This window comes from Ostrea edulis, chromosome 6 (assembly GCF_947568905.1).
Source record: "Ostrea edulis chromosome 6, xbOstEdul1.1, whole genome shotgun sequence".
NCBI classification, from domain to species: Eukaryota; Metazoa; Mollusca; class Bivalvia; order Ostreida; family Ostreidae; genus Ostrea; species Ostrea edulis.
In genome coordinates, this window is record NC_079169.1 from 42120124 (window position 1) to 42239956 (window position 119833).

The 119833-nt window shown below is 34.8% G+C and overlaps 2 protein-coding genes and 1 long non-coding RNA gene across 16 annotated transcripts in view; 2 read left to right on the top strand and 1 right to left on the bottom strand.

The window, feature by feature from the left end:
- The window catches only part of LOC125683151 (CCR4-NOT transcription complex subunit 4-like), a 182787-nt gene extending 169528 nt beyond the window's left edge, over nt 1–13259 (bottom strand). For all 4 annotated transcript variants that reach the window (XM_056139605.1, XM_048923989.2, XM_048923990.2 and 1 more), the window contains exons 1-2: nt 13140–13259; nt 588–648 (exon numbers count right to left, since the gene is read on the bottom strand). In XM_056139605.1, the coding sequence (XP_055995580.1) occupies nt 588–611 (24 nt within the window). In that variant the 5' untranslated portion in view covers nt 612–648; nt 13140–13259. The remainder of the gene's footprint in view (nt 1–587; nt 649–13139) is intronic.
- A 22344-nt stretch (nt 13260–35603) lies between these two features.
- Nucleotides 35604–43102, top strand: LOC125683179 (uncharacterized). 4 transcript variants are annotated; one of them, XR_007372802.2, is made up of 5 exons: nt 35634–35712; nt 35810–35862; nt 35953–36129; nt 37321–38154; nt 41960–43102. It is a non-coding gene; the product is annotated as an uncharacterized LOC125683179 (long non-coding RNA). The 4 variants fall into 4 exon arrangements; XR_007372803.2 differs by having other exon boundaries at nt 42019–43102; XR_008795796.1 differs by having other exon boundaries at nt 35604–35862; nt 35953–38154; nt 42019–43102.
- Nucleotides 43103–56582: 13480 nt separating this feature from the next.
- LOC125683170 (transcriptional activator protein Pur-beta-B-like) lies at nt 56583–118157 on the top strand. 8 transcript variants are annotated; one of them, XM_048924025.2, is made up of 7 exons: nt 56583–56762; nt 66311–66417; nt 75244–75346; nt 79469–79596; nt 87485–87620; nt 100384–100490; nt 115663–118157. In XM_048924025.2, the coding sequence occupies exons 1-7, from the start codon at nt 56723–56725 to the stop codon at nt 115810–115812; spliced, it is 771 nt and encodes a 256-aa protein (XP_048779982.1). In that variant the 5' UTR covers nt 56583–56722; the 3' UTR covers nt 115813–118157. The 8 variants fall into 8 exon arrangements, with proteins under 8 accessions (XP_048779982.1, XP_048779981.1, XP_048779985.1 ...); XM_048924024.2 differs by having other exon boundaries at nt 56607–56762; nt 79466–79596; XM_048924028.2 differs by having other exon boundaries at nt 56607–56762; nt 79466–79596; nt 87485–87605.
- Nucleotides 118158–119833: the final 1676 nt, after the last annotated feature.

Sequence of the window (119833 nt, forward strand, 5' to 3'; positions counted from 1 at the left end):
CCAAAATTAAAGTCCCTTAGGGTGGGGGGGTCATGAAACTTACAATTTCTGCTCTCATTCACCTACAGATGCTACATACCAAATTTAGTCAAGATTGGCCAAGTAGTTTCTGGGAAGAAGTTAACGGACGACAGATGACGCACAAAGCACGACGGACGCAGACCAATAGCAATAGGTCACCTGAGTGACTAAAAAAATATATACAGAGAACGCATCAGGGTCTGTACATAGAAGACCTGGAAATAAGACAATTACAATACATATTCCAGTGGTGGATCTGGAAAGGAGAGTGGGTTACAAAACCCCTTTTGTTTAACATTTTAAACAAAAATTTCCATTTTGGGGGTCTGCAATACCCCCCTAAAATGTTACCATCTTCGGTCGCACCTCCCTCCCAAACATTTTCTTAATCCATCAATGTATTCCTGGTCATACAACTATAATCATGCCAATACCAAAGCAGTTTAGTTCATTGAATAATCAATGTTGACCAATCAACTATTACAAAGCTACCATGTTTATTTCACAAACAATATTTTTAAATGTTGGATGAAATGCTTTTAACTGACATTATCAGTGGAATATACCTCAACTGGTTCTTCTGAAGACATTTCTGCTAGGACTTGGTACTGCAAGGACTTAGTAGTTCTAAATACAAATGAATCAAAACATAATTTAACTCAGCAAAATTTATTTCAGTGGCAAAAGTTTTTCAAAGTAAAACATTCTTGGGAAAATCACAAACCCCCAAGAATATTGCTTCATGAGAGCTCCAAGTCACACTTAACGTAGTACCAAACATCTTCACAAGTCAAGGGTTATTGATTCGTTACCTCACACTAACCCTTGACATCAGTGGCTATCAAAAAGTTGGGCTCGTTCTGATTGTTTCCACAAAAGAGTGGGAACCAATGAGAATGTGGTTCTATTTTTAACAACGTGAAGCAAGAGATTCAAATAGAAACACGTGTATTGATACCCACAGTTATAGATATTTCAATCGTTTAAGCAATATTGGTTTCCAAACTTGATCTACTATCAATAAACGTAATTAGTGGTGTAAATATTACAATTGCGCGTATTTATCAATACAGCAGTATGAGACCGCGTCATTTGTATCCATGTACACCATAACAATATGCAGTGATTTCATTGTATGTTTTATTTATAGTGGATTGCGTAATGGTCTAATGAGCCCAACTTTTATATAGTGACTTATACCCCATTCATACGACACGATTTGCATACACATGTATTTTTTGCATAGGTGTAAATTTACTAAAGTAAATATACATATGAGCAAATATACACTCGGGTATAAATTTGCACCTACTCAGACCAGATGCAAATTTACTTTTGCATATGTGTATATTTACTCCTAGCGTATTTTTCGTCATGTGAACGCACACACCGTATGCAACATCACACTCGAGGAGTCTTCAGTGTGGATCACGAGGGATCGGCTCCAAAGAGGAGCAAACGCAGTCTCACCGAATATGATATCCAGGGATGCGACTGAATTCCTCAGAAATCAGAGGAAAACTGGTCAAAAAGGGAGGAAAACACCTCACCCTACCTGGAAAAATATCATTTTCTGTCACTTTAGATTAAATCCAGAGTGTTTCATTTTTTCGAAAATTGAGCAAATCAGAGGATTTCCTCTGTAAAGAGGAAAAATCACACCCCTGGATATCGCTTTTCTCATAAAACACACCGTATTTCTGCAAACATTATATTGCATAGAGTGTCGTAGACATATCTTGATCAATCAAATTTGTCATTGAAGCCTACACAGTAAGTGAAAATCCTCCTTCTCAATCAAAAATAATCCGCCATCTTTATCAAACTTAGAGAATCATTGCCATTTGACCCTACTTTGTTAAGTACCATGTGAAGGCTTAGCAAATATACTTATACACACGGGTGCAATTTTTGCATATATGCAAAATTTGCAACCCGTGAGTAAATCAGCGCATGTGAACGGGGCTTTAGGTGAGCAATTCTTGTCGCATGAACTGATTTACTTATATACAAATCCTGCATACCTAAGTAAATTTGCACCTAGTCAGGGGTAGGTGCAAATTGACTTTTGCTCATATGATGTAGCAAATTTTCTGCCCCTGCGTGTATTTTTTGTCACATGAACGCACAGTATATTTACTTACGTATGCATTTGATGTACACAATCATGAACAGTAGGTTTAGCAACACCAAATAAATTTCCAATTGTTCAATTTTCAGCAGTGGATGCTAACCAATAAATGGCAATAGCTACTATTTTCTAAGCATTCAACGGAATCTCTACAGTCCGCGGGACAGGTGCCAAAGCACTTTCTAGCTTTAAAGCTTAAAGAAAGTTCTCTTTCTCATACGAAAGTTCTCATACTAGTTAGTCATTGTCATCAAAGCCTGTGAGGATGGTGCTGTTGTACCATTCAGAATAACTATTTTTCCTACGAACATCTCTTGTTCTGAAACATCTTATTATATATCCTGCGCTTAGATAGTATGGAAATGTACGTTTTCTATGAAAATGGACAAGTCTGAATCGATCCCTCTCTATTTTACAAATGAGTTTTATCAGGATTTACTTATGGTATTTAAACTTCGTAGCAAATATACTTTTACTTATGTGAGTATATTTACTCATGCGCAAATATACATACATAAGTAAATTTTCGTCATATGAATGGGGTATTAGATGTCAAGGTTTAGTGCGAGGTAACGAATCATTAACCCTTGACTTGTGAAGATGCTGTTAAATCAGTTTTCACTAAGATCTTAATTTCATATATTTGATAATAAAAAAATCTCCATAATACAAATCTTCAATTATGTTCAGAACAAACTAATATAATTCATGACATGTATTTGAACAAGAGGCCCATGGGCCGCATTGCTCACTGGAGTCACTTTAGCCCTGCCATTGTTCAGTTGTTGTGATTTTTAAAAGATTACTTTTTAACAATCTTTATTTCCATCAAAATTTTTGACCCCATATTGTGGCATAGCTCCAAAAGATCACAATATAACTGAAAATGAATTCACATAACACAAATGTCTCAACACCAATATCACCAACATAATCTTGCTGTTCTGAGTAAGACCAAGGTCACAGATCATGGTATGATACGAAAGACATTGCCATAAGAAACCTATAAACAAAATATGAAAGCTCTATCTTAAATAGTTGAGAAGATATTGAATAGGTCAGATTTTTTATCAAAAGTAGGTCAAACTTCCAGGTCAAGGTCACAAAGTCAAACCCTTAAGTAAATCAAGGTCTTGCCATAAAAATATATATCTACAAAATACAAAAGCTTTTCCTTAAATAGTTCATGATTAGGTCAGGTTTTTAAGAAAGTAGGTCAAGGTAACAAGATCAAATATGATTGAATCACAAGGTCATATTGTCATGAAATACATTTATACAAAATATGAAAGCCCTTCCTTGAATAGTTCTGAAAAGACTGCATAACTGGGTTTTTAGCGACCTTCAAAATTAAATTTTTTTCCTAAATCTGGTAATGTAATATTAGTGTGATATCTTTTTAATGATTCCATGTGTTGAGAAAAAATAAATAAAAGACATGTAAATGTAGAAAATACGAAACAGAAACTTATTCACGATTGCATGAAAATCAGCTGGAAATGCAAATTTAGGGTGACATTGGGTAATTTTCCTGCCGTATATCAGCGGAATTGGCAAAAAGTCACTGGAGAAGGATCCTGCAAAGGTGGCTAAAATTGTAATGAAATGCTGATAAATTTATTCATCTATAATTTGATTTCACATTGATTAAACATGAACAATTGCATAATACTTGAGATTAGAGACTCGCATTGTAGCACAAGTTATTTTGATAAGGTATTGATATGTTTATTCATTAGATTAATTTAATTACCATTTATTTGGTGTTTGTCATTGATGCCTTTTTATCTTAACACACTTGGCCCCCTCACTAGCCATCGCTAGTCATTGAACACAAATTTGTAGTGAAAACGATTATTGTCAATTAAAACACCTAATCAAATCATCTCTGAAGAAACTTACCTGTTACGAGTAGGTCAAGAGGGATAACTGTATTTAGTTCAAGAATTTTCCCAGAGCGTGTAAAGAAAGATAACTCTATCTGCTTTTTAAGCATTAGTTTCTGCTCATCGTAAATGTTTTATTAGCGTGGATTATTTTTAGCATTTTCAGAACCACCACTAATAATACAAAAATTAGATTACCACTAAAAAACACCAGTTATACTGTATTTAATAGGTCATCATTTTCTTAAAGGGTTTTCCTACCATTTTTGCACTGGGTCCAGAGTCTGGGAAAATTGAAAATATTCAAACTGGGAAATTTGAAAAGTATTACTTTGTGCTTCTTAATTAATAAAAGTGAAGAAAAAAAATGCTTTCATGGATTTTTGTGATCATTCAGCAAAACAGTATATATTCATGGAAAAAATCTTTGTCAAAGAGCTTATTCATCTCTGTCTAAAAAAAAATCTAATAGTTAAATTCAAATTCTACACATGTTGAACACAGAAACTATTTTATGAGATTATTTCTATCAAGTAATTTTATTTATATTGACATTTTATTCAATGTTAGTTGCAATATAATTACAATTAAACTTATTAATTAAGTAAACAAGAGGCCCACAGGCCTTATCGGTCCCCTGAGTACTAGTGAAAAAGTATCACTACTCCCAAGGGCAATGAAATCTAGAAAAAAAAATCCTGTTCTGAATATCTAAGCTAAATTCTAATGTTCAGCAACAGTATAAAAAAAATATGTGTTCTTACAACTTCAATGCCCTCAAAAAAGCATACACTGATGAAAGGCTTTAAATAATATAATAGGTGTATCAACATTTTAAAAAGATATGACTAATTTGGACCCATCCTAGTGTCAAAACCCTGGGTTGTAAAATTACCACTTTTTGTACATCCCTTTCTGTTATTCCTAAGTATGCATTAAGATTTTATACAGTATCAGCAAACTTACAGATAAAAACTGTATACTAGGTTTAGCCCCACCCTAGAGTCAGAACTACCCTGGGGATCATCAAATTTACAATTTTGGTAGGACTCCCTGCTCTTTCTAAATATCCATTTAATTTCAATTTAGTATCAATAACACTAAATAAGATGTTATTTAAGTGTTTTACACATATACACTAAATAGTAAGTTTAGCCCCACCCTGGTGTCAGAACCCTTAAGGCCCCAGGGGTGCAGGAATCCTGATATTTACAATTTATGTCCCCCTTGTCCCAAAGATGCTTCATACCAAATTTGAAAAGAATTGGAACGATAGTTATCAAGAAGTTAAAAATGTTTATTGCTCACACATTTAATAACTGACCATTTTGGTCCCACCCTGATACCAAAACCCCTACCCCTGGGATCATCAAATTTACAATTTTGGTAAAGGACTACCTGTTCTTCCTGAATATCTATTTAGTTTCAATTTAGTATCAATAGCACTTAAGAAGATGTTATTTAAGTGTTTTACACATAAATACTATATATATACCATGTTTGGCCCCGCCCTGGGGTCAGAACCCCTACCCCAGAGATCATGAAATTTACAATTTTGGTAGAGGCCTTCCTGCTCTACATCACTATAAATTTAGTTTTTCTTACACGTGTGCGGTTCTTGAGAAGAAAATTTTTGAAAATTGGTCAATTTTGGGCAGTTTTTGCCCCATTCCCCTAAGGCCCCAGGGATGCTGGACAATTTATGTCCCCCTTGTCCCAAAGATGCTTAATGCCAAATATGAAAAGAATTGGACAAGCAGTTATCAAGAAGAAGTTAAAAATGTTCAATTGTTAACACACGATGCACGTCGCACAATGACGGACGACAACCAATTGAAATGGGTCACCTGAGTAAACTCAGGTGACCTAAAAATCTAATAGCTTAATCTATGTTACATGCTCTGAACTACACGTCAAATTATCTACATTAATCAATGAAAAATGAATTTAAAATACAAGTACTTTATGTGAAATAGTATGGATTAAAGGTTCACGATTTTTGAAAAAAATATTTTTCATTTTTGATGTTAAACATTAAAAATATAACTGCTTTAATGTTGACACCCAAAATTTTGACCTTCTGAATGCAAGAATAAAAGCAATATTTTAGCCTTAAATCTGTGTTATGTAAATAACAGTGATCGCGAAATGTTGAAATGTTTTACAGGACAATCGGTCTGGTAAACACAGGAACATATTACCAGACTGAATCACATTTTACCAGATCGAAAAAAAGTAGCATTATGTTCTTCATACTTTTTTTGTTTCTCCCTTTGACTTTGAGCCTCCCGGTCATTGGATTTTCGTTTTAAATGTTTACCGGGGACTGCATTACCGTTCCATTTTAATTGGAACATGTTGCCGTTTTCGTATGTTTTTTTAATAAACGGAACTGGAAGTCGAAACGTAGTTTTCAAAACTGTTGCCGGAAAGTCACCGGACATTCGGACCGGAGATATAACGAAGTTTACCGAACCGAGAGTCTGAGGACATTTCGTTTTCACTGAAATAAAGACTCGAGCCTTTTCACGTAAACAAACAAACCAGTGAAATGTTAATTTTGTAATATCAGGGGTCGAAATCAACTTTTTCTACCACAGGCTAATTTTAGCCAGTGGGTGAAAAATCCACAGGCTAAAATGAAAACCTACAAGCTAAAATAAAGATAAAGAAGCAGTGCTCTTTTTTCGTTTCTTTTTAAATCAATGATTTCCCCATCATTACTGAGCCTAATGGGTCAACAGGCATCGTTTGGACAAGACACTGAATTACGTAGGTTATATGGTGTAATGTTTAGTTCTCTTGATTATTGCACCTCTAATCCACAACCTGTTTACCGCAGGTCTAGATCCAGTCTTCCAATTTCATGCCACATCAGGGTTATCACTGGTGAGTTTTCAAAGTGAATCCCGGACTCATGGTTTTATAAGCAGCACGAGACCCATGAACTGTGATGATTCTAATAAAAATGACTACCGGAAGACTTGGTAAAACATAAACTCCGATTCTTTTTAAAAAAAAATAAATGAATAACAAAAATCTCATACTTCGAATCCAATTTAATCACCCCTATAGGTCACAGGCAATTGCATCGCTTGGGGTCGAATTTACTATATAAAGAGTAACGGTATAGAACTCTAAATATAGGGTACCCAAGTTAGCCGAGCTATTACGGACTTAATTTTATGAATTGGGGTAAGAAATTCATTTTAAAAATGATATTTTATGCTGCACATTCTATTTGATAGCTTGTTGCAATGCTCAAACACTCTGTGTAGTCGTATAGTGTCAGGGCCCAGCTAAAAGTCAACCAAAAAATAATAGGCATTTTTCCGAGTTCATTTCTGCATATCTTGGGAAGTATACGGAATTTCGGGATGAACTTTGGTAGTAATGTAGATTGATTACGTATGAATAAATTAAAATACAAAGTAGAATTTTATATCAATTAATTTATTGTTTTTACATCAGCTAACTTGGGTACCCTATATTTAGAGTTCTATACCTTTACTCTTTATATAGTAAATTCGACCCTAAGCGATGCAATTGCCTGTGCTATAGGTGAACAGGATCGTGGCACATGTCTATATTTTTCATCATATGCGATGTCCGACCTCTAAAGTATTTGTTTGACTCCAAGTTTCTTAAAAAATCATAAAAGAAAAGTCCGGATAGAAACGGTTGTTGGAATCGGTCGTTCATGTAAGCGTTTGTATGATTCAAAGAGCAAGTTTAAGAAAAGCGAATAGCGCATCACCGTATAAATCTGATACGATACGATCATAGTTTGTAAATCACCACTCGCTAAGATTTTCGAGTGTCCACTAGTTTTACTCGCTATTTTTCAAATGTACTCGCGTTTTGCGAGTATTTCTCACTAATTTCGAGCCCTGAATATAAAGCATCTTAATTTTGCATATTCACAAATTTGAACTTTTAGATAACATTTTTTACCCAAAGAATGCTTGAAATGTGAAAGATATGATTAACTTAAATAGATATCCATTTCTTTTGAAAATTTCGCAAACAATAACATACCGCAATCTTTGTTTACAAAACAAATAATAAACTCTCTACAATGAGCTTCTATGATAATGTATAACCTTAATTTTTATGTGAAATCTTTTAAACATATCAGACAATAGATTTAGATCATTAACAGTGAAAAACAAAATTTTGGGGGAAATCGTGAATCAGTCCCTTTAATAGAATTGAACATAATATAATATTTCTACCATATGTAAAGCTTCATAAATGTTTTACAACCAAACATTATCAGAACATTAGGCCACAGGCACATGAATTTAGTGGGGATAGGATTTTTCGATCTTTGGCTTTATTGAACAACTTTTTGACAGAAATTCAAGTGCCTTGGATCACCAGCGCCACTCGCGATTCTTCGTATTGCGTAGCATAGTTTTCCTAGGAATGAAGCTTTTTACATTTAACGGGAAAAGAAACGAGATGTTTCTAAAACCCACATGCCCCCCATGGTGCAAAATTGAAAAAGGTTATACACATGCATCATTTAATTGATGTACATGTATCACCAATTCAAAATATTGAGCAGACAATATCTTCCTATGTCAAGAGTGGATTGACCAAATGACCCAAAAATCAATAGGGGTCATCTACTCCTTATGCTGTACCAGTCAGCTTTTTTTTTCTACCCACTGGTACTGGTACCGGTACCCATTCCATTGGGGAAAATAGCGTCAAAATCGAACAAATTGGGAATTTTCCACCAATGTATCAGCATTTTTATGGTAATATTTGCTGTTGTGAGACATCAGGAGCACCTTTGTTTTGAACATATTTTATTGTACATACATAATATACAAAAGGATCAGAAACAAGTTCAAATAACTTACGAGTTCTTCTCCTTTGATTGGGAAGACTCGGGTAACTCTAGAGTAATTAATGCTTGTGCATGCGCAGAGGCTAGATTCCTTGAATGTGAATAAAACAACAACTGTTGCTCTGGTTTTGTTTTGAAAAATGGTGTTTGATATGAAAATTGTATCAATGACCAGTGATTTTTTAAGGCCCATTTTGGGTCCAAATTTCAGCCCTTTCCCCTCCTAAAAATTGCCAATTTTCCCCCAATTTAGCTTGCATTTTTCCCAATAATAAAATTATGAAAGGAAAACGTATTTGAAAAAATAAACGTTCCATGTGAATTATATACATAAGACTTAACAAAGAGTTATGGGAATGATGATTTGGATAGAATAATTAAAATTTTTAGAACGATAAAGAAAATTAGATGAGTAAAATAAAGATAATATAATGTTTGATATGATTTTAAAACTTGTTTACGATAAAATTGATTTTTTCCAATTTGACTGAAATGTCGACAATTTTTCCCAATTCGAAAACCACAGGACCCTTGTAAAAAATCACTGATGACAATTTCTTTATATATGCGGTAATTCATTTTGATACCAAGCTAATTCCTATTACAGGAATATACGTGTACATGCAGTACTAAAATAGTGTAAGCATCATCAAAATTCACCAAATGTAAACCGTATATAGATCTAATTCACCCCAAAAATTTACTTTACTTACAGTATATTGAAATCAAAACATACATGTAGCAACACTTACAAAATTTGAATTATCAAAAATAAAACATCAGTTAATTAACTTTAGTTATATGCATCTTTTTTCATGGTATTATAATTTCACATTTCAAATTCAATATTTCTCAGTCTAGTCAGAGTTGATTCTAATCATGATAAAGAGACACTGCTGTATAGTAAATATACACTATATGCTTACTTTTATGTTCAGAACTTTTGATTAAATACAGCGGTATACTGTGGTGTGTACCACGGTTTTTTGCAAATATCGAGGTATACCGCAGTACCTTTTTACACATATGTCATGTGTTTATATTTCATTTAGATAAGCGAACTTTACACAATATTAGACAACTCATTCCCAAGGTGTTGCAAATTTTACACAACACATGTAGATACCAGTTTTACTATGCTTGTGAGCTGTTAGTTTGGGAAATTTTCGATTGGAATTTGGAAAAAAACAGTTAATTTTCAATTGGGAATGGGTCTGTTTACCGGACCTGCATGCAAGGATATTAAGTCCTGTTTAGCTACAGTATATAGCTTTATCAAGCTATAAAGCTATATAGCTTTATAAATCAATATGAAATAGCTTAATTTAGCTATTTCAAACCTTTTAACAAATTCCTAAAAGCATAAAAATCTGATTTCACCCAGTGAAAAAAATTTCCTCCTTGTACTCAATACAACACATTGTAAACAAAAAATAATCCTTGAAATATTTCTCTTAGGAAGAATTTTAATCGTAAAATGTTTAGAATTATGAGGTTGTTAATCAATAGTTCAGGGTTCCAAATTACCTCATGTCCATAACTCAAAGACTAGTAAAAATCATGTCGGACTAGTAAACTCCCTATGACAATATTCGGAATGGGCTAGTGAAAATCAGGATGTCAATCTTGAATTGATTAAGATTTTAGCAAATTTGTCTGGGTCTTTTACATGTTTGAACTTATGGTCAATATCTCCATGGTTAAGTGTTTGTGTGACAGTGGCATGCTGACCCTCTAAACACATAGACGTTTCTAAAAGGGGTTATTACATGAGTAAGTAACTCAGGGGTTACTGTATGCTTATGAAGATCGTGAAAACAAAATAAAATATGGTTACCTTTTTCTATTGTCGATGTCAGAAAGTGAATTGTTTGTAAATGTGAAGTGTTTGGTTTGATTAAATATTATTGAATAAAATGAGTCATTTTGTATCATATACTGGACAGACTAGTGAAATGCTTTGTGGACTAGTGATATCAATAGTCACTAGTCTGTACGAACTAGTGTTTGAAAAAGAATTTCGAACCCTGATTAGTTAACCTATCTTCAGTATAGAATAAAAGTCAATGAGGATCAACAGAATAATGGATATACAATCAAATTCCACCAGGGTTCGAAATTACCTCATGTCCGTAGTCCGAGACTAGTAAAAAATGTGTTGGACTAGTAAACTCTCTATAGCACTAGTCCGTACGGACTACTGAAAATCCGGAAATCAATCTTGAATTGGTTAAGATTTGCCCAAGTCTCTTAGATATTTGAACTTATGGTCGATTAACAGCATGGTTAAGTGTTTGTGTGACAATGACTCCTGATCTTCCAAACACATGGAGTGCGTTCGAGACCACCATTCTTCGCATGAGCACAAATTCCTGACGTTTCCGAATGCCGAGTACACATCGCGAGAACGGATTCGAGGTGCAAGTAGTGTGGTCAAAGAACATGCACGCTTGTGCACACATCTCATCATTCGCGACTCTAACACAGGAGTTTGTAACACTATAGCTCGTTTGGTCAATTGAGTGAATTGTATTGACTTTATTGCTAAAATTTCGAACTCCTGTGACTCGAAGAACTGAGCACGAAAACAACGGGAATGTCGATCTCGAACGCACTTACGGACGTTTATAAAAGGATTAACTCAAGAGGTTACTGTATGTTTCTGAAGATCTTGAATACAAAATAAAGTATGGTGGTCTTTTTTCTTCTGTAGGTGTCATAAACTGAATTGTTGGAACTGTGATGTGTTTGGCTTTATTGAATACTATTGAATAAAATGAAGATCATTTATTAAATATGATATATTGGACGGACTAGTGAAATGCTTTGCGGACTAGTAAACATCAATAGTCACTAGTCCGTACGGACTAGTGCTTGAAAAAGTTAATTTCGAACCCTGTCCACAATGTAGAGTCATCATACTTATCTATGCCTAAACACATACAAGGTAGTGGACAGTCACCAACACAAAAGAAATATGCAACTTTTGGGTTATGCCATTGCGCTTTAGAAATTCACCCTAAACTAGCTTAAACAAACTATTTCAATAGCTTTACAAAACTATATCGCTCAAAAATAGACATTGTACTGGACCTGAGAGACAGTTACGACACATTGTACCTATAAAATAAACACATTGCGAGCTATATTCATAAGACAAACACTAATTAAAACCCATATAGTGCCTCTATTATGCAACAAAACCTTACAAAATTCTAGTACCAAATTAAACAACATAAAACCAATCAATATTTCCAAGATGAAAATGATAAAACCAAATCATATTGAAAAACATTTAAGACAAAATAAACCAGTAGTTCTTGATAGGGCTTTGAAGGTAACATATAAATATATGTGAAAGGAAAACGACAAAATCTACAAAAGAAAGAGACAATCTTGCCATACTATCACTGAAAATTCTGCAAGTCTAAAGGATGCCACCATTTTGTTCAACTATCAGTACTCTCAGCTTTCTCCCATTTTAATTCATACGAAGCCACACAAGGAGTTCTGAGTAATGGATTCATTAGTTGATTCAACAGTCATCAAGTTTTAAATTTGATTGCCAAAGAATACAAGATTCTGACACACAGTTTGTGATCGAAACACTCCATTTGTTCTAACTGAAATGTATGATTTATTATTGTAACCATATTCAGCAAATCTTTGTAGGCCTATCGAAAACAGTGATATGACTAAATAGATGAATAAGTTCATGAGCTTCTATACAAAAATTCAAGTGAAAGGATATTTACATTTCTAAACCTTACTTTACTGAATTAATTATCACTTTAGACATGTCATGTCAATTTCATGCTTTGCTCTGCTTACGCTAAAATCGTTATTCACATACCATACCATTAATTAGTACTGCCCGTTTAAGCAAGACACATACTACATCTATTAATATGACATCCACTAGGTAGAGGACATGGAAAGAGAAAATTTATTTGGCATTTTTCCAAATTCCAATCATTCAGCATTCAAGTGTGCATATATACACAATTCTTCAATGTAAAATTAAACACATAGAAAACAAATAATAATATGTGCATCATATGATTATCACGACAATAGTGCAGAGATGTACTCCAACTGAGAAAAATGTCCGAAGAAAAGTTGTATCGGGCGTTTCTACGAAAATTCCTACCACTCTTAGAAAAGATTTACAGCACAAAATAGAACGACTGAAAACTCTGGGAGATTAGAGGAAAGGTTTCACATTCATGATTGATATACTTACATAAATAAATAAAATTACAACTTGGGATACCCCTTGAAACACAAATTAATCACTGCGCAATCCAATTCACGCATGAAAGACCCGGATGTTCGTGGAGACCAAATCGAGGTTATGAAAATGTTTAAGTATTATAATTTCCAATTCAAAACGTGTATTTTCTCGGCATGTCGATACTGAATCATCAAACACGTGTACCGTCGAGGGTATCATCAATACGTTGACGGTGCTACCGTTATCTAGACGACTGCAGCTACAACAGGAAACATACTGTATATTGCACTCGTCTAATCTGATACGCCCCCCCCCCCTTTTCCCCTCCTGAGCTGAGAGTTCGATCGCCTGTTGTCCGTCCGTCTGTCTGTAAACTTTTCATATTTTTGACTTCTTCAGAAATACTGGGCCAATTTCAACCAAACTTCGCAAAAAGCGTCCTTAGGTGAAGGGATTTCATTTCATGCCCCTTCTCACAAAGTGGAGATAATCACAAAAATAGGGTGGGGTCGTTTAAAAATCTCGAAATTCACTGGACCAGAAGAGCTGACATTTACACGAAAGCTTACTGATATAGTGGAGTTCAAGTTTGTTAAAATCATGACCCGCGAATATAAGGTGGCAATAGGGGATCAACGTTTTACGTACAAATATATATAGAAACTCTTTTTAAAAATTCTCTAAAGAACCACTGGACCAGAAGAGCAGAAATTTATATGAAAAGCTTCCTGGCATAGTGCAGATCCAGGCACGTAGCCAGGCGTACCTTTGTACGCACAAACGTCCACATCATTTTTGCAACAAAAAAAGAAAGTAATGAGTTGAAAAGAATTCTCTAGTCTTTGTTATTTTTAATCTTTACAAGTGTATTTTGAACATCCAATGTAAGCTTGACTATCAGTATGGTATGTCTAAACCGATAACCACTCTATCTGACTGTTTTAAGGATGTACTCTACATCGTCATAGTTAGGTTAGCATAGCGACTGCTGAACTGCAGGTTCGAGTACAGCAGGGGTTTTAATTTTTTCTTCTTCAGATTATCTTCTTCTAAAACTGTATTTTTTGACAAAATAAAGTACATTTGAAAATTTTCAACTTCAAAATATTGTACACATCCTCCACTTTTCATCTACATCAAATTTCTTTGGTGTACCATACGTGTTTGTTTTGTCTCTTCAAAGGTCTAAAATTGTTTGTAGTGGGTTCGTCATACATTGATATTGGACAGATCCTTTCTCATTTTTGAGATTTTACAAGTGTTTGTCCGCATTTCGTACAAAAACAGAACAAACCCCGAATATGGCTGCGAAACAAATTTTATAAAGTGTACGAAAAATGTGTTCAGGAGGGTCGAATATACACATCGAAATCGTCTAAAATTTACCAGCCCCCATACCCCCTGCTTACTTGGGGGTCCACATCAAAAGTACCTGGCTACGCCCCTGATATCAGTCATGTTTGTCAAAACTCATGACCCCAGGAGGTATATGGAGGGTAATCGTATTCAAAAATCCAAGCATGTAAACTTGTTAATTGAAACATGCAACCGTGTTAATTTCTGTTTCAACTATGTATGTTTGCAACTCAGGGGGTGTAAGTTATGTTTCTCAGAAATGTATACCTCAGTGTTGTACTCTTCATTTGTGTAATCGTTTGATTTCTGATTTTACATTTCTCTTTATAAAAATACATCATTGTTTCTTAAGTTATACGCAGTCATCCCTACAGTATTTCCGTTTGTAGACTTAGTATTTACATAGATGCACCTTACAACATCGCATCTTACACGTTACAAGTCAACAAATGTCAACAAATTTACATATTTGTCGAATTTCGATATGACCATATATGGAAAGACAACGGAAATTCACGATTACTACCGAGAACCGAAAGAAAATCAATGTGCTACACGGACAGAACACAAGCGGTATTCTCGCGACTTGGTTGAAACGTCACCAATGAACAATATATTTCCGGAATAAATGCTAACGTGTTTTAAAAATTCGAAAAATTAATCATAATAAAGTCATATTTATTAGATATAAAATACCTTACATATCTTATTACATTACGAATTTTACGGGTACAACTGGACTGAAATTACATGTTAGTTTGGTAGGCTATTTTTTTCTTCAATCATATCTAGGGCTGAAATAAATCAAAATACGTATATATTTTTTCATTATAATATGTAGCAATATGTAAGGAATTAGATGTCGGCAAGTTAACTCAACTTAATTTTTGTTGCACAAAGAATGACAAAGAGTATCGGCCACATGACGTGGCTTTTCGGAAAAGGGAGTGGGGGCAGAGGAGAAGTCGTCTAAAATTCTTGACAATCTAGCAAAAAAGGGGACCTCCCCCCCCAAAAGAAACCCATAAACTATGTTGTCTATTCCAAACTAACAGCCTAAGGGAGGGGGGGGGTTTAGTCCTTCAATTCATTATTTACTACAGTGTACATGTAGTTGGGGAGGGGGATGTCATCCAATATACCTTAGTTTCTATGTGAAAATAACTCTGCACGTAAAAATAACAGAAAATCAATTTTATGAAAATTACAAATGTCCCCTTTCCGTTTTAACGTGCCTGGGTATAAGATGGACGAAATCAAGGATATCAAATGTGATTATCCACTCAAACAACTTCTTTGAGACTTCATCCCCCACAAAATTTATAAAGAGGAATATTTTAACAGAGACAGGATGTCCCTCATTGATTGTGGAAAAATCTGTTTCTATCACAGCATTCTTTCAGCCTTTTGACTGGCCCTGTGAAGTGTAGTACCACATGACCTCTGCACTTTTAATATTACATACACATAAGCGCCCTCGGGTGATACCCTTACTAAGATGGAATAATTTCCTATCTCTCCCTGCTAAAAACAGTCCATAAATTGTATATTAACAAATAACGTTTTCACATTTTCATAAATATTTTATTCTAAAAATTTAGAACTGTTATATCTGAATCTTTTAGGCATGTTTGATTAGATATCCATAGAATGTACCAAATCACAGCGAAATTTGGACTCTAGAATCCTTTATTTGCCAAGAAAACATTTTTTTTTTTAATCATTCCGGAATAGCTGCAGAACTGTAGCTCTCTGAAAAAATATTTTGACGTAACAGAGAGCTACAGATCCACCCCTTATAAAAACCTTCGATTTACGGCGCACAAAAAGCTGTGCACGGTTGAGGCCTTATATCGTTGTATTCTTGAGTTGCTGTCTCATAAATTTAATATCAACAAATTCTCAACATATTTTCCTACAATACTTGTTCATTAAAGCCCCATACGACCCCAAAACTCCCAGCTTTAAATGATTTCGATTGTTGACGTAGCCATGTTAGGTAGCAGGTCAATTCGAACCCTGATGTTGTTGGTATCTATTCATAAAATTCGTTATATGTTATGTATTCGCTCTTCAATTATCATCAATACGAATAATTTATAGAAATTAAAAAAATATAGTTTTTCTAAAGATCGGTAAAGTTGGTTACTAGTAACCAGCTACTAGTAACTGGCTACTTAAAAAGAGAAAAGTTGGCTACTAGTAGCCAGCTACTTGAACCAGGAAAAGTTAGCTACTAGTAGCCAGTTACTAGTAGCCAGCTACTAAAAGTAAGAAAAGTTAGCTACTCGTAGCCAGCTACTACAAAATATAAAAGTTATAATTGCTGATAGCTCGCTACCAGATAAAGGTTAATGAGTTTGAAAATTATTATCTATCAGATTTATTTCTAAAGAGGACGAGGAGTTGTATGAAATTTCATGCTCAATTATCCCCAATTACATCACGTTGCAATGCAAAATACGAATACACTTTTTCAACTGAGTGTTTACTTTAAAAGTGATACGGATTGAATTCAGACCTTCAATCATTTGATATACCATCCATTTTGAGATATCTTCTACTTTTACAATTTGATTCGAGTTACCCTGAAATTTCAACAGAAGTGTGAATACCGTAAGAAACTTTATGTTTGTATTAGATATCTGACGAATTTACGACTATACATATGGCAAGAAGTGATACATGCTGTTTTGGTACGCCACGAATTTTCAGATATCGCTCTTTAGGAAATCAGTTACTTATACATTTTGATTACCGGTAAAATGAAATTTCAAGATCCGTGTGAATACCATAAGGAACTCCGTATTTATATCATATATTTAACTAACTTACTACGATACGTATGGCGAGTAGTGATATTGGGTATTGTGATATGTCATCAATTTTCAGATATCACCCTTAAGGAAGTCAGCTACATATACCTTTTGATGGCAGGTAAACTGAAATTTCAAGTTTTTCGCAAATATCTTAAGAAACTCTGAGTTTGTATTAGATATCTGACTAATTTACAATTATCAAAGTGAAGAAGAGTGATATTAGGTATTTTGACATGCCATAAATTTCCAGATATCACGCTTAAGGAAGTCAGCTACTTATACCTTTTGTTCCTGGAAAGCTGAAATTTCAAGTTCTTCATAAATATCTTAAAGAACTCTGTGTTTGTATTAGATATCTGACTAGTTTACAACTATCCATGTGAAGTGGAGTGGTACTAGGTATCTTGATATGCCATCAATTTCAGATATCACCCTTAAGGAAGTCCGCTACTTATACCTTTTGATTCCAGGTAACCTGAAATTTCAAGTTTTTCATAAATATCTTAAGGAACTCTGTGTTTGTATAAGATATCTGACTAATTTACAAATATCCACGTGAATAGGAATACTAGGTATATTGATATGCCATCAATTTTCAGATATCAAGCAAAAGGAAGTCAGCTATTTATACCTTTTGATTACGTGTTGCCTAAAATTTCAGGCTTTTCGCAAATATCTTAAGGAACTCTGTCTTTGTTTTATAAATCTCATTAATTTACCATCTTACATACGACAAGGAGTGAAATTAAGTATCTTAATATACCACCAATTTTCAGATACCACGCTTAAGAAAGTCAACTACTTATACCTTTTGATTCCAAGAAGCATAAAATTTAAAGGTTTTAGCAAATATTCTAAGGAAGTCTGTGTTTGTATTAGATATCGTATTAATATACCAGTAAACATATGACAAGGAGTTACATTAGGTATCTTGATATGCCATCAATTTTGAGATATCACGCTTAAGGAAGTCAGCTACTTATACCTTTTGATTGCAAGTAACCTAAAATTTCAAGTTTTTCGTTAATATCTTAAGAAACTCTGCGTTTGTATTCGATATCTGACTAAGTTCCAACTATCCACGTGAAGAGGAGTGATATTAGGGATCTTGATATGCCATGAATTTTCAGATATCACAATTTAGGAAGTCAGCTACTTATACCTTTTAATTCCTCGACACCTGAAATTTTAACTTTTTCATAAATATCTTAAGTAATTCTGCTTTTGTATTAGATATCTGATTAACTTACAACTATCCACATAAAGAAGAGTGATATTACGTATCTTGATATACAATTGATTTTCAGATATCACCCTTAAGGAAGTCAGCTACTTATATACTTTTTGATTCTAAGTAACTTGAAATTTGAAGTTTTCCGTAAATATCTTGAGGAACTCTGCATTTGTATGAGATATCTGACTAACTTACAACCATCTACGTGAAGAGGAGTGATATTAGGTATCTTGATACCTATTATCATACCTCTTCACGTGGATAGTGGTTTAGTAGTCAGATATCTAACAGAAACACAGAGTTTCTTAAGCTATATACAAAACACATTAAATTTCAGGATGTCTGGAATAAAAAGCTATCAGTAGCTGACTTCGTCCAACATGATATCTGAAAATTGATTGCATATCAAGACACTTCATATAAAGCCCTGTAATATCGGTAAAGATAAATTAGTCAGATATCTAACATATCTATCTGAAAATTGATGGCATATCAATATACTTAATACCATTCCACTTCACATGGATAGTTGTAAATTAGTCAGATATCTAATACAAACAAGAATTTCTTTAAGATATTTATGAAAAACTTAAAATTTCAGGATACCAGAAATCAAAAGGTATAAGTAGCTGACTTCCTTAAACGTGATATCTGGAAACTTATGGCATGTCAAGATACCTAATATCAGTCTTCTTCACATTGATAATTGTAAGTTAGTCAGATATCTTATACAAACAAGGAACTCCTTTAAATATTGGTAGAAAACTTGAAATTTCATGTTACTTGCAATCAAAAGGTATAAGTAGCTGACTTCCTTAAGGGTGATATCTGAAAATTGATGGCATATCAAGATACCTAATACCACTCCACGTCACATGGATAGTTGTAAATTAGTCAGATATCTAATACAAACAAGGAGTTCTTTAAGATATTTATGAAAAACTTGAAATTTCAGGTTAGCTGCAATCAAAAGGTATAAGTAGCTGACTTCCTTAAGGGTGATATCTGAAAATTGATGGCATATCAAGATACTTAATACCATTCCACTTCACATGGATAGTTGTAAATTAGTCAGATATCTAATACAAACAAGGGGATCTTTAAGATGTTTATGAAAAACTTGAAATTTCAGGTTACCTGGAATCAAAAGGTATAAGTAGTTGACTTCCTTAAGCGTGATATCTCAAAATTGATGGCATATCAAGATACATAATACCATTCCACTTCACATGGATAGTTGTAAATTAGTCAGATATCTAATACAAACAAGGAGTTCTTTAAGATATTTGCAAAAAACTTGAAATTTCAGTTTACCTGCCATCAAAATGTAGATGTAGCTGACTTCCTTAAGGGTGATATCTGAAAATTGATGGCATATCAAGATATCTAATACCACTCCACTTCACATGGATAGTTGTAAATTAGTCAGATATCTAATACAAACAAGGAGTTCTTTAAGATATTTATGAAAAACTTGAAATTTCAGGTTAGCTGCAATCAAAAGGTATAAGTAGCGGACTTCCTTAAGGGTGATATTTGAAAATTGATGGCATATCAAGATACCTAGTACCACTCCACTTCACATGGATAGTTGTAAACTAGTCAGATATCTAATACAAACACAGAGTTCTTTAAGATATTTATGAAAAACTTGAAATTTCAGCTTTCCAGGAACACAAGGTATAAGTAGCTGACCTCCTCAAGCGTGATATCTGGAAATTTATGGCATGTCAAAATACCTAATATCACTCTTCTTCACTTTGATAATTGTAAATTAGTCAGATATCTAATACAAACTCAGAGTTTCTTAAGATATTTGCGAAAAACTTGAAATTTCAGTTTACCTGCCATCAAAAGGTATATGTAGCTGACTTCCTTAAGGGTGATATCTGAAAATTGATGACATATCACAATACCCAATATCACTACTCGCCATACGTATCGTAGTAAGTTAGTTAAATATATGATATAAACACGGAGTTCCTTATGGTATTCACACGGATCTTGAAATTTCATTGTACCGATAATCAAAATGTATATGTAACTGATTTCCTAAAGAGCGATATCTGAAAATTCGTGGCGTACCAAAACAGCATGTATCACTTCTTGCCATATGTATAGTCGTAAATTCGTCAGATATCTAATACAAACATAAAGTCAAACATAAAGTTTCTTACGGTATTCACACTTCTGTTGAAATTTCAGGGTAACTCGAATCAAATTGTAAAAGTAGCAGATATCTCAAAATGGATGGTATATCAAATGATTGAAGGTCTGAATTCAATCCGTATCACTTTTAAAGTAAACACTCAGTTGAAAAAGTGTAATCGTATTTTGCATTGCAACGTTATGTAACTGGGGACAATTGAGCATTAAATATCATACGACTCCTCGTCCTCTTTAGAAATAAATCTGATAGATAATAATTTTCAAACTCATTAACCTTTATCTGGTAGCGAGCTATCAGTAATTATAACTTTTATATTTTGTAGTAGCTGGCTACGAGTAGCTAACTTTTCTTACTTTTAGTAGCTGGCTACTAGTAACTGGCTACTAGTAGCTAACTTTTCCTGGTTCAAGTAGCTGGCTACTAGTAGCCAACTTTTCTCTTTTTAAGTAGCCAGTTACTAGTAGCTGGTTACTAGTAGCCAACTTTACCGATCTTTTTTCTAAAGGTAAAATAAGCTCTTGATTCATGAAAATGCTACAAAAGTCTTTAACACTCGTGTGGCAGGGATGGAGACCGGACCAGACTAATGAAAGCCGCATTGCCGTGAGTTTAGCTATTTGAATAATTATTATTTAAAGGCACTGGGATGATATATTATTTGAAATATTTAGCTAAAATATTTGTGGAGGTATTAGTTCACATCTAGACGTTATTGTGCAAGTAAGGAAATTAACCGGGATTCGAATTGACCTGCTACCTAACATGGCTACGTCAAGAATCGAAATCATTTAAAGCTAGGAGTTTTGGGGTCGTATGGGGCTTTAATGAATATTTGAAGGTATGTTTGGACACAAGTATTGTAGGAAAATATGTTAAGAATTTTTTGATATTAAATTTATGAGACATCAACTCACGAATACAAAGATATAAGGCCTCAACCGTGCGCAGCTTTTTGTGCGCCGTAAATCGAAAGTTTTTATAAGGGGTGGATCTGTAGCTCTCTGTTATGTCAAAATATTTTTTCGGAGAGTTACAGTTCTGCAGCTAATTCCGGAACAAATCACAAAAATTATATAAAATAATTGAGAGCTTGTTTCAGTCTTTCGATGGTGAAATCACACTTCATAAAAGGTGTAATCATGTTTTATTTTAATTTATAATATAACAAATTAATGACTGGATAATAAAAAGCTTTGATTATATGAGACGATTATTTCCTGTTAATGTCTCACTTAGAGGTATACTTCCTGCAAAAAGATATCCAATAAAGAAAGTAAATCTATCAGTTTTTTGTCCCGTAAATTACAGAAAATTATCTTTCTTTATTAAAAGTAGATTTGTAAAATTTGTACTCTTCAATGTCTATATAAAGTATAAGAATGATTATTACTTGCAAAAATACATAATATACTATTTGATTTACTATCTAAAAGTTCCAAAATAAAATATTTTGGTGATTTAAATCAGACATCGACTCGTAAATTACAGATGGCGAAATCAAAGTCATACACCTTTACTGAGTGTTTCAGAGATATGCTATACATTTTATCATTTAAAATTCGGAAGCAAACGCATTGAAGTGTGTGTAAATAGAATTCTTTGTTAGTAAACTATTTCATTACCTATTCTAGAAATTTGTGCAAAGTTTAGACAAAACATATTTCTTATGAAATAATTTTCATGATTACAAAAGAATTAGATATTAATACATGTGTCATTGAATGTTCGTTTATTTTGATTTGATTGCATAGTTTAAAACGTTGTCTTTTGATTTGATTAAAACATTTTCACAATTTATATTTGGTTTTCTTACTATATCATGCTAAATACAATACAAAATGGCCTCGTAAATTACTTCTGGCATTTTATAGTACTCCATTCTAGAAACCATAACTTTTTTTTCTGTTCGTCCTGAGCTGCAGATCTTTTTAGTAAATCAGCAACACATACAAATAATAGCAATTAACATTCTACAAAGTTTATTTTTCAACTTTTCAAAGTTTCAATTTGCTGTTTTATATGAGAATCAGTGTTTAACGAACCATTAAATAAAATTTTAGTGTAATGAGCTACCTTAACCGGTGCAAAATATTTGTACTAGCATGTTGGATGGTTTTATCCATACACATACGTTACATGTTTGTGCACATGCACATCAAGAAAGTATATGCTTATTATTAGGCGTTGGTGTAAATCCATTCTTCGTAACCTCCTAGATCATTTTCTCTGTGTAATGCGTACCGTTGAGAACTTGAGACTGTGACACATGTCGATTAGTCTTTTTATATAAAAAGTTAACAAATTCGAGATGCACATGCGTTTGTCAATTTTGGCGCATGCGCAATAGCTTAATCCTACAGATGGGGAATTCTTTCGGTTCTCGGTAATAATCGTGGATTTCCGTTGTCTTTCCATATATGATCATATCGAAATTCGACAAACATGTAAATTTGTTGACATTTGTTGACTTGTAACGTGTAAGATGCGATGTTGTAAGGTACATCTATGTAAATACTAAGTCTACAAACGGAAATACTGTAGGAATGACCGCGTATAACTTAAGGAACAATGATGCATTTTTAGCTCTTCTGAGCCGAAGGCTCAAAGAACTAATCATATGCCATATGTTTGGCGTACAGTGTGCGTCAACTTTTTGGAAAAAGGGCTATATCTCAAGAACCCCCTAGTCAATTTTTGTCAAATTTGTCACAGGGTATCCTTGGCCCAAGGGCTTTCAGTTGATCTAAAAACTAGGGTTGCGACCCTTTAACAAGGGGAGATAATTAGGAAAATGCAAACAAAAGTAGTTGTTCCAGGCATCATCCTGGGGCAAAGGGCGTGGTCTCAAGGTCACTTCAAAGTTGACCTTAAATTTTGTTTTGTTAAAACTTTGATATTTTGCTTAGTATAAGAACTAGGATCATCAAATGTTGTCAGTTTATGCATCTTAGGACCTAATATCACGTTGTCTGAAAAGTAGGTCATGGTGACCTACTTTTTGAATTTCGCAGGTAATTATTATTAAATAGATTTTGATGCATATCTTGGACACTTTTGAGCCTATGATCATCAAAAGTTGTCAGTTGATGGATCGTGGGACCTTGAAGTACGTCATGTGAAAAGTATGTCACCATGACCTAATTTCTGAATTTTATGGCTAATCATTTATGAATACATTTTAGGTTGTTATTTCAGATACCGAGAGGTTTAGAATCATCAAACCTTGTAAGTTGCTGCGTCTAGAGGCCTCGAAACATATTTATAAAAAAAAAAAAAAAAAGTAGGTCACAGTGACCTATTTTTTCTATTTTGCAGACATTCAAATTTCACATTTTCAATTTTAGATGCATATTTTGGACACTATGAAAGCTAGGATCATCACACTTTGTCAGTTGATGCATCTTGAGTCTTCATAGTTTGTTGACCAGAAAGTAGGTCACCGTGACCTACTTTTGGAATTTGACGGCTATATATATTTAATATTTCAGATACTATTTGACTTACAATTATCAAACTTTGTCAGTTGATGCATGTTGAGTTTTCAGAGTGTGTTGACTAAAAAGTAGGTCACCGTGACCTATTTTTGGATTTTGACGGCTATATTTGAATATTTCAGATACTATTTGACTTACAATCATCAAACTTTGTCAGTTGATGGGTCTTGAGTCTTCAGAGTGTGTCGACCAAAAAGTAGGTCACTGTGACCTACTTTTTGGAATTTGACGTTTATATCTGAATATTTCAGATACTATTTGACTTCAATTATCAAACTTTATCAGTTGATGCATCTTGAGTCTTTGGAGTGTGTCGACCAAAAAGTAGGTCACTGTGGCCTTCTTTTTGGAATTTGACGGCTATATTTGAATACTATTTGACTTGTCAGTTGATGCATCTTGAGTCTTCAGTGTGTCGACCAAAAATAGGTCACCGTGACCTACTTTTGGACAGTTACATTTAAATTTTCAGGTACTATTTGACTTAGCATCATCAAACTTTGTCAGTTGAAGCATCTTGAGTCCTTGGAGTGTGCAGACTATAAATTAGATCACCTTGATCTACTTTTATAATTTCAAAGCTATATCTAAATCAAATGCTAAGAGGCCTAGAATTATGAACCTGTTTCAGTTGATGTATCTTGAGTCCTCGGAGTGTGTCAATTAAGAAGTAGGTTACTGTGATCTACTTTTTGAATTTCATGGCTATATTTAGATATTTCAAATACTAACTGGCTTAGATCCATCAAACTTATTAAGTTGATGCATCTTGGATTCTCAGAGTGTGTCAGCTAAAAGGTAGGTCACTGTGACCTACTTTTGCTTTTTTTTTGCAAATCTACACATCTTTCAAACTAAAAACTCAAGGATCATCAAACCTTCACTTAACTCACTCTTTGTTTTTTATTTCAAAAGAGCTGAAAATGTTAAAAAGCAATTTTGTTGATATTGGTTTTAAGAACCATTCTCCAACGATTGCATGAAATGTAATTGCATTAAAAATCGGACAAAATACATTGCGATCCCCTTGTTCTAATTGTATGCATAGTTAATTCGGTATTTAGCACCCCAACCGTCTTTATGTCCCTTGAAAAAATTCATGTAGAAGAGAAATATGTACTAACCAGATATGCACGTAGGTTAAGTAACTTCATTTTGTAATTATTTTGATTGCCTAATTTAATAGTGTACTGTATGATATCCCCTTGATACACTATCATGTGATAGGTCTTTAAAACCTTGTTAATTGATGAATCTTGGTTAGTGAGAATTTTTGCCTGTTCTACAATGTATTAGAAGAGCGATTCTAGGCCCATGGGCCTCTTGTTATAAAGAGAAATGTAAAATCAGAAATCAAACAATTACACAAATGAAAAGTACAACACTGAGGTATACATTTCTGAGAAACATAACTTACACCACCTGAGTTACAAACATACATAGCTGAAACTGAGAAAACAAGGTTTACATGCTTAGATTTTTGAACACGATTACCCTCTATAGAGGTAGGGTGGGCCACAATATGAGATCAAAGTTTTTCATGCAAATATATATAGGGAAAATCTACTACTCAAGAACCACTGGGCCAGAAGAGCTGAAATTTACATGAAAACTTCCTGACATAGTACAGGATACAGATAATGATGGCTACTTAGGCGATTCCCGGCAATTGCGAATATTTGTCAGTTGTTTCCCCTATTTCAAACATAGGTGGCGCAAGACTCGTTTACGTCCTTGTTGACTTCCGGTGTACATAAAATTTATGAGAGAGTGTAAGGTTTTTGTTGTGCAAATAGGGAGCGGGGGTAGAATTGCCGAGATATGAAGCTTTTAAAAAATTCAATTGGTTGATTGTCATCAAATGTGACAGCGACAACGATCGTTTTAAGTTCCATTCAGCGTCGTGCGCTATAAACTTCAGTCTTCAGTTCAGTCCGACTTCACAGATATCAGATGACGACTTTGTTGCAGAAAGTATTTACGGGGGGTTAAACATTTGCTCTGTAGATCGTAATATTCTGCATGAATGTTTTATGCTGAAATTTTATCTATCCTTAGTGATACAGTCATCAATGATCTTATAATTTTATGACTCTCACCCCCCCCCCCCCCCTTCTAGACTAGATCTATAATCGAACAGGGAAAATTTGAGTCATCAATATATAAACGAAGTATGGTACAAAAATACATTTCAGATGTCATTTAAAAATTAATTTTAGAGTTAACCGAGGTCGTCAAAATATGGACGCGACTGTAATGGAGGGGTGGCTATAATCAGACTGTAAATGTAAGGCAGTGAATATTCTTAGGTCTTGTTTTCGTTTTTGATAACTGGATTGTAAATTAATTTCAACACTTTACTTTCATTGTTAATTTTGTTATAATTCAAAAAGTGTTGTAAAATATTGTTTGAATATCAGGGAAAACGAATCTGGATTCTTCAATAGTCAATACGTATGAAATTAATCAAAATATGGGATGAAATTGTCAAACTTTCATAACTTAATATCAAAGTTTGCATTATCATAGTTATGTTATGTCATGTTTATCAACTGACCCACGGAAGTACAGTCCAATACGTCAAAGAAACGAATACCAGTCCTAGCCTATTTTAACTGTTGACGCAAACCAGAAGAAAAATGCATCTCAAGAGATAAGATATTTCTGAATTTTTTAGAAATAAAATTTGAATCATATCTACTTTTATCAAAATTAAATGCAAATTCATAAAGCTATAAATTTATCCAAGTGAAGTAAATTACAAATTTCACTGTCATACAATCTTGTGTTTATAATAAAAGCCACACATAAGCCTATTGTTCATTGTGGTTTTTATTTTAAAAAATCATTGCATTACGGTTTTCAATATTCACTTGTAACTTCGATTTCAATCTGAAGTATGAACATTCAAATTGACCTTCAAATTGAAAAGTGTACTACATTTGTTAAGTGATGTATTTTAGTATCAAATCATTCATATCATGAACGGTCATGGTACATATAAACATGATAAATCCTTATACATGAAAGTAAACACGGGTCAAATTATGTAGGCCTACATCAGTTTCCTGCAACACCATGGACAAACGTCATTTGGATACCATTCCTATACGCAGGATACAGTCGTGCTTTTCACGCAGAGTACAACCAACTCATAGTATATCAATCATAGTATATGGATGGAGACGTGAATTTAGAAGTTGAAAGAAAGCTTGAACTTCCGTCTTAAACTTGCAATCCAAATTGTAATATTCAATCAAAATGTAGAAACTCGAAATTTTGAATCATTATTGTACAGCTAGCAGATGGGGTAGTAAAATTTATTTGTCCTGCCAATTTATATGCTCTCGCTTGCCTTATGGACTAATAAAAAAGTTAATCGCAAAGACTGTTTACCTATCGTGACGTCATCACGTAAGTGATATAAGTTAAAACACGCAATTAATGTGGTATGATATATCATGTACTCTGTATACATGTGCCTTTTCTATCGTGAATTTTATTTCATAAAGAGAAGTTATGCATATACATTCACTATTACTACACATTTTAACAGCTTAATAATAGAAATTCAGATATATGTGGATATATTTAATAATTGATATTCTTAATCCTCGATCGAGAGAGAGAGAGAGAGAGAGAGTGTGTGTCCGCATCTTATTGTTTTAAACATATGCAATTCAACAACTTATAAAGAATTATGATGTATTGTATATTATATATTCAACGTAAACTACTGTTTAAGCATGTAAGCTTCACCACGAAGTAGTTTATAATAAAAAACGTTCAATGTTTATTGAATGTCTTTATTTAATCGATGTGACAGAGAAAATTCGGTTACAGCTGAAACTCTCAACGTGCTTTCCTTACCGCCCAGAGAGTCTTGTAATGCGTTTTCTAAGTTCGTCTCTAAGCGCAGTGAGGTCCTACGAACCGAAATCCGCCATCGTTACTAAATATTCAACAACTTTCTAATCTAAACATGTCCTTCCGACGCTCTCTTAAGGACATGCGGGACGATGTGGCCAAAAATAACTCGTCAATGAATATTTTTTCTTTTTTTCATGAAGCACCATCAGGATGTCCTGTACAATGTGTATAAATTTCATGGCCACTTTCTAGGTATACAAGGGAAATAATAAGCTTTGAATTAACCCCCTTTTCGAAAATTGTGAATTTTACAAGATTATTCCGATTTTCAATTCAAAAAAATAATTTGATGGAATTTTTATCTATATCTTTTACAATAATTTTTAGAATATATATAAAATGTAAAATATATAATAATAAAATGCTTAAACATAACCATATAATAAGAAATTGGGAAATTTTAAGGATTTGGGGTGGAAATTGGTACTCAAAAACAGGGTAGTCCAGATACTAAATGAAGCACTGCTCAAAAACTTGTCAATGAATTTTTTTGCAAACACTGCAATTAAAAGCTATTCATATACCCAACTTCCTGTAGAAATATGAAGGGGTGAAGCTAATCTTGATTTTGAGGTAGGCGTCCTTGAAGTTATACATTGATATGTTCACTTGGGGTTAGGCTTGGTGAAATATTTGTTATTAATAACTTTCAAGCTTATATTCTTTTCATGTACAACTACTGTTAAAAGTAATGGGGGATGGGACAGTCTCAATTTATTTGCACCACAAAATTTAAAAAGAAAAGCTCATCGTCAAAGGTGGGGGGTGGTGGGGGTGGTGCAAGGGGGGGGGGGGGCAGCCTAATTCTTCGTGTCTGTTTTGGAATACATTGTTAGGAACTATATTTGTTTTGAACCTATTGAAATATTTAAAATTTTCATAATTATGGAACAAAAATTGAGTTAATGGAAACAAATTAAATTCTTTTTAAATATACATGTATATATTAAACATGGCTTCGAACAAAACGTCTAGTCTAGCTCTAAACAATACGTCTTCTTTCAAACCACGGTGTAATGGGTGTGTATTTTATTAACGTGCTTTTTGCCGTCACCGGTGTCACTATCTCTGTGTCACGCGCGGTACCGGTGACGTTGCTAAGTAAACAACAGCAGCTTTGTAGGTAGGTTTAATTTTAAAAGTGAGTTGTTACATCGTAGAGCTAGGGGTAGGACGTGTTATTGATAACTGTATATTTTAATGTTAACTTAGAGAATAAATCGTTTATATTTATATCCAAATCACGGAGACTGCTTGGTTTATCTTTTATTATCCTAAATTGACATTCGGGACAAAAGGAAATATATTTTCCTAATTTACGGGGACTGATGTTCTCATGAGAAGGATTTGAAATCCTCGTGCTACATGTACATCCATTCCCGTTACACACGGGTTAGGTCTAGTTAACGTCAATATGAGCTAGATCAACAGCATTTCCGCGGCCATGGTAGTTAGTGTCGCTTGACTCGATCGTCTCCATGCTATTTTTCAAAGTATTTATGTATCGCACATGTTGTGACTTTGCACCTTTTTCTTTTTCACATGTCTGCTTCTCGCATAAATTCCAACGTGTGTCATATTTTTTAAATTAGTTACCATTTCCGCAGCAGTGTTTCGTAAAGTTAGTAAAAATAATATGGAATATGAAATAGTTTCAGAGATAAAGCGTACTTATATTTACATGAAAATGCTTGCAAAAATTAAACATTCCTAGTATGGACGATAATATTTGACCAAAAGTAACGTTTTTCGTCATAAGGGGGGGGGGGTATTTTACACAAACAAGGAGGATCGATTATAAAAGCACCTGAATAGTTTGTACGTTTCCCAAGCAAGATTCGGAGAAATGTGTGTCCAGTTCTAGTTTCACACTACTATAGTAAATATCAACAAACAATCATCATCTTACACTTGCACTGAGTCATTGTTTACAGACGGTTGACTTTCTTTTTGTAAATGCCTAGAGATGCAAATTGCATGTGCATGTAGGAGCGATTTCGGTGACTTGTACGCTATACTATCAAAATTATTGAGACTCATACTATACATATATATAATATATGCAATGTATATATATGAAAAAGAGACTTGTAATCACTATGAAATAAAATGAAAATTATCATTTGACAAGGATTCAATCAACAGATTTACACAAAACACTTTACAGCGGTAGCAAATTACGACAAAATATGATGACATTTTCCCCGCGATACAACGTCGTGACGTACTTTTTTTATTATGACGTCGTATAGTGTGTCTGTACAGTATTGTGATTTTTCTCGGGAAGCTTAACTACGCTGCGTCCGGTTCTAAATTTATTATAAATTCGCAACCATCACGTGATCATCGTCCCGCATATCCTTAAACTTGAGGTTAGAAACGCCTTGGACGTTAGCGGATCGTGCGCCACCTGTAATCAAGGGAGAGCAATATTTGCCATTCGTACCCTCGTTGCTGTTATCGCTCTCCCACAAAGTTTATTCAAACCTGTAAAATTGTATATTCTCGCATAACAAATTTTAAACTTTCGCAGTAAATAAATATTTAATCGGTATATGCATACATACATACCAAGGATAACCCATGAAAGCTCGAAAATGCTTATGTGCAGGATTGGAATATGGTCGTTTCCTCGATAAACGTGCCGGATTGGACCTCGATTTTGGTTCTGGATTGGACCCCCCTTTTTAGCTTTTTTCAAAATCCTTTATATTTCCGAATCTCGACTTCACTTTATCATATCTTAATTTGATTAATGTAGCTTAGATTCTTAGACATTTCCAACATGACCATGCTATATTCTGAAGTGGTTTTTGTTTTTACTGTTATCAAATGACATCGTTGTTTAACTTTCCAATGACGACAATGGCTACTGTAAAAATATCCATTGGCTATCTCCTTCGAATTGAAACAATAGCAGATCTATTATAGGATTAAACATTCTTTTTGAAGAATTTATCGATGTGTAAACTCTGGACATTTTACTCACAAACTGAATAAAAGTGCGAAGCACTTTTATGTTAAGTTTGTGAGTAAAATGTCCAGAGTTTACACATCGATAAATTCTTCAAAACTAATGTTTGATTCTTATAATTCCAATTCGTTCCGTGCATTATCAACTTTAATAATTTGAATACTTTCCCCGCACTATGTTGTTTGTTTTCAAGCGCGTATGTACACATAGCGTTTTTTGGATTTATTGATGTGTAAATTCTTGTTTAGATTTATTTTTGTCCAATCAAAACAATTGTAATAACTAACATTGGAATTATACATGGATAATCAACCTTTGCTCACGACAGATGTAATGTTGAATGTTCGTATCCAGGACATGTAAGGTCATTTTGACCTATAAAACACGTGAGAAATTATTATCATTTTATAATCTTCTGTAACAATATAAATTCGACGTTTCCTGAGTCAATTGTCCCGTTTACATATTCCCTAATTCCAAACTCTGTTATACAGATTTTCTCCTTTGTTTTAGGTATTAAGCCGTAGACACTTCATTCCATGAGATGGGTACACTTCGAATGTGCGAAACTTGTGGTCAGGAATTCAAGACCATTTCTGGATTGCGTAGAGATGCAAAAACAAAACATCATCCAGAGAAATTGTCATTGGTTTGTGATCAAAGCAACACACGCTTTAGCACATTATAAAAGAAACATGAAGTAAAACTTTACATTGTTTTCTGAATACACGAGGTGCATAGTAGGCAGCCGTTATATTGCAAATTTCTGAGAAAATATCTTTTTATTTTCTTCATCAGTATATACATTATAAGGTTGAATTCAATGTAATTACAAGAAACGCAATATCTAAAAAAAAAAAAAATTAACTAGCGCCGATTTCATTTACTTCATTGTTTAAAACTAATGGATCTTCGATTACTGCTTCATCTGATTGATTGGGTTCACCATCCTGTGTATCTGTTTCTAAACACTAGAGACTCTGAAACGCATAGTGTCTTAACCTGGCAATGTGTATTAACATGGTTTTCCTTTCACCAACTTTCTGTACCTAATACGTTAGATTTGTTTTACATTACGACCCGTTATGTCAAAATATTTTTTCAGAGAGCTACAGTTCTGCAGCTAGTGGACTGTTAGTCCCCGGGGGTCTCTACAGCCCAGTAGGTAAGTACTTCGTTACTAGCTTGAAAATACGGATTTACATTTAATTGCTGTGATAAAATTTAGAAATTAATTTCAAAATTAAGGATTATCTCCCTCATGTATAGCTCTGATCCTTGGACGAATTGGTTCCAGTTTTTGGCACTCTAGTTTTCCTTTTAGCTCTTACAAGTTTATTGTTATTTCGAATTTCCAAAATTTCGGCTAGAGCATCACTGAAGAGACATTATTTGTCAAAATGCGCATCTGGTGCATCAAAATTGGTACCGTATAAGTTTTATATTTGTATGTTTTTCAACAATAACGTAAGGGCCATCCCAAAAGTTCATTAGTTTCAGAGATTTCCTTATACTTCTCTGTGGAATAAATACCAACACCTTATCACCAATTTCAAATTGTTTTTCAGTCATATTTCTATCATGGTATCTTTTCTGTCGCAACATTGACTGATTAGTGAATAGTCGTGTATTTCGATGAGCCTCTTCCATGGTATCTCGTAAATTCCATGCATTTCGTGTACATTAGTCCTTTCACGATCTACAGGAAGCTCATAAGGGGTTGACACTTCCCTCCCCAGCATAAGCATGTTAGGGGTGTATCCTGTGCTCTCATGTACCGCAGACTGATAGGCCATCAACACACATGGTAAATGTTCGTCCTAGTCGTGTTGATGATCCGAAACATATGCTGTTAACCTAGTGGCCAAAGTCTTGTTAAAGCGTTCGACCATTCCATCCGATTTCGGGTGGAAGGCCGTAGTTCTAGTTTTGTGAATACCAAGAAGGTTGCGCAGTTCTTTAAATAAACGGCTTTCATATCGTCTGCCTTGATCACTATGCTTTACTTCTGGCACACCAACACTGGTAATGAATTGTTCAACAATCATTTTCGCCACGGTTAGAGCTTCCATACTTTTAAGCGGATAGGCTTCCGTGCATTTCGTAAAGTGGTCTGAAACTACAAGAATGTGTTTATGACCATCATTGGTTTCCGGTAATGGTCCCATTATGTCCGTCGCCACTCGTTCCATAGGACGCCCTGTTTGATCAAGCTGCATAAATGATTTTCCTGCAGCACGGTTCTTTCTTTTTCTGCACTGTGAGCAACCTAATACATAGCTTCTTACATCATGCCCAGTCCAGTAGAAGCGTTCTCTGACTCTTTCTTGCTTACTCCAAGATGTCCAGATGTGCAGGTATCATGACACTGTTGTAAAATATTTCTCCGTTCTGAAAAGGGGACAATAGCCTGGTGATATGTCTTTTATCACCTATCCACTTTCTGCACAAAAGACCACCTTTAATTTCTAAATGGTTCCACTGGGAGCAAGGGGATTTGACTACTTTGCTTTCGTGCTTGATTTTGGAAGATTCTGGACGCTCTTCATTCTCTACCCAGCTTTTTATCTTTGATAATTCCTCATCCTCGTCTTGAAGGCCTTGTAAAAGAACCGGCGTTGTTGATACAACATCCACTTTGTGGTTTATCCCTAAAATCTGGGGTTGAACATTGGTCGATGACTGGTTTTCCTCCCAGTATTCGGAAAACCCACATTGGTGACATGGATGTCTACTTAGACTATCAGCATTATTATGCTTTGTACCAGGTCTGTGTCTTATATGTAAGTCATACGTACCGAGGAACTCTATCCATCTTGCTACCTGGCCCTGTGGGTCTTTAAAATTGAACAACCATTTCAGAGCACTATGGTCTGCTCTAACAACAACCTTATTGGCCACTTGCACACAGTTAGCTCAGGTAACCTAGGTTTAATGATTGATCTAAGGATCCGGTAAACTTGGCTTAATCCTAGCTTAAGTTGTACTCAGGTGAGCTGTTGTTGGGTTGCTAACCTCTCACTCAGCTATTTCTTACATGAGTGTAGTTTAAACCAGAATTCATTTTGAATATGGCTGCAAAGAAGGCACCAAATTTCACAGAATTGGAAAAGGCTGTGCTACTTGAATTAGTGAGTGGAAAAAAAATCTGTCAATGAAAGTAAACAAAATGATGGGATAATGATTTGTAAGAAGAAAAAGGAATGGGAAAATATTGAGAATGCATTCAATGCAAGGCATGGTGTAAATACAAGATGTATAACGCAATTAAAATCCTTATGGAAGAATTTGAAAGCCCGTGCAAAGGCTGATGTGGCAAAAGAGCGTAGAGACAGAAGAAAGACTGCCATGGAGAAAAATACTGATAATATGTCTAACGCAATCAGTGAAATGATTCCTCGGGAAATAAACAGCCTCGAGAACGCATTTGATGATGATGCAAGTTTCCATGGGGATGAACTAGAGAAAGAAAATGAGGAGGACTCTGATGATGATAGTCAGGTAAATTTTCACAATGTATGAGAAATAATCACAAATAATAATAATTTTTTATGTATAATTTTCTACAAACTGTCTCATTGATTGAAAAATCAGGTCCAGTCCAAAGACTATTTCTACCTACGTAGCCACTTATAGCTAAAGAAAAGCCATTTTTACTTTTTATAATTGTATTTTATTTTATTTCAGGAACAAGTGCCACAGGAAAGTGATGATGCAAACTTGCAGAAGGATTCCTCACAATCATCCCATTCAAGAAAAGATTTGTCCACGTCAACCTCCAGCACTGCCACACACACGGCTACTTCTGTAAGAAAAGGTAAAAAGCCTATGCCAGGAAGTCAAGCCACAGTAAAATCAAGACTTCTTGAAATGGCCGAAAAGGAACATGAACCAAAAAATCCTTATGGAAGAATTTGAAAGCCCGTGCAAAGGCTGATGTGGCAAAAGAGCGTAGAGACAGAAGAAAGACTGGCGGAGGACCCATGGAGAAATACTGATAATATGTCTAACGCAATCAGTGAAATGATTCCTCGGGAAATAAACAGCCTCGAGAACGCATTTGATGATGATGCAAGTTTCCATGGGGATGAACTAGAGAAAGAAAATGAGGAGGACTCTGATGATGATAGTCAGGTAAATTTTCACAAGGTATGAGAAATAATCACAAATAATAATAATTTTTTATGTATAATTTTCTTTTTCTACAAACTGTCTCATTGATTGAAAAATCAGGTCCAGTCCAAAGACTATTTCTACCTACGTACTTATAGCTAAAGAAAAGCCATTTTTACTTTTTATAATTGTATTTTATTTGATTTCAGTAATCCGACTTAACTCATAGTTAAGTCCTGTTTTTGAAATGAACAGAACAAGTATTTGTTGTTCAGGCAAATTGCATCAATTGAATTGCGCGGTTTTGACACTATCCCCCCAAATACCTATTATGACACTTTCCCTCTTTCTAATCCCTGGGTATATATAGTGCGCAAGCGCTAATTGCCGGTCCTTTTCGAGTTGCATGTCAACGAAAATCCAAATTGAACAGATCTGGAATTTCAATTCAACATCATCACTACGTCCTCGACTGATTCGCCATATATTTGGGTATAGTAAAAACATATCTAAACTGCGGTACGTATTTACGTTCAATTATTTTTCATTAATTTGACAGCTTAACATTTTTCTTCATGGGTTTTACAAGGCGACTCGCTTCATCTCTACCGCCATATTGTACACGCCGTGTATGGCATCATGGTCAGTTCTTTTGATATTATTGAATTAACTCTTAATAGCAACAACCACGCTCGCTAGGTGGCGCGTCATGTTTTATTTTTATTTCCACAGGAAAAATGGGACGAGGTTCCACCCTATTTTTGACGGGCTAGTATGGATAAACCTAGAGTCTACGAATGATGCGAAGTTGATCGTTCGGATCTAAAATAGCTATATTTAGCGTATCTCACGTGATTAGGCACATTCCAGAAAATCCCTTTGAGATTGAAGCGATTAAGCAGAGCGAGTGTATGTAAACATTTATTTAACGGTGAAATACGCAACAAAGAGTGACATATTAATACATTTTATGCATGAATAAATTATTCTGAGGTCAAACATGGACGATAATTGCCCGTGTTCATATAGTAATTGATTGATTTAGATATCCAAGGAAAGATAACTCCCATTATTAACGTACTCACAACGTACCGGTGGTATACAATAATACAATGTTTATACATTTCTGAATGATGAGTGAATCTTTATTTTCATCAGAATCTTTTCCATCACACTCACAGACCAGGTCCCCATACCCCTACCAGTGTCAATCTGTGACTGATAGCAGTGCGGTATTTAATTTGATATAGTCTAGAGGAAATTCGAAATATGGTAGTGACATTTCTTCCTCACTGAATTAGCTAGATTTTTATCATTTAAAGAAAAGTGGGGTATGGACTGGGGGATTAAAAATGCTATTTGCCAAATTTTCAACAATATTAATTACAAGGCAAGGCAAAAGGGGTCATAAGCTACAGTACAGATGATGCAATTTTCACTTGCAAGTTGCACTGCCACTAGTTACACTTAAACTTACTTACAGATAAATAAAGTAACTTACAAATATTTTATTTATTTATCTATCTATCATTTCATTTCATTTTTTTTAATATCATGGTTTGTACTTGAAGAATCATCGCAATAAAGGGACATTAATTATTAGTGTTACAAAAAAATCTGATCATGCAGTTTTTAAATTTCTGAATTTTGAAAAAATAAAAATAAATAAATAATAGATTCTGATACCACTCAGCCCCCCGACTGGCCAGAGAGTTCTGCTTCTGTCAGTTCTGATGTAACTAGCTCAGCCCCCAGACTGGCCAGAGAGTCCACTGTTTCGGTAAATTCTGATAATGATGCAACTCAGCCCCCCCACCCCCGACAGCTCTACCAGAAGTTCTCGGAAAAGACTTGCTGATGTTTAATAAATCAGTTTTCCTATTAATTTTACTTTTGCTCCTGTTCATTAGGCTATGGCCCAATCTGATTAAATTTAAGATCGTTGATCCGCTCCGTACGTATTCCTCTTCCTCTCCTGTATTTGTGAAGTCCAGAGGTGAGATATATTCTTTCCAAACAACTAAGAATGTTCATGGAACAATTTAGTATTAATTGTTTTCCTTTTCTGTTGTATGCCTTATTTCAAGAAATAACTTTCAGGTCACTTTTTAATGTGAAATGGAACATTTTCAATTTTTGACAACCTGACGGTAGGGGTGTTTAAGACACTATACCTCATTTTCTGTAAGGAAGTGGAGTAAAAGGAATTCAGAATTGGATTCAGCATACTCAAAATTGGTAATTACACCTGCTTTTTATTGTTTTGGGTAATGGTGTTTCAAGAAATAAAGTTGGGTCACTTTTTGATGCGAAATGAAACATTTTACGTTTTTGGCAACCTGACGGTAGCGGTGTTTAAGACACTATACCTCATTTTCTATAAGAAATTGGAGTAAAAGGAATCCAGATTTGAAATCAGCATACTCAAAATTGGTAATTACACCTGATTTTTATTGTTTTGGGTAATTTTTGAAAAATGGGTGGTGGTTGCTACTCTTAAGGGTTGCTATTCTATTCCCATACATCTACTGTAATATTTAAGCATTAATTTTGTTTATTTTTAAACTTATCTGTAAGATCGTAATCTTTATATTTAGGCCTACTTAGCTAACCCGACAACACGTGCTGATTCATATTATTCCTCTGATAATATTGTTCAACTTCGTAGAAAATGTTACGACGTACCAAGCGCCCATCTAAATCGCCTTACGCTAGACCGGCACAACATCCCAGCTCTTCGGTCATTGCCCACACAGAATCTGACCCCTGCAATTCCAACCCGAATTCAGCCCCGTCCGACATCAAGTCAACCCCAAGAGGAGAACCAGATGGGCATATAGGACACAGCTATCATTTAATCACAAAGGTAGCCTCCCAGCCTAATCGCGGAAACCACTGCACCCACACAGCCACCGGCGACACCCTTCATAACAGGTGAAAATCCCCTTTCTTAATGCACAGCATGTTTTTAATTTTCGTAATTTTATTTCACATTATTGATGTTTTGCTAGCATTGTTTTGATATTACCTGTCTTAATGCTATGGTAATTTCCTTTTACTACTTTAATAACACGCTGTATCATTTTTATTGTGTGCAGTGCTTAATGGTTATTTATTATAATATAATTATTATGCGCCCCCCCCCCCTTTTCAAGGAAGAGGGGCATATATTAGTTTGCACCTGATGGTTGGCAGACTACGTGTTGCCCGCTCAATATCACCAATTACTTCATCGTAATGCTATTTCATATGGGGGTTGTTAACTTGGTTATGAGTTGACGAGGACCCCTATTGTTTTTCCGGTCAAGGGTCAATCTTCTCTGGACATAGGAAGACCTAGTCTGCTCAATATCTTGAGAACCCTTTGGTTGAAAGACATCAAACTTAGTACACTGGTACATCCCAAAGAGTAGATGACCCCTATTGATTTTGAGGTCACATGGTCAAGGGTGAAACTGGACATAGAAATTATATACTGACCACTCAATGTCAAGGGAACCCTTCGCTTGACAGACATCAAACTTGGTACACTGGTACATCATCAGAAGATGACCCCTCTTGATTTTAGGTCACATGGTTAAAGGCCAAGGGTCAAACTGGACATATGTATATATTGACCACTCAATGTCTAGATAACCCTTTGCTTGACAGACATCAAATTTGGTACACTGGTGTATCTTCAGGAGATGACCCCCTTGATTTGAGGTCACATGACTGAAGGTCAATGGTCAAACTGAACATAGAAATATACTGTCCAATCAATATTTTGAGAACCCTTTGCTTGACAGACATCAAGTTTGGTACACCGGTACATCTTAAGGAGAAGATGACCCCTATTGATTTTGAGGTCACGTGGTCAATGGTTTAATTGTTTCCTAATTTTAAGAATTCTTCGCTTGACTGACACCAAATCTGGTACACTGGTACAGCATAAGAAGTAGACGACCCCTATTGATTTTTAGGTCACTTGGTCAATCCACTCCTGACATTGGAAGATATTGTCTGCTCTATTTCGAATTGGTGATACTACTATCACTCAAATTAGGCACGTGTATACCCGTTTTCAATTTTGCACCATGGGGGCATATACATGTATGTTTTACAAACACATCTTCTTATTACAAGCATTACTGATGAACTTGGGGCTCACGTTTCTCAAGCCATCAAAGATAAAATTTGGGCAAAGCATTATGTAAATTTATCTTAACTCTTGAATTCACAACCACACAACAACCATGATACGCACAAATTTTCAATCATACAAGGTCAATTAGTTCTCGAACCCATCATCAAACATAACAAAATTCCCACGATTCATAATTCCATAGATGGATTTTTGATATTTGCAAGTATATATTTAGCTAGGCACCCTTCTGACATCCAGGGCATCTAAAAATATATATTCATGCCATTCGCATAGCACATGATCGTAACACTAGTTCTAACCGGCTCGAGTAAGATAGGTGTTCAGGCCAACAACAACAAAATCCCTCAACCTCCTTTGGTTCCATTGATGCTGAGTTATGGCTCATGTATATATGCAATCCTAGGTTTCCTACCAGGTAACCCTTCAAATCGGTGAAAAACCACAGACACATTGGTACATTTAAATATTCATTGTTTGATTCAAAATATTCAGTGAATTATGGATCCATTGACCTCAAATGTTGCGATCATCACTTTAAAGGCTAATGCCTTAAACCACACAGCATCAACTTATCAAATGGGCATAAACTCTCTTCAAACTTTCGTACCAAATATGAATTCCAGCTATGTTGGCCCCCACCAGTTCACCAGTGTATCAACTATATTGCTTTCTTAAGTGCCACCTAGGTATCGTTTTCAACGGCTAGGTGCATTAGTTATAAAATTCAGTTAGAGGGCGGTATTGACAACACAAAACATTCATAGTAAGCTAAATCCTACAGGGATTCCATAGGCTGAACCTAGTAAAGCATGCCCGTTTCCCTATCACTCTTCGTATACTGAACCTAGTTAATATCTATCCTACCAATAGTTTGTTCAAGTTCATACGAAGCCGCCACGTTTCCCACCGCATTTCAGTTGGCATTTTATGCATTGTTGCGGGTTGTTGCTAGTCATGCCGCTCCTACACTATTGTACAATCACGTATCAATAGGCGATGTACAAATTTCGTTGTTTATAACTGGCTCAAAACATCAATGCAATAGGGGTTCTATGTTGCACATTTTACTCAACTCACGAGCAGATTCATTGTTCAAGCACATGCACCATTTTTTGTCCATTAGACCAATCACGTGGCCCATTTTATTGCCACCTTAATACCAAACCGCTCGCAAAATATCAACTTGCATCATTATTGCACAGGCCTATTGAATTCATCGGTCTAGATCCCCAACACGAAATTGAGGCTAGAGGCAGATGGAAATGTGAATCATTTAATGCCTATATCAGAGCCTAAAAATTCAAATTTTAAGTATACCTGCAATATTGTGCGTCCTAATTCAATACTACTGTCTGGATTATTGCCTCTTCCATTATTCATTATCCTGCCCGCCGTATATGGATTTACTACAGCACATCTTTTTTGTGTGGTAAGAGTGGTATGGTGTGGAAGGAGGTGGAGCCTATTGTTGCACAAAGGGGCAAGCCTGATGTTATATTACATAGGCGTAGCTTGGGTTCGAATATTACCGAGGCTGGGGGGCGCAGCCCCCCAGAAGCTATCGACATTTTAACAACGTAAAAGGTTGGGTGGTTTTTTTTACCGAGGCAGCTGCCTCGGTTGCCTCAATGGAAGCTACGCCACTGTATTAATTGGGGAGGGGGGTCGTATTGGTACAACGCCATTGGCTACATTGCAAAAATTTCTGAAATTAACTATTGCCAGGATGCCTATTTACAAACTTCTTCCACAAACTCGGTTCATATCGTCCCAGGCGTTACTATACACATACGTTCTCAATATTGCAGCAGACAACGCACGTACGAGTATTATCAAATCTTTAGCTCCATTCGTAACATCACACAATGGCGAATACATAAAATACTTAGGTCTCCAACAATGCTCTTCCAAATTTCACAGACACAGTATGTATTGTCTGATATTGCTCATGTTATGTTTTTAAACACTATCTGGGATGGATTGCTCAACATTGTTTAAAGAAACGCTAGAATATTTCCTTAACCTAACTACTATTTGATAAGCAGTCTCCCTGTCATGGCTCGAGCAAAATTTTGCCCGCTTGTGGCGGATGTCTTCATGTATGTTAGCATTTCTTATACATACATGAAGACATATGGCCGAGTATTGCTAAGCCTGCCACAGAGTTTGTTTCAGTCCAGGTCCGTGGCCAATAATTGGGCTTATTGACTTTGAATGATTGATTGATATATTGATTGATTGACACATTGGTTGATTGAAATATTGATTGATTGAAACATTGGTGGATTGAAAATATTGAATGAATTATTGATTGATTGACACATTGGTGGATTGAAATATTGATTGATTGATTGAAAATATTGAATGAATTATTGATTGACACATTGGTGGATTGAAATATTGATTGATTGAAAATATTGAGTGAATTATTGATTGATTGACTCAAACATGCATGGATTATTGATGCTACAACATTACTATCCAAAAGTCGTTGTAGATCATGCATTTCATTACAGAGTGTATATGATATACATACTGATGGTTTGTATTGATATGAACATTGTCGTTGAATTGGAAATATGTTTTATTAAGTAAAGCCATGACAAAGACTGCCAATACGTGTTATCGTTCTGTTCTATTGAAATAACAAGTGCCACAGGAAAGTGATGATGCAAACTTGCAGAAGGATTCCTCACAATCATCCCATTCAAGAAAAGATTTGTCCACGTCAACCTCCAGCACTGCCACGCACACGGCTACTTCTGTAAGAAAAGGTAAAAAGCCTATGCCAGGAAGTCAAGCCACAGTAAAATCAAGACTTCTTGAAATGGCCGAAAAGGAACATGAACAAAAAATGAAAAATTTGAAATTGAAGGAAAACATTTTGATATTGAAGAAACAGAAACTTGAAAATGAAATGATGCAAAGCAGATCAAATAATAATGCAAATGCTGCTGCATGCAATGATGTAAACAATTTTGCTGGTGTTTGGTATAAAAAATGTGTAATTAAATCATCTTTGTCCAATTTATTATGAATTTTGTCCAGTTTATTTTGAATTTGTATATGTCTTGATTTGTGCAAAAACAAAAACAAAAATTAAAAATTTCTACCTACATGCATAACGCATTTCTATTTCCCGCAAACCTTCAAACTTGGTCATATTTATGTATTGCAGCTAACAGGTTTAGCCCATTTTTTTTCTAGTCAACTCGTACCCAAAATGCAAAAGTCAACTCGTACCCAAGAATCTGCCCATAATGCAATATATCTATGCACATATAAGTGACATATCGCTTAGGTACGAGTTGTCATCAATTGAAGAGGAGGAGTCAACTCGTAACCAGATTCTTGGGTACGAGTTGACTTTTGCATTTTTGGTACGAGTTGACCTATTGATACGAATGGACCTGGGTACGAGTCGGTCAGGGTACGAGTTGACTTGACTCCGCCCAGATAAATAATTTCCTAAATATAAACATGGCCTTTTTTTATGCACCACCTTTGATATTTAGTAGTATTCTTAACATATATCTATTGGCTGGGCTACCGTTTTGTCATGTCATGTGATTAGTCATATTTGTGTCATGTGACTAGTCAGCATGTTTTTGGTTGTATGTTTTACACTTTAACTAGTCAATTTGTAGTATTGCTATATTTTGTTTTTTAAGCCCAGCCAATTAATTGTCATGTATTTGTCATTTGTTAGATTTAATAAATGACATTGTCACATGATTTGAGTCCTTTTCTTCATTTATATGAAATATGCAGGGTACACACGGTATTAGGACAACTCGCCCCCACATCGGGACAACTCGCCCCTAAGACAACTTGCCCTCAAGACAACTTGCCCCCTCTTCGGGACAACTCGCCCCCTCTCTTGAGATAAGTCTCTCCTTCATATTATACATGTTTACAATTATTATTTTTGGTCTAAATCCAACAGGTGTATTAGCAAAAATTAATGAATTTCTTATAGATAGTATATACATCACAGACAATGTATGGAGGGTAATCGTGTTAAAAAATCCAAGCATGTAAACTTGTTAATTGAAACATGCAACTGTGTTAATTTCTGTTTCAACTATGTATGTTTGCAACTCAGGGGGTGTACGTTATGTTTCTCAGAAATGTATACCTCAGTGTTGTACTCTTCATTTGTGTCATCGTTTGATTTCTGATTTTACATTTCTCTTTATAAAAATGCATCATTGTTTCTTAAGTTATACGCGGTTATCCCTACAGTATTTCCGTTGGTAGACTTTGTATTTACATAGCTGTACCTTACAACATCACATCTTACACCTTACAAGTCAACAAATGTCAAGTTAACATGTTTGTCGAATTTCGATATGACCATATATGGAAAGACAACGGAAATCCACGATTTCTACCGAGAACCGAAAGAAAATCAATGTGCTACGGGCAGAACACAAGCGGTATTCTCGCTAAATTGTACGTACTTGGGTGAAACGTCACCAATGAACAATATATTTCCGGAATATATGTTAACGTATTTTTTAAAATTCAAAAAATTAATCATAATAAAGTCATATCTATTAGATCTAAAACACATATCTAATTACATAACGAATTTTACGAGGTACAACTGGACTGAAATTACATGTTAGTTTGGTAGGCTATTTTTTTCTTCAATCATATCTAGGGCTAAAATAAATTGAAATACGTATATATTTTTTCATTATAATATGTAGCAATATGTAAGGAAATAGTAGTCAGAAATTTAACTCAACTTAAGTTTTGTTGCACAAAGAATGACAACGAGTATCGGCCACATGACGTGGCTTTTCTGAAAAGGGGGTGGGATTGGGGGCAGAGGAGAAGTCGTCTAAAATTCTTGACAATCTAGCAAAAAAAAAGGGGGAACCCTCCCCCAAGAACTCCATAAAATATGTTGTCTATTCCAAACTAACAGCCTAAGGGAGGGGGAGGGTCTTAGTCCTTCAATTCATTACAATGTACATGCAGTTGGGGGGGGGGGGGGGGGGTCATCCGATATACCTTACTTTCTATGTGAAAATAACTTTGCACGTAAAAATAATGGAAAATCAATTTTAACGTGCCTGAGTATAAGATGGACGAAATCAGGGATACCAAATGTGATCATCCACTCAAACAACTTCTTTGAGACTTTATCTCCCACAAAATTTATAAAGAGGAACACTTTAACAGAGACGGGATGCCCTTCATTGTTTATGGAAAAAACTCTTTCTACCACATCATTCTTTCAGCCTTTTGACTGGCCCTGTGATGTGCAGTACCACATGACCTCTGCACTTTTGATATTACATACACATACGCATAGGCGCCCTCGGGTGATACCCCTACTAAGATGGGATAATTTCCGATGTCTTCCTGCTATAAACAGCCCATAATTGTATATTAACAAATAACGTTTTCAATTTTCATAAATATTTTATACTAAAAAAGAACGTTTATATCTGAATCTTGTAGGCATGTTTGATTAGATATCCGTATCATGCACCAAATCACAGCGAAATTTGGACTCTAGAATCTCTTATTTGCAAGGAAAACATTTTTGTTTTATCATTCAGGGACGAATCACTAAAAATCATATAAAATAACTGAGAGCTTGTTTCACTCTTTCGATGGTGAAATCACACTTCATAAGAGGTGTTTTAACAAGCCATTAAATAAAATTTTAGTGTAATGAGCTATCTTAACCGGTGCAAAATATGTGTACTAGCATATTGGATAATTTTATCCATACATAAACGTTACATGTCTGTGCACATGCACATCAAGAAAGTATATGTTTATTATTAGGCGTTGGTGTAAATCCATTCTTCGTAACCTTATAGATCATTTTCTGTGTGTAATGCGTAACGTCGAGAACTTGAGACTGTGACACATGTCGATTTGTCTTTTGATATAAAAACTTAGCAAATTCGAGATGCAAATCCGTTGTTAATTTTGGCGCATGCGCAATAGCTTAGTCCTACAAATGGGGAATTCTTTCGTTTCTCGGTAATAATCGTGGATTTCCGTTGTCTTTCCATATATGGTCATATCGATATTCGACAAACATGTAAACTTGACATTTGTTGACTTGTAAGGTGTAAGATGCGATGTCACAAATGAAGAGTACAACACCGAGGTATACATTTCTGAGAAACATAACTTACACCCCCTGAGTTACAAACATACATAGTTGAAACTGAGAAATTAGCACGGTTGCATGTATCGATTAACAAGGTTACATGCTTGGATTTTTGAACACGATTACCCTCCATACAATAAGACGTGTTCGCATAAATTTTCTCAGTATTGGAGACATTTAATAAATTACCTGAAGATCAGTAAATATAATTTTCCTTGCCAATTAATTTATGAAAAATATAACTTTCTGAAATGCAATAATTAAATATGTGTATAATTCTATTAGAATATTTTGAAATAAAAAGACGTATCTTTATAGGGTTAAAAGTGTAAATAACACATACACACACAAAATAAAAAGTGATAATATGTAACCGGCATGTATTTAAATTAAAATACACTGGTGGTTCGGGTTCTAGATTAAGTTCTTTATTGTTATATCCTAATTCTGGAGGATGATCTAAAAAATATGTAAAATATACATGTGGTATCCCAAGTCAATGCTATCAAAACTCAGGTATACCGGGCAGTTTCCTCGAGATCTAAAGACTGCCGGTCATCATTAACCGTGATTGTTATCAAAACATCTTTCTCGGGTACAGTATATACTCGCCTATAAGTCGGATTTTTGGGAGTCAATTTTTGGTCCAAAACTCTATGTCCGACTTATAGGCGCGTCCTAAGAAGATTGGTATTTTTCTAGGCGGTGTAATGTAGTGTTTTTTAAACAACTCCGACGATTATCATGGACTACCACACAAATGATTATTGTTCACAAATATCTAGACATATTGTATTGTTTATGTATTTTAAAATTATGTATAAAGTACAAGTATTTACATATTTTTATCTTGTTAAAAATTATTTACATACCAGTAACTAATGAATCTCACTATTCTCAACTTTAGGACTAGGCTATTGCGCATGCGCTAAATATTGACAACGAATCTAGCTCGAATTTGTTCAGTTTTTGTAAACAAAAGACCAATCGACATGTGTCACAGTATCAGTACGTATTACACACAGAAAACGATTTGCTTTATACATACATTACAACTTACAACACTCGTAAGGTTATTGAGAATAAATTTACACCAACGCCTAATGATATGCATATAATTTCTTGATGTATTACGGACACACATAATGTTTATATATGGATAAAAACCATTAAAGATGCTAGTACAAATATTTTACAACGTTTAAATAGTGATAGGGAGGTTCGGTGCAGTGCCAAGGGGGGCACTACTACCCCCCCCCCCCCCCCTATTTCAGTTATTATGTGGTACCCGAATCTCAATACTACAGGAGTCTACATGTGTAACAAGTGTATAGAGAAAAGTGCATCACAATGACACACTACTCGTACATACACCATTCTTTATAGAGATCTCAATAGCCTGTAAACTTTACCTACAGTTTTATACTTACCTGTTCAACAATGAGTTACTGCACAATCACGCAGAATAAATAATAAATATTTCAATATTTTTATTTTAATATTCACCAATCAAGAGCCCTCCAGGGGGTGGGAGCATATACAATTTTAACAATTGAACATTATAACTACATGATACAATATACACATGTATACCATATACACATGTTAGAGTTTCTACAATTGACATTAGTCTTGAATTGGCTCATCATAATGCTGATTGAAAATGCACTGTACAAGTGTACTATATGGGTAGTAAAGTAAAACAATATTATAAAATGTTGTCATGAACACAGAGGGTACCCAGGGATGGTGCCTGTGCCAAGTCCATTAGACTGGCAGTCTTGTACCCCAAGAATTCGAGACAGCTTATTTATAGATGTATTTATGATGTCTTTATAGTGAGCCACATCTTGCATATTCTGTTTAAGTATTCCATGGATTTAAAGCAAACCTTCTGAGTAAATTTTTAAAAATTATGTTTCTTACTATTACAAGTTCTAAGATGCCATAGAATATGATAGATTTATTTCTAATTCAGAGCCCCAACAGGGCATAAGGAGATGTTACATACAAAAGGGGGGGGGCACACCAAAAGACAGAATTGAAACAGGACAAAAATAACATTGGACAAGAAGGAAGGAGGAGTCACTGCACTTCTTATGGTTATATTTCAAGTAAACGATTGGAGCTGATCTTCAAGCTAAATAACACACAAACATACACACCTATACATAAAGGTGTATACACACACATCTAAATATTAAAAATCATTAATACACCAACATTGTTTGCAAGTAATTAAGTAATTAGCCATAGGGTTTAAAACATCTAATCTATATGCAGTAGAAAACTCCATACTTACTTACTCCGACATGTAAACATAATGGAGCCTGAACCCAAAAGTCATAAATTTCACAACTATAGCATATGACTCATTATAATAATGCAAACAGTTTGCCTCCTTGCTCTCTAGAAGTGAAAAAGGTTTTCGGTGATAAAACATATTTTCAATATATGACCAATTTAGCTCCACTCTGGGTCCTAAACCCAGAGTTTATAAATTTCACAGTTTATTTTAATCTTGCCCAAGGGAGGTAGGGTCAATGAAATTCACATTTTTTGTTCCCCTTAACCCATAGATACTTTATACCAAATTTTGTTAGAACTGGTTCAGCTGTTCAAAAGAAGCTTCAAATGTTCCATTGTTTATAACTGACTGATAAAAACAGATAGCAATAGGTCTCCTGAATGATTGAGGTGACCTAAAAAGTTTAAAGTCCCTTAACTCCGCAACGACGAAGGCAGAAAGACAGTATTGATGGATGGACGTGCAGACAGAATGATTACTCTAGGGCACCTGCCATATGATGGGGACCTATAAATTACTTTGATTTTTATACCGATAAATATGCATGAAAATAAATAGTTTATGTTATATAATATTATTTAAAGAAGTCATTTCTGCCAAATGTATTCTCCTTGATGTATTTTCTACTGAAGATGTGTAACCTTTAAGGGGAGTGATTTATTACTTTCTCCAAAATTTTGTTTCTCACTGTCAATGATCAAAATCTACTGTCTATGTGTTTAAAAGATTTTACTTAGAAATTAAAGTTTAATACATTATAAAAGAAGCTCATTTTAGAGAGTCTATTATTTTTTTTTTTTTGTAAAAAAGTTGGTGGTATGTTGCTGTTAACAGTTTATGAAATTTTCAAAAGAAATGGATATAGATACAAGTTTATTATATCTTTCACATTTTAAGCATTCTTACAAAATTAATAATTCATAGGTTTGTTTGTATTCATTAAAAGACTCAAGTCTTTGTTTACATAACACATATCTAAGGCTAAAATATATTGAGTACTTGTAATAAAGCATCTGAATAAATTACATGGAAATTAAATTATTCTGACACATTTAACCTATTAATACCACCAATTTATGTTTTGAACTAACCGGCTTATAAAATTCCAGTATTCATTAAAACCATTCTTATGCTTGTTCTATGAAACAACATTTAAAAGCAGTGTTTTACGTAACATGTGTTGTAGAATATCCATCACTAAAGGGACGTTCATGATCCGTTTGTTCAAAAATGCACTTTCAGTGGAAAAAAACACCAGTAACTAAAAGATAAACATTACTTACGAAAAACACTGTCAAACTTTGCGCCATGTTGGATGCAGAAGGTGAAGGTCAGAAATAGCGCATGCGCAATAGCCTAGTCCTAAAGTTGCGAATAGTGAGATTCTATCGTTTATTGGTAAAATTGAATTACGAACCCGATTTAATATTGAAATATTCATATATATACCGGCTGAAATATATTTCATAAAAGATTGAATATTATAAACAGATAATTTAGATCATCATTCTTGACTCTTAAAAACTCTATTGTTGATACATTGAATTATACCGGAACCCCACAATAACCGCGAGGCGCGCGCCACTAAGTAAGCACGGTGTCAGGTACTGGTAATTAGGAGACCATAATTGCGTAGGTAAACAAGGGATCATTGTCCATAATAGATCAAGGGTTGTGTTTAAACCCCAAACAGATATGGCTTGGATATTGAGCACCTCATGATTATTAATTTCTCAAAATATTTTTTGAAATATAGGTAAAAACACTAGAGCATTGACTTGAAATTGTCAACCGATTCTGACAAAAAATTGTACCGACTTATAAGCGGGTCAATGGCAAATTCCTTAAAAAATAACCTTAAAAAATGCAACCGACTTATAGGCGAGTATATACGGCTGTAGTCCACGGTTATGATAACAATAACAGCCAGTACCTACAGGTATTCTTTAGATTTTGAGGAAGCCCTGTGTTCTAGAGTTTTGATAGCATACTGACCTGTCCACAACTGCTATTTTCTCGTAATTCAATTGTTTTTAAAAAGACCCCTGGGCTACGTTCATGATTTAATATATATATATATATATATATATATATATATATATATATATATATATATATATATATCACATACTTGATAAGATATGTAAAAAGCCCTACCTAATTCACGTATTTTTTTAGCAATTGTTTTTTATTTTGATTTCGCCATGTTTACTTCGTTCGATAGACGCGTGGATTATAAGTAAAATATTCACATCAAGGCATATTTTAAAAAATATATATAAATGAAGAACATGAGTAATCAATTGAATGACTGTAAATTATCAATAATGCAAATAAACAAAATGTTAACGTAATGTAGATGCGTGTACATGCATGTCAGTATGCACGGTATGCAGTACGCTATATCAATAAATTCCATTCGTCGTTTTCTTGTTGAACAGTTTTAATGTAAAGGAATAATATATAATAAAACAAATTCGTCATTGATGTAAAAAAAAATATCTACCCGTACCACACTGGTATCAAACGAAGTTAAATAATAACAGGTTTCTTCACAACAAGCTGATCGGTGAGAGATGCGATTGTCGCATATGACGTCACGGTATCACGTGACCCGCTATCACATTTTAGATATATCGATGACGTTTTGTCTATTAACAATGATAGCTTTCATTCATATGTCGATTTGATATATCCCTGTGAGCTCGAAATAAAGGACACCACAGAGTCGTCCACGTCTGCTTCATACTTAGATATTTTATTGAAAGTAGACATTAACGGCAAACTAACAACTCAACTGTATGACAAACGGGATGATTTCAGCTTCTCCATCGTCAACTTCCCACATTTATGTAGCAATATTCCATTATCACCTGCATATGGTGTTTATATATCTCAACTGATTCGATATGCAAGAGCTTGTTCTGGGTATAGTCAGTTTTTAAATCGAGGTAAGCTACTGACAAACAAGTTGATGGTACAGGGATTTCAACAGTCTCGATTGAAGTCAGCATTTCGCAAATTCTATGGTCGTTATAACGATCTAGTTCGTCAATACAACCTCGCATTGGGTCAAATGCTGTCTGACGTGTTTCATACCGATTGTTAAGCCGTTCTTGGCACACTGATTTGACTGCGGATAACTCCGTTTACCTGATCAGGATATGGGGCTCACGGCGGGTGTGACCGGTCAACAGGGGATGCTTACTCCTCCTAGGCACCTGATCCCACCTCTGGTGTGTGCAGGGGTCCGTGTTTGCCCAACTATCTATTTTGTATTGCTTGTAGGAGTTATGAGATTGATCACTGTTCGTTATCTTCACCTTGCATTAGCAGAGATTTCGAAATCAGGAAGTCGATTTGAGTCGATTGAAATGTTAAATTATAAACCTGAAATTTCGCTTTAAAAACTGAGAGATCATTTTTTATATGTATTGTGATAAAAGTTACTTCAGTTTCTAAATAATTCACGAACGTGGGACATGTCCTTTAACCTTTGATGCACGACAACTGGGTGCGTTCACAATTCTTCCATTGGTACAAATATCGATTTTGCCATTGGTTGTCTTTGGTACCAATGTTAAACAATGGTACAATTGGTTGCCTTAAAACAGTGAACGACAAATTGGCAAACCAAAGACAAAATAACAGCCAACGGTTGCCAATCTTGACCATTGGTACCACTGGTTACTAATGGTCACCAATGATAGTCAATGGTTACCAACGCCAAATGTTTAGTTTTTCGCTATTTTCAGAAATGACAAACCTAACAAGAATATTTGCTGCACTGCTGAAACAAAATGAAACTAATTTCATGGACATGATCAGGTGTCATCAGGTGATTTTCATTTGCTAAAAAAGCGATCATTTGTACCACGTATGCAACACTATGTTGAGGTTACTATTCCACAGTAAAAGTTAAAAGTCACTTTCGAATGTCAAGAGGTACCTACCAGGCAACATGCTTGTATTTGCAACCACTACCTGAATATATTCAAACAACTGGACCAATTCCAAATGTTGAAAAAGATGTTCTAATGTTTTTATGGTTCATGGGTATGTAAAATTAGAGTAATTCTCATTTGCTTGCAAATATTTGTAACATGTAAAATTAAACTTGCTTGTTTTATAAAGTAAAATGTCCTATTACCGGGTTTCAGAAGTATTAGCATTATAGACTTAAACGTTATCATTGCAGGTAACCTTGAAAGTATAAAATCCATGTCAGACCGATTTAAGAACAGGATCTGCATTAGTTAAAATTATGCCAACTACTATCAGGAACGATTCCCGCCTCCATCTTGTCGGTGACTCTAATAAACGAAAACTCGCGTTGGTAATTCTACCGTGAATGTGGTTGGTCTGCAGAATTGGTAACCAATAAATGTTACCAATGGTAAACATTGGTACCAATGTTTTATTGCACCACCAATATCAACCAATGAGAGAATTGTGAACGCACCCACTGTTCTGAACTGTATGCGCTCAGCAGTCGACTGCCTCTACTTTCCTTTTTTTCACTCTCAATCTTTTCAAGTTACTAATTGTATGATAAAAATGCCCAAACCTTTCAAGTTTGTAAAATTGTGTTTATACAGCACTGCCTTTGAACATAAATTAACGCATTTCAATATGATGATAATTTAAAAATAAATCGATAAATTCAACTATTGGGTATCAGCGGCGGATCCAGGAATTGTGATTACGGGGGAGCGCCACTTTATGAGGTAGTGCGTCCTGGATTTTACAGATTTTATGGGGCTTGAAATATTTCTCCTATTAAGTCATTTGTACTATTTTCTATCATTTTAATAAGGTGAAATTAATAAAATGACCCAAATTTTAAGAGTTTTTGGAAAAAATTAGGTTCTCCCAATAAAGTAATCCAAGAATCAAAGGATTTTGTCATTTATTTCTCCGGGAGTGGAAGAAATTATTGCTTCTTTTATCGTTTAGTACATTTTCCGACACAAGATACCGCGATTTACCTTAAATTTGAAAATTTTAGGGGGAGGGGGGAGGGGGGCGCGCGCGCGGCGACTGCGTCCCCCTCTAAATCCGCCACTGGGTATGTATATGCGCGGATCCCCCCTACCACCACCACTATGCGCACCTACCTGATTAAAAAAAAAATGAAATTCATATGATAATCCCTTGTAGCAATGGTATGTTCCAAAAGAGAAAATTAGAACAATTTTTATAATATTGTACATAATCCTAGTTGTAACACTGTTGTTGTGAGGATACATTAATTAAGATTAATTCACAAAACTAGAATAAATTAATGATTCTTCAGTAGTTTTAACAAGTGGCATGGTTGGTTATCATGAGGGGGGGGGGGGGGGGGGGTCATCGTGGTTTGCATTACCTGACGTATTAAAAGCAAATGGATTCAAGCACTCATTATTTTTAGTAGAAAAAAAAACCAAAAAAAACAACCAACAAAAAACCCAAAGATTTTTAAAAAATGTTCTCAATCCGACCAAATTCCATCGATTTCTGTAATTTTTTAAATAGCACTAATTCAAGCATCTGTAAGTTCACAATCATATTCCAAGGTGTGACTGCGAGATCTCAGCCATTTTTGACAATTAAGGGACTTTTGGGATTGGCGTCAAAAATTTTTCCTTGTTACAGTTTAGATTTAGCTCGGATTATTTCCCGCGCATTAGAGTTCGCAGTACTAGCCAGCGCTTCGAGCAGGCTCGCTAATATGTTAACGGTGCTACCGTTTGAGCGAGCGCAGCTACATGTAATAGCGAGCGAAGCGACGAGCTCGCTCCAATGATTACGCAATTGAGTCACGTGGTTAGCTCTTCATCAGCTGAAAAATGATGGGGACTACCCATAACGTCTCCGGAAAAATGTCGCCATCACTGCGGTATACTTCATTGACAATCCCGTAATTAAAATAATTAGATTGTTTAGAAAGTACAATTAACTTTTTAAATTCCAGACAAGCTTTCTCATAGCTTCAAACGTTTTGTAACTGTTTACACCAAGCGCATTATATTTCCCGCGTTAAATGAAGAGGCGGATAAAAGTCGTGTTGCAAGATGTTAATGAGCTTCGCTCGTCTCAACGGTCACACCGTACAACATATTATGCCTAATGTTTATGCATAATGTTCCGGTAGCATGACTTTTACAAACGAAAATATTTAAGTATTTAGATCCGCTCGCTATAATATCTTAGATGCATTTGAAAGCTCACGTTTCAAAGTGTAACGTACGACTGTGACGTCATAGTTACGTTTATGTATACGTAGCAACCAACTCTGATGGCGTCGATCCACATACGAGGTTCATTTGTGGTTACAGAAATAGCCGAGTAGTTACGATTGACCCTGGATTATGATTGTGAACTTACGTGGATTATCATCCTAATCTTGTGGCCTCCTAGCTCCAAAATTCAGTTCACCATTAGGCGAAATGTTTAGGGTAACTCCATACTCGCAGTTTTATCTGATACAAGTTTAAATTGTGTATTTATTTCCATTCATTAGAGTTAAAACTAACAAATTATCAAATAAAATACATAGGTCATCACACTTTTTAAGATGTGAGACGTACATAATCAGACTCATATATCACCGTCAGAAAATTGCAATTTTCATTAAACAGCGTTATCAAAATCACATAAAAACTGGTTATGACGATATAGTAGCATTCATAACAATTTCATGAAACTGTATCTTCACAAAAATATACAAAATGTATGTAAAAAATAAAGGAAATCATCGCATAATAGACTTGATAAAGAAATCAATAGAAACAGAGTTATTGTCCTTGGATTCAATATTTTGAAACGTATCATTGATTATTCATCTATAACTTAGACTTTTGAAATATTTTATTTTTAACAAGATTTTTTACAAGAACTATGGGAAAAGACTCCAACAAAATTTATGTTCCCATCATGCATAAATCTAAATAAATCATTGATTTTGCAAAATCTGATGACATCACAGGAGGGTGGAATTACTTTAACGAAGTGCTATGTTTATGAAAGGCAGGTTCAAACTTCCGCCAGAGTTCGTTTGCTATTCGTAGGTGACGTAATGAGGCCTCGACCGGGAGTTTGAAGGCAGGTTAAGATGATGTGTGACGTCACGTCTACGTTTTGACGTACATCATAATAAGACTGACAGTGGTGGATCTAAATACGTACCGGTACTTGTTATTTCCATTTGTAAAAATCAAACTACCGGGATAATATTGAATATACGTAATTATTAGGCATACGTAATATGGCATCGAATACAAATTGTGTATAATCGACTGCAAACCACAAATCTGATTAAAATACTAAATTCTTAATAGGAATTTATTATTCTAACAAGAAAAAGGGGAGACTAACTTTTTATTGTTAGAATATGTGAGGGATCACAGGTACTGAATTAGTGTTATTTTAAAAAATTACAAAAAATCGATGGAATTCGGTCGGATTGAAAACATTTTTAAAAATGTTTAGGTTTTTGCCCGCGACTAAGAATGATAAGTGCTTTTCCATTTCCTTTTAACATGTCCGGTAATGCAAACCACGATGACCCCCCCCCCACCCCACACTCCCTCATCATGATAACCAACCATGCCAGTTGCTATTAACGGCTGAAAAATCATTAATTAATTCTAGTTTTGTGCTTAAATCAATGATGTTGCTATTTTATTCAATGATTATAGGCCTATATGTGAATGCTGAAATATTTCATCATTGTGTTACAACTAGGATTATGTACAATATTATAAAAATTGTTCTAATTTTCTCTTTTGGAACATACCATTGCTACAAGGAATTATCATATGAATTTCGTTTTCTTTTAAAATTATAGATAGGTTAGCAGGGGGGGGGGGGATAGTTGAATTTATCAATTTATTTTTAAATATTCCTTATATTGAAAAGCGTTTTGTGTTCAAAGGCAGTGCTGTTTAAACATAGTTTTACAAACTTGAAAGGTTTGGGCATTTTTATCATACAATTAGTAACTTGAAAAGATTGAGAGTAGACAAAAGAAAAGTAAAGGCTGGGAGCATACAGTTCAGAACAGGTCGTGCATCAAAGGTTAAGCAAGTCACAGTGAAGGCAGCAGAAATGCATAAAAATATTTCAATCATATATATTCATGTGTACATGTTTTAATGATGTTTAATATAAAACCCTGGGAGAAACTTCATGTAATGAGTATTTGGCAAATAAATATTGTTTAAATTGAACCTGATCAAAGTATGAACATTACAAAATATGTACATGTACATGCAGCTGCGCTCAAACGATAGTACCGTCAACATATTATTAATTTGAAGGTTTGCTTGAAGAAGTAAATGGGCGCTCGTGTTAATTTTTTTTTTACATACTCTCCTTCTAGTAGTTCATTTTCGGGGGGAAATTGAAGACATACTCTATATGTTTGCAAACACAACGTACGGCGAAATTAATGACGCAATCTACACCCGGAAAGGACAACGCGCCCATGTAAACAAAACGTCAGGCAGCGTCACCGATTCTGGTCAGTCACCGAAATAGGGCAGTCGACGATATATAGTGGAAATTTTCTTTGGGAACTTACTTATGGCCAAGTACTGTAAAACACAGCCCAGTAGGCCAACCAGACGACCGACTGTGTAAACTCCAACAAATTTTTCAACATTCGAAAATAACCCGCGTTATCCAATTACGATAAGTCGTAAAACAACGTATCAAAAATTTTCATATTAAATATTTGCTCTGTCGTGCATGTATTTTAGTGATGTCTACAAATGTTGGAATTTATCTTAACGCTATCAATGAGATCTGTTTTTATTACATCAAGTCTGACTTCCGTTTTAAATGTGTTATTGCGACTTACATCATGAATAATTCATAAGGGCTGGAAGGGAGGCTTTGGCTGTACAGGAAGGGTTGCACTATGTCGGATCGTGAGAGTGGTGACGAGCTGCAGGCTCAGGGTACTTTTCACAATATTGCTGCTTCAGTTTAATCTTATTTTTGTTGTTTTGTATTTGCCAATTGCTTTATTTCACTCATGATCCTTGCGGAAATGCTAAATGTGTCGAGCTGTCGTTTGCATGTTGAAGCTCAAGTGCACTTCCCCGTTAAGATCTATTTAATAGGAAAGCTGAGCCATATATGGTGTAAAAGTTTACATTTCTATCACCACCAAGAGCTAAATTCTTGCATCAAATTGACTTTGTTCTATATGTTTTTTATTTGTAATATGCTGATTCAGTCAATCAGTAGGCTAGTACGGGAAAATCCAACATGGCGTATCTTGACGTTTAAAATTGTAACATTTTAGCAAGAATATGCCAATCTTTCTGTTAGATTCTGTAGTATACAGCAACAAATAAGTGGTTAGTAAGCATTTATCACGCATACATTTTAACTAACAAATTCCCTACACATTAATACTATGCCGGCGAAAGTGTATAAATGACCTTAATGACGAAAGGAAGTGGACGTCTGCTGGCAATTTTCTAACCTAAATCAAGGACTTGTTGCTTCTAGTGTGATCACGTAAATTAAGCATACTGTATAGAATGGATTCCATTTTTAATACATCATTTAACCATGTTATGAAATAAACAGAGAATTCTTTATCCATAACATTTGTATGCAATCCTGCTCTTAGCCCCCCCCCCCCCCCCCCCTCCCCACACACACACACACACACACATTTCTGATTGGAGTTTATTTTTTCATAGGGTCTATAGAAAGTGTAATGTGTAGTGGTCATCCAACTAAGTGCTGATCACGCTCGCCGTTGCTTAACTTGCGTGATCAAGAGAGACACTACCACATCACTAGAAAAGCTAGCTCTCTAGTGAGGCAGTATAAATTCCCTCTTATACTGTCCGCTACATTTCCCCTCATTGGGGAAGCTTCGTCCTGAAGCTTAGCGCAAGTCCTCTCTGGGTGTTTGGCACCTGCTCAGTAATGGCACCCGCCGTTCCCGACAACAATCGCTGTCGTCCCTTGACGAATCCACGCCCGTACCCAGAGCTCCGAAGAGACCCTACCTGAAGCATGCCTCCCAACAAACACCAGAGTCACTACGCTGCCACCAATTTGTAACGTGTAGCGGTCACCCAGTCGAGTGCTAATCATGCTCGCCGTTGCTTACTTGCATGATCAAGAGAGACAATCTACCACATCACTAGCTAGCTCTCTAGCGAGACAGTATAAGTTCCCTCTTATACTGTCCGCTACAGATGCATGCTCCTAATGCTAGAGTTTCCAAAACCAAAAATTTGTGTCAGTCATTGGAACTGATGGCTTTGAGTTTCTTTTTATACAAAAGATATCTTATCAGTCCATATAAATTATTATAAATTCAAATTTGATAAATTCTTATCTGTATATTCTTGCATGAAATGTTTATTTTAATTTTGATTGCTTTTGTTAATCTGTGATATGTCTGCATGTATAAGCTTGTGTATGTAATAGAAATTCAAAATAAATAGCAACATGAATCGAAAGTAAGACATTAACACTTTCATTAATATCTTCAGATATTTTACAATACAATAAAATAATATGTTGATGCATACAATGCATAGTAACATTTAGGGAAACATTTAGCATACTTGATCCTAATGATCCGGCGCACCCGGGTTAATCGGTGATGACCAGTGACACCCTTGATTGTTAGTCGGAATTGCTCACGCATCATACTGATGGAGCTGGAAAATTTTGATAGGCAAAGGTGGCTACAAGCTGGCATCCTTGGAGACAGTAGTATCGAGAGTTGCTTATTCTAAGAGAAAATGTTTTTGATTTTTACACTGGTGAAATAAACATGATTTGTAAATATGTTGGTCATTTCTATGCCGAATAATGTTAATACAATAGAAGGTCAACATTTTCATTACTGTACTGTAGCCGAGTCACTTGATTCTTAGCATGTCGCCGGGTATACCCGGCTTAGTTCGATTTGGCTGGATTTTATCAAAATCAAGTATGCTAATTGCTTTATATTTACATTCACTGATCTCTTATATTTCTATTAAAATTGACATTGCTTTCAACTGCGACAATGAATGCATGTTTGTTGCACGCTAGTTAGTGATGGAACGATTGTCGCCGATGATCGATTGTCGGTCGTTCAGAGACCTACGATGCTACTAATCGATTACAAAATAAAAGTCGCCGACATCGTTGACCAAACAAAATCCAGAAATCACTTCAACTTTGTTCAAATTTTGTGTATGTCAAACCCTATCAAAAATAAGCAAACAAAATGGCGGGAGATATGAAGGACAGTAACAATGACATTCAACAGTCAAATAAAGGAGCCTGTCGCTGATATCTTTGATACAATGAGATTATAGATAAATTCCATTACTTGATATATTGGAATCCTGATTTATTTACCTGTGAACAAATGAAACAAAAAATAATTCAAATGTATTTAATGATTCTGTTACATCTAATTTGAGGGGAAAACACTTAAATGCCAATTCCGATTATAATCGATTACTAGTGTCCGATTATTGCCGATAATCGATTATGGTTTTTGGTCCGATTGCCCATCACTAACACTAGTTCGATCTGGAGTTTTAGTACCACCTGTCTGTGTAATCATTACCAAATATGGAGCATCATCAAGGTCAAAGGGTGCTTTGGCTGTTCCGTTTAATGTAACAAATGGGTCTACCATATTATATTTTAGTACTTAAATCTAGTTCATATTTTAAGACAATGCATGAAAATATGAATAGAAACAATAAAATGTCTCTCTTTGTTGTTTCATTGGGTGATGAAGGTAGCAATCATTGCAGAAAAAATTTAGATAACAGCGATTTTTTCCCTTATATAACTGGTACCGATATATGGTACCATTCCCAATGCCAAAAACCATTGATTTTTCCCAATTTTGAGACTAAAAATTCCCAATTTACTTGCCGAAAAATAGACCGCTGACATCGTAATTTACTTAGTCTGTACAAGTTAACTAAAATGTTCTCAATTCCAGTATTAAATCGAAAGTACAGATCATATGGCAGTGCGCGTGTTTTGTAAAGCTACGACGATTCTTAAATGAGGCTACGATGATTCCTTATGTACCACAACAGCAAATATTACCGTAAAAAGGTTTTTAAAGGGATGACTACTTCTTGTTTTGTTCTCTTTTTTCTTTTCTTTTCGTTGAAATCATTTGCTGATATATTGGTAGAAAATTCCCAATTTGTTCGATTTTGGCGCTATTTTTCTCAATTGAATGGGTACTGGTACCAGTGGGTAGAAAAAAATCGCTGTATAACCTACTTACATGGGTCATGATTTTTTATGCAATGCTAGCTACCTTCATCAACTGATAAAACAACAAAGAAAACATTTTATTAGGTAAACTCAGGTGACCTATTGCAATTGGTTTTCGTCCGTCGTTGTGCGTTAACAATTGAACATTTTTAACTTCTTCTTAATAACTACCAGTCCAATTCTTTTCAAATTTGGTATGGAGTATCATTGGGACAAGGGGACATAAATTGTAAATTTCAGGATTCCAGCACCCCTGGGGCTCTAGGGGTGGGGCAAAAACTGCCCAAAATTGACCAATTTTCAAAAATCTTCTTCTCAAGAACCACACACATGTAAGAAAAACTAAATGCACAGTGATGTAGAGCAGGAAGGCCTCTACCAAAGTTGTAAATTTCATGATCCCCGGGGTGGGGGTTCTGACCCCAGGGCGGGGACAACCTTGTTATATAGTGTTTATGTGTAAAACACTTAAATTACATCTTCTTTAATGCTATTGATACTAAATTGAAAGTAAATAGATATTTAGAAAGAACAGATAGTCCTTTACCAAAATTGTAAATTTGATGATCCCAGGGGTAGGGGTTTTGGTATCGGGGTGGAGCCAAAATGGTCAGTTATTAAATGTGTGAACAATAGACATTTTTAACTTCTTTTTGATAACTATCATTCCAATTCTTTTCAAATTTGGTATGAAACATATTTGGAACAAAGGGAACATGAATTGTAATTTTCAGGATACCTGCACCCCTGGGGTCTTGGGGGCAGGGCAAAAACTGCCCCAAAATGACAAATTTTCAAAAATCTTCTTCTCAGGAATCACACACACATAAGAAAAACTAAATGTATAGTGATGTAGAGCAGGAAGACTTCTACCAAAATTGTAAATTTAATGATCCCCGGGGTAGGGGTTCTGGCCCCAGGGCGGGGCCAAACTTGCTATATAGTGTTTATGTGTAAAACACTTAAACATCTTCTTTAGTGCTATTGATACTAAATTGAAACTAAATGGATAGAGCAGGTAGTCTTTTACCAAATTGTAAATTTGATGATCCCCAGAGTAAGGGTTCTGACCCCATGGTGGGGCCAAACTTAGTATATAGTATTTATGTGTAAGTTTGCTGATACTGTATAAAATCTAAATGCATACTTAGGAATAGCAGAAAAGGATGCACAAAAAATGGTGGATTTCAATCAAAACCCAGGGTTATGACTTTAGGATGAGCCCAAATTAGTCATATCTTTTTATGTTTTAATGTTAATACACCTATTATTTAAAGCCTTTCATCAGTGTATGCACTTTTGAAGGCAGTGAAGTTTTAAGAACACATCTTGTTTTACACTGTTGCTGGACATTATATATAGCCCATGGAAGTAGTGATACTTTTTCACTAGTATTCAGGTGACCGATAAGGCCTGTGGGCCACTTGTTGTTTCATTGAATTGTGGCAGCAAGCAATATACACATAAAGTAACCATTAAAGAGGTTTGCACCTGAGATTTGGAGTAATGTCAAATTTTTTGGAAGTGTATTTTTGATTTCTACATTGAAAGAGATTTAGGAAATTAAAAAGAAAAACTGGGGTTGCAGTGCTTGCTATTGAGCTACAGTGTCCTAAGCATGATCTTTTTGCACTTAAAAGATTTATTTGTCAAAATCATTGCCCCCAAAGGTAGGGTGCCTGGGGCTACAATATGGGATTAATTTGCTTATGAAATTTTGGTCTGGTAAAATGTGATTTGGTCCAGTAATATCTCGACCATTACTGGACCAAATGTCCAGTAAGTACCAGAAGACTTTAGGAAGCACTGATCGATGATTGGTATACTGTAATTAACTAATTATCGATTATGATCGGACATAGAGAAATTATATAATAAAGTCATTTAACTTTCGAAAGTGTAAATAAATATTTTCTACGTTTATATTTGTTGTTTCTATTCAGGGATTTTTTTGGGGTCTGTAGGGGGCCGAAATAAGGCCCCATTCCCATTGCTAAAAAGCAGGTATTTTTCCCAGTTTTTGCTTTGAAATTCCCAAACAATGAAAACAAAAAAAGCAGGGTAGCCAAATCGCTCATAAATCTTCTTCACAGGCCCACAAATTACAATTTTTGCTTCAAAATTGTTAATTAAACCTAATTTTTTGGCCTCTGCTTATTTGAAATAGGTAAACTTTGACCAAATTGAAAGTCAGAAGGAGCCCAATTATACCTTAAAGCACTCTGAATTGGGTTTTTCCTTATTTCTTTGCATGAAACATTTTCCCCAATTTCAAGCAAATGTCACTATTTTTCCAAATTGGAAAGGCCCTGGCCCTTGAAATCAAGACCTTAAAAAAAACCTTGCTATTGCTAAAGTAAAATAGTGTAAATGACTACTTGCTATGTGTATTTGTTATTCTATTACATGTACATACACAAAAGCCAATACAATTTTTAGAAGGGTTATCACACCAAAAATGGATATTGTTTGCTTCAGTTATATTCCCATTGATGAAAGATGCATATCATCAACTGATGATGATCCAGCATAATTAAAATGTAAGGCCTAAAAAAAAAAAATTGTGTGTTTCGGGTAACACTGTTGAAAAAATTAGGGTGGTAGGTAGGGATTCTTTTTTTTTTTTTTTTATATTTATGAACACTGAAATATAGATAGAAAATCATGAGGATATTATTATGTATTATATAATTTAACTCCAACATGTTTGAAAAACATCAGACAACTAAATTTTACAGAATTTCATATTACAGTGGGACCCCGTTATTACGTTCCCCCTTTAATATGTTAGTCCGCATATTACGTTGGAATTTCAAAGCACAAAACCATTTCTTAACAAACCTATATAAAATAGACCTCGTTATTACGTTGTCCCAAGATGCTGGGACTCGGTATTACGTTGTAAAAATTCTGACAAAAAACGTAATAAACCCCTAATTATTCAATGGTGATTCTCAAAATAATAAGCCATTCACACCTTGACTGCCTGAAGCAGTCACCACGTAAATTTCCTGATCTGTTTGGGGATTAGAGACGCTTGACTGATCACGCTTCGATAGATCTAGCGACATCAATACAGGTGAATACCCCGTATCGAAGCCAGTGATAAACAATTAATAATGTTTATTTAGAAATTGTACTCTATGAAATTTACTTCATTTTTCATATTTTGATAATCAAAGAAATAATTTCTCAACCACCTGCGTGTTCAACATAGTGTGATTACCTTCGCTATTAAAATCTATTTACGGACAGCTTTGGTACCAAACATGAAAGACAAGATTTATCGTAGCAATGTTAAAACCGCTTGGGTGACTGCTTGGACATAGGTGACTTAAGGTGTTCAATTAAAAAATTGTCCATTGTTTGGACATGCAGCTTGGGTATTCGTAAATCTCATCCATACATACACCGATCAAACTGTCCAGTGTTATCGGCCGATTCGTGCACGGCATTTACCTCGGTGAATATTCTAAAATCCCTTGATGCGCACGTGATTTTAGTGCCATCATTTAGCGTTGTAAATGAAATCTTCGTGCATCATTATATTTTTTTAATGTGGATTGCGCTTAAATTGTTCTCCGTGTTTATCGTTGGTGAGAAAAGTGTGTAAGTGTTGGGTATCGTGTGCGTTTTCTGTCTATAGTTTTGTTGTTTTTTGGGTGGGATTTTTTTTATTGTGTTGTGTATTGTGTGATTAGAGAACTTAATAAAAACAATGTTTTGGTATTTTTTAAATACGAATATTGAATACGAACCGGAACGAGTTATTGAGAGAAATTTACATGAACGCATTGTTTTAAAGTTGAACAAAATGGCGGTCTAAACGAATGCAGAAAAAGCAACGTTTATCAAAACATCCTTATGTATCCTACACCAGAAATAAAGAAAAGGGATAAGGACATGAAGAATTACGCACATTAAAGATAAGATGTAAATAAAACAAAGTATCATAGTCTTTTAAACAAAGAAACAGTAAAGATATATTCACACACCCCTTCACGGAGTACCAACGGACGATATACAATTTCCAAATGATATTTTTAACGGATTTCACTGGGAACGTTTATTACGTTTCCCCCGGTATTACGTTATTTTATCGTGACAAAATGGAAAACGTAATAACGGGGTTTCACTATATTTTAATTTTTCATTTTCTCTTCATTTTTGTTGTGTCACAAAACCTTTAAATTACAGAAATATCAGTGTCAGAATTATATTATCCAAAAGATTCCCATTCCATACTTTCTCTGAAGATGACATGTCAGACAGATAGAAACATTTCAAAAGAGTATTGTTTAAACAACAATTAATACATTGACAAAATTATAAACATATCAAAAGTTTCTTTGTGTCTTTTCAATGCTAATTATCCATTTTTCCTCTCTGTGTGAACATTTTTTGCTCCAAATATTGACCATGGACATAAGCGCCTGGGTCAAGATTATTACACTATAACCTATATGTAAATAATGGAGGAAATTCGAACCCCGAATAAATATTTCTCTCCGACGTCACCTATGGTGTCTATTTATACATATTTTTATGTTTCAGGAGGCTTAATTAAATACACGTGTCATTGTCACAGAACACTAATTTATCCACGATTTAAAGAAAGGTCTTATCCCACCAATTCATGAATCCGTGTATCTAAGCTTCCTGAAACATGAAAAAAAAAAATGTATGAAGAGACACCATAGATCGGAGAGAAATATTTATTCCGGGTTCGAATTTCCTCCATTGTTTATATATAGATTATAGTGCAATATCCTTGACCCTATGACCACGGAGCACCCTGCCATGCTGTCAGATCCGTCATGAAAACGCTTGCATGTTGATTTCAATATCGTTAATGTTCACTTTAAGCCTGAGCGTTTTGAAGACGTTTCTTAAGAATGAGAAAAAAATATTCTGATAAAAACGGATTATTACACAGAAATAATAGGAATTTTAATCGGATAAAAACGGACTTAAAAAAATCTTTAGGATCAGCGTTTTTATAGGTTAGGTCGGGTTACCCGAAACACACAATTTTTTTTAAGGCCTAATTAACATTCAGCAATCGTGGCAAAGAAAAATAAGGAAAGACATTCATTTAATTAAAAAAACAAATTGGATCTATTGTCGCCAATTGAAAACACGATACGCATGTGCAGTGTAATAGTGGCCTTTGAAATCAGCTTTACATGTATCTACATAATTCACACATGGCTTAAAATTTTCTCGTTGATGGATGATCCTTTGTTTCTATGCCTAAATCAGAAGTACATCTATCTGACCATGCGAACATGCTTTATTCCCCTGGTATGGATACTTACACTTTAATGTGTGCCACCACTACGATAAACAAAACTTGTAGGTCAATAGATATGTCATGGCAGGAATGTTCTTAAAAAACTACAGTCGTTGAGAAATCAAAATCTAAAAACCGATTAATTGGAATTCTCATAATCGAGTGTTTAGAATTTGCAAACTATTGACTGATTTTTTATTATAATCGATGATTGGAACACCACTAGTTACTTGAGTAGTAATTCTGTTGCACACTTCAAAACTAAACCAGGCTTACCTGATCCAAACTTTCAACTGTACAAATAGAAGGATGTTAAAAAACTGAAAGTCTCCAAATTTCACTGCATTGGAAAAGTCTGTTTTATGGGAACTAATTGATTCTAGGAAGGATTTCATTAAGAATAAACAAACCGATGGCAAAACGATATTAAAATAAAACTCCATTTATTTTTCTCTGCTCAAACTTTACTCAAATTTATGTTCGAATTCTCAAAAATTTGACTCTCTACTGGATACCGACGGGCCACCGTACCACAACATTTTTCAGAAAGCACAACTAAGTGCATTGCATAAAATCAATTATAACACGTATGTCTGCGCTGATACTTATGACCTTCAGTAAAAAATATGCACCTAGAAATGCAGGGTCCAATGTCATGCAGAGCCTCTCTCATTTTGAACATCTTTGAACTATGCACTTTTGGCATATTTGCAAAATCTGTTTTCTTTTAGATATGATATATTGCACTATTCATAATATTTGTCATAATTTGTACTGATGAAAGGTTTTATGCACCTGCTGAAGTAAAACAACTTGTAGAGGTCAGGAAAGTTAAACATATTCTATATTGCTTTAAAAATATATTGTCATGCACAGTGACATGCTTCAGCATGTAATTTTCATTATATGAAGTTTTGTTCATTTTAGAGATTTCTGTTGTAGGATCAGGGGAACAGGAGTTGGCAACAAGGACTCTCCAGATACAGTCCAAGAGATTCTACCTTGATGTTAAACAGAACAGACGAGGCCGCTTCATTAAAATTGCAGAGGTTTGTCCTGTTTTACACAACTCTGAGCCTTGTAAATATGGATATACTATTCAAAAACCTAAGGAACTGATCCTACAAGAAGTTGTGGCTAAACATTTACATTTGTCTGGTTGATCATGACGTGTTTACTTTGTGATCAAATTAGTCAATCTCCATTAGGCCAATTAAAAAAAAAATGTGGTTCCGGTTACCCGATAGTCTCTAGTTTTTACCCCAACCCTTAACTTTCAAATTCAATATTACCGTATTTTACCAAATGCACACTTTTTTGAAGATTTTATTTTTATGAGAAGGGGATGCATATCATATACCACTATCAGGGTTTGACATTTATTTTTTTGAGCACCAGACCAGTTGTTGGGCTACTTCAAATGATTTTTACTAGACCTGACCTGGCATCCACTAGCACTGACCAACTTTCCAGAAGAAACTGATAGTTTCTCCATATTTGAATACTTAATGATTAAAATCAAAATTCAGTCAATTGTTTGCAAATTCTAAGCCCTCGATTATGAAAATTTTATTCCAATTAATCGGTTTTTAGATTTTGTTCTCTCAACGACTAGTTTTTGAAGAATATTCCTGCTGTGACCTATCTATAAACCTAATTTATCGTAATGGCTGTGCACATGAAAGTGAAAGTATCCATGTGGAACCCGGGGAATAAAGCATGTTTGCATAGTTGATTGATTGATTGATGTTTTCTGCCACACTCAACAATTTTTCAGTTATATGGTGGCGCCCAGTTTTTAGTGGTGGAAGAGAGAACCCAGATACAATGCCACCGACCTTCCAAAAGTAAACTGGGAAACTTTCTCACTTACCGGCACGAGCGGGATTCGAACCCGCGCCAACAGAAGTGAGAGGCCATGTGATTTTGAGCACGATGCTCTGGCCACGGAGGCCCTATGATTTTGTTCGCATGATCATATAGACGTACTTTGATTCAGGCATATAAATGAAGGACCATCCATCAAAGAGAATCTTGATGCAAGCAAAGTCTTGTGTGAATTACGTAAATAAAACCGCTTTCAAAGGCCACTGTTACTCTACACGTGCATATTGTGTTTTCCATTGCTGACAATAGATCTGATTTGTTTTTGTTTTTTAATAAAACATTCCTCTTTCATTTTTTTTCTTTGTTGAATTTTGATTATGCCGGATTACCGTAAGTTAATGACATGAAACTTTGATATACGGTGATGTACCGAAACAAACGATATCCGTTTTTGGCTCGTAAAATCTTCTAAAAATCATATTGACTTTTATATATGTACCTTTTCGATTGATTAATCGAAAAATAATCGAATTTTAATGATTTCAAATTTATGGCATAAATATATTAAATTTACTTTATGTTTTACGCTAGATATTAAGTTACTTAGAATAAAATCATTAGATTGATTGTATCTTGTTTAACGTCTCTCTCTCATATGGAGACATCCAAAATCATAATTAGATATTTGAAGTTAATAATACTTTCGATTTTATTTTCCCGGGATAGGGATAGATCTCTCGACTTTTGTTGTTCTTATGGGATCCGGGTTTATAGAGTAGAGCCTCATTACCCCTTGTTTGTTGTAAGAGGCAAAATCCGAGGCCCCGTGTCACAACAGACCTGTGTGGCACGATAAAGATCCCTCCCTGTTCAAGACTATAAGCGCCGAGCATAGGCCTAAATTTTGCAGGCCTTTACCGGCAATGGTGACGTCTTCATGTGTGTGAAAGATTCTCAAGAGAAACGTTAAACAATATTCAATTTTATCGGATGATTCAGCTTCGTCAGCCATTTTTGATTTTAGATAAGTCGCGGCAGGAATATTTGTATTATCAAAACAAAACAAAAATATCGATGTCGGCGATTTTCGATTTTCAAAATGACAATCGATTATTCACATCGTTTCAGTTATAGCGACCGACAATCGAAACTCGGCGACAATCGGTACATCACTAATCAAGATTGTAAAAGAGTAACAAATATACACAGAAAATATTGATTTACACACTCTCAAGCAATAGAAACAACAAATACAAACATAGAAAATATTTATTTACACTTTTTTAGTAGATAAATGACTTTATTATAGAATTTGTAGATGTCCGATAACAATCGATAATTAGTTAGTTACAGTAAACCAATCATCGATTATGAAATCCTCACCGATTCCCATGACTATTGTCTCGTCATTCAATTTGGTGCTTTTATTTTCAGACACATTTTCTGTTTCTTAAAATTCTACCCGTCATGGAAATTCTTTAGTCCACTTAGAATAGAATGACCTTGACCGTTTTTTAACATTTCTATTTCATAAGCCCTGCTTTGTTTTTCCCAACCTTTTCCTTTTTTTATACGCCTGTCATTATGTTATGGTGCTGTCTTTGCGGCTGGCTGGTTGTCTATCCGGGGTCATATTTTCCGGACTTTTCCCCGTAACGGATGTATGTACAACTTTGAAATTTGGTAACAATATCTCCCTGAAGAATTGTAACAGTGAGATTACATTTCAGTTGGATTGGTCCATCTTTGACCTACTTTAGGGCTATAAGTAGTGATGGGCAATCGGGAAAAAGAATTTAATCGATGATCGGATTAATCGGATGCACCTTTTCGATTGATTTATAAAAAAATAATCAAATTTTATTCATATCAAATTGATGGCATATATATATTAAATTTACTTTATTTTTTACCCTAAATATTAAATTAATTAGAATAAAATCATTAGAAATTTGAAGTTAATAACCCTATACTTTTGATTTTGTTTTTCCGGGATACATTTTGAAATTAGATGGTATGATCTGCTCCTCTACTATGGCGATAGTACAGATGAGCGGATCATAGGATCTAATTTTAATTAGATTGCCCGGGTTAGGGATAAATATCTTGACTTTTGTTGTAGTTCTTATGGGATTCGGGTTACAATAGAGCCTCAGTACCCCTTGCTTGTTGTAAGAGGCAAAATCCGAGGCCCCGTGTCACAGCAGGTGTGGCACAATAAAGATCCCTCCTTGCTCAAAGACTGTAATCGCCGAGCATAGGCCTAAATTTTGCAGCCCTTCACCGGCAATGGTGATGCCTCCATATGAGTGAAAGATTCTCAAGAGGGATGTTAAACAATATTCAATCTTAGCGGATGCTTCAGCTTCGCCAGCCATTTTTTATTTTAGTTAAGTTGCGGCAGGAATATACGTATCATTAAAAAAATAACTTATGTCAGCGATTTTCGATTTTCAAAATGACAATCGATTATTCACATCTTTTCAGTTACAGCGACCGACAATCGAAAGTCGGCGATAATCGGTACATCACTAGCTATAAGTAGGTCAAATAGTTTTCTGGACTACAGATACAGATATTGTCCTAAAATTTACACATAATCTTCCTTTTAGAGGAATGCAAGTTCAGTTTGCATTTCAGCTGGATTGGTCTGTCCGTCTGTGACCTACATTAGGACTAAAAGTAGGTCAAACAGTTTTTCTGGCTTTTTTTCGTTATGGATACAGATATTGCCCTGAAATTTAGTCAAAGGCTTTCTCTCTGAGGAAGACAAGTGCAGTTAACATTTCAGCTGGATTTGCGGACAATGACCTTCAGTACTTTAGGGGTAGAAGTAGGTCAAACAGTTTTCCAGATTGTTTTTGGTATAGTCACAGGTATTGCTCTGAAATTTAATCACAACCTCCCTTTCAGAGAAATACATAATCAGATTACATTTCAAACATTTTAACTGAATTGGTGCACCATGACCTATTTTAGGACTAAAAGTAGATCAAATTGTTTCCTGGACTTTTCATTATCAAATACATAATCAGTTCACATGTCAGATGGATTGGTGCACCATGACCCACTTTATGGCTTTTCTATTCAGAATGTGTGTTGTATCAATTCAGAGCCCACAGTATGCTTCCAGGTTGAATTTCACTGTCCAACGGGCGTATATTGTACCGTTTGCGGTACTCTTGTTCTCTCTTGGGACATCTTTCCTTCGGTCTGTTGACTTTTCATTAAGTTATGGCCCTTGGACTTAAAAAAATAGCATGAATTATTAGTTTTCCCGACTTTTTTTTTTTATGTGCTTGCAGATATTCATTTGATATTTGGTACATTGCTTTGCCGTAACAAGTTACAGATCAAGTTCAAATTTCCTCTCGGTCCGTTGAATTTTTACTAAGTTATGGCCCTTGGACTTGAAGGGAAAGGCAACCCAAAAGATTTTTACATGATAAATGATAGGATTAATCATATGATAAAGATTTGTCATACAATTCTGTTGATATATGGCATAGATAAGCTTCAGTACTAATTTGAAAACGTCAAAAATTGAAATTCCCGCGATCAATAGAGGCTGCCATGATGTGTAACTCTTTTGTATTCAAGACCACAAAAATCAATAATTTTGACGTCAAACCGTCTGTTCCGGTTTTGATGAGATTCTAAGATCATCCACAGGTGCTTGGATTCAGGACCCCCCTCCCCTAAATCGGGTTAATTACACTAATGCGAAGGGGAGATGTGAAAAAAGGTTGTTTTTTTCGAAATTCCCGACTCAACCAATTCATTTGAAAAGAAAAGACTACGTAAACTGTGGATCTATCATTTGCGTAATGACAAGTTGAGGATCATGACATTTGTATGAAGAACGTTTACCGTCTGCCTTGTCTGCGACTCGACCAAACGTCTTTTCTCAATTTCTTCTTGCGAAAGAACGGGCTCAAATCTATACGGCTCCAAACTTAACTGTTCGTGACTTGTCATGTTTACAGTGCTGCTGATGAAATAAACCGGAATAGACGGTGTGATGCAGTGTGCGAAAGTAACTTTAAGGTCCTATAGACTTTCAGTCCATAGTCATTTCATTTCCTATAGACCACAACAAATTCCTGTAGACCGAAATTTAACATGCAATATTCATTGTAATCATGGGCTTGTCACAAAATTTTTCTCTTATTAAAATTTGACATCGTCTATTCTATAAAATTTACAAATAAATGTAAATATAGAATAGAGAGGGTCAACCTGTGTTGTTATTAAAAAATAAATAATAGATGCAAATTCAATTTTGTAATTTGTTCATAGTTTAATTATATTCTTTTTCAATTTTATGCACAAGCTTTTCAATTAGAATTTCGTTTTCTTTTTTATTTTGTTCCAGCTCAGTTTCACTGTCTGATTCTTCATCTAAGTCACTTCTACTACGTTTCATTTTCTCATTATTTTCTGCAACTTTAGCCTTGCTGGAACTTTTTTGTACTGACCACTTTCTGTTTGATTCCAGGGTGTGCACCGATTGCCTTTCATATATGTTTAATAAATGGTGGGGAACCAGTTTTTTTTTACTCAGAATTCCTATAGACAAGTCGGTCTATAGCTATCATGATCGTTATAGACCGACTTGATTTTCTATAGACATTGTCTATCGGTCCATGGTTAATTTCGCACACTGGTGATGTCATAAATTAAACTTCAATGGCCACTATCTTAGTGGCGGGTAATTTAAAATACATGATAGATTAACATTGATTTAATTGTTAAGCAAGAATTTTTGTTGTTAAAGACTGTCAATTACGATATCAGTAAGTAATACTTTATTCATAAAAGCAAATATGTGGTTAGGGTTGCCTTTCCCTTTAAAAAAATAACATGAATTATCAGTTTTCTGGATTTTTTTTAATGTGCTTGCAGATATTCATTTGATAATCAGTACATCATGATGATTGATTTGCCATTTAACAAGTTACAGATCGATTTTGGAATTTTCCGGGACTAGTCTTTGTACCTGAATAGTAGTTGATTTCCAACCATTGATATTCCTTCCCAATCTTCCTCTGTATTTTATTTTATTTTTTTTTTCTTCTGACCGACCCTAATTTTTGAAGAAAAAAGATCTGTATACTAAGAAATCAAAGAACTGTGGCTTAATCAGTAAAAAAAATAATGATATACTAAATGACCATTTGATTAGACAACTTCTGGTTTGATCTGAGGAACTCTGTTTTTATCCATTATATAGTGGGGTACCTGTAAAGTGTGAAACGAAATTGAAATGAAACGAAATATACCTAAACCAAACGAAACAGATTGTATAACTGAACTCTTTTAATTATGATAATTATACCCCCCGAACGAAGTTCAGGGGGGTATATAGGAATCACTCTGTCTGTCCGTCCGTCTGTGCAGATTCGTGTCTGGGCCATAACTTCTTTGTTCTTTGACATAGGTATACCATATTTGGCACACAGGTGGATCACCATGAGACGATGTGTCGAGTACCTTCATGACCTCTATATGACCTTGACCCTTGACCTCAAGGTCAAAATTAAAGATTTTTTTACAATGGATTCGTGTCCGGGCCATAACTTCTTTGTTCTTTGACATAGGCATACCATATTTGACACATGAGTGTATTACCATGAGATGATGTGTCATGACCTCTATATGACCTTGACCCTTGACCTCAAGATCAAAATTAAAGGTTTTTTTTTTTTACAATGGATTCGTGTCCAGGCCATAACTTCTTTGTTCTTTGACATAGGCATACCATATTTGACACATGAGTGTATCACCATGAGACGATGTATTGGGTACCTTCATGACCTCCATATGACCTTGAACTTTGACCTCAAGGACAAAATTGGCTATAGGGTTTTGACATTGTCATACCATAAGACATGGGTGTATCACCATGAGACTATGTGTCATGTACATTCATGACCTCTTTATGACCTTGACCTTTGAACTCAAGGTCAAAATTATAGGTTTATACCATGGATTTGTGTTCGGACTATATCTTCCATTTTCTTCTACAAAGGCATACCATATTTTTACACTCGGGGAAAGAGGTAATTTATACCTATTAACAACGCCCTTTGGGAGATTGTGGTAAGCAAGGGGTATTCTTAGTGAGCTTTGCTCACAGTACCTCTTGTTAAATATGGTATCTCAGTCCCCTGTGAAAGTTACCACATTTAGATAAAATTCGCCTCTTCATTGATGTAGGCTTTCAGGTTGACTGATACAAAGTTTTAAAATTTGGAAGGATGTGTGTGAGTAAACACAAAGTACATATCCAAAGTTGTCTAATAATCATTATAAATACCATGTGCAATTAGTTCAGATCCATGAATTTTAGAACAGAGGGTTACAGTCTCACAGGTCAGAGGTCTGGGGAAACACACTAGACGAGGGGTGGGGTCGCCAGCGTTGGGTCCGCCTTTGGGCATGAATACATGTTTCAGTATTTTTTGCTCTAAAGACAAATCTATGTATACATGTGGATATTGTGTATTTGTATGTAGTATACCAAACGGTGGATTCTGTGTATGTCTTAATTCCCGTTCTCTTTGTAATTTCTGCTTCCCTTGTTCATAAGTCTTTTAATTTTACAAAATGATCACATCCTATTAACATTATTGCATAAAATATTTTTTGTTTTTCGTTCCGTTTTCAATGCCCCGTTTTAGCAACACCCCAAATATATAGAGGTATCTTTAGACTTACTACATATCAATAATGATTTTTGATAATGCATGTATATATATCTTACCAAATTGCATTTATATAATATGGTATACTATTTGATTTTTTCCATTATTGAAAGTACTTTCACCTGAACAATTAGAGATAAATTAAGAGGTTAAGAGCTCTTCCTACTTTCAACTTTCTTAGACACCAGCTTCTTCAAACAATTTATGATGTTAACCGATGGACTGCTTAAAAATGTATCGGTCAACCCGAAAGACCACATCAACAGGGAAGAGAATTTCATTTATACTTGGTAACTTTCACAGGGACCCGAGATGCCATTTTTAGTTCACCTGAGCTAAAAGCTCAAGTTGGTTTTTCTGACCGCCTGATATCCGTTGTCTGTCCTACGGTATGTCTGTAAACTTTTAACATTTTTTACTTCTTCTCCAGAACCACTGGGCCAATTTCAACCAAACTTGGCCAAAAGCATCCTTGGGTGAAGGGCTTTCAAGTTTGTTCAAATGAAGGGCCATTCAAAGGGGAGATGATCACAAAAATGCAAAAATAGAGTGGGGTCATTTAAAAATCTTCTCAAGAACCACTGGACCAGAAGAGCTGAAATTTACATGAAAGCTTCCTGTTATAGTGGAGAATCAAGTTTTTAAAAATCATGACCCCCGGGGGTAGGATGGGGCCACAATTTTGGATCAAAGTTTTACATACAAATATATAGGGAAAGTCTTTAAAAATCTTCTCAAGAACCACTGGGCCAGAAAAGCTGATATTTACATGAAATCTTCCTGACATAGTGCAGATTGATATTTGTTCAAATCATGGCCCCCAGGGGTAGGATGGGGCCACAATAGGGGATCAAAGTTTTACCTGCGAATATGTAGGGAAATTCTTTAAATATTTGCCAAGGTGACTCAGGTGAGCGATGTGGCCTATGGGCCTCTTGTGTATTATCATGATTACAAAGTTTGGTTTTACAATCTGTTTCATTTTGGTAGGTTTCGTTTCGACAGATTTTGTTTCGTTTCGGCAGATTTCGTTTCGCATTTTACAGGTACCGGTATATAGTGTGCCCCGCGGGGGGTATTAGTCGCGAAAGGGCAGTTCTAATTGTCAAATTTGCATAGGTAAGTAAATTTAAGTGTCTAGAACTACCCTAATTTAGTCATATAATTCCTAATTTTAGCCCTAAAATTGCAGAATTTTAATGTTTTGTACATGTGTCATAATCTTCCAAGATCACTGGATTCGAAATTTATAAGTGAATGCCAATTTTCAGACCAATTAATCAGATAACCATTGTCATACTATTAAAAATACAGTTGTCATAAAGGAGGTTTCTTTTTCAGGTTGGAGCTGGAGGGAAGAAAAGTCGTCTTCTTCTTGCTATGTCAACAGCAGCAGAATTCCGAGACTACTTGACTGAATTTAGTGAACATTATGCATCCCTTGGTAACAAACAGTCAATGTTGTATTTTGAAGCTGTAGGTCCTTATTTTTTCACTATAAATAAATGTCAAAGATGAATTTCATGGAAAATATGTGTAGTCAGGGTTCGAAATTAACTTTTTCAAGCACTAATCTGTACGGACTAATGACTATTGATGTTCACTAGTCTGCAAAGCATTCCACTAGTCCTTCCAGTATATCATATAGGATGATCTCATAAATTCATTTTATTCAGTAGTATTTAATCAAACCAAACACGTTGCAAACAATTCAGTTTTTGACACCTACAGTAGAAAAAGACAACCATACTTTATTTTGCTTTCATGATCTTCATAAGCATACAGTAAACTCATGTAATAACATCCATGTGGTTGGAAAGTCAGCATGTCACAGTCATGCAAACAATTTAAAGGACACAACGCATGTTTCTAAACTTTTTCATTTTTTCAGCAAAATTCTTTTCATGCTTAAAACTACTTTAAATGTGTTTTAAATGAAATATTTTACATAGTTTTCGAAATTCAAATCTTGCGATATGCATATTTACTTTCACTATTTTATGCGCCATTATATGTGACGTCATATGCGCCCTCATGTTTGAAAACATTTATTAGCCATTTCATAAACAGATTAGATTTAATAGACAAAAAAAACCAATTATCACATTAACGGCTTGTAAATAATATTTCATTAAGATGTTTTTTGCTTATGTTTATTAGTTGTCTGTAGAAAGGATTTAGGCTGAGCATTTTTAAATTTTTCGAAGGAAGGTACGAGAAAAAAGACGTGGATATTTTTTTGTTGGAGCAAGATCTTTACCTTAAAAAAACCACCCAGTCACCTTTTGAAAAACCGCTTGGACAGGGAACCTGATAAACTGCAAGAAAATGGACATATCGAAGCTAAGCACTACATGATTCTGTTCTGATCTTCAAATTCGATACACACTCGGATCAACTGACCTTGTAACAATATACCCGGTATAACTTGTGTTTCCAGATTCTACCAACTGGTAGATTTACAAAAATTTTAAAGATACAAAATAATTATATATAGATAATAGAATATTTCATTTCCTAACTTTAAACTGAATTATAAAATTATTTCCTCATTGAACATTTTGAACTTGTAACATCTTGAGTGCATCAGTATAACGCCAGGCTCCCACTTCCCAACGACGTGCAGATCACAATTCAAAAATAATAAGATTGTTTTAACGAAATGAAAATAATGTGATTTCTACTTTAAATTTGATTATATCTCTTGATTTGTGTGTGTTTTTCTTTCGGAAATGCACCGGTGACAGTAGCTTGGTCTATAGGGTCTAGATGTCAACAATGTAACGTATTATAGTTTGTCTAATCCAAAAATAATTAATAATTGCACTGTTTATTTTAGAAAAATGGCGCCAATTACAGATGTATAAAGGAATAATGTTACCAAACAGTTTGTAGACAGCGACCCATGTAGACATTATTTACTCGCAATATTGCTGATTTCATACTCGCTATCCTCACTACATTTGGGTCGCTATTTGTATGCACTGGTGGTGAAAACATATAAAACTCGGAAAATTTGTCAACATCGATTTAAATGTTGCCCATGGTGAAAAAATTAGGCCCCTAAAAGCTGAGTTTTTAATAATATCTCGCACTACTTTCTGAAGGGCGCATGTGATGTCACTACCATGTGACTACCTACCTAATTAGACTTTTTGATATCGGGGCTTAGATTTAAGTCTGTATTGTGGTTAATTATAGCAAAATTTCGGCGAACAAAATATTAGAATTGATTACTATAAGCATAAAGAAGACAAAATGCATGTAATTTTGTGTACTTTGAAAACATGAGAAGTGTCCTTTAACCATGCAGATAATTGACCTTAAGTTTAAACATCTAAGAGACCTCGACATTTGCTAAAATCTTAACCAATTCAAGATTGATATCCAGGTTTTCACTAGTCAATATGGACTAGTGCCATAGAGAGTTTACTAGTCCGACATGATTTTTACTAGGCTCCGACTTATGGACATGAGGTAATTTCAAACCCTAGTAGTATTATTTTATACATTCCATGATGGCCAACATTATACGCTCTTGGGGCGACTCTCTGGAGAGCTATTGTCATGATTCCAGTGTTGGGGTCAGCGTTGCACTTTACGGAAAATACTTTGACCTTGGTTATCAAGGTGAGTAGGGTTTTGATATTCCACTTATAGTTGCCTCATGAAGATACCTTTGCTTTGGTACCAAGACTTTTTGACCTAGTGACCTTGACCTTGGATTTTGACATACTTTTCGAAAACTTGAACCTGGGCTATATCTTTTGAACCAAGGGAGATAGGGTTGTTATATTTCACATATAGATGCGTCATGAAGAGATATTTCTTTTGCTACCAAGACTTTGAACAGTGACCTTGACCTATTTTTTAAAATTGGACTCTTATCTTTTAAACCTAGGGGGATAAAACTTGACCAGACCTCTCATTTGGTATCACAAAATTTGACCTAGTGACCTTTATTAAAGACTGAACTATTATTTATGCACCCGTCATTAGACAGGACGTATTGTGTTATGGTGCTGTCAGTGCATCTGTCTGTCAGGTTGGCTGTCCATATGAGGTCATGTTTTCTGGATTTTTTCCGTAGTGGACGCATGTACGACTTTGAAATTTGGTTACAATTTCTCCCTCAAGAAGCATAAGAGTGAGTTTGCATTTCAGCTGAATTGGTGCACCTTGACCTATTTATGGGCTCTTAAGTAGGTCAAACAGTTTTCTAGACTTTTTTCATTCATTATGAATACAGATATTGTCCTGAAAAATAGTCATCAGCTTCCACACAGAGGAATACAAGTTCACTGCATTTCATCTAGATTGGCCCTACATTAGGGCAAAAATAATTTACTGGACATTTTAAGTTCACCTGAGCTGAAAGCTCAAGTGAGATAGTCTGATAAAATTTTGTCTGTCGTCTGTCCGTCCGTCTGTCGTCTGTCCGTCCGTCTGTCCATAAACGTTACACATTTTCATCATTGGGCCAAATAAAAAGTGCTAAATGGGGTATTGTCATTGAAAAATCTTCCTCTCAAGAACCTCTGGGCCAGGAAAGTTCAAATTCACATGAAATCTTCCTGACATAGTGCAGATTCAAGTTTGTTAAATTCATGTCCCCATGGGGTAGGGTGGGGCCACAATAGGGGATCAAAGTTTTACATACAAATCTTTAAAAATCTTCTCGAGGACCACTGGGCCAGAAAAGTTGACAATTACATGAAAGCTTCCTGGCCTAGGACAGATTCAAGTTTGTAAAAATCATGGCCTCCAGGGGTAGGATGGGGTCACAATACGGACTAAGGTTTTACATGCAAATATATATGGAAAGTCTTCAGATATGGGCCAAGGTAACTCAGGTGAGGGATGTGGCCCTTGGGGCCTCTTGTTCTATATGTTTTTATTCATTATTTTTTGTTTAAACCCTCTGCACCACCATGTATGTTACTTTCTCTATATGAATACTGCAGAAATGAATAAAGCAGTCATTCATGCATTATTTTTTATTAAACAGCAAACTACAATAAAACTGGCACTTACCTTGGGACTGAAACAGATATTTAAAAAAAAATACACATGTAAAACTGTGCTGGAAAAAAACAAACTATTTTTGTTCTTTAATCATGCTCGCCAATTTGAAATTAACTAGAATATGAAATCAACTCGGTCCTTGTTATCTGCCATTTTTATTTCTGATTTTGACAGCGATTTTCGATTATAAAATTTTATAATCGGAAAGGGTAAATCAATCAATTTTTCATAATCAATCATCGTCCCATCACTAAGACAGAGAGAGAGAAAGACCCATTATTTCAACAGTATTTCAATGTGCAAGTCATTCGTCATATGAAGTTGTTCATTAGATGCAGTTCGTTGAGCATCCATCAGTTTTAATGACATTATTGTTTAAGTTAGGTGCTCGGGAAATTGCACGCTGCATTTAGGATGTCGCCTTAAACTGTATCCTTGACATGAGACCTGCAAGAAAAAATATCTTTGTCTTTTCAATCATCAGGTTTATTATTCTTTAGCCACATTGTGAGTAAATGCCCACATTTACTATTTTGAGCAGGCCCTCCTAACCCTGATAACTTGCCAGAGGATGGAAAATTGAAAAGTGAGCAGATGGTGAAAGAAAACCGACGTTACTATCTAGACCTAAAAGAAAACCAGAGGGGGCGGTTTCTGAGGGTAAGTACGGTACGTATCACCCTGCATTTCTCATTTTCATGCTTCACTTTTTGAAAGGTATAACTATTTCAGGGCTGAAACGATTCACTGAAATATCGTTATTCAATATAAACACTCGATTCAATGTTTGATTCATTGCCTTGATCTGTGGTTCGATATGTTATTTTTATAATTAGGTTTGGTAAAATACATGGGGCTTGACCTGAACTTATTTTAAGGTCATCTGATTAAATTCAGTTGACCTATTGCAATTGGTCTGCGTCTGTCGTCGTCCATCACAACTTCTTTCCAGAAACTACTGGGCTAATCTTGACCAAATTTGATTTGTACAGACCTGATTTTCTTCTTCTTTTTAGCGGAATTTCGCTCTTTAAATTTGTGCAATCCGTTTATAAATTTGTATTCCGCTTTTTATGCCCCCGAGATCAAAGATCGGGGAGGCATTTTGTTTTTGTCCTGTCTGTCATTCTGTCTGTAACTTTAACCTTACTACATGTAATAACTTTTGAACAGTAAGTGCTAGAGCTTTGATATTTCACATGAGTATTCCTTATGACAAGACCTTTCCGTGGGTACCAACATTTTTGACCCTGTGACCTTGACCTTGGAGTTTGACCTACTTTTTGAAAACTTTAATCTTGCTAATAACGTTTGAACAGTAAGTGCTAGGGCTTTGATATTTCACATGAGTATTCCTTATGACAAGACCTTTCCGTGGGTACCAACCTTTTTGACTCTTTGACCTTGGAGTTTGACCTACTTTTAAAAAAAACTTTAACCTTGCCAATAACTTTTGATTAGTAAGAGCTAGAGCTTTGATATTTCACATGAGTATTTCTTGTGACAAGATCTTTCTGTGGGTACCAACATTTTTAACTTTAACCTTGCCAATTAACTTTTGAACAGTAAGAGCTAGAGCTTTGATATTTCACATGAGTATTTCTTGTGACAAGATCTTTCTGTGGGTACCAACATTTTTTACCCTTTGACCTTGAAGTTTGACCTACTTTTTAAAAAACTTTAACCTTGCCAATAACTTTTGATTAGTAAGAGCTAGAGCTTTGATATTTCATATGAGTATATTTTGTGACAAGAATTTTTGTTGGTACCAACATTTTTCGACCCTGTGACCTTGACCTTGGAGTTTGACCTACTTTTTGAAAACTTTAACCTTGCTAATAACTTTTGAACAGTGATAGAGCTTTGACATTTCACATGAGTATTGCTTGTGACAAGACCTTTCCGTTGGTACAAAACCTTTTGACCTTAACATTTGACCTACTTTTTAAAAAATTGACATTGGTATAACTTCTAAATGGTAAATATTAGAGCTTTCATATTGCACATAAGCATTTCTTGTGACAAGATCTTTCCACTGGTACCAAGATATTTGTCTTTGTGACCTTGGCCATCTTCGGAATTGGCCATCATCGGGGGAATTTGTGTTGCACAAACACATCTTGTTTGTAGTTTCGTTGTTTTCCACTAAACACCGAAAGTGATTTAAAAATTCACAAATTTCAACCTTTTTCTTTTAAATTGAAATCTATACCATTATATTAGACCTCTTTCGAAGTATCTACAAATGTTGAGCCCATCGGAAGTTGATATATTAACTTCGTTTTTTTTTTTTTCAAAAATAATTTTCATTTTTGTGAGCTCAATTTGTCAGAGATGGTTATATATATTATAAGCTGTGGGATGAGTATAGGCTTACATATAATATTTATATAATAAGCTGATCTTATGAAAAATTCACTTCCGGTTAGGGTATAGCGTCAATTTTTCTGTTTTCAAAATAAACATTTGTTCCGGAATAATCTCAATAACGACTATAGAAAATCAAATGAAGCTTTCAGAAATATTATATCTCTCAATTATCTTAAGCCAAAATTTTGTTATTTCTTGGTTTACGGATCCGCCGACCCTAATTTCTGGGGAATTGAGAAAAAAAATGCAAATTTCTACTTTTTTAAAATTCCACCGATTCTACCCAACATGTCAAACCGAAAATAAAAATAAAATGCTTTTTCAATTTTACGAATAGAAAATTGTGAAACGCAAACCTATTGATTTGTATTTGGTAATCACTATTCGTTTTGCAAAATATCTTTATTCCGTATTTTTAAAAACCATGCAAACAATATGGCGATGATGACAGTAATGATACCTATATCGGTCTTGTCAACGAAACAGATGCCAGATGGCATTTCATCACGAAAAAAAAAAGGAATTACTACATTTAATTGTAATAGTGATTATGTTAATTTTTCTTTCTTTATATTTACAATTTGTAAGTGTAAAATCTTTATTGAGCAATACAGTAAAATTACTGAACAACATGATATAAATAATGGATACTATACAACATCAAAGAGATATGACCTTATACATTCTCGGCCACCAAAGTGTAACATAGATGCATGTAATAGTTATACATTGAATTTGAAATTGCATTTTTTTTTTCAAAATTCATAATGTAAGTCACTCTAGAGAATTTTTTGTTTATTTGTACTCACGAAATAATGTTAATGATTTATTGAAAATAAAACAACGATAGATATTAAAATGTTTATTTATTTATTTTTCCCTCTCGATTGACCCTAAAAAAAATTTTTTTTCATCCGTAAAGCAATAAATTAAAAAACTGTGGCCTTACTAAAATTAAAAAAGAGATATGACCTTACACATGTTTTACCAAAGTGTAACATAGACACATGTAATAGTTATACACGGATTTTGAAATTGTATTTTTTTTTTTTAAATTCATAACATACTAGTCAATCTAAAGATTTTTTTTTACTCATACTTGATACATGTTTTGTTTAATGGAACTCACGAAAAGATGTTAATGATTTATTGAAAATAAAACGATAAGATATTAAAAATGTATTTATTTTTATCTCCCGACCGACCCTAAAATTTTTTTTTAAATCCGTAAACCAATAAATTAAAAAACTGTAGCCTAATGGCTTTTGTAATTTCATTTGTTGGCACAACTTCCGATCATCACCGGAAGTGATAAAAGAAATCGCAAATTTCAAACTTTTTCTTTTACATTGAATTCTATACAAGTTTAAGGTAGATCTATACTCGGCCTTAAATGGACTCAATCATGAAAAAATTGCCTTTACAAGATTAATATATATTCCAGTAATAGATAGACATTGAAAAACATATATGTTGACATGCTATTTTCATTGTTATTGCTACTCAAAAGTAAGCACCCCATCAACATTAAGGAAAATGCACTCCTCCTTCTTTATTTTTCTTAATAATTATTATTTTCCCAAACAAATGGGCTGTAATAAGCAACATAGACTATATACCCTTTATTTAATGGTATGTAATCATTTATTCTAATAAATTCGAATAAATATTTTCATAATGTACACTTTGTGAGCCCAAACATGTTAAAAGAAATACTGTAGGAAATACCATTTGACGTCAATATTGATCTTTTCCCTAATTTTTATGGACTAAACCTTGAATTAATTGGTTTTAATTTACAGATTATTATCTTAAAATAAGGATTTGAGTAAGAAAATCATATGTTGACATATTGTTTTAGAAGCTATCAGCTCTACAACAAGTACACACACACACACACACACACACACACACACACACACACCCTAAAATCTTGAAAAATTATACATTATCATATCCTCGTAAGACATGTGAAGTTTGAGCATATTTATAACCTTGGATAATAATTTGAACTATGCTAAACTATAACTATTATAACATACACGTGGTTTACAATTAAATTTTACATTTTGTCTGGAAAAAAATATTATAGAGAAGGCTTTGCACAATGTAAATGTAAAACGAAAGTAACAAACTGAATTTTGATGATTTTGCTTATATGATTAATGCATACGTGTAATGTGTGATATATCTTATATCCTGAGACAAAGTTTTATATGAATCTCTACAGGTCATGAAATCATTTACATGTACATAAAATGAATGCATGTTATATGTACACGTACACCACTTACACCGGTCTAAGTAGATGCAATCTCAATAAGGAACTAATAGATGCCGCCCTAATAATTATATACTGGAATCGGGTTGTCTGTCTGTCCGTCCGTCCGTCTGTAGACGCAATGGTTTCCGAGCTCTAAAGCATTATCCTTTCCACCTACAGTCACCATGTCATACATATGGACTACCCGTGAGATGAAGATGTTCCCTATCGATTTTGGGGTCAAAAGGTCAAAGGTCAAGCGCACTGGACACCGAAGTAGCAATATGGTTGCCAGGCTCTAAAGCGTTATCCTTTCCACCTACAGTCACCATATCATACATATGGACTACCCATGGGATGAAGATGTTCCCTATCGATTTTGGGGTCAAAAGGTCAAAGGTCAAGCGCATTGGACATCGAAGTAGCAATATGGTTCGGTTTGTCATGCCATTTGTTTTTTACACTCAGAAAAGAGGTAGTTTATACCTATTACCAACACCCTTTGGGAGATTGGGGTAAGCGGGGGGTATTCTTAGTGAGCATTGCTCACAGAACCTCTTGTTTTAAAAAAGGATAGAGGATAAGGAAAAAATGACAAATTCATGACGGTCGGTGAAATAAAACAAATTATTTGCAGCTTTGAAGCTTGCGTCAATATCTGTAACATTGTAGCAGCAAACACAACTACGATATCTGTGGTCACTGGAGCAGCGAAATGTTAAGTTTTCTTTTTTACATGAGCGTACCATGTATTTGTTGATGATAATTTGGAACCTATTCCAACCCGGATCCTAACAAAAGAAATATCATGATGCTCATGGAAATCTGAATTGGTCTGACACCCCCCCCCCCCCCCCCCCCCCCCCCCCACCATCTGTCTCCCCTACTTTCTGATGCCCCGTAATTCCATATGTTGAACATCTGGATTATAGTAAAACTTTTACATACATGAATAGTCAGTGTACACTGAATGCCTCACGGACATGTACAATGTAATTGGCACACCCCCATCCACCAAAATGTTGTTTGTTCTCCAACCGATTTTTTTTCTAAAGCTATCTTCTTTATCCCCCCTTTTTAAATTAAAACCCTCAAAATCTCAATTTAAAATTTGACTGATAAGAACAACCAGGAAGTAATGTAATTGTGTAATTGACACACCCCCATCCACCAAAATGTTGTTTGTTCTCCAACCGATTTTTTTTCTAAAGCTATCTTCTTTATCCCCTCTTTTTAAATTAAAACCCTCAAAATCTCAATTTAAAATTTGACTGATAAGAACAACCAGGAAGTAATTGATATCGGATATTCATATCTCGTATCGCCATGTAAAAAGCAAATGGATATCGTTTAAATATCACATTTCGGAAAATGGAAGCGTGGTTCCGCATTTACATTTGATGGTGACGTAGGCTGAGTATAGGTCTACTTTAATACATGTAGGTCTCTTGAAATATCAAAAAATAATGATCGAAGTAATAAAAGCCGATCATATGAAAAATTCACTTCCGGTTAGGGTATAGCGTCAATTTTTCCGTTTTCAAAATAAACATTTGTTCGGGAATAATCTACAAATTAAGGTCAAGTAACTCCAGTGACCTTGACCTCTGACCTTGAACATACAAACTCATTTTTAGAACTGGAATTGAAAGAGACATGGGAGCTTTAGAAATGATAAGAGGATGATAAAATCTACAAACTAGTATCAAGGTCTAGTGACTCTAATGACCTTTCCCCCACCCCACCCCCCTGCAACCTGGTTTTCAAAATAAACAATTTTGTTAAACAACTTGTGGTCTTTCTATGATGTGTTTAATTTCATTCAGAGTAACGAAAAATCTTGAATTTGTAAATACTAAAGGTATTTTAACTATCCAAGCATGTTAGTTAGAGAGATTAGAGAGAAAATTTGTGAATCTCATAACTCCTATAGTTTATCACACAAATTTTGAAAATGTTTAAATGAAACTTAAAAGTAACAAGAGGTCCATGGGCCTCGTCACTTACTTGAGGAGTAGTTCTCAGCAATAAACTAGCTTGAGCAAAAGTATCATTATATCAGTACTTTGATTCAGAAAAAAATTCAAAAAGTAGCAACTAAAAATTATTATCTCCCCTTGTAGAGGTTCTATGACCCTTCATTTAAAGAAATTTAATCTAAGAATGCTTTGTGAAAAGTTTGATTGAAATTGGCCCAGTGGTTATGGAGAAGAAGTCAAAAATGTGGAAAGGTGACAGCCGGAAAACAGGTGATTAGATAAGCTAACTTTTTTAGGAGTGCACGCTTAAAATCAAAACTTTTCCAGAATATTTTTCGTAAGAGAATAAAATATGGCGTTGTCCATCTGTCAGATTCAAAATGAATTCATCTATGGAGAAATATTGTAAACAAATATGTTTAAATCAAAGTACTGACAGTGCAGCTGGGAGTTGCACCGCCTTGGATAGTTACGATTATATTGATAACATGTTCACATCTAATTATCCACCAATGAAGCGAGAACAGTTGGGAAATAGTTTCCTCTCAAAAACCACTAATTTAATTGAAAAATCCCACTTTCTCCTAGTGAGGCGTTAAGAATCCTACTGTATCTAGCGAGAGAGTGTTTTGATTCCTTGCTAGTGGCAATTTGGAATCAGGGGTAGGAAATCAACAAAGTTGTAGAATTTAAGTTTTACTCCACCAAGTTTTATTGTGGTAATCAAATGGAAAGAGGCAATTTTGATTCCTTTTACGATAAATTCTTATCGGTTTAACTAACAAATTCTGAGTTGTCTAAATTAGTGCTATTTTAAACTTAACGCATGTTAAAGGGACTGACTCACGATTTTACCCAAATTTTGTTTTTCACTTTTAATGATCAAAATCTACTGTCTAATGTGTTTGAAAGATTTCACATGAAAATTAAGGTGATACATCATCACAGAATCTCATTTTAAAGAGTTTATTATTTGTTTTCTAAACAAAGATTGCGGTATGCTATTGTTTACGAAATTTTCAAAAGAAATGGATATCGATCTAAGTATTATTATATCTTTCACATTTCAAGCATTTTTGGGGTGAAATGTGTCATCTAAAAGATAAAATTTGTTACTATGCAAAATTAAGATGTATTATATTGCAAAATCAATATTTCACTTGTTTGTTTGTTTACATAAAAAGACTCGAGTCTTTGTTTACATAACACATGTTTAAGGCTAAAATATTACTTTTATTCTTGCATTCAGAAGGTAAAATTTTTGGCTGTCAACATTAAATGAGCTATATTTCTAATGTTTAACATCAAAAATGAAAAATATTTTTATCAAAAATCGTGAACCAGTCCCTTTAAAGGAATAAGAGGGGGGGGGGGGGGGGGGGGGGGATGTACCAAAATTGGAAACATCGTCAAGGTTTTGAATATAGGAAGGGTCCAAATTTAGTCATATTGTTGTAAATGTTACATATGTTATATCATGTAAAACCTCTCTACAGTATTGGCACTTTTGAGGGCATTTAAGTATTAAGAACACATCTTGTTTTATACTGTCATTGAATATTAGAATTTGGCTTAGATATCCAGAACTGGAATTTTTTTTCTAGATTTCATAGCCATTGGGACTAGCGATACTTTTAATACTCGGGTGACCGATAAGGTCTTGTTTAATATTGTAAGTTTGGTTTTTTTTTCAGTATTTAATCTAAAGGTACTAGGGTGAAATGTAATCAGATGCTTTATGCTAGTCATTTATTGCTTACAACCTGCTTTTTCATGCACGCGAGTTCATGATCATTGTCACTGAACTTTTGTAAAACAATTGGAAAATTTTAAGAATCTATTTTCAGTGGGAAACTTTAAAAATACTTAAATTTTTGCTGCAATTTATGCTCAAATGAGTCAGATCTGCTCTTTTAATATCAAGTTTTTTTTGTGTCTGAATTAGGTTGCACAGACCAGGCCACGTGGTGGTCCTCGTTCTCAAATTGCTATTCCTGCTCAGGGAATGATTGAGTTTCGAGATGCCCTCACTGATCTTCTGGATGAATTTGGGACAGATGACCATGGTGAGTCAGACAATGGTAAATATATCAAAGTATTTCTTCTTTGAAGAATAGCATTCATATAGCACATCATTGAAAGTGGAAATGTAGCACAACACTGAATGTGCTTCTCGAGCACATGGCCAGCACAATGCAAGACTGCACAAATAGTCCATATGTATAACTGGTACCATTTCCCATGCCAAATACTATAGAATTTTCCCATATTAAGGCCAAAAAATGCTCAGTAACTGACCACTATGATATAGTAAATGAGGCTTACTTTGTATGACACATCATATTGGTTAATTAATTTCTTAACTTCCTCTTTAATAGAAAGTAGGAGTATGTGTATGTTCAATTAATGTATGCTTATAAAATTTAATGATGTCAAAACAATTATAAAATTCAGATGACAACTTTTTTGGTCTGCATCTGTTGTCATGCCTTAACAATTGGACATTTTTATCTTTTAGGTACCGTATATACTCGCCTATAAGTCGGTTGTATTTTTTAAGGTTATTTTGTAGGAATTTGCCATTGATCCGCTTATAAGTCGGCACAAATTTTTGTCAGAATCGGTTGACAATTTCAAGTCAATGCTCTAGTGTTTTTACCTATGTTTCAAAAAATATTTTGAGAAATTAATAAGTATGAGGTGCTCAATATCCAAGCCATATCTGTTTTGGGTTTAAACGCAACCCTTGATCTATTATGGGCAATGATCCCTTGTTTACCTAAGGGCTATTCCAGAAATAAATACATGGGGGGGGGGGGGGGGCACCTTTTGTATATATCAAGCACCCATTAAAAAAAAAATAAAAAAATTTGCCCCATGACCCATCAAATTAATAAAACTCATTTTACAATGATCCATCTAATTAAAAAAAAAACCTAACCAGACCCACCACAAACATTTTTGAAAAAATGAAAACAGTACAAATCTTGCGAGGTTTTCGGGAAAAACATTCTAGCTGCGAGCTAGCGCGAATCGCTGGCTCGTACTGTGAGCTCTAATGACTAGAGCGCGGGAAATAATCCGAGCTAAATCTCAACCTCTAACAAGGAAATTTTTTTTACGCCAATCCCAGAAGTCCCCTGTCAAAAATGGCTGAAATCTCGCTAAGTCACACCTTGGAATATGATTGTGAACTTACGCGGAATATCATCCTAATCTTGTAGCCTCCTAGCTCCAAAATTTAGTGCACCATTAGGCGAAATGTTTAACGGAGTGCAATGTTTATGAAAGGCAGGCTAAGATGATGTGTGATGTCATGTCTACGTTTTGACGTACATCATAATAAGACAGACAGTGGCTGATCTAAATACGTACTTGTTAAAAGTCATACTACCGGAACATTATTATTACATGAACATTAGGCATACGTAATCGATTAAAATACTAAATTCTCAATAGGAATTTATTATTGTACCCCCCGCAACAAGTTGGGGGGGGGGGGGTATACTGGAATCGGGTCGTCCATCTGTCTGTCCGTCCATTTGTAGACGCAATGGTTTCTGGGCTCTAAAGCATTATCCTTTCCACCTACCGTCACCATATCATATATATGGACTACCCATGGAATGAAGATGTTCCCTATCGATTTTGGGGTCAAAAGGTCAAGCGCACTGGACATCGAAGTAGCAATATGGTTTCCGGGCTCTAAAGCGTTATCCTTTCCACCTACAGTCATGGGGGGGGGGGGGGGGGGGGGGGGGGGGGCATATACATTCCAAATAGTTGAATTTATCAATTTATTTTAAAATTTTCATGATATATTGAAATGCGTTTTGTGTTCAAAGACAGTGCTGTTTAAACATAGTTTTACAAACTTGAAAGGTTTGGGCATTTTTATCATACAATTAGTAACTTGAAAAGATTGAGAGTAGAAAAAAAAGGAAAGTAGAGGCTGAGAGCATACAGTTCAGAACAGGTCGTGCATCAGAGGTTAAGCAAGTCACAATGAAGGCAGTAGAAATAAAATGTATATATAGCTTAAAAATATTTAAATCACATTCATGTATACATGTTTTAATGATTTTTAATATAAAACCCTGGAAGAAACTTAATGTAATGAGTATTTTGCAAATAGATATTGTTTAAATTGAACCTGATCAAAGCATGAACATTACAAAATATGTACATATATGAAGCTGCGCTCGCTCAAACGGTAGCACCGTCAACATATTAAGTCAATGACGTAGTAATGCCTGTGCGACATTGTATCACAGTAGTTCTGAAGAAACGATGTCACATCAACAATCAAAGGCATCTATGGCGGGAATGTTGGAAAGATTGGGAGTCCAAACGATGCTATTATCATGAAATGGGTATGGATATGTTTTTCCACAAATCGTTCGTCTTCTAATGGAGGCCTCTGTATCACCATCACACTGACTGATAAATATAACGCATCGGTACCCTCGCATAAATCAACCAAGATTTGCCTATTTTTATTAGAAAACGGAATACCTATTGATTTCAAAATATTCCCAAAATCGATGCACTGTAAACTGTAATAATCTACAGAACAGAGTTCGCCGCCATCACGTCCCAAGGGACCCTACTAAACGCGCCTCTAATTTGAAGAGTGCCATCATGGAAATAAAAAGTTATGCGCTGCAAAGAGCGACAACTCGAATAGTTCTATGTTATTTCCAATTTCGCAAGCACGTTTTCAATTTTCCCTCCGACGTTTTGTAACCAACACGACATGAGCGACAATAAAAATATTCTGAAAACTCAACACCCACGTGGCACAAAATTAAAAAACAATAGAAACTACCCACTACCCATAATAAATATTTTTTTAACAGTCCAACCACGGACCAAATAAAATATGAAAAAATACGATCACCCACACAAAAAAATATCGTTTGCCGCCCGACCCCCCCATTTGATCATTTCTGGAACAGCCCTAAGCAATTATGGTCTCCTAATTACCAGTACCCGATACCGTGTTTACTTAGTGGCACGCGCCTCGCGAAAATTGTTATTGTGGGATTCCAGTATAAGTCATTGTATCAACAATAGAGTTTTTAAGTGTCAAGAATGATGATCTAAATTATCTGTTAACAATATTCAATCTTTTATGAAATATATTTCAGCCAGTATACATATGAATATTTCAATATTAAATCGGGTTCATAATTCAATTTTACCAATAAACGATAGATTAGTTGAATTAAAATTATTAGTTACCGGTATGTAAATAATTTTTAACTAGATAAAAATATGTAAATACTTGTACTTTATACATAATTTTAAAATACATAAACAATACAATATGTCTAGTATTTGTGAATAATAATTATGTTCCCCAAATGAAGTTTGGGAACATATTGGTTTTACTCTGTTTCTTCTTCTTATTATTATTATGTTCCCCAAACGAAGCTTGGGAACATATTGGTTTTACTCTGTTTCTTTTTAAGGTCTTCCGTCTCAACGGACGACCTTATAGTGATTCTTATGTTTCTTTTCCTCTATTATTATTATTATTGTTCTTTTTCTTACCGATTTTGTGCACGCGATTTCTCAAAAACGGCTTGATAGATTTTCATGAAACTTTCAGGAAAAATGTAAAATAGGATTTTCTAGGGGGCATCAAAGTTTTACATACAAATTTATACGAAAAATCTTTAAAAATCTTCTTCTCAAGAACCACTGAGCCAAAAAAACTCGAGACCCTTAACTATTTGGCACGGTCAAAATTTCAATTTTGCACGGGCATGCACGTGTGCTTCAATTTGATTGGATAATACAAAAACGCCTATAACTTTCATGTCAAAAAAGGAAAATTCATGAAATTTACAGGATAGGTATGCATACTAAATATCTACAGATTGTTGTATTAAAAATTGCAAACGCGCATGCGCACGCATGTACATTGTCTTTTGAAGGAGCAATTCTTTCAATGACCATAACTTTTTTATTTTTTGTCAAAATGATTTGAAACTTGGGTTGTTTATGTGTCTTGGGATTTTCAACAAAGGTATATAGTCACAATCACTGCTCAGCACATGCATGCACGTGTGCTAAATTCTGATTGGACGATTTTCAAATTGCCATAACTTTCTTATCAATGATGGAAACAATATGAAATTTATACTGTAAGTATATCTATCAAATGTCTATTGAATGACATCAACAATGATGCTCAGTCATACTCACGTGCGCGTGTATGCACGTGCATAGCTTTTCTTTCATTTTTTGAGTACTTTTAAATGGCCATAACTTTTGAATTAAAAACTCAAATGAATTCAAATTTACCCTGTAGATTTATGATATGAATGCCTATTGAATGGTGTTAACAAAAATTCCATTATCAAAATCGCGTGCATTGTAATTTTTAGCTCACCTGAGACGAAGGCTCAAGTGAGCTTTTCTGATCACATTTTGTCCGGCATCCGTCTGTCTGTCTGTAAACTTTTCACATTTTCATCTTCTTCTCATGAACCACTGGGCCAATTTCAACCAAACATGGTCAAAAGCATCCTTGGGTGAAGGGCTTTCAAGTTTGTTCAAATGAAGGGCCATGCCCCTTTCAAAGGGGAGATAATTGCAAAAATAGGGTGGGGTCATTTAAAAATCTTCTTCTCAAGAACCACTGGGCCAGAAGAACTGAAATTTACCTGAAAGCTTCCTGACATAGTGCAGATTCAAGTTTGTTCAAATCATGGCCCCCGGGGTTGGATTGGGCCACAATAGGGGATCAAAGTTTTACATACAAATATATAGGGAAAATCTTTAAAAATCTTCTTCTCAAGAACCACTGAGCCAGAAAAGCTGATTTTTACATGAAAACTTTCTGACATAGTGCAGATTCAAGTTTGTTCAAATCATGGCCCCCGGGGATAAGATGGGGCCCCAAGGGGGGATCAAAGTTTTACACACAAATATATTGGTAAAAACTTTAAAAATCTTCTTCTCAAGAACCACTGAGCCAGAAAAGCTGAGATTTACATGAAAGCTTCCTGACATAATGCAGATTCAAGTTTGTTCAAATCATGGGCCCCTGGGGTTGGATGGGGCCACAATAGGGGATCAAAGTTTTATATACAAATATATGGGAAAAATCTTTAAAAATCTTCTCAAGAACCACTGAGCCAGAAAAGCTGATATTTACATGAAAGCTTTCTGGCAAAATGCAGATTCAAGTTTGTTGATTGTTCAAATCCTGGCCCCCGGGGGTCGGATGGGGCCACAATAGGGGATCAGAGTTTTACATACAAATATATAGGAAAAATCTTCTTCTCAAGAACCACTGAGCCAGAAAAGCTGATATTTATGCCCCCCTTTGAAAAAGAGGGGGCATATTGTTTTGCACTTGTCGGTCGGTCTGTAGACCATGTGTTGTCCGCTCAATATCTTGAGAATCATTCACTTGATGATAATGATATTTCATATGTGGGTTAGTTATATGTAGTAGAGGATCCTTATTGTTTTTCAGGTCAAAAGGTCAAAGGTCAAGGGTCAATCTACTCTGGACATAGGAATATAATGTTCGCTCAATATCTTGAGAACCCTTTGCTTGAAAGACATCAAACTTGGCACACTGGTACATCCTAAGGAGTAGATGACCCCTATTGATTTTGAGGTCATATGGTCAAAGGTCAAGGGTCAAACTGGGCATAGGAATATACTGACCATTCAATGTCTAGAGAACCCTTTGCTTGACAGACATCAAACTTGGTACGCCAGTACATCTTCAGAAGAAGATGACCCCCATTGATTTTGAGGTCACATGGTCAAAGGTCAAGGGTCAAACTGGACATAGGAATATACTGTCCGTCAAATATCTCGAGAACCCTTTGCTTGACAGACATCAAACTTGATACACTGGTACATCTTCAAGAGAAAATGACTCCTATTGATTTTGAGGTCACATGGTCAAAGGTCAAGGGTCAAACTTGACATGGGAATATACTGTCTGCTCAGTATCTTGAGAACCCTTTTCTTGACAGACATCAAACTTGGTACACTGATACGACTTCAGGAGAAGACGACCACTATTGATTTTGAGGTCACATGGTCAAAGGTTAAGGGTCACACTAAACAGGAATATACTGTCCGTTCAATATTTTGATAACCCTTCGCTTGACAGACATCAAACTTGGTACACTGGTACATCTTCAGGAGAAAATTACCCCTATTTATTTTGAGGTCACATGTTTAAAGGTCAAGGGTCAAACTGGACATAGGAATATACTGTCCGTTCAATATCTTGAGAACCCTTTGCTTGACAGACATCAAACGTGGTACACTGGTACGTCTTCAGGAGAAGACGACCCCTATTGATTTTCAGATCACATGGTCAAAGGTGAAGGGTCAAATTGGACATAGGAATATACTGTCCGTTCAATATCTTGAGAACCCTTTGCTTGACAGACATCAAACTTGGTACACTGGTACATCTTCAGGAGTTGATGACCCCTATTGATTTTTAGGTCACAGGGTCAATCCACTCTTGACATAGGAAGATATTGTCTGCTCAATATTTTGAATTGATGATACTACTCTCAATTAAATGATGTGTGTGTGTGTGTATAACCCTTTTCAATTTTGCACCATGGGGGTCATATGTGTTTTACAAACATCTCTTGTTACATGAAAGCTTCCTGATATCGTGAAGATTCAAGTTTGTTGAAATCATGGTCCCTGGGGGTCGGATGGGGCCACAATAGGGGATCAAAGTTTTACATACAAATATATAGGAAAAATCTTTAAAAATCTTCTCCTCAAGAACCACTGAGCCAGAAAAGCTGAGATTTATATGAAATCTTCCTGATATAGTGCAGATTCTAATTGTTAAAATCATGGCCCCCAGGGATTGGATGGGGCCACAATAGGGGATCAAAGTTTTACATACAAATATATAGGAAAAATCTTTAAAAATCTTCTTCTCAAGAACCTATTTACAAAATCATGTGGATTGAAATCTTGAAGACTGTTTGCGCCAATTCAAACTACATGTTCAAAACTTTTGGAAATTTCATCTAAAAAATTCTAGTTGAAAAGAAAACCCCGCGAACTCGGAAGTGTTTGATTATAAAGTACAGAAGGACACCGCGTGAAACGGTGACACACTGTCATGTGTTGTTTCGTGTAGACACGGACGAGATAAACATGCTTGCTATTTAAATCAGACACCACTGAGACGCCCGAAGTGTGCTTGAAGTTTGACATCACTGACTGAGATGACCCTGGCCTTAGTTATTTATTCGATCCACGTTTACTTTTTCAATACTTGTATATATTCATTCTGTAAAGCGTTTCTATGCACAAGACAAAATTATTGTAAACTTCAAAGTACAGCCAATAAACCGAGGAAATCCGGGGAAAGATCGAGTTTTTTTCACTCGCTAAAAGTTGCGATCACTTGTGATTTTTTACTCGCAATTTCAATTTTTAACTCACATTTAGCGAGTATTTCCCCTTAATTTCATTGCCTGAGATGTATTAAAACACAGAATATGCCACATACTCTTAATGAAAGTAGTTACTTTTCTCAAACACTCGTGTTTAATATTGAGTACCTACGAAAATTCACATGGATTCACATGGATGTTTGCTTCATGAGCTGAATTCAAGGTTTGAAACAATTTGAGAAAGAACCATGATAATGTGTCGCAAGAATATAAAAATACACCCAATTTCTTACTAATTGGGGTTCATAATAGTCTTTATTTTGACGAAATGCTTGAAAATGAAAATAACGCTGGGTGAAAAGATAGAAGATGTAGCGTTACCAAGGTGAAAAGATATCAAAGATTCCCAAGTTGATTAATATCATCCAGTAAATTCACAATTTAAATCATGGCCCCCGAGGATAGGATGGGCCACAATAGGGGATCAAAATTTTACATACAAATATATAGGGAATTCTTTCTAAAAAATTCTTCTCAAAAACTACTGGGCCAGGAAGAGCTGAGATTTACATGAAAGTTTCCTGACATAGTGCAGATTCAAGTTTATTAAAATCATGGTCCCGGGGGTAAAATGAGGTGACAATAGGGGATCAAAGTTTTACATATAAATATAAAGGGAAAATCATTAAAAAATCTTCTGGGCCAGAAAAGTTTACATTCACATGAAAGCTTCCTGACATAGTCCAGATTCAATTTTGAAAAAATAGGTTGGGGCCACAATAGGGATCAAAGTTTTACATGCGAATATATAGGAAAAATCTTTAAATATGAGCCAAGATGAGCGGTGTGGCCCATGGGCCTCTTGTTAAAAGGGTGTATGCGTCAAAAATGGATGTCATTTGCTTGAGTTATATGCTCGTATATCAAAGTTACATATAATTAAATTACGATGATCTGGCATAATTAAAAATCAAAATTGAGTATTTATTTTAATTAATAATACAAAAGACTTGCGGATGTGAACTCGGGATCTGCGGCTCAGTAACCCGATACCCTATCCATTGAGCTATGATGATAGACAAACAAATTGATCGACATAAATAATTTCACAAAACATTTAAAGTATTCGATGTATAACAACTATATTTCATATCTAGTGAATAGATTTTTGTGACCATGGTATCAATTTGAAAGGTGCATCTAAAAATAATCCACCATAGGAATTTTTTTTAAATTTTGTTTACTAGCTGCTTGATTTATTTGACCTAGATATGAGAAGAGCATGTTTTATTGAAAGAAATTATATTTTCATACAAATCTCTTGATAGAAAGTTGCATACAAGTGCATTATGCTTTATGAAAATATGAAATAAATTTAATCATTTACCACACACATTTTTAGAAAATTAGATTTTTCTTATTTTTATAAAGTGCAATAAAGTCAAGTGCAAAAAGGTTGGCTTCTAATCATTTATCAGTGACAGTCATGTGAATTTCTTCTACTTTACCTTCATCATTATTTAACAATAAACATTTATGTTGATCTAAATCCTTCAAAATTGTTCCTTATTGTTTTGTTATGCATTGTAGGGTTGGGACGATTCAGGGTTAGCTCGATTCGGTTCGGTTTCGATTCAGAACAGCATGGTTCGGTTATTTTCGATTTGGTTCATGATAGGTCCAATTTATCTAATGACACCACAAAAATTAACAATTTTAATGAGTAGCATATTTGATTTGATTTTATTCAAGTTCTATAACTATAAGTCGTCATTTGTAAACATTAGAGTTGGGTACCGCAGAAAATAAAGGTACCGCGGTATACCGTGATATTTGCAAAATACCGCAGTACATACCACGGTATACCGCAGATTTAATCTTTTAATTGTATGATTCAGTTTTAGTGGATTTTAGTTGTGATTTATTGTATATAATGAGCTGTTATTAGTTTATTGATTGTAAATTGCATTTAATTTATTCAAATATAAATGATAAGGAAAATATCTTGTTTAAATCTTAAACCAGTTAACAGAACAAAAGTTTAATCCAAACATAAAAGTATACCGTACATACAATATAGCAGTGTTTCTGTATCATGACTAGAATCGACTGTGACTAGACTACTGACTGGAACGACTATTAAAATAATTAATAGGGGGAAACCTGTGGATTTTATTTGACACGATCTCAAAGTCTAGAAGTTCTTAGAGTCGCGAATGACGAGAACTTCTACATGTAGAATACGCCTGTCCACTTCTCTAAAGAGAATAACGAGAACATGTGCGCACGAACGTGTTCTTGTTCTTCGACCACAATTCCTACATTCTTGCACCTCAAACCCATTAACTCGGCGTTCAGAATCGGCAGGAATTTGTACTCGCGCGACGAACGGACGAACGGTGGTTTCGAACGCACAAGTCTGCATCTGCCATTTTATTTTATTTTTTACTTGGGGTTTGCCTAAGAGGCGGAAATGGTATTCGACCAGCATAAACCAAACAACATAAAAACAATTTTTATAATCTACCTTATATATTAAAATAATAACTTAATGAAATGTTTTCTATTATTTTTTTCTTTAATTTTGATTTGTTTTCATATCATTAATAATCAAATCATCGCAATTTATACTTCGTATGTTTTACCGATTGTGTACAGTTATTAGACTTACCTTTCATTGCATCACAACGAGGGAACGATGTAAATAAAGTGAGTCACTGCGTACACAAATTTCTTTAATTATTTTTTCTTGTTTCAATTTTCTATTTTTGTTAAGAGTTATCAGACTTGAATATACCGGTATTTCGCCTCGTGTACTGCGGTACATACCGGTACCAGAAAAATACCGGTACACCGGTATACCGGTAATACCGCGCACCTCTAGTAAACATCATATCTATTCATAATGGCATTTTATAACTTTGATAGAAAAAAGAAAACACTGACAGTCTATCAAAATTTGTTATATTAATGTGCTGCATAAGTTTTGGATTATTAAACAAATCTATAGTGAATCTAAAATGTATATGATATTGTTTTCATTGATATGCAAAAATTCAACAATTCTATCATGTTAACTGTCAAATCTTTGTCATTACCTACGATGTTGATTTCACTCCACCACTGACAGAAATGCTATATGTCATGTAAAGATAAACTGCAATGATCTTACGGACCATATTCTGTTGGTATCTGAGTGGTGAAAATGCTAACTCTCAACACAGTAGTGATTTAAATCTCTGTTGCATAAAAAACCACATGTTTTCAACATCACTCGGACACCATATTTGTTGTTTTGGTGTAAGTAAAATCTAAGTCGAACCGAACCGAAATCCGGAATTTGTAATCGATGCATCGAATCGAATGGTATGAATCGCGGTGCACCGAAATTTTCAGCCCTTATGCATTGAATACCTTAAATCGCCATATTGTCAGTATTGGAAAATCTTCTCGGGAGCACTGGTCCAGACTAGGGGTGTGTATTGCTCAAGATTTTACGATACGATATGATACAATATTTTCTGATGCGATATCCGATATATTGGATTTTCAATGTAGTTAAGCATTTTCTGAAGTAAAATATCAAAAAAATAAAAAATGAAGAGGTTTAATATATTTTATTTCATAACAAAACAAACAATGACAATTAAAATCTGAGGAAACTCCAATGTCACAATGTAAAAGCGAGGATTAAAGTCTGAGGCATCTCTGATGTGTCACAATGTAAAAGCGGGGATTAAAGTCTGAGAAATCTCCGATGTGTCACAATGTAAAAGCGAGGATTAAAGTCTGAGGAATCTCCGTTGTGTCACAATGTGAAAGCAGGGATTAAAGTCTGAGGAATCTCCGATGTGTCACAATGTAAAAGCGGGGATTAAAGTCTGAGGAATCTCCGATGTTTCACAATGTAAAAGCGGGATTAAAGTCCGAGGAATCACTGATGTCACAATGTAAATGCGGGTAATTAAAGTCTGAGGATTCGTGTTCCTGTTAGAAGCCATTTTTAAATTATGAACTTCGATCCCGACTATTAAAAGGGCTATTTTTAACCCGACATTGTATCGTATCGTCGAAGCACTGTATCGTATATCGCTGGACAAGTTTACTTTAGTTATATGCTCATAGATCAAAGTTACATATAATTAACTTGCGATGATCCAGCATAATTAAAATTCCGCAAAGAAAAATAAGGAGAGGAATTCATTTTATTAACAACAACAAAAAAAGATAATAAAAACGAATCTATTGATTTTCACCAGCTGAAAGTACAATATGCACGTGCAGATTAACACTGGCCTTTGAAAGCGGTTTTATCTATATAATTCACTCATGTCTTTGCTAGTATCAAGATTCTCTTTGATAATCTTTTGATAGGTTATATGTTTGAATCCAAAGTACCATGCAAACATGCTTTATTCTTCGTGTACCAATTCTTTCAAGTGCACAGCCATTACGATAAACAAGACTTTTTAGCTTACCTGAGCTGAAAGCTCAAGTGAGCTATTCTGATCGCATGTTGTCCATGTGTCTGTAAACTTTTTACATTTTCGACTTCTTCTCCAGAACCACTGGGCCAATTTCAACCAAACTTAGCCAAAAGCATCCTTGGGTGAAGGGTTTTCAAGTTTGTTCAAATGAAGGGCCATGTCCCTTTCAAAGGGGAGATATCACAAAAATGCAAAAATAGGGTGGGGTCATTTGAAAATCTTCTTCTCAAGAACCACTGGGCCAGAAGAGCTGAAATTTATATGAAAGCTTCCTGACATAGTGCAGATTCAAGTTTGTTAGGTTGGGGCCATATTAGGGACTAAGGTTTTACATGCAAATATATGTGGAAAGTCTTCAGATATGGGCCAAGGTGACTCAGGTGAGCGATGTGGCCCATGGGCCTCTTGTTAAGTAATTATTTAAGTCATGTCAGGAATATTCTTCAAGAACTACAGTCGTCAAGAAATCAAAATATAAAATCTGATTAATTGGAATAAAATTTTCATAATCGAGCGCTTAGAATATGCCAACAATCCACTGATTTTCGATTATAATTGATGATTGGAACACCACTACCAAAAAGGCCTTCTAAAGGGCCTTTCATCTGAAATGCAGTGCATTTTAGAATCAAAAGATTAATCTTACCAGGCTTTGCAAGGGCCATAGCAAAGCCATATATATTTGTAATGATATTAAAATGCAACTGCTCAAGTGTGTGACCTGGCCTTTAGGCCCATTGTTTTGAAAAGGGACACATGAAATTCCTTTTCCTGTTAGATATATGATACATGTTTATGAAAATTGACTTTGCACTGCATTTTGATGCTGAAGTTAAATAATTTTCATTCTAAGAATGTACATTTCATTAAATGAAGATTCCAGATGACCAGCTGTGTACCTGAAACCATCTGTAATGTATCAGCAGCAATTATTTCTATTTTTTCAGAGGGACAGAATGAATTACCAGAGAGTAAATACTTAAGAGTAGAAAACAAAGTTTTCTACTTTGATGTTGGATCAAACAGGCGTGGTGTTTACCTCAGAATTTCTGAAGTAAGTTGAGTTCTTAATTATTATTTTTATAACATTGGCAACTTGAGAAACTGTTTCTACATCAGCATCATTATCTCTTATGTAAGTTGTAAGCTTTAAGGCCAATTTACATGATGCATTTTGACACATGCATGCATCTAAATTCAGTGTAAATAGGCCCTCATGTCAGATTTAATGGGTGTTGCATCTTGACAGATGGAATAGAACTTGCTCTATTCTGTGTGTGATGATACATGCAACTGGCCAATGAAAAGTAAGGTCATGCAGAGTTGAGATTATATCAGCCAAAATTTTCTTTATGTATCTTCATTCACTTTGAATAAGTCTAGTTGATAATCAAAATCTTCTCGTCAAACTTTTTAAAACCACATGGATCTTATACATGAAGCTCTCTCATGGGGGAATTGTAAACCCCAAACTTTACTCTTGATCTTTTCACCTATAGCTTTCACAGTAGCATTAATTCTCAAACATGCCAGTAAAATGTCTTCTGCCTCCATTGTTTCTGATAATACTTGATACAATGTATTATTCACACTATTCATAAGAGTTATGAGATTGATCGCTGTTAATTATCTTCACCTTTTCATATCAGAAAAGATATGTGTTGAGACACATAGTCTAAATTACAAGATGCACGTGGCAGAAAAGATGCATACATGTCAAGTTGCATAGTGTAATTCAGCTTTTAAAGGTCATATGAAACAATTTCTAACGGTGGTATTTTACTTTATAAACGTAATGATAGGTATGAATAAAAGTAAAATAGGGGAGAGTGTTCATATTTCGGACAGTATGTGATGTATTTCGGAAATGCTCATCATCTAACCACTGAACCTAGGCATATTGTACAGTCTTCACGAAAAACTTTGTGAAGCACAGGCCCTTCGGGCCTCCCAGTATGATAATTGTGCAAGCCCGAACAATATTTTACAGGCCCAAAATGTTTTTTTCTTATTTGACCACTTGTCATTTGCAAGGTGCTGCATATTGATTCTACTCTATAGATACATGCACAGTTCTACTGTAGGAAAATACAGGTCAAGATGATCATAGTTAGAGAACAACTGACATTAAAAGGATTATCTTATTTTATTTTTCAACATATTAATCTCGCAGATGACATCAGCAGCTCATGTTCTACTTTGTTTTGTATGCACCACGTACAAAACATTTTGTTTTCTCCAGAATCAAATCTTAGCCAAGGCCTACCCTCTGTCCAATGGGGCATAAATTTTTGTTCTTTTCTCCTCGTATGATCTGATGGTTGTTATTGTGAAATACGCTTGGGTGGTTTTGAATTTCCCGGACGAGCCCCCTCCCTACACTTCAGAAAAGGCAGCATGGTTGATCGTTTTTCTATGCGAAATTTGACTACTAAGTCATGACAAAGTGTGAGTCAATCTCACGCTTTATTTGTAATATATACAGAACATATAAGAAAACATTTATAGGCCCGCCGGACTCCTGGGTTCAATATTTTAAGAAGCCCGATCCCGATTTTACTGGCCTCGGCCATCGGGCCACTGGTTAACGTCGAAGACTGATTGTATATCGGTTGATTCAACGAACATTCTAAATTGTGCTCTCGTGTTTCTTCAGATTTTTTCCTGCCATTTATGCCACATATTAACACTTAAACACAGTTAGGTAGAAGGTTGTAACTTCGGACGGTGGTGTTGTTATTTTGTACACATGGCGTTATGACTTCGGACAGTTAGGAAATTTGGTTTTTGCTGTTTATTTCGTGGTTCAATGGCATTTTAGGCTTTTGTTTTTGCACATTAGATGATTTTTTATTTTTGGTAGTGTTTTTTATTTTGTTTATAATTCTTTAATTATATTGGTAACTTGTCCCAGAAAACTTGGTCTCAACGGGACTTGATTTTACCAATCATACGAAATGGATGCCAAGGTCTTGAACTGCAATGTTGGTGAAGGTCATGTATTTCAATCAACCAATCAGAGCTGGGTAACACATGCGCCTGGGATTAGGTGTTTTCCATTTTGTAAATATATCAAGTTTGGAAATCAGTTTCAATTTAGAACAAATAACTATTGAAACGCAAGATATAATTCTGTTTTCTTGACTGTCCGAAATATCACACCCGTCGGAAATATCAACACTCTCTCCTAGCGTTTAATAAAAAAATTATTGTCTTTGGATTGATAAGAAATAAAGCTGTAAACTTGTACATAGAATGAATTTGTTACCTGCTTATCGTTCTTGATTCTGTGTGTTCATGACGTCACAACAACCCATCAATGTAAACAATGCAATGAAAATAGTGTACGCCTATCGTTTTGTTCAACAAAATCTCTCACTGATATAATGGATATGGACAAATTTCTGTTTTCTGACGAACTGTCTGATTTTGTGGCTCAACCATATCAGTTTAAACCAGTCAGGAATGATGCACGGCAAGCGAATAACGTCCTTCAACAGAGAATGATATTGAAGAAGTCACAGGCACTGGAAGTTAATGTAAATATATAGTATGTTCATGTATACATATATACATACACATACTGTATATTTACATTAACTTCCAGTGCCTGTGGAAGAAGTCAACACTGCACAGGCACCTGAAGTATGGCCACTACTACCCCCTCCTTTTCTGACTTTTTTTTTCGGGGATAATTTCTCCTCCAAAATGTATGGATTCCTTGTCTATCCCCTGTAAATTTCGATTTATGTAATCTTTTCCCACTTTTTGTAAGCTTTAGAGATTGGCCTTCCACAGGTAACAGTAAAGCCGGAAGAAGGCCAATCTCTAAATCTTACAAAAAGTGGGAAAGTCAAACGGTTACATTTAAATCGAAATTGGGATGGGTTAGACAGAGAATCCACATATTTTGGAGAAATTATATCTTCAATGGAGGATGATCTTGAAGAAGTCAGCACAGGCACCTGAAGTATGGACACTACTATCCCCCCACCCCCTTCTGAATTTTTTTTTTGCAGGGATAATTTCTTCTCCAAAATGTGTGGATTCCTTCTCTATCCCATGCCAATTTCAATATATGTAATCGTTTCACACTTTGTAAGCTATAGAGATTGGACTTCTATCGGTAATGATAAAGCCAGTAGTAGAAGGCCAATCTCTAAAGCTTATGAAAAGTGTGAAACGATTATATGCAATGTAACTTGAAATTGGGATGGGTTAGACAGGGAATCGACATATTTCTTGAGAAATTATTGCCACAAAAACAGTCAGAAAAGGGTAGGATAGTAGTGTCCATACATTGGGTGCCTGTGGATTTCGAGACCCCCATGACATCAGATACTGTAACGGTTTAACTATTATTTTAAAAAGATTAAAAGTCATATGAACTTGTGTACATTTCATTTATGATTTATCATGTTTGACGTAATAAAAAATGTCTAAAAACTATAATGGTAATCCCATTTTCCTTTATATGCGAATAATTACCACAATTGAAGTAGTACTAAAACATTCTTGTGGGTGTAGAGTACCCTAAATGTGGCAAATGTATCATGGATGTCATCTGTTGTAGTGACGCACGGTTCTTCATAATCAGCTATTGTTTCCTTGTGTGCCCCAATTTAGTATAAAATTCGCAAATCGTTTTTTTTAATGGGGGGGGGGGGGGGGGGGGGGGTGTCTATATTATTTAGTCGTAAATTATATCTAAAAATTGCTTGCATTTAATTCTATAGTAGGTGTATATATATATATATATATATATATATATATATATATATAAACATGAAACTATATGAATATCGTTGACTGATAGTTTGTAATGTAGATAAAGTATGAAAATAGAATATAATTTTGAGTGGATTTATTCAAAGTTCACGTTCATTGATGGGGTGTGTTTTTGTGATTACAATAATTAACCTTTGTGTAATACATACTTCCAGTGTTTTCGATTTAACTAAGCGGTCGACTTTAATTTCTATGTTGATTTGTTTCAGTCTTTGGAATTTTTTTTAATGATTGACACAGTGTCTGATTTTAAATTGATCTATTCGTGTCCACATGTTCTGGCTACCAACGGATGTACTGAAGTGCAGTGTTCTTGACAACAAATCCATCGTGTTGGAGATTTTGTACCCATATATTTTTTTTCGTCTAAATTTGGGATCCCTTGGGAAGAGGTACATGGGCACCCTCTTCTATGACTTAATACTATAATTAAATGCAGCAAAGTGTGGCATTTTTCAAAGCTATGCAGTTAATTCTTTAATAGTTATACATGTTATATGTCTATGGTTGTTTACATCACAGTGGGTCTTTTTGATGTCATCAGAAAGGGAGATAAGCCGCGATCATCAAAGATCATTTTCGTGATTGTGTACCTTTGATCAGCTGTTATGACGTTATATTGCATTGAAAAATTTTTTCTTTAAAATGAATCCATGTTTAGTAAACCTTGATCAATGAATTCATACATAACTAAATTTCTTCAGGATATCATTTCATATGACCTTTAAACCAGTCACTTCAAATTTACGACCAAGATTAGATGCGATTGGAAATGTCAGACATCATTAATAAAGCTACAATTAATCGCAGAGGTCATGGATAAATCAGTCGCAACAAGGTCATTGTTCATGTTCAAAACTTTTGTTGGTCTTCGGCGGCCAGTGGTGGTTACAGAAAGTCATACTGCCAGTCTTTCAAGGTTGCATTACCAATTGTACATGATTTTTGGACCCAATAGTCGTAACCAGATTGTGCCATTTATCACAATACTAAGTCATTTATGATGTGACTGGTTATGCAATGGCCTTCATTTTTAGCTCACCTGAGCCGAAGACTCAAGTGAGCTTTTCTGATCAAAATTTGGCCATTCTCAGCGTTTGTCTTAACTTTTCACATTTTCATCTTCTCCAGAACCATTGGGCTTTTCAACCAAACTTGGCACAAAGCATACTTGGGTGAAGGAGATTCAAGTTTGTTCAAATCAAGGGCCACATCCTTTTCAAGGGGGAGATAATAGTGAAAAAATATTAACCACTTTTAGAAATCTTCTTCTCCAGAACTACTGGGTCAATTTCAATCAAAATTGGTACAAATCATCCTTAGGTGAAGTGTATTCAAGTTTGTTCAAATGACGGCCATTCCCCCTACAAAGGGAAGATAATCACAAAAATGCAAAAATAAGGTGGGGTCATTTAAAAGTCTTCTCAAGAACCACTGGACTAGAGGAGCTGAAAGAGCAAGGTACATTAAGCCACAATTTTCGCCTCAAAATTAGGGTAAACCTAAAATGTGGTTCCACTTGGTTTAATAATTATAATTATGCACTAGGGCATTGGCCCTGATGATACATGTGGAAATTAGTGACGTAATGTGTTTTGTGATGTCATTTTCGTTATCTGCGATTGACAAGATTTACTGAAATCGGCGAAATTGACTTTTTTATGCCTTTAAAACCATTTTAAAGATAGAGCACGTGCATCAACCATAAAGATGTTTTGTGTGTTGAAAGTCTGTAATGAGCAAAATTTCGACGTGGTTGATAAATGCGCAGACTATCAAATTTAACATAAACTGTTTCCTGCGTTCGTTCATCTGTAATACAAATTTCAGCGTTGATGGTGTTCATGTATACAAGTTTAATGAATAAATAATATCCATAGGTACAGCATATCAAATTTTATAAGACTACATAGTTTGCATTGAAGAAGATGGTGTGTATACAGAGAACTGGAATCTTCGACACAGTTATTTCCGATTCCAATTTTACACGTTTTATGTTTGATATGGATACGCAATGGTATCATCGCAATTAATGTAACACATGGCAAAGTTCAATCACCTATTCTTTTTTATCATAGATAGTTTATGATATGAGTTATCCCTCTAAATTGGTGTGCATATACTGAGCTGGCTACAATGCATATTTATATACATGTCTATAATGACACCGTGCCATTCATAATATTCTAACGTACAAGTAGGCTAACTTGTTGGGTATGTTACATATATAATTTCAAATGCTATTATAATATTGTATTAAGCAATATGTCAGACACATCTAGTGATTGTCCATCTGGGGAAAAAACACTCGTGATACATAATATGTATGTTATTAAATTAGAATTTTATTATGGCTTTGGTCTGGGTTTTTTAAAAATGCACTTCTGTAACCGAATGCAATCTTTGTTTATAAAATAAAAAGTTAATTAATATTACAAATATCAAAAATGAAAGCACGATAGCTTAATCAGTATCTTTACATCAGAGCATAATAGTGCGAGAGTTCGAATGCAAAATTTTCCCCGTAAAAATTTAATTAGTAGCAAGTCAATCATACAGACTTTGAATATATACACTTGAAAATCAATTCATTACAATATATTTTTCATAATTTACATGCTGCAGTACATGTATTTTTATGACATGCATGTTTCCTATCAAAACAATTCCAATTTTACCGATCTGTCGTTTATATTACAAAGTTGGCAAACTCATTTAGGAGAGGTTGCTTCATGATATATGGTAATGAAATATTCGCATGATCAGTGAATGTTGGTAGTTGATAGATGAACGATGTAATATCTAGATATCTAAATTATAACTCATTTGTAGGCTAAAAGATAATTAATATACGCTTGTATTGTGTGTTCCAAGAGGAAAAACCCGGTGAACCCGATCATTACATGTAAAAAATAGATAAAAAACATTTCTTAAGAAAACATTTTTAGTAGAAACGAACGACTCTTACTGCATTTGCAATCAATTTCAACAGATCTACAACTCTAATCGTTTCAGTACTACCATAAAAGGGGGGGGGGGGGATAAATCAAAATTTGCATGTAAAATTTATGGAAAAACTACATTCTCAAAACAAAAGAATGTGTGGGCCAAATTTTCCTGTTGCTACGTGGCTGTAATAATTATTTGTCTATAGAATTGCCTTACATTTGTCGATAACTGGCACATGTGTTCTGTGACATAATCTTATCTAAAAATACATGGTAGCTAGTCATTGGTTACTATTTTCATCATTAAATCGTGGAACTGGTGTTGAAGTAGTTGAACTCGATTTTCATACATAAGGAAACCTTTCTTTTCTTGCATTTACACTCTAACCATCCCACTCACCGTCATTCACATAGCATTTAGTGGCATGTGCACAAAACATCGCTTGATGACTATATCTGAATCATGCACGGATCTAGAGTGGGTGTCCAGATACCACCACCCCACCCACCCCCCTCTGGAAGTAGAAGTTCATGTGATTTGTACGCAAAGTAATGAGGACTGAACACGATCACAATATTATCATGAAATCATCTCTATAAAACTGGAATGATTGTTTGATATCCTTTTCCCAATTTACATATTACTGGTGATTAATGTAAATTCTCAACAAAGCACAGGAATTTGGATACAGCACAGTAATGATATATTAATTTCAGCAAAGCATGATATTTTGTAGCATTAAAGTTTGAACACTAGATATTTTTAGGCCCCCCCCCCCCCTTCCCCCCCTTCAAAGAAGAGGGGCATATTGATCTGCACCTGTCTGTTGGTCGATCCGTCGGTAGACCACATTTGTTGTCCGCTCAATATCTTGAGAACCATTCACTTGATGATAATGAAATTTCATATGTGGGTTGGTTATGAGTAGAAGAGGACCCGTATTGTTTTTCAGGTCAAAGGTCAAGGGTCAAACTGGACATAGGAATATACTGTCCGTTCAATATCTTGAGAATCATTTGCTTGACAGACATCTAACTTGGTACACTGGTACATCTTCAGGAGAAGATGACCCCTATTGATTTTGAGGTCACATGGTCAAAGGTCAAGGGTCAAACTGGACATAAGAATATACTGTCCGTTCAATATCTTGAGAACCCTTTGCTTGACAGACATCACACTGGCACATCTTCAGGAGAAGATGACCCCTCTTGATTTTGAGGTCACATGGTCAAAGGTCAAGGGTCAAACTGGACATAGGAATGTACTGTCCATTCAATATCTTGAGAATCATTTACTTGACAGACATCAAACTTGGTACACTGGTACATCATAAGAAGATGACACCTATTGATTTTGAGGTCACATAGTCAAAGGTCAAGTGTCAAACTGGACATAGGAATGTACTGTCCGTTCAATATCTTGAGAACCCTTTGCTTGACAGACATCAAACTTGATACACTGGTACATCATCAGGAGAAGATGACATCTATTGATTTTGAGGTCACATAGTCACAGGTCAAGGGTCGAACTGAACATAAGAATATACTATCCGCTCAATATCTTGAGAACCATTTGCTTGATAGACATCAAACTTGTTACACTGGTACATCTTCAGGAGAAGACGACCCTATTGATTTTCAGATCACATGGTCAAAGGTCAAGGGTGAAACTGGACATTAGAATATACTGTCTGCTCAATATCTTGAGAACCCTTTGCTTGACAGACATCAAACTTGGTACATTGGTACATCATCAGGATAAGATGACACCTATTGATTTTGAGGTTGTGTGGTCAAAGGTCAAGGGGCAAACTGGACATAGGAATATACTGTCCGCTCAATATCTTGAGAACCCTTTGCTTAACAGATATCAAACTTGGTACACTGGTATATCTTCAGGAGAAGATGACTACTAATGATTTTGAGGTCACATGATCAAGGGTCAAACTGGACATAAGAATATACTGTCCGTTCAATATCTTGAGAACCCTTTGATTGACAGACATCAAACTTGGTACACTGTTACATCTTCAGGAGTTGATGACCCCTATTGATTTTTAGGTCACAGGGTCAATCCACTCTTGCCATGGGAAGATATTGTCTGCTCAATATTTTGAATTGATGATACTACTCTCAATTAAATGATGTGTGTGTATAACCCTTTTCAATTTTGCACCATGGGGGGCATATGTGTTTTACAAACATCTCTTGTCTTTGTTTAAACGTTATAGAAATAAAAAAAAAAATTGAACTTTGTTCAATGTGTTGTAATCGTACACTACCATTATTTGGAGATGGTAGTGAAATGAAGAATTCAAACATATCCCTCCGAAATTTTGATGCATTTAGATAGATGTTCAAAGTACATAAGTCGTGTGTCATTTACTGCATAGAAAATCTACTTTCAGCAGCCGGACTAGTCACAAATTAGCAGGACTAGTAAATTATAGATTCTAGCAGTCCTTTTCACTAGTATAGTGAAAGTACTTGGTGTCAAAAACTTATTAGATCTTACACCTTTCATTATTTTTGACAATTGCTGGAAAATATAAATACCTTTGACTGACTGCATTATATATGCTGATGCACTGTCATAGTGATTGACTTTGATACTGTTAATAATAGACAGTCTCTGCTTCATTCATCATTAGAAACTGGCTGAAAAGGAATTGTTGAATGATTTATTAGGGAAACGAAGATTATTTTCATGATGTCTCTGACTAAATCGGCATATAGCAAAAGGTAGAAGAGGGGTGTCAAAATATACGATCCTCTCCCATGGACGTAGTTTGAGACAATGAATATGATTTATAATTCAAATGTTTTTCCTTTGCGTAAATACGAAGGCATTGAAAGATTTGTTATATGAAAATAATTGTCAGAAGCCTGTATATTTTTCATGGTGTCAGTGTCAAATCTTGTGTTTAAGTAGAACTTATCACATTGTTTGTAAATCTTATCACATCCTATAAGGTTCACATTCGGTCCCATTGTCGTGTGTTGAATTTTAAAAACCTTTCTTGAATTTCATGCTCTTTTTACTACAATCCAATGTAGCATTGGTTAGTGCGTGTGCCTTCGCTGAAAACACACTTAGTGCACGCGGAAAAAAGAACAAAGTGTACATATACACACAAGAATAGCTTCAGGTAACCACGCGCTACGTACATTTTTGTACATATATGACATTCATTTAATTTAGATTTTTAAAAATGCTAATTGGATGCAAATGTGAATACAAAGGTAAAATATATATGGGTTACTCTACTATTCTTAGATACAATTACACTAATCGTCCTTCAAATCACAGCGTCCGCTGCATCAAATCATCTACAATTGATCAAAACTTTCGGAAAAAATCAATTAAACTTTTAAAATAAAAATCATAGTGCACATTTGTTTATCGAAACTTTAAGCACATGACGACATAAATTGGATTATTTTCATATTGAATTCATGGCATAACCTTTTTGTTCTTGGCACAACGTTATCGTAAACTATACTGTATTTACATGTATTATACATAAGTAAAGCTTTTTACGTAGACATCATAACCATTTTATGGAAGTATACACTATATGAAAGAATTTTGAGGAATATCATTTAATTTGGACACGGGGCCAAATTTGGCCCCAAATTTGGCCCCAAACGTACCTTTTCCTTTACATGAAAGCTTCCTGACATAGTGCAGATACAAATTTTGTTAAAACCATGACCCCTGGGTGTAGGTTGGGGTCACAATAGGGGATCAAAGTTTTACATGCGAATATATATGTAAAATCTTTGAAAATATGGGTCAGGAAAGTACAAATTTACATGAAAGCTTCCTGGCCTAGTGCAGATTCAAGTTTGTAAAAGTCATGGTTTATCAGTATCTCTCCATATTAAAAATTAAATAATGATTATACAAATGCAATAGTAATCCGTCATGGCGAATATCTAACCAAAGACAAATTGAACAGTCATTCATAATTTTAATATTTGTAACTCAGTATTGCGAATGTTTTTATGATGGTGATTTTTGTCCAGTGTGACAGTTTAAGGTAATTCCCAAGACCACGTCAAATAACGTTAGAAACGTTATTCACGAGTCACAAACGTTATCACACATTCAACGAACCCGATGGCATTTTGGTGAATTTTGTAGACCATATTAAGACTGATTGTAAGCAAACAACAAAAAATTAGAATTAAAAAACAACAACTTACGAATCGCAATAATACAAAAAGCCGGTTTTATACAAGACAATGCTCAGGAGAGAAAATGCTTATAGTTATATACATCGCGAAGTCGTAAACTCTCCATACACATTGCGTTATGACACAGTCGTTCAGTAATTCCCGTGAGATTTTTGCAAATATTGCAGATTATGATGTTTAAAAATCGTGTTGCCAACTTTCAATGTATCTATTGTAGGCCATTTGTTTTGTGTGATTTCTGATCATTAATGATGGGTAGAAATATCGAATCTCTTATTCAACAAAATGCAAATTTTTGTGTGCTACATATACTGACAGTCACATATTTTTGTTATGTTTTCCCTATAATCTATTTAAACCTGAAAGAATTCGATCGTTGTTGTCATGATCTTAATAAAATATATGCATAATCTAAAGCTATACTGTCATTGTAACCCCCCTTGCAAATCATAGTTTTTATATTTATTTACACGGCAAAAAGTGCTTTGGAGGCCATTAGGACAGTTCTAGTTTTTTCATGTATTGTGACGTCATGTCAGTGTTCATGTGATGTAGGCTATGGATTTAGTAAGCTCCATAGTAAAGTTAGGATTTTTCTAACTTCAAGCCCGATCCCTAAAGCTTACGGCAATCAATGAAAGTGGTTTTTAGCTATTTGAAGCTTTAATGTTTTAACTGTTTTTCAAAAACCACCTTGTAATATTTCTTGAAATGGTAATTTAGTAATGTAAATGATGAATGAAACATGTTTGCAGAGTTAGGAATTTTAGACACCATTTTCCAATATGCGTTTTTTTCAAGATTTTTAACCTTGGGCTCTCAAATTATCCGATACCCTATCTACTTCTTATGTCAAATGATTGCTGGAGTGTAAAGGTAAAACATATTGAAATGTTTCAAAATCTGAAGGTTTTTGAAAACACAATTTTCTGGATATGGTAGGATATGATTAGTCAAAATTTGACTACTATACGTGCATTTCATCACCTTGAAACCAAGAACATAGTTCAGTAGATGAAAAATTATTGAAAACAGTCAAATGCAATACATTTTCTTCAAATCATATGAAAGAAACATATTTCTATCGTGTAAATAAAGACAGTGCCTTAAAATGTATGTATATTAACACTGCTTGTTTTAAAGTGACGTGTTCTATTTTTAGAAGTGGCTGTACTCTGGGAAAGGCCGCTAAACATATTTTTCTTCGGTAATTTGGTCAGTACACATCCTCAACAAAATACATGCAAATTTTGATAGAAATCTGTAGGTTTTTCAATACTAAGATGTGGTATGGGGAATTACCTTAAGGGTAAAATTATGAATGCACATCGTTTCTTCTCCACAAACGCAATAATTGAAAATATAATGCACTATATTAAGAATGACAAACAGAAAACTGCTATATCGTAAACAGTAGCCTGATTTCTTGAACACAAGGCCAATTCAACTTAATTGATAGATTATCATCCCCGCCCACCCCTCAAAAATAGGCCCGTCCCAAATTTTTTTATTTTGTGAAACTTGCAATTTCCGGAAAGTTTTCATGTCCAACTCCGGTATTTACACTTCTTGTTTACATTTCTGGTATAGCAACGTGAAAAACCACGTGAAGAAAATAAATATGGGCATAAATGAAAGGAAGGTATAGGTATCTTTCTGTGTTTGAAATTAAAGCTTTAACCTGGAATTCTCAGAAAATAAAAATTAAATAATAAAATCCTCCCACCCGCCCCATACCTTTTGGTGTACAACCTAATTAAAGTAATAAGGCGCAAACTTCCCAAAACAGTCCTGGAACATTCAATATCTGACATATTGGACAGTTTTCGACTATTTACTTACTTTCAAGATCTTTGTCATCATCAGAAAACATGTTCAACATGTTCAACCAAAATAAAAAAAAAATTTATGTGTTTGTACATATTAGTAAATGTTAATAAATTATTACAAAAAGTCTTAACAGTGACTTCTATAATCGGGGAATAATTAAGTGACAGTTTTTAGCTCACCTTAGCTGAAAGCTCAAGTGAGCTTTTCTGATCGCCTGTTGTCCGTCGTCTGTCTGTAAACTGGGCCAATTTCAACCAAACTTGGCCAAAAGCATCCTTGGATGAAGGGCTTTCAAGTTTGTTCAAATGAAGGGCCATGTCCCTTTCAAAGGGGGAGATACTCACAAAAATGCCAAAATAGGGTGGGGTCATTTAAAAATCTTCTCAAGAACCACTGGGCCAGAAAAGCTGAAATTTACTTGAAAGCTTTCTGACATAGTACAGATTCAAGTTTGTGAAAATCATGGCCCCCAGGGGTTTGATGGGGCCAGAATAGGGGATCAAAGTTTCACATACAAATATATAGGGAAAATCTTTAAAAATCTTCTTCTCAAGAAATTACTGGGCCAGAAAAGCTGGTTCATTAATTGTTTCACATACATTGAAGTTGTACACTTAACTGATCATTTTACTGTTATAAATAAAAAGTTACACACAGTGAATTCAGCTTCTTTCATTATATTAGATAAATTATATTTCATGCCAAACTGTAAAAAGCTTATGTGTATACTTATTTATGGTGGGTTGCGGGGGTCGAAATTAACTTTTTCTACCACAGGCAAATTTTAGCCTGTGAGTAAAAAATCCACAGGCTAGAATAAAAACCTACAAGCTAAAATAAAAATAATGAAGCAGTGCTCTTTTTTATATATATTTTTTAAATCAATGATTTTCCCCATCATTACTGAACCTAGTGGGTCAACAGGTATCGTTTGGACAAGACACTAAGTTACGTAAGCAATGTTTAGGTCTCTTGATTATCGCACCTCTAATCTACAACTTGTTTACCGCAGGTCTAGATCCAGTCTTCCAATTTCATGCCACATCAGGGTTGTCACTAGTGATTTTTTAAAACGAATACCGGACTCGTGGTTTTATAAGCAGCACGATCACAAGTCCTATCAACTTTTTTGATAATCGTTTACGCGGTGAGCAATGCACTCATGTCATCACTACAACCCGACAATAAATTTAGATAGGACATTCTCATGATTCTGAAAGAAATAACTACCGGAAGATTTGGTAAAACATATAGACTCCGATATTTTTTTTTAGATAAACGAATAACAAAAACCTCATACTTGGAATTCAAATGCAATTTAATCACCCCTATAGGTGAACAGGACTCATGGCACGTGTCGATATGCGATGTCCGACCTCTAAAATATTTGTTTGACTCCGAGTTTCTTAAAAAATCATAAAAGAAAAATCCGGATAGAAATGGTTGTTGAAATCGGTCGTTGATGTAAGCGTTTGTATGATTCAGAGTGCAAATTTAAGAAAAGCGAATAACGCATCACCGTGTTAAATGGATACGATCATTGTTTGTAAATAACCACTCGTTAAGATTTTCGAGAGTCCACTATTCTTACTCGCTATTTTTCAAATGTACTCGCATTTTCCGAGTATTTCTCGCTAATTTCGAGCCCTGGGTAGTGTATATAAGTAAAATGATTATAAATCTTAATAAATAAATATTGACCTAATCAAAACTATTATAAATATAACTATTACTGAAAACCTACACAATTCTATGCTGATCATATTCACTATTGTAATTCAATCGCATCTTCTCAGGTTGCTAGAAAGGCCTGAGAATGTTCAATTGCCATGGCGTTGCCTTTGTTCTGGAATTTGTGTACTTCCGTCTGTTCTTCCATCACACTTTGAGTTTAGCTCAGTTTCAAAGAAACTATTCAAGATATTTTCATCAAACCTTACATACTGATACATATTGGTACCATCTATTCAACTGCATCAATATTTTTTTTTACCTTGATCTTTCCTATGACCTTGACCTCACTTTTCCATATTCGATGTTTAGCTCAGTTTCAAAGCAGCTATTGACAATATTTTTATGGAAACTCTTGCACTTATACATATTAGTGTTAGCAATTCAACTGTGGCATTAGTTCATGATCTTGACCTTCCTTGTGACTTTGAAAGGGATCAAAGCTTTTGAAAAATTAAAATATAAAAAAACATGTTAATTGTTAATCTTTTGTTGAAAATTTATTAACAAATGCAGCTTTTTGATATATCAACTTTAGAGAACCTTGTGCTCATGCCAGTTGATATGCTGTTCTCCAAGATCAATATATCTTTAGTCTATTAAAAGGTTCTATTTGTATAGTATGACTGTTGGTAAATCTAGACAATGCTGTCAATTTTCATTATTGATGTTAAAGGTGAAAACATTACCTGAAAAATGTGTATGATTTATATCCTCTATTATTGATAGGTCAGAGCTAACTATAGGACTGCAGTTACCATTCCAGAGAGGTCATGGGGCAGGTTTCGGGACATGCTATGTGAGTTCTGTGACAGTTCATCAACCAGTAAAGATAGTGCAGGAGGAGGAGGAGGAGGGGGTGGGGGAGAAAGCCAATAGGCCGTTACAGTCGAGGAAAGGAAATGTGCTTTACGCGGATCAGAGGACATGCACCATGAAAGCTTAACATTGTGAAAGTGACCAGTTTATTTATTTGTAAGTTGGATTGTCTACTGAATTTTGTCAGATTGAGTGTTGTGAGTAAAGAGACAGACCAGAAATAAGCAGCTTATAGACTCTAGGTAAAGTTGGATACTGCATCCAGTGGATAAGGATTAACACAAAGGCAAAGAGAACCTAGTCTTTCATGAACTGTTACATAGTAATTTAAAATTATTTCAATATGTGATTTTGTATTATTTATATCATGACAGGTCCTAAGGACTTATGAACAATTCAATCCATTAATCATGCAAGACAAGCAAACCTAGACAAAGGAAAGTCAGACAAAATATTCATTGTAAATCTTATAAAGCACATTTCCTTTGTCACAATTACCTCCCTTGTGAGGCTGAACGGAAAGGTAAGCAGAGCAGATTTTATCTCATTGTAAAGAACAATGTTGGGTGTTTTTTGACAACTAGTGTTATAGTTGTGATTTGCGTAGTGCGGTGTATGGATATTTATGATAAAAGTTAAGTATGTTCTTTGTTCTGCACATTTAGTGCACATATTATGTTGTATGGTTAATTAATAATGTGGTCATAAAACACACCCTCTGAATTAATAGATATACATTGATGAAATTTTGAATTGTGTATTGGTGCACCAAAGATTGTATTGTTTTAGTTGATATTGTTTGCTCCTTGTTAGAGAAGGTTTATGTATATTTATCTTATTTCTGTCAGATTGTTGAAATCATATTTTTCCTGTTATTGGCTGAGCTACAAAAGATAGTTGTTGAATTATAATGTTAAGATTTTATCAATTTAAATCATTAAGGGAGAGTTCTAAAGTTGTTATCAAAAAATGTGTAACAGTTGAAAAATCATTTACTGGCACATGTACCGAGTACTGTTATTCAGAAGCTATTTCTGCAAGCCAAAATACAGATGCACTACTTGTTGGTAATGGATGTGGCAATAAGTTGTAATCTAGCTGCATTGCTTTCGCAACCCGGTAAACACTTCTTAAATCTTTTTGTGTGTGGATGCAAATTTTACTGAGCACATATTTTACCTACCTGTTAACATGTTGTGAAATGCAGTGATCTAAATAATGTGGTCAAGAAAATCTGTCATGATCTAGACGTATCCTTCATATATTTTCCTGTAAATGATTTTTCAGTTGAGGTTGCAAATTTTACTACTCAGGTACAACACTAAGAGCAGAAAGAGAAAGCAAACATGTGGCCTTTTCAGATGTTAAGTGTTTAATGTTAGTTAATATAAAGTAACTCCGTGTTATGAGTATTGAACTATTGGAATACTACAGATAATTATTTATTCAGTTCTAGGGGGTTGTGGATCTGTGTTTAATGCAGCAGCAAAGTACTATACTTAGTGTATGGAAAGGAACAAGATGTCTTTGTTAACAATTCAAGCTTCTCAATGGAATTTTGATTTTGCTGAAACTGAGACATCCATTGAAAACAACATAAAATTCAAAATACATGTATACATTTCAAATCCTATAAAAGAAATTTTTGGTCTGAAGTCAGCAGTTTGTCTTCCAGTTCATGGAGGCAGTAAAAATTATATTTTTGCCCTTTTTTTTTGTAATGCAGAGTAATTTCATTATTCTACTTGAGACTAAAATCTTAATGCGAAGCAGGATATGTCATGTAGCAGTAGAAATTGAATAAAATTGATGACTAAAGAGCACTGGACTGTCGTACTAGAGCGAAGTGATACAGCGAGATGACTCTTCTCAGGTCCTTAGATAGATATGTGATCCAGTTTTACCCAGAATAAGTTTGTCAGTCTCTGTTGTCTTCACATCAACACAACACTAAAATAATGCTTGTAAATGAGATAATACTTTCTCTATAGGGCAATTTATTTGTATCTGTGGTAACTTTATTCTGGGTAAAATGAAGTGGCATTTTGATTGTTATTTGTACTAAATTTGAGTACAAACTTCACTCTATTTTAAAAAGTAACAATATGGTGACTATAGGACATGTAGTCTGATAGATGGAAAGCTTCATTTTTCAACTCGGTTTTTAAGACATGATATTGTATTTTGACTGAAAACTGATATATCTGTTGAAGTTTTTACACAAAATGTTATTCTTAGAGGAGGGACTTCAAAGTTAATGGTAAATTTCTGTTTTAATACATTTAAAATCTGTATGATGTCATCCATTGATTTTTACTCTATTTGTTTTTCACTTAAATGAAAAACATGTTGACATCTGTACATTTTATTAGAAATATTTATGTATTAAAATAGTACAACTAACATCTTTTGTGTTTTAATTATGATAAAACTAAATCTGCAAACAGTAGAAGAATATTGGTGTTTATTTGTTTTTTATACACCTTTGGATGGCATCTAGACATGAATTTTAATTTAATGTTTCATCTTATTCATTATCATGGTGTTGTACAAGTATTAAACATTCAGCATGTTTTAGACAGCTGGTCTGTATTCATTAAAAAGTTAAGATTAAGGTATTTAACACAATTTATTGAATAAATTGCCAGTGTCAACATAGACATATTATATTCATGTCAAAATATGGTAACCCTATTGTCACAGGGTAAAAAATTGGTTTACATACCCACATCCTCTATGAACAGGGGAAAAAAGTTATTTACCGTAATGAATGACCCAATGAAAAAGCTAGAAATAAATTTTTATGGTAATTTGAATATTTCAAATGAGTTTCTGTGACTATTAGAATCCTTCATTAGTACGAGTGTGAGATAGGGAAATTCCACCGAGGGGACAAGATTTGCAGTCTAGGACGAGGCTTTGCCAAGTCGACAGCGAATCTTGTTCCAGAGGTGGAATTTCCCTATCCCACACGAGTAAATAATGAAGGATTATTTTTCTCACATATTTATTACCTACAGTTTAGTACATAAAACGAGGTTTGAGAAAATTTTAGATTATCAAAATCCTCATTTGAATTTCAATGCAAAAACACTCTAAGTGTAAACTAAAAAAAACCAAGGTTGGACATTAAGATATTTAAAAAAAAAAAAAAAAGAAAGAAAAGATATTTTACTTCACCTGTAACGTAAATCTTCACCATGTAATGTAAATCATAGAAAATATATGACGTCACAATCAAATGATGTCGGAGCAGTGTGAGACAGAAAAATCACATGGGTAGATTGCTCAAGTGAGGTTTTTCTGATCAAAATTTGTCTGGCTTCTGTTCTTTGTTGTCGGTGACATTAAGGTGGCTCGTTACACCTTGAAAGAGTTTATGAAATCGCCACAATGATTTAATAGTGATAGATATGATGATATGTAATAAGTATATATGTCAAAAAGGCAAAAATATCATTTATGACTATTGTAAATTTATATAGCACTTTATCTAAGGCCAATTAAAATTAATTGATAGATTATCATCCCCGCCTGCCCGATTTTTATGCCATCGAAGATCGGGGGGCATATTGTTTTTGTCCTGTCTGTCATTCTGTCTGAGACTTTAACCTTGCTAATAACATCTGAACAGTAAGTGCTAGAGCTTTGATATTTCACACGAGTTTTCCTTGTGACAAGACCTTTCCGTGGGTACCAACATTTTTGATCCTGTGACCTTGGGAGTTTGACCTACTTTTTGAAAACTTTAACCTTACTAATAACTTTTGAACAGTAAGTGCTAGAGCTTTGATTTCACAAGAGTATTCCTTGTGACAAGACCTTTCTGTGGGTACCAACAATTTTTACCCTTGATCCTGGGGTAGGGGTTCTGACCCCAGGGCAGGGCCAAACTTACAATAAAGTGTAAACTTTGTGTAAAGCACTTAAATAACATCTTTAATGTTATCGATATAAATTGAAACTTAATAGATATTTAGAATGAGCAGGTAGTCTTTTACCAAAATTGTAAAGATGATTCCTGGGGTAGGGGTTCTGACCCCAGGGCAGGACCAAATTTAGTATATAGTATTTATCTGTA

Bases quoted from the DNA above. Each gene is read 5' to 3' on its own strand.
- LOC125683170 (XM_048924024.2), top strand. From the start codon at position 56,723: ATGTCGGATCGTGAGAGTGGTGACGAGCTGCAGGCTCAGG. The intron at 56,763-66,310 runs GTACTTTTCACA...TTTCTGTTGTAG, and splicing joins TGACGAGCTGCAGGCTCAGG to GATCAGGGGAACAGGAGTTG. The intron at 66,418-75,243 runs GTTTGTCCTGTT...TTTCTTTTTCAG, and splicing joins GCTTCATTAAAATTGCAGAG to GTTGGAGCTGGAGGGAAGAA.